The following is a 144,179-nucleotide window of genomic DNA, read 5'->3' as shown; positions in this document are numbered from 1 at the left end:
CCCATACTATGTGGTCCACTTTACGCTCTGTTTCTCTACTACGTGGACCACTTCACGCTTCGATGCATTCTCCACTATGCACTCTACTCCACGAAATGCAGATTCTTCGCCAAAACCTAGGCCAAGTTGGGTTGCACCCAATAACCACTAACAACCTGCCAAAATATTCCTCTTGGGATGAGTTGTCCTATGAGCCCCGCCCACTGTCGTTTTCATTGGTCATCACTATGTTCACTAACATCATGTCCTAGTGCCTTGCAATCAACCTCCACTATAAAGAGGATTGTGGTTTTGGAAGGGGTGCCCCCAATGTAGCTCTCTACCATTGATCTGTGAAATCAATTGGGTGGAAAGCCACTTCCTGGACCTTAAGGCACATCTATCTGATTGCCTAGAGTGCCATGAGAATGATTCCACGTGGCCTGATGCTTTCTATTGCACCTTCTTCTCATCCCTCCAGACTATGCATCGAAGCTTATGTGGGTTGTAGGCCAACCCACCCACCAATACCAGAATCGTTGTGCAAACATCATTTTTTGCAACATCCCTATTCTTCAATCATGGCTATCTATGGCTTACGACTTTGGCAATGTTGAGGGTTAAACCTCTGGCCCATGTCAACACTCTCACGACCAATCACAGGGCTTCTGGGCTGGTGTGTCAACCAGCTCATCCAACTGACATCATCTTGGCTATTCATATTACCAAACAACTAACCCATTAGAGGAAATTTCAGCCTAAAAGTGCCCATGAATTTTTCACGTAATTTCCATGTCATAATATGTAAGCTAATCAAAATCCTTTAAATTTAAAAAGAGGTACAGGCTCTAACTAACTTAAGATTGTTTTGTTTGGTCACCTGTGAAATATTTTATTATTAATATGAGTATCGATGAAATATTTTATTATTAAGTTGGTATTCATAAAATATTTTATTGATTTTATTTACCTAACCAATATGAATTAGAATATAGAAAAAGCTATTAATGTAATGTAAATATTGATACTATTGAACAAATATAAATTAAAAATGTGAGCCCATTTGACATTAATATCCATGCCCCAAAAAACACCAAAAAATAGTTTTATATATATATATATATATATATACAGTTAGTTAGTTAAATATAAAATATAAATATAGAATATATAGTTAAATATAATTCAATATAAAATAGTTAATAGTTATAAAATAGTTAAAAAGTTAAAAAAATGTATTCCATAAAGAACAAATTACCATATTTCTACCAAAAATATATATTCGGAGCGAAATTGTGGCCTTAATAGACAATGTCATTGAAAAAACACCAAAAAATAGTTAAATATAATATATAAATATAGACAATTAAATTTAAATATAAAATCTATATATATATATATGTAAGTGTCACATAATGAGGGATTTTGATAAAAGTAAAAAATTAGAAAATAGTATATTAAAAAATATTTTTAAATCGCATGCTAATAAATAATGTGGGACATAGATATAAGTAAAGTAATATTAAAAACCTGTCTACATGGCATTTTTTTATTAATTTCTTGATTTTTCCTTAGGAGGCTACTTTTTAGGTTGAAATTTCCTCTAATGCTTCCAATTTTTCTTCCGGCCACATTTAGGGTTCAAATCAGCGAAGGGATAAGGTTACCTGATTGTCCCTCTTAAATACAAGACTCAGTCCCTTCATGCTATGACTAGTCTCATTTTGATCTTCGCCATGGCTAGGCTAAAGGAACTTGGTCTTGTGTTATGTAACAAATCAGAAGAGGATCTTCGCAATCGTTCCACAGATAGACTTTATCGCTGGACAAGCCTTCTCCAATTAATCTACCTGGTTGTGGCTCTATCTTAGAGGTTGGTTAGACCTCTGGATCTTCTTCGCTGAAACTTCGAGGCTTTGCTAGCAATGATCTAATGCATTTCATGGTGTTTCCCCTCTTGAGCTTGGGTGTTAAATGTGCTAAGTTTTTCTAGCTCGCGGGCCTTCCCTTGCCTCAGGTAGGGAATTCCTCACATGGTGATGAAGGTGATCATGCACACATTTCCTACCACAGGCTTGCTCCAGGCTTCCGAGAAGGTTTCACTTCACCTGCCACACGCTGACAATTCCATAATCCATGTTAACCCTACAAGAGGCTCCTTGGCACTGCTCAAAGGCTTCTGAGGCATTTGGATGCTCGCATGGACCTGTAGGTCTTAATGCAAAATTCAATGTGGAGGGAATGGAGGTTGCTGAAAATGTAAGGTTAAAGGCCATTTGAGTATGGTTACAGGACATTTAGGTAAGGCAACAGGGCTCGACCGGCGCCGGGGAACTTCCCCTAACATTCATTGACTGCTTGCCTTCTGGCACAAGAGCTTGTAAGCAATGACCTCAAATGTATATAATGACCAAGTCTGGCCAAGTGAGCTTCTTTTATGTAAGGTTTAAATTAATAAAAAGGGTCTCAAAACCCACTACTTTTAATAGTTTAATTCAAGCTTGATTATGGCTTGAAATGTTGATCAGTGGTTGTCATTGATGTCAACCCAAGCAACACCAGGGGCTACCCCGATCTTGCATGGGAATTTTGACTTGAAAACTTACTCTATTTTGAGTCAAGGGCCTTCTAGATGGATTCTACTCATTGATATGTTTCCGTTGATATATGGTATGCCAAGTAATTCTTCACGGTTTGAGAGATATTCATGTTTGAAGTTAGCAACCTTAGTTAGTGGGCTAAAACCCTATGGAGTTGTGGCATGGAACTCATAATTGGTTGTGGTAATTGAATAGTCAATAATTAATAATGTGTTTTTTTTTTCACTCCTAAAATCCCTCCAACGTTCACTTGTTGAGGACCCTCTCAACTCAAAACATTCATAGAAATAATGACCCTCATATCCTCCTCTAGTAGGGATTTTGTGGCTTCAAACAGGTCATCGTGGAATTTTCGCTATAATGTTTTTTGTACGAAGCTTAAGAAGAGGAAATTAAAACCCATTTGAGCTTAAATCTTGATGAACCATGTGACCGAATTTCACATATTGGTTCACTATATTTTTGGCGATATGATCTAAGTACATAAGGGTTTTTGCAGGCTCCCGAATTCCATGTCAAACAAGTGACGTTGGGAAAATCATCATAACTATCTCTCTAAAAATTGGATTCAAATTTAGTAAATAGTCACAGAAAGAGGACGAAATTTAGTTTGTTGAGTAGCATTTTCAGGGTTGAAGGTCACAACAGTGACACGTGGCACTTCGTACAAGTTCACTCTATTGAACCAGTCTATAATCAGGTCATCGTGGCAGATTGGGCATAACTCTTTCTTGAATAATCAAATCTTGAGCAGACCTATGGGGTTGGAAAGAGGACTTATAGTGCTACCATAGCACAAATATCTGAAATTACATAGATACAACAAATTTAATATCAATAGAATGTTACTTGTCTTGTCATAGTTGATAGAATGGTCTCTATTGTTGTACTTAGAACTTGGTCGATCACAAGTCTAGGGTTTGTCAACAGTTTTTATTGTATATATCTTTAGGTTAGTTTTGTATATAGTCTTGCATTGAGTCTAGGTCTATATCAAGAGTGGGAGTCTTTTTCTACTGTTGCAACAAGTCAACAACAAAAGTGACAAGCACATTTCAGGTACGCATTGTAATTTTAATTTGTATTTATTCATTATTATGCACTTACATGTGTTTTGTAGGCACAGGTAAGTTGAAGGGTATTTTGTTTTGTTTTGGGATTGGTTTTGCTGGGAAAATGTTGCATGCAGGTAGAAGAAGATTCAAGAACATGTTCAAGAAAGAATTCAAGAGCACAAGTATCAAATCAATGGAAGCATTGCAGCGGGACATCCTTTGAAGACATGACAACCATCCGTATATTGTGAAGAAGTGTCAAGGCCAAGAGTCACCATTGTAAAGTTGTAAAAGGGTCATTTGTAAAAGTGTCATCGTTGGAAGAGTCATTATTGTAAAAGAGACAATCTACCTAGAGCTGAAAAGGCATTATTGGGAGGTATCAGAGTCTCTGTTTGGATGATGTCATGGTTGGGTTGCAGGTCATAGTGTGATTGGGTGTTTAGTCAAAATCATTGTAAATCATATTGTATCATGGATCATTGTCCCTGGTATGGGAATCCAAACTCTTGTCTCATTTTAATAATTATAGGTAGGCAGGGAGGTGCTAGGCTGGTGCATGAAGTCGCCTACATGTTGGAGCCTGTGAACACTTCAGGGTGGTATGTTGGTCTAGGATGTTGGGGCATCCATTCAGTTGACTATTGAAGAAACTAGGGCATTGGGGCATCCTTCTAGTGGGAGCTAGAGAAGAAATCTTTTCTAGAATTCTAGGAAGTTGTTGCTTTCATTTCAGTTGGGGCTAAAGATTAAAGAATTTATTAGAAAAACATTCGGTGGATTTTGACCCAAAGGGGTTTTCTACCTAAAATTCTTGTGTCTAATGTGATCATTTATTTAATATTATTACTGCGTAAACATTAATAATAATTGAAGATTAATTAATCCTCTGCAAAGATTTAAAAGTTCTAATTTCTAAGGAATACTGATTCACACCCCCCCCTAGTATTTCCAACACAAAACATATCATTAATATCATTTGATTTCACTACTGTATTATTTTCTAAGCATGGTTAAACAAGTCATGAAGTTATTTCTCTTCCATTACTATGTCATTGGAAGCACAGATAGATGTTTTATTCAGAGTACGGGTTAGCCTCGACTCCATAGCTTAGGCATTATTGTTCTAAGGTTCATTTCATGTCTTAACATTAGATACTTTATGGTTGCCATCATTTAGGCTATTGAACACAATTTATTTCAGGTTCAAGCACCAATATACATATATACACACACATATATTTAACTTACATATCTGGATAACATCCCCTCCAAGTTTTACGATGGTCATATGCCAAACAACACAAAAGAAGTCCCTGTTTTCTAGAGCCATTATAAACAAAAGTACAACATAATCCATTTAAATGTAAGAAACATTCATAAATATGTATCTTTAAGTCTATAGGCAAATTGATTCTAGGACTATGAATCTCCACCCAAGCATACACAACTGTGGCCACTATTACTTGGAGATACCACCACCAAGCCAAATTCCAGCGTCCAAGGGGAATGCTTACTTCTGGGACTACACACAAGCTTCTAGTTAAGTCAGGGACTCCAAAGGACCTCTTGCCTAAATATCCACAGTTATTTACTTATTTCTTTCTTGAACATAGAGTGTAAGGTGCCCAACCTCACCCACATGTTCACGTACAATGATTCAACCCCTCCTAGGGAGTCTAGAATTCATTGTACCAATCAGGGAAGTAACCAAAGACAGTGATCAAGCCTGTCTGATGAAAGGAGTTTTGGGGTAAACCAATTTCCCCTTTCTTTAAAAATTTCAATCCTGAGGCTTGTGGGTTATGAGCCCATTACTTGTCGGAAGCTTTAAACATTACACTTAGCCTCAAAAACTAGGACCACACAACTATCGGAATACACATGAAACACATGGAAGACCCACAGTCGAAAGCATGGCCGGACTTCAAACACATTATGGCCCCAACTATAAAATGTTGGGTCCTCTCCTCTAATATTTACAAATAACGCTACGCCGTCCTTCGTTATCTCCGATCTTCGATCGACACTATATCGGCCTATCGACGATATCGCTTATCGGCCATCGGTGGATCGACCCATTGATAATCGGCATTCCCACTATCCACTGCACTTGCCTCTCTGATTTGCAATCAGCAATTACATTGCGACCATTGATCCTAACTCTCAATCCAACTGTTGATGATTAATTGCAAGATCACAATCGCACTGTTTCAAGGGCCAGTTCCAATAACTTCAGAAGGTTTCCGCTGATGCGATATAGTGTGATCGCTCATCGCGATTGGATCTGGACCGTTGATCTCTAAGATCCAATGGATCCTATGCATCACTCTTCACTTCTCGCTCTATTGATGGACTTACGCTATGCTTGGGCTTCCTCTACCATACTCTACCACTTACACTGTTATCACTCCATACAACATTCATATAACATAGTTATTCGTTTATCGATGGATCGCCATCGATCCTCCAATGATCGATGGTTGATCAAACCTACAACACTGAAACATTCAGATGGTTTATAAAACACACATAGGCGCACAAAATCAACACAAGGCACACTTTTTGTATTATATAGAACAATTACATGCTAAGGTGTTTTAGCCTTAGAACAAGCTCCCAACCAATTACATTTTGAATACTCTATCTCTCCTCTCTTGAACATGTAGGGTCATCATATATATATATATATATATATATATATATATATATATATATATATATAAAGGAACATTGGATCAGATCACTGTGAAGGATCCGATCATATCCTTTCCTTGATTTCCTCAACAACCCCTAAATCTCTCTATTTGTATACATATGGCAGATTACATTTAATTAAGTCTTCTAGAGACTTATCGCTTCCATCAAACTATCTCTATTATAACAAAATTTGTCCCTTGTTTTGCTCCAATGGTCCACGTCCTCCTTGCTTCCTCTGCTTTGGATTCCTCCTTTAATGAAGAGTGTCGGATGCTCCTGCATCAGACTCCTGAGGCACAAAAATTTATGACCTCCTGTTCATATGCTTCTCCTTTTCCTTAGCAATTCTACCCACTTCTCAATGGAACTACCTTCATGATCTTCTGTGAGCTACAACCATCCTCTACCATAACAGTCTTCCTCTGCTACACGATACCTCACCAAGCTTCCTCCTTTGAGCTTTAATCTTTTGGCATCCTTCTAGTTCTCTCCTCTGGAACCAATTGAGCACTCCTCACTCTAGGTTGCTACAAGTATTCTCGCCTTCGATTTCCATTCTCTGCACGACAATAAGACCATAACTCTCCAACTTCAACAATTGTACCTCCTCTCCTTCTGCTTGCACTCCTTCTTCCTTCTGACAGGAAAACTTAACCTTAACCTTTCCCTGCTCTGATACCACTTGATGAAAGGAGTTTTGGGGTAAACCAATTTCCCCTTTGTTTATAAATTTCAATCTTGAGGCCTATGGGTTATGAGCCCATTACTTATCGGAAGCATTAAGATTACACTCAACCTCAAAAACCAAGACAACACAACTATTGGAATACACAGGAAACACATGGAAGACCCACAATCGAAAGCATGGCCAGACTTCAAAAACATTACGGCCCCAACTATAAAACGTAGGGTCCACTCCTCTAATATTTCCAAACAGTGCTGCACCGACCTTTGTTATCTCCAATCTCCGATTGCGCTATATCGGCCTATCGGTGATATTGCTTATCGGCCGTCGGTGGATTGGCCCATCGAAAATTGGCATTCCCACTATCCACTGCGCTTGCCTCTTCGATTTGTGATCAGCGATTAAATCACAACCGTTGATCCTGATTATCGATCCGATGGTTGATGATTAATCGCAAGATTGCAATCGCACTGTTTCAAGGGCCGGTTCCAATAACTCCGAAAGGTTTCTGCCGATGCGATATAGTGCGATCGCTCATTGTGATTGGATCTGGACCATTGATCTCTGAGATCCAACGGATCCTATGCATCACTCTTCACTTCTCGTTCTATTGATGGAATTATGCTATGCTTGGGCTTCTTCTGCCTTACTCTGCCACTTACACTGTTATCACTCCATACAACATTCATATAACATAGTTATTCATTTATCAATGGATCACCATCGATCTTCCAGTGCTAGATGGTTGATCAAACCCACAACACTGGATCATTCAGACAGTTTATAAAATACACACAGGTGCACAAAATCGACACAAGCCACACTTTTTGTATTATACAGAACAATTACATGCTAAGGCGTTTCAGCCTTAGAACAAGCTTACAATCAATTACATTTTGAATACTCTATCTCTCCTCTCTTGAACATGCAGGTTCATCATATCTATATATATCTATATATCTATCTATCTATCTATCTATATATATATATATATATATATATATATATATATATATATATATATATATATATATATATAAATGAACATTGGATCGGATCACTGTGAAGGATCCGATCATATCCTTTCCTTGATTTCCTCAACAACCCCTAAATCTCTCTATTCATATACATATGGCAGATTACATTTAATTAAGTCTTCTAGAGACTTATCTCTTCCATCAAAATAGCTCTATTATAACATAATTTGTCCTTTGTTTTGCTCCGATGGTCCATGTCCGTCTTGCTTCCTCCACTTTGGATTCCTCCTTTAATGAAGAGTGCCGAATGCTCTTGCATCATTGTCTCTCTATGTTTCTTCAGTATGGTCTCCTCCCAAGTTGTTACAGGGCTCCAGAGTGATTGTCTCAACTCACAGCCTCAAGTGGACCTAAGCTATGACAGGGCTCCAAAGATTTCATCCCACCCATAGCCTCCACAGACCCAGGCTATTACAGGGCTCCAGAGACCTCCTGTCTCAACCCATAGCCTCCATAGACCCATGTTGTCATAGGATTCTAGGTATCCTATCTCAATCCATAACCTCTAGGGACCCCAAGTTGTTGCAGGGCTCCAGAGACTAGCACTCAACACACAGCCTCCAGGGATAGAGAATATATCCCCTTCTCTTCCCTTCTTTTCTCTTCTCTTAAAGCTGTTTGTTGCAATATTTTGTTGAAGGCCTAGTTCCCAGTCATATTTTCGGGCTTGTATCCTCTTTTCCCATGTGTTATCTCCCTCATTCTTTTCCAATGCCCCCAGTCAACATTTCTATCCACCTTATTTATTGTTGCATCCTTCCTGCTTGTGGTTTTGTAGCTCCTTCATAAATTCCTACCCTCCTTGCTTATAGTGTTTTCTCAAGAAAGCATGGGCCTAAGTACTTTCCCTCGACCCATTTAATTTCAGAAGCCAGTTTATTAACTCCTTGCATTATCCAAACCTCAATGGCTACCTTGCCAATCTAGGTTTCTCCTTGGCACAAGAAACCACAACATCCCAAGTAGCGATTCTCCATCCCCAACCATGGAATTTATGTCCCTTGACTTAGTCCCCTCTTTCTTGAATTCCAAAATTGCATGAAATTAGATTACATATATTACATGTATCATATGAGAACCTTGGGTTGGGATGTCACAGTCCCCTAACCCTTGAGGGAACACCTCCCTCAGTGTACTTTTACACATATACAATGCCCAAATTAAAATAGGACATGTATTTTACATGGAGGTTTATACACACATCTCTATACAATATATAGAATTATGCACACTTATTTTAACCATTAAACAAGAAAGGATAATAAAATTTCATGGCATGATCCATCTCCCATGTGGCCTTTTCCTGCCCAAAGTGCTTCCAATGCACCTTAACTTTCTCTATGGCTCAATTCTGAATCAAGAGACTCTTCCGGTCCAGAATGCACATTGGCTCTGGTTGGAACTCTCCCTTTGGTTCCACCTGTATCACAAACCAATCAAGAATCTTGTATATACATTTTAACTAAAGAAACATGGAAAACGTCATGAACTCTAATTGATGAAGGTAAGGACAGTCTATATGCTACTGGTCCAATCCTCTCAATAATTTCAAATGGTCCACAATACCGCGGTGCCAACTTTGTACATGTCCCCATCCTTAGGGAACTTTCCTTGGGTTCGATTCTAAAGTAGACATGTTTTGTAACTTGGAACTATTTGTGCACCCTATGCTTATTTTCATAACTTTTTTGTCTATCCTGTGTGACTTTAAATTTTTTCTTTATGATCTGAACTTGTTTTTCTAAGTCCTTAAACATCTGAAGTCCTACATGAGTTCTGTTAATTATACCACTCTAGGTAATAGGAGTATTACGACTCCTGTAATACAATTCCTCAAAGGGGCTCATATTTATGGATTATTCATATTCGTTATTGTATGAAAATTCCACAAGTGGAAGATATTCTTCCCATTTCCTGGGATGGTGCACCACATACATCCTTAACATGTCCTCAAGGATCTGGATGATCCTATCTATTTTCCCATTTGTTTTTGGATGATAGGCTATGCTAAATGCTATTTTTTGTCCCAATCCATCGAATGATTCCTTCCAAAACCTGAAAGTGAATTTAGCATCCCTGTCTAACAAAATCTTCTTGGGAATACCATGTAGCTTCATGATCTCCTTTACAAAGTTTTGGGCCCTGTCACTAGCAGAGTTGGTGGATTTAACTACCACAAAATGAGCTACTTTGCTAATTTATCGATCACCAATGATTATTTCATCATGATTCTTAGATGTTTTGGGTAATACTGTGATTAAATCCATAGGAACTATTTCCCACTTCCATTCTGGAATAAGGATGGGCTACAACAATCCTGTCACATCCAGCCTTTACCTGTTGGCAATGTATGCATGTTTCTATGAAATATGCCACTTTTTTATTTAGATTTGGCCAATGATAGTTCTTTTTAATGGTTGTGAGGGTCTTTTGATACCCTAGGTGGCCTAAGTAAGGCTTAGCATGGAATTCTCTCAGTATCAACCTTTTTATTTCATCACCGTCAAGCACATAAATTCTACCCTTGCATTTGATTAAGTCATCTTCAATAAGATGATATCCTTCACCCTCATAGTTTTGCTACAATTTTTCTTTCATTTTTTGGTATTTTTCATCCTTCTTCCCAACGTTTTTAATTCTTTCTTCCAAATCTGTTGCACACATGCTTACCACTTCCAAGTGGTTTACTTGGAGCCTTTTGCTCAAGGCATCAACAACCTTGTTTTACTTACCTTTTATGTACTTAATTTCAAAGTCAAACTCGTTGAGCATGGCCAACCATCTTGCTTGCCTAGCATTCAACTTTGGTTGTCCAAACAAGTATTTGAGTCCACTATGGTTTGACATGAATGTGAACCTCCTTCCTAGAAGGTAGTTCCTCTACATTTTTAAGGCATGAATGATAGAGACCAATTCTAAATCATGTGTCACATAATTTTCCTCACGCTTATTCAAATTTATGTACTAGTAGCACAATACTTTCCCTTCTTGTATTAAGACTCCACCGAGTCCCTCCTTGTATGCATCTGTGCACACTATGAAATCGTTGTTAGGATCTATGATTCTTAGCACTAGCGCACTGGTGAGAAATTGTTTTAACTGCTCAAATACATATTGTGCAGTCCATTCAATTTCTTTCCCTTTCTTCTGCAAGGTTGTAATGGGATGACCGATTTTGGAGAAATTTCAAATAAATATCCTGTAATATCCTACCAGTCTCAAGAATCATCTAACCTCCTCCACATTCTATGGATTTGGTGATCCAAACTTAAATAGGAATGCAACAAATTATAGATATAACCATAAATATAGAGATGCATAAAAAATAATACTCATTTCATTAATATCAACATATTTAAATATGCTTACAAATAGAATGGAAATAAACTAGCTCAAGTGATGGTAGATTATCTTTAAGAAGGGATGTGGCAGCTACATGCCTCTGAACTATGTTACAATGAGGCTCAAGGGCCTATTTATTATTGAACAACAAGGGAAAACCCTAACCCCAGGAGATGTAACACCAAGCGTTTGTGGGACTCATTAGGGTTAGGTGGGCAGCCAACTTCTCGGGGTTGTAACTTGGTCATATTATCTATGTTTGGTGTGTACGATACCTTGTTGGAAAGATGTCTTTGAGTACTACAGGATTTTCCACATGACCTTGCCTATGGTTGTGGGCTTGCTATAAACCTCAAAAAAAAATGTTTAGGGGATTAAAACTGCTTCGGAAGTTCAGGACCTAAAAAGCTGCTAAAAATAGTAAATGCTAAAATAAACAAGAATCAGATGAAATTATTTGGAGGTCTAGGTGGAATATGTAGGTGGACACCAATATCCACCTGGATCAGTTGGCCACTCCCTTATGGCTTTTATGTTTTCAAGGTCGACTGTTACACCTCCCTTAGAGACGGTGTGCCATAGGTAATGTATTTGTGACTCGAAAAAGTCACATTTGATGAGTTTTGCATAGATTTTATGCTCTCTCAACAATTTTAATACTACAGCCAAATGGTTTTCATGTTCTTCCTCCATTTTCAAGTAGACTAGGATGTCATCAACAAACACTATGACAAACTTGTCCAAGGACATAGTACTCCATTCATTAGAAACATGAATGTGGTTGGGGCATTGGTAAGCCCAAAATGTACCATTACAAATTCCGAATGCCCATACCTTGTTCTAAAAGAAGTTTTATGGATGTCTTCCTCCTGTATTCTCACTTGATGGTAGCTTGACCTCAGGTCAATCTTGGAGAAACTTGTTGCCCCTCTTAGTTGGTCAAAAGAGATCATCGATCCCTTGTATTGGGTACCCATTCTTAATGGTTGCCTTATTCAATTTTCTGTAGTTAATGAAAAATCAAAGGGTTCCATCCTTCTTCTTTACAAATATTATTGGTGTTCCCCAAGGAGACACACTTGGCCTTATATGACCTTTGTCAAGCATCTCCTTTAGCTATAATTTCAACTCACATAACTTTGGAATGCTCATCCTAAATGGAGCCTTGGATGTTGGTGATGCTCCTAGTACCAAATCAATAGAGAAATCAATCTCTTTGTGAGGAGGCAATCCAGGAACGTCCACTGGAAAAAAAAATTCATATTGTTGCAAAACAGGGTACCTTTGAAGCAATTCAATGTCCTTGTCTTCTACTTTTCTTCTAGCTTGTTCATTCTTGGAAACTTGTACTGGAAACAACATGCATCCCTTCCTGCTACTTTCTTTGTCCGCATACCAGTGATCAAACTCAGTGGTATGGGTTTCTTATTTCCTTGCAATACTCTTTTTGTTCCTTTCTCATCCAAGCATCCCCTTGCTTTTTCATAGCAATCTACCTTCGTTTGGTGTAATTACAACCAATCCATTCCCAATAGTATGCCATACCCACCCAATGACAACACATTCAAGTGGGTAGTTGTAGGCATGCCACTTAGCTTCATTGCACATGAATTTAAGAAATGTTTGACTCTTCTCCTTGTGTCAGTGTCCAATTGAACCAACCAATTTCTCGATGTAATTTCTTACCCAATCCACACTTCTCAACAAGTTATGAGATGATATAGTTATAATTAGAACCTAGATAATTCAAAACAGAAGGATTTGCTATTGTAGCTTACCTTCCATCTCAATTATGGGTTTCGGGTAATCTTCTTGGTGATTTTCCACTACTGCATAGATCCTTGGTATACTCTGAGCCACTTCACATATTGTACTTGCCTCTTGAGCATTGTAAATATTTTCTCCAACATTCCACTGATGTGGGCAATCTCTCCTCCTATGATCCCAACCATAGGTCCAACACTTGAGTGGTTCTTAGCCTTCAAACCTAGCTTGTTCTAACACTATTTTCTACACATTGTTGTGTGCAACAGCATTGGGTTTTTGCTAAGACTATCATGCCTGAACTGCGTGCTTCACCTCCTTTGTGCCTGGATTTTTCTTGGGAAAATTCTTACTACGTCTAACATTTCTCTTGGCCTGCTAACTACTCCTAATTTCAGGCTTGCATTTTTCTTGTTAATAGAAATTACCTAATTTCTTGATAGAATCCTTCAAGGTTTGGGTATCTAGAAATGCGGTCTTATCCCCGAATGACATAGGCAACCCATGGATGAACCTCTAAATCTTGATCTTCTCATATTTGAGATATGGTACATATCTCAATAGTTCCATAAATTTGGTATCATACTCATCATTGGTCAACTAACCCATTTTGAGTTCATAAAACTCCTTTTATTTATTATCATAATACCATTCAGATAGGTATTTGATCTGAAAATCGATGTGTTTACTTTCCTCTTCTCCACAATAAAACAAAATAAAATAGGCGTTTCGACACTTTGCAAGGTAAAATGGGTCTTGATACAAAACATGTTTTTCCAGTGTCTCTTCAAGTCATGAGTTAGTCTTCACATGTAAACTTAACATAAGCAACATAATAGAACATAACTCATATGGGCATAAGAATAGCATAACAAAATATTTGTTGATGAATTTCACCCCTCCTGGGCTACATCTCTGGGTCTACCAACATAGCTAGACCACTCATATATTTAGTATAAAAATGAAGTACATAAATCTTTGATGATGGAAACATATGTCTATTACCCCTATAAGGTAATTTTCTCCTGTAAAGGACTCCCACATACAACAACAAAACAAAGCATCTCCTACAAAGATTCCATACTCCAACTTAAATGAGCTAAAATGAACATGTGAGAACTTCAATTCCACATTGAACCACATAAACAAAACTTCCCTTAACATAACATAATGAGAAAAGTAAACCTAATTTGAACTGTGCAAGTAGCAAATGTCGCAGTATACTTCTAAAGGTGAGAAAACCCCTACAAGGCCTTCTCCATGCTCAAACACCTTCCAAAACTGCTTCCAAACCATGATTGATCCATACACCCTTGGTCTCAAACCAGCAAAAAAACTACTTAGATGTGCTCAAATAAGAAATTAGAGGTCACCATTGGATTCAAAACATCCAAAACCCCCTAAGTGTTCTCTTTGTGAGATCAATTTGGCCAAAAAATTCAAAATGATCTTGCTCACTAAGCTCTCATATGAGTTTTACTGTTAACTATCCAGCAAAATCAGACCAACAATCTAACTATCTTATAAATCCGCCATGTTTTTCACTAACCAAGCAACAAATTCACCCTTTACTGGTGCAATTTGTTGGAACTTTAATTTCACCAATAACCCTTAAGTCTGAAAAATGGGGTCACATAGGCCACATAAGGTCATGGGTCGGGCCTGAATGCCCGCCCCTGCAGGCCTAGCCCTTAAACCACGTCCATGTGGTCATGCGGGTGCCATGGACCCAACAGTTAGGTTAACCGCCTGCCCTTCCCACCGGGCCCTTAAATGTTAGCGTCGAGGTCACATACATGATCCATACAACCTAGGGATGGGCCCCTTACCTTAGTTCCTCCGCCAGCGCCTTTGACACGGTCTCTTGGTGGAGCATATACCCAAGACCTCGGGCTATTATTGAGCGCTCCTCCACCTTCACGCCTTCTACTAAACATCTGGATCATGTGATTAATGATATGATTGGGGGCTGGGATAAAGGTCCTAAGCCCCTCTCCACTATTATATTGTGGGCATATGGCACCAAATATGACCGGGGACCGGGTTGGTAGCTTGGCCCCTCCCTCCAAAAGTGCTAAAGTTAAACTTTATATAATAGTTTGGTCTATAGTATGTTAAGAAATACCATGCAGAATTTTGGTGAAGCACTCTGTTGTGTAGTGGGAGGTTAGGGGTTTGAATCCCTCAGACCTCGTTCAAACCCATACCAAAATTTTAATTGACCCCTCAGTGTGGCACAAAACTATTGGTCCACATAAAACCAGCACAGACCAATCAAATTCGCCCAAAATCAATGAACCAGAGGGTGAAACTTGGTAGCCTATCATTGACTCATGCCCTACATAGTCGCCCTGCTCTCTCACTGTACGGTCAACCCAGTCAACTTCCTAGTCAACAGACCTACTCAAATTTTTAATTGTTGGGACAAATGGTTAGCACGTGATAACTTGAGCATATGGTGTCAGATTGAGGTGAATTGAACGTCGTTAGATTCATAATGATGATTACTTTGACTTGGCGCCAGTTTCAAGACTTTCTGGGCACTTTCATTTTTGAGCTAAAATTTGATCACTTGATCGCACCTCCCCACTAGGAACTTTTCGACTCCAAAAGTTTACTTCCCTAGTCAATATAATGAGGATGAAACTCAAAAACACCCAAAAACCCAATACAAAATGCTTTCTTTCTAATTGAGGCCCTTCAAGCCCTAATCAAGGCATATTCTCTTTAATCTCATCTTTACACGGCTCAAAAACAACTTCATTTTGATGTTGAATTATAGAAGACAAACTTGACTCCATGTTGGAAATCAGAAGCAAAATAAACTTGCTTCAATGTCTTCAAACCGAACTTGTACATAAAAAGTACACGACTACAAAATTTTCAATGATATAAATGGCCTACAAAACATAGTTGTCTTGTATGATCTGAGTTGACTCAACTCTCGGATTTAACCAAGATATTTTACTTCCATGATGTTGTTGGAATTGCATTTAAAAGAGCATAAAGGAACATATATGCATGATGTAAATAAGAAGGAACATGAAAAGAATCAGCAACATAAAAACCAAACATTGATGACGGAATTTTTCCAGTAGGGACTACGTCTCCGGGCCCCAGTGTCAAGATCGTGTAGGCCACTGCATTAAGTGCTGGAAAGAGTGATGATGTACATGCATGTGTTTTCTCTATCATATGAGGAATATGCCCTCACGCAGGAATGGCTCCGAGAGATGTTCCACTGCAGAAACTCTTAGTCAAAAAAGGACTCCTATTAGCATGACATAATTTCACGTATGTTAATAACAAGCATCCCACCAACATGGTGTCAAAGGGATCTCAAATCAAACATACATGGCGACAACATGAGTATCCCATCAGCATGGCGACAAAGGGATCTTGATCAAAACATGCAATAATTACATCTCACATCAAGAACAAAACAAGATCCCATATCAAACATCAAATAGGGATCTATAAAACACAATGCATCTCAAGCAAAGAGACAAAGAAGTACATGATCACACTACATATACCTCACATCAAGGAGTTATCTGAAGAAGAGGATGATAAACTGTTGGATCTGGCTATACCATCAATCTCATGGTGTCGAATCTCATGGAAATGACTGCTCGCACATTGAATGCTGACACCTGCACTCCACTTTGAAAAGTGGCCAAAAAATGGAACGATATAATGGAAAATCTGATTGCACCATCTGATTCATGGCATCGAATAGTGTAAAATGATTGTCAAATTTTTGAATTTTGATAAAGTGAAAATCTAGGGCTACATGAATCTTTTAGATTCCTCCTAGATTCCTCAAAGATTCCCTCCTCTAAGTCATCTAAATATCTGTTGCTCAGATCAAAAAATTTTCTGCGCCATCAGGTTCGTGTTGCTAAGAGATGTAGGATCGACATAAAGTTTGTCCAATTTGGACACTGGAAAAAATTTTCCCTCCTGAAATTAGGCGCAATCATGTTTCTGCCTACCTCTTCTCCACATTCTGCCTTGACATCTGTGTCAATACTCATGGTTCTTTAGTGCTAGTGCTCTCCATTTTGCCACCGTTCGGTCCTCCATCCCTCGTTCAAATGAAATTCGGGTCTTTAAAATGTTTTATGGGTGGAGATATTCATGAAATGGTTGTTGGCACTTTGGTTAAAAAAAAATAGTGGTTGAGGAGGGGTTGGGGGATCAAATCCCGCCCCTCCTATTTTTTAACACACATTGATTCAAATTTTGGGTGGGCAGCCTTGAAATGTGGCAACCGTATTAACGTTATGTGTTGGAATTGTTGATGGTTTGGGTTGTGTATTAAATGGCGCTGTCGCATGGTGGCGGGCCGACCCATGTGGCCAGCGTGGGATCGATACCCACCGGCCTCCCATATTGTTGTGACATATATGAGATATGGTGGGGCATGGGTTGGGTCCACCGGAGGTGGCCCACCCATTGCCTATTTATTTAACGTTGTTACATATGTTTGGTGGTTGTTTGGAGGGTTCGGCGGGGTCATGGCCGCTGACTGATATTTAATTTAAAATTTATTTTATAAATTTGTTTTATATGGGTTTGGGTTCGATGGGGGCGGCAGGGATCATGGCCCGCCATCATATATATATATATATATATATATATATATATATATATATATATATATATATATATATATATATATATATACAATAATCACCCTTTTTTGAATTTTTGTAATATAAGGGATATTAGACAAATTAAAGAGGCAACAATTTTGCCCACTCTCGAGAGCTAGGTTCCATGTCCAGGACTTGGTCAATTTGTAGGACCATTAAACCTGGCCCACAACCCAACTTTGACCAAAACTTTGACTATCTCTTTCTCCCTCATACGAGCTCGGATTTGAGTGACGTTCACACCATTGGAATCAGGGCGATGAGAACTTCGATCTAGTGATGTTTTGGGAGTGATCTGACCAATTTAAATTTTGACCCTTTTTGAGTCGTCTTGGACTTCTGCCTATGTTTGGGGCCACTTGGATCAATCCTCCCCACTGAGGATATTTTGGTTCTCCAAAAGCATGAAAATAATCTGCCACTTCTTTGTACCCTATCTGCACTTACAAATGTCTAATAAGTCACCCTTCCTTCTCCTTCACCTTTGTCCTTTAGAGACATAAGCGATGAGCTGAAACCTGCAACCTCTGCAAACCTGTAATACAATTGTTTTTCAAATTACATGCTTGACTTACATGAACAAATAATGACCCAATCATCCCATACTTGCCATGAGTTTATTACACATACTCGATGGTCAAGTTTACGTCAAAATGGAAACAATACCCGAGTTATGAAAGCAAGGCCAAAATATCATTGTTGCTTCAACAAGTGATGGAAAACACATCATCACTGCAACACATGATTTAAAAAAACAAGGCCAAACACTATTGTTTCTTTAACAAGTGATGGAAACACAACATCACTTTCACAGTTTAAAATGCAACACAAAATAAGACTAGACATCATTGTTTCTTAACAAGTGAGGGAAAACACATCATTATTTTTACATTTTAAAATGCAATGAAATGATTTACAAAAGCACGACCATGACAAGCTAACATATCTAGAAACCATTTTTCACTTATCGATGTCAATGGGTCATCCCCCTATGGTGGTTTTGCTTGTCGAACGACTTTTTCAACCGGTTCATGCACTAACGCTTTATCTTTAAGGCGTTGCTCTAGATGGAGCCTCCAACCCGTGGCTCTTTGATGGCCACTTCTGTCGCAATGACTGCAGTAGGTATTCTTCCTCCAGATCTACTTTACCTTCTACTTTTCCTATTGTTGAGAGGGTCTTTCACTCCTGATCCTTTTTTGTGCTGCTATTTTTTTCCAACACTTAGAAAATATATGGTTATGTAATCCATAGAAGGTACATGTTTTTCGATTCCATGTTTTACGTTCATCATTAACACATGATTATAATCGAAATGAACATTTGAATATCGAGACTGGTTATACCTTTCCTTGCTGTCTCTAGTGTCATTATGTCAATGAGAGCTTTCCTCAGCTCTTTCCTTGCAATGGGCACTACCATGGGATGATGGGGATGTGATCCCATTATTCTCTTTCCTTGATGATTTCAATGATGTCTCGGAAGAATCTGACACCTTTCAGCATTCTCCTTCGGTGTATCCCAAGCCTTCAAATCGAGGTCTATGTTCAACCTCCAATGGTTGAGTTATGCCTTGGTTATTAACACCAAATTCTTTTACCTCCTTGTACCTCATCCTAGTAAGGACCCTCATGTTTGTCCCTATAATTGGTATCTCCACATTTCCAATAGAAATCATACTATGTGAAGACGAAACTAAAGGGAATTCAACATCTTTTACCTTCCCTGTTGAGTTGGAAAGAACTGATGAGGGTTGCTCATCATCTATTTTTTATGGTTTGCTATCTATCTTGGTGGATTCCCCAACTTCTTTCCTGACATACCCAAGTCCTACCTGACGGGATAATTCCTCTACCTTTATGGGGTTGACAATGCCTTGGCCATTAATGCCCAAGTCTTTTCCTTCATACCCCATTTTCTTCAACATTTTGGAGCTAATTCCTATGGTATGATTTTCAAAAATAACGAAACCATCATTAGGAAAAATACATGAATTTGGAGAATTACTTTTTACCTCACATGGGTCACGCTGCAGCTTTTACAAGGCCTCGCTGTCATAGAAAACTATGTTTCTCCTCTTTCTCTTCTTCTAGAAGCATCTTCAATTCAAAATTCTCTGCTTGAAGACTCTGACTATTATGCTCCAGTTCTTCTAGGGCCTCTTTCATGGCTTGCAACTAAAGCTGCACTTGTTGCTTTTCCTTTGTCTCTTTTTGCAGAGCTTCATATAGTACTTCCACCTTTTGGGAAATTCAGAGCATGGTCTCGTACATCGCTTTTTCATCCTCCATCGTTTCACGTTTCATTGTTCACGCTCACAATTCACATCCATGCAAAGACTGCTCTGATACCGAACTTGATCCGAGTTGAGTCAACTCCCAGATTTAACTAAGATCATTTACTTCCATGATGTTGTTAGAATTTCATTTAAAAGAGCATAAAGGAACATATATGCATGTTGTAAAGAAGAAGGAACATGACAAGAATTAGGAACATAAACACAAGACGTTGATAATGAAGTTCATCCAGGAGGGACTACATCTCCGGGCCCCGGTGTCAAGATTGTGTAGGCCACTGCATTAATTGCTGGAAAGAGTGATGATGTACATGCATGTGTTTTCTCTATCATACAAGGAATATGCACTCACATAGGAGTGGCTCCAAGAGATGTTCTGCTGCAGGAACTCTTAGTAAAAAAAGGACTCTTATCAACATGAAATAATTTCGCGTATGTTAATAACGAGCATCCCGCCAACATGGCGTTAAAGGGATCTCAAATCAAACATACATGGTGACAACATGAGTATCCCATCAACATGGTGACAAAGGGATCTTGATCAAAGCATGACAATAATTACATCTCACATCAAGAACAAAACAAGATCCCATATCAAACATCAAACAAGGATCTATACAGCATAATGCATCTCAAGCAAAGAGACAAAGAAGTACATGATCACACTGCATATACCTCACATCAAGGAGTTATATGAAGAAGAGGATGATAAACTACTGGATCTGGCTGTATCATCAATCTCGTGGCGTCGAATCTCATGGAAATGATTGCTTGCACATTAAATGTTGACACCTGCACTTCATTTTGAAAAGTGGACGAAAAATGGAATGATCAAATGGAAAATCTAATTGCACCATTAGATTCATGGCGTCGAATAGTGTAAAATCAACTGTCAAATTTCTAAATTCTGATAAAGTGAAAATCTGGGGCTACAGGAATCTTTTAAATTCCCCATAGATTCTTCAAAGATTCTGTCCTCTAGGTCATCTGAAGATCTGCTGCTCAGATCAAAATTCCGTTTGCACCATCAGGTTCGTTTCACTGAGAGGTGTAGGATCGACATAAATTTTGTCCACTATGGACACTAGCAAAATTTTGCACTCCTGAAAATTGGGCTCAATCATGGTTCCCCTTGCCTCTTCTCCAGGCTCATGGTTCCACCTGAAAATTAATTAATAATATATATATATATATATATATATCGGACTTTGTGACACGTTCTGCCTCGTCATCTGTTTCATTTCTCATGGTTCTACAATGTTAGCGCTCTCAATTCTGCCATCGTTCGGTCCTCCGTCCCTCATTCAACTGAAATTCAGGTCTTTTAAATGTTTTATGGGCAGAGATATCATGAAATGGTTGTTGGCACTTTGGTTAAAAACAAACAGTGGTTGAGGAGGGGCTGGGGAATCAAATCCCACCCATCCTATTTTTTAACACACATTGATTCAAATTTTGGGTGGGCAGCCTTGAAATGCAGCAACCGTATTAATGTTATGTGTTGGAACCATTGATGGTTTGGGTTGTGTATTAAATGGGGTCATCGAATGGTGGCAGGCTGGCCCATGTGGCCAGCGCGGGTTCGATACCCGCTGGCCTCCCATATTGTTGTGACATATATGAGATATGGTGGGGCATGGGTCGGGTCCACCGAAGGTGGCTCGCCCACTACCTATTTATATAACGATGTTACATACATTTGGTGGTTAGTTGGAGGGTTCAGCAGGGTCATGGCCACCAATCCATATTTAATTTAAAATTTGTTTTAAATTTGTTTTATATGGTTTTGGGTCCGATGGGGGTGGCGAGGATCATGGTCTTCCACCTAATTAAATATATATATATTATTTTTATAACAATAATCACCCTTTTTTTGAATTTGTCTAATATAAGGGATATTAGACAAATTAAAGAGGCAACAATTTCGCCCACTCTCAGGAGCTAGGTTCCATGTCTGGGACTCAGTCAATTTGTAGGACCATTAAACCTGGCCCACAACCCAACTTTGACCAAAACTTTGACTGGTTCTTTCTCCCTCATACGAGCTTGGATTTGAGTGTCATTCACACCGCCGGAATCAGGGCGATGAGCACTTCGATCTGGTACTATTTTGGGAGTGATTTGTCAAATTTAAATTTTGACCCTTTCTAAGCCCTCTTGGACTTCTGCCTATGTCTGGAGCTGCCTAGATCATTGTACAGTTTTGAAAATAAAAATTCTATTCACACAAGTTTTGTATCGAATACTTTCATCAGTGAACACATGAAAGACTTATAGATGACTTTGAATGGAAATCTTGTACATTCACAAAAATCCTTGAACATGTGGACTTATAAACAATACAATACATACATCAATGAAAAATACATACTTGTTGAATATAGTGGCCATGATTTTTCACTTTACAAAAGTACCTAAATAGGTAAACAACAACAAGTAATTACAAATTTACAAAGGAACTTTACAGAAAAGTCCACCCAAACTTTGCCTCTCCAAGGCTTATGGGTTCTCTTTTTGCATCATTTTTTCCTTGAAGGTTGCTTAGGATTGTTGTGAGTCCTATTTGCCACTTCTTTCTTCTATTGCATTATGTTGCAAAATCTCTTTTCCTTTCTATGAATGGAGCTTTGGATGTAACTTCCAACATCATTCATTGCCATGCCCATGCATCTTGCAATGGGTACAAAAAACCTTTCTCTTGTTTGTCAACAAAGAAGTCCTCTCATGCGAAGGAGAATCATTATGCTTGATTCCTAGAATCTAATACATTCTTTGAACCATTATCATGTGTTTCTCATATACATCCACACAATGGTTAATTGCATCACAGAAAGTACAAGGGTACTTATTCCACAAATAGTCAAAATTACCATGCAATGGAAAACACCCATGAGGATTATACATGTCTCTAGGGATGAAAATTTGATGGGGGTGGAGTGGAATATGACATGCAAGGTCCCTTCAAGCATTCATATCACTTGGGAGACAAATGAACATTGTCACAAGGTGGTGACATCTCAGCCTCAGATGGTTGATGTGCCTCAAGCCATTTAGAGCATTCTCCAAACTGCCTTTGACCATATCCCAATCCCTGATACTTTGGTCTCTCCTCAAACATGATTGGATTGGTGATACCTTGGCCAATTATGTTGAGGCCTCCTCGTTCATAACCCATCTTGGAAAGAAACTTCATACCAATGCCTTTGGTATGTTGTTCAAACACTGCAAAAGAGGTGTTCTACATATAAACAAAAGGAATTGTACTTGAAATGTTAATTACCTCCTTAAACATTCCATTCATATTTTCATCTTTTGATGATGATGACAATGATATTGCAGATTACTCTAGCCACCCGCTCTTATCAACTAGCATACGGTGTGCTTCTTGAATATGCTTGAGAAATTCACATGCATCATCTTCCTCATATGGTCCATAACCATTGTTTGAACCATGACCACATATTTGTGTCATTTTGGAGGTTTCTCTTGCTAGCATAGGAGTAGAAATTTCATCAACTTGTTCTTCAAGCACATGCCACAACTCTATGTGCATATGCCTCTTCTCCTCTTCAACCATCTCTAGCATCCTTCTCAACTCAATGTTCTCCATATGAAGAGCCAAATTCTCCTCCTCTAGCTCTTGGAGACTCTTTTTGCTACCCATTCTTGCAACTTGGTCAACTGGTGCTTTGATAACAGCCTGATCTGAAAAATGGAGGAGGTGTTCACTTTCCTCTTCTCCACGATCAAACAAAATAAAATACGACCATTTTGACGCTTTGCAAGGTAAAATGGGTCTTGATACAAAACTTGTTTTTCTAGTATCTCTTCAAGTCATGAGTTAGTCTTCACATGTAAACTTAACATAAGAAACATAATAGCACATAACTCATATAGGCATAATGAAGAGCATAACAAAATATTTGTTGATGGAGTTCACCCCTCCTGGGCTACATCTCCAAGTCTGCCAACATAGCTAGTGCACTCATATATTCAATAGAAAAAGGAAGTACATAAATGTTTGCTGATGAAAAAATGTGGCTATTACCCCTACAAGGTAATGTTATCTTACAAAGAATTCTCACATACAACAACAACACAAACAATCTCCTACAAAGATTCTATACTCCAACTAAAATGAGCTAAAATGAGCATGTGAGCACTTCAATTCCACATTGAAGCACATAAACAAAACTTCCCTCAAAATAACATAATGAGAAAAGTAAACCTGAGTTGAACCTTGCAAGTAGTAGTTGCTGCAAAAGACTTCTGAAGGTGAGAAAACCCTACAAGGCCTTCTCCATGCTCAAACACCTTCCAGAACTGCTTCCAACCCCTGATTGATCCATACATCCTTGGTATCAAACCTGAAAAAGGCTACTTAGATGTGCTCAAATTAGAAATTATAGGTCACCATTGGATTCAAAACATCCAAAAACCCCTAGGTGGACTCTTAATGAGCTTAATTTGGCCAAAAAATCCAAAAATTTCTTGCGCCCCAGGATCTGATATGAGTTTTACTATTAACTGTTCTACAAATCAGACCAATAGTATAACCCATGTTTTCACCAACCGAACGACAATTTCGCCCTTCAGCAGTGCAATTTGTAGGAACTTTAATTTCTCCAATATCCCTTAAGTCCTAAAAATGTGGTCACATAGGCAACATAAGGCCATGGGTTGGGCCTTAATGCCTGCTCCCACTCGCCTAGCCCTTAAAACACGGGCACATGGTCATGTGGGTGCCACATGTCCAAGGGTTAGGCTAACTGCCCACCCTTCTCACTGAGCCCTTAAATTTTGGAGCTGAGGTCATGTGCATGGTCCATAGGACCTGGGGCTAGCCCCCTCGCCTTAGCACCTTCGACACGATCTCTTAGCAGAGTATATGCCCAAGACCTAGGGCTATTACTAAGCATTACACCACCTTCATGCCTGCCGTTGAAGGCTAAGGTCAAGTGATGAATGTCGTGATCAGGGATTGCGCTAAATGACCTGAGTCACTCTCCATCATTGTGTCGTGGGCATATGGCACCGAATATGACCCTGGGTTGGGGCTAGTAGCCTGACCGCTCCCTCCAAAATCACTGAACTTAAACTTTATATAATAGTTTGGTCTATGGTATGTTAAGAACTACAATGTGGCTTGTTGGTGAAGTGCTCCATTGTGTAGTGGGAGGCCAGAGGTTTGAATCCCTCAAGCCTTGTTCAGACCCCTACCAAAACTTTAATTGACCCCCTGGGTGCCACGTGGCAACCCATGACTAGGCCATGCGGTAGCAAATTATTGCTCCACATAAAACCAGCTGGAACTAATCAAATGCACCCAAATTAAATAAACCAGAGGATGACACTTGGAAGCCTTTCATTGGCTCGCACCCTGAACAATCACCCTACTATCTCACCGTATGGTTGACCCAGTGAATTGCCCAGTAAACAAACCTACTCAATTTTTTTCGTTTTTGGGCCAAATGATAAGCACATGATAACTTGAGAATATGGTGTTGGATTGAGGTGAAATGAACATCATTGGATTAAAAATGAAAATCACTTCGACTTGATCTCGGTTTCAAGACTTTCTAGGAACTTTCATCTTTGAGCTAAAATTTGATTACTTGATCAATATTTCTCTATGAAGAGATTCTCAAACTCACCCCCCCCCCCCCCCCCCACCTGCCCCCCCATGTCAATTCCTTCTTAGAAATGACTCTAACATTCTTCAAGTCTTCCCACCATATGTCAATTTTTCTTTTCAAGTTGTATGAGGAAAATACAACCTTCATATTCTCATACTAATTGATCATCCCTGGTATTGCATCAAGGATGTTGCAACTCCCAAGGGCTTCTCAACTTAAATTATCAACCCAAGGTTTGTACAAACTTAGAGGTGATAGTTTTATATGCACAGCAAGTTAGGTTCTACTCATGTCACCCTCAGTCATGAAATTAGATTAAGGTGTTTAGATACCACTCCTCCAAGTAATTATGATGAAAGCTTCTTATGAAAGCATAAACAAACATGATGACACTCTTTCCCTCAGAGTGTGCATACTTGGTAAGTCTGTCAACTACCACCATGATGACACTCTTTCCCTCAGACTTGGGTAAACCTGTGATAAAATCCATTGAAACCTCCTCCCAACGTTGGCTTGGAATGGATAAAGGTTGTAATGACCCGGTGTCTTAATTGTTTCAACTTTATTTTGTTGGCAAACCAAACATTCCGCCACAAACTTTTGAATATCTGATTTAAGGCCATCCCAAAAAAATTCCTTCTTAACCTTGTGGTAAGTTTTTAAAAATCCTGAGTGCCCTCCTAAGGGAGAAGTGTGCAATTCCATAAGAATATTTTGTTTTAGCTGGGAATTCTTACAGAGGTATAAACGATCTTTGTACCATAACGAATCATTTTTCCAGCTAAATGTATCAGAAGTACTGGAATCTTGTTGTAGCTTTCGAATAAGTGCCCACATTTCTTTGTCATTCTTCCATTCCTCCCTTGCTTCGTTTATCCAATCTGGTTGGATAATAGAAATGGCACACAACAATGCTTCCACATCCTCATCCTTTCTTGAGAGTGCATCTTCCACCACATTTTGCTTCCCTTTTTTGTAGATGATTTCAAAGTCATAACCCAACATCTTTGTGACCCACGTTTGTTGCTCTTCAGAGGATAATCTTTGTTCTAAAAAGTATTTAAGGCTATCATGATCCGTTTTTACCTTCAAGTGTCTTCCCATTAGGTAGGGTCGCCATTTCTTAAGTGCATGGAGTATTGCCAACATTTCCTTCTCATAAATAGCTTTGCTTAAAAACTTTCCCTTGATTGGACGACTTTCAAAAGCAATGGGTCTTTCATCTTGCATTAGAACAGCACCAATTCCATTTCCTGAAGCATCACATTCCACAATAAAGGTTTTTGTGAAGTCCGGTGTAGCTAAGACTGGTGCTTGACACATTGCCTCTTTAAGATGTTCAAAAGCCTTTGTTGCTTCCGGAGTCCATGAAAATGAATCTTTCTTCAAAAATGTTGTTAGAGGTGCTGCTATTCTCCCATAATTCTTAACAAACTTGCGATAATACCCTGTCAACCCAAGAAATCCTCGCAGATGCTTTATGGATGTGGGGATTTTCCATTCCTTAATGGCTTTAATTTTGCTAAGGTCTACCTTAACTCCTTCATGAGATACAATATGACCCAAAAATTCCACCTCCTGGACTCCAAAGAAACATTTGGATCTTTTTGCATATAATTGTTTCTCCTCCAATAGTTGTAGCACCCTGTCAACATGTTCAACATGATCCTTCCAAGACTTGCTGTAGATTAGTATATCATAAAAAAATACTAACACAAATTTTCTAAGGAATGGTTTGAAAATTGAATTCATCAAACCTTGAAATGTTGAAGGTGCATTGGTGAGGCCAAAAGGCATGACCAAAAATTCATAATGACCCTCATGAGTTCTAAATGCCGTTTTCGAAATTTCTTCAATCTTCATTCTGATTTGATGATATCCCGAACAAAGATCCAACTTGGTGAAGTAAATTGATCCATGCAATTCATCCAGTAATTCATCAATGACAGGAATGGGGAACTTATCTTTAACAGTGAGCTTGTTGAGCTCCCTATAATCCGGACACATGCGCCATGATCCATCCTTCTTGTGCACCAATACTACTGGAGCTGAGAAAGAACTTTGACTCGGTTGAATTATACCAGCCTCTATCATTTCTACAACCATACGTTCAATTTCACTTTTTTGGACATAGGGATATCTGTACGGCCTGATGTTTGGAGGAACACTTCCTGGAATCAAAGGAATAGCATGATCATGATCACGCATAGGTGGGAGACCTTTGGGAGTCTCAAATACCTTGGAATGATTGTCCAGGACTTTTTAGAGATCTAGAGAAATAGATGATTCCAATATGGAAACATCTAGCGAACATAATTGTGCAATTACACCTCTTTGCTCCTTTTTTAGAAGCTTAGTCATGCCATTAGAGCTGATTATCTTTCCTGGTTTCCCTGCAATACCCCTTAATTCAACTTCCTTTCCTTCCATAGAAAATTTGATGAAAAGTTCTTGAAAATTAAAAGCTATTGTACCCAAGGATTGTATCCATTGGACTCCTAGTACAACATCAGCACCTCCCATTGGAATGGAAAGCATTGGGCTAGTCAATACATATTCTCCCATGGATAGCTTGATATTATGGCACTTTCCAGAGCAATTTATTGTTCCTCCATTTGCAATCATCACTTGACACTCTGGTGCTGGATATAGGAAGCAATTCAATTCTTTTTCTACCCTACAATGAATAAAATTATGGGTGCTTCCTGAATCAATCAACACTATTACCTTTTTCTTCTTGATTTGTCCTTCTATCTTGATGGTTTGAGGAGTGGTAATTCCCGCCAATGCATTACAAGATATGGTCGGATTTATTTGTTCTTCATCTAGGCTTTGTTCCTGGAGTATATCCTCTTCTTTTGACCTTTCTTGCTCCTTTTCTTCTTCCTCTTCACAATCTATGTAAAATAATTTCTTCTCAGCACACTTATGACCTTTTGTGTATTTGCTATCACAACTGTAACAAAGCCCTTTTGCTCTTTTTTCTTCCAATTGTTTTGGTGTTAACCTTGTAGGTTGTGGAAGACTAGGGGCAACAACACTTCCGTCTTTATAGTTGTGAGTGGTATGCTTCCTAGTTGCCATCATTTTGCTTTCCATTTTTCCTGCTAACCTGAATGTCTTCTCTAATGAATCAGGTTCCCAAAGGCGAACATCATGTTGGATATTATCCTTTAAAGACCCTATGAACACATCAATCCTATGCTCCTCTGGAATATCTTTTACCCTTATGTTCAATTTTTGGAACTCCTCAATGTGCTCCATTATTGAACCCTTTTGTTTGAGACTTATCAATTGGCTAAAAAAAGTGTTGATTTTTGTATCCTCATAATGTGCTATCAATTCTTCCGTAAAAATTGCCCAAGTGATAAGTTGTTTACAAGAACAAAGCCATTGATACTATACAAACTGATTTGGTTCCAAATATACAGTTGCCATAGTACCTTTTGTGCGTTTTGCACATTATTGAGATCGAAGAATTGCTCCATCTGTAATATCCATGTGGCGGGATCCTTGCCATCAAACTTCCTCATATCGATTTTTGGAATATGGTGATTCTTCGATCCAACATTAGCGTCTATGGAATCATGATTAACATTTCTTTTGTTCTCATCATGAGTTTCCTTTACTACCTTTTCACCATTAGTAAGTATTTCTTGTAGAAAATTTGTCAAATCTATCTTCAAATCTGCCATGCCTGTCTTCAAATTTGTGTTCAAATCTATCTTCAAATTGTCCATCTTAGCTTTCATGCCATTCATCTTAGCTTCCACGCCATTTATCTTAGCTTCTGTTAACTTTTGTGAGCGTGACATTTGTTGCACTTGTTCTTGTAATTTTGATATATCATGTAGCATTTCTTCCTCTTCTTCATGAATCATGCTAGAGCTTTCAGGTTCCTTACTAGGTATTTGCATTTTCTTTCCTCGAGGCATCAGTTACCGATAATAATTCTCTACTATGCCTTTGAATTCCTTCAAAATAAATTTTCAAACCAAGCTTAAGCAAAAATTTAAAAAAATCCACACACCTTTTTTCACTTTGTAGGAGCTTGATATTGCCTCTGATGTATCTCTGTACTTTCCAATCATCTAGTTATGAATTTATGACTTGTAGTAGCTCTCTCTGTCCTCTTTCCAATGCCACCAGTCTGATCCAAATTGGATTCTCCAAGGAAGAGTTATGCACAATCTCCCAAGATGACCTGACTATAGACCTTTCCAGAAGAGCGAAGTTGTATGAAGTGCCACATGTACAATTTTTGATATTTGGTTCTGAAAAAGATATACAAGAAACTACAGTCTGTCCTCTTTCTGTACCTTCTTACGAAATTTCAATCTGATTCCCAGAGAGAAATTTATGACGATTTTCCCCAGGTCACCTTTTTTGAATGTAATTCAGGAGTCTACGAAAAGACCAACTTCCTCAGATCATATCTCTGCAAATGTCAAGCGAAAAGCTCTGAAATTAGGACCCAAGGTTCAGCACGATTTCTTCTCAAATGGGTTTTTTTTGCGACTTCTAAAACTTCACAGAAAAAATTTATAGCGAAAATTCCATGATGACCTGTTTGGAGCAGCGAAACCCTAGAATCCAAAGCTCTGATACCAAATGTTATGGAACCAGCTCAAGAGAAGATAGAAAAGATAGATCAACGCCTTAGAATTCAGCCTCTTCGAGGGGGAAACCTCCTTTACATTACATAAATGAACAATTCTTCGATGATTCAAATGACAAAACCTCCTTTCTATATATAGGAATCTAAGGAGTCACAATATAATCCAATCGACCTAACAATAATAATATAAAGCCACAAAAATAACAATAGAGGGATTCTATGGGGCATAGAAATAAAAATATGGGGGTAATAGGGGCACAACAATATAAATAAGGGGTATAACTACAATAGTAATGGGGTAATCACTAGTATTATAGGGACCCAACATTGCAACTCCCAAGGGCTTCTCAACTTAAATTATCAACCTGAGGTTTGTACAAACTTAGAGGTGACAGTTTTATATGCACAGCAAGTTAGGTTCTACTCATGTCACCCTCAGTCATGAAATTAGATTAAGGCGTTTATATACCACTCCTCCAAGTAATTATGATGAAAACTTCTTATGAAAGCATAAACAAACATGATTCTAACTATAAAGGTGAAAATTCCATTCATCAAATGTAAAATTCTAATTGAAATTACATGAAAGAAAAAAGGCTAATCTATTTGTAGAAGTAAATCATGCTACTTTACTTGCACACTTAATTTAAATCAATAACCTACTTGCAGACATCATTTATCTACTCACACTTGCTTGAAAATGAGGAATCCAATCTTTAACATACCTAGGAAGAAAAATGATAATTCTAACTATGTTTTGCTATCTGATGGTTGTAAGGATGAAAGGATGAGGTTGGAGTGGTCCTATATTCTTCCCTAATCATCAAATAATAGTTTTGGGGCCATTATTCAACTTAACTATGCTAGAGTTAAAGTATGGAGCAAAATTGCTTGAAGGAAACAATGCTACAGATCTATTATACGAGGTGTTATAGGAGGTCTTGTATTGCTACAGGAGGCCCTAGTTTGTTACAGGAGGAGGGTATGAGAGCTTTTTGAGGACATAAATGATGTCTTGAAGGCAAAGGAAGGTGGATGAAGGTAAAAGGAGGTGAATTAAGGGTGTGGGAACCCCTTAGCCAAGTCTAGTACCCCTCAAAGGCCTATCTTGCACCAAAATTGATACCCACAATGTCCTTCATCTACCTTAATAGAGTGAATTCAGAGACGAAGTTTGGAAGCAAGGTGAGGTTCCTAAGAGGAAGATGGAAAGATCTAGGTTGACTTGGAAATGTGTGACCACCCTTGCAAACCAACAAAGTTTCTGCATCTAGCCAAGTACATGCATCAAATTATCATTATTGTAGCAAAGTAAATAATCATGGAAAAGATGAGTTGGATTTTATTGAAGTCTAATGTAACCTACAACATAACTCCAATTTCAAAACCAATTCTACTAACTCCTAAGTTTCAAAGATTAGACATGCAGAGAGATTTCAATCTAATACATAACACTTTCCAAGAAATCATAAACAAATATTTTTGAGTTTTTATTGTGGATCCTTCCAATCACTCTTCCCAAAAGAGAGGTGATAGGAAAGCCTGCAATTGCAATTCTTTATGATATATCATCTACTGAAACAAGGAAAGAATTACAATAATTTGAAACAAGAACAAGAAATAAATATAAGAGAGGGATTAAAGCCAATGGGTTAGGCCCAAACCCAAGGGTTTCATCCCTCCAAAAACAACACATATGTAGACCAATAGTAAACTTCTCATTAATAAAGAACGATAGTCACATACATCATGAAAAATAACAATGACAATGTCAAGCATTAGGCTCAAAATAACTACTCCTAGCTGCAACAAAATTATAATCCTAATGATCCTCTTGGTTGGTTTATTTATACAAAAAGGTAGTTGATGGTAGATCCCTTGAAAAGAGGAATTATAACCTCCAAGATCTCAAGATTTTTTGGATCTAGTCCCCCTTGATCTTCACATGTACTTGGAGTCCCTCGTTTGATTGTGAATTTGAACTATGAGTGAGAATTTTTTGATCTCAATCTGAGTTAGAGAGTTAATGAGGTCGAAAAGCACCCTATATTCTCTCTTGGTTGTCTCCATCAAGCCCTTGCATAGTAAATTCCTCCAAAAATGCCTCTTTTTCTGCAAATTGATCACATTAGGTCACAAAATATGGAAAACACCCTTTAGTCTTCCTACTAAGCATATTATGGCTAAAAATGCAAATTAATGTGAGAAAAGGAGAGTTTTAAGGATCGAAGGATATCACAGTGAACATCAAAATATACCTATTGGTGGGACCCATTATCACCCCCTGCTGAAGGTGTTTCTCACCCTCTTTTCAAATCAGTCACTGGTATGAAGCTCATTCATGGCCCTGGTGGCCTCTCCAACATCTCAAGGCACCTCAAATGGTGTGCCCTCCTGTGGATAGAAACTTGCATTTGCCTCTATGTTTGTCCATTCCTTTTGTTCCTCTGCTTGGTTTCTTCCTTCTTATAGTCCCAATAGTAAGGGAGAACTGAGTTTGAGTCATATCCATTTGATTTTCAGCCTTTGCATGATTCTTTTGTATAGGGGAGTTCTCTCCAAGGCATTCCTTAGTCTTTCTCGGGAGTGATATTCTCTTATTTGTAAAATGTGAGATAAGGCCTTCCATCATCTTTGGAAATCTTGCAAACTTTATATCCCTGCCATCCTAAAAGTGTCCTCAAAATGTAGGATAGATTTCTCTTGGGTTGCTATATATCTAGGGGCCAATTCAAGATCAGAGGAGATGAGATTGATGTTGCTGATGATCGCCTTAGGGCTTACTAGTTCTGCTTTGATATATAAGGGTTCATTTTCTTTTTTTTTCATCACCCTTTTCACTTCTTCAGCCCCTATCTCCTTATGGGTCAACTAGGATGTTAATGCCATCAATTTCATGTCTCCCAATATTGAGTTGGGGTCCTAGAAATTCATGTTTGTGAGGATCATATTGTGCATGTAAAACTCAGCTTTTTGGTTCTATCCTCAATACTTGCTCCTTTGCAAAATTCAATGAATTTCTTGTAGTCTTGGAAAGGTAGGGAGCCATATTGTGCCAACTTCTTAATTTGGAATTATAGCCACTTCTCCTTGAGGAAAATGGCATAGGATTTGGATGGCTACCTGCATTGGATGGCTTCCATAGTAGCAAGTTGTATCTCTTTTTCTTGTAGTTCCTCTCTTAGCCTTATGTTTTCTTCCTGTAGCTTCTCTCTCATGATTGAATCCATTAATTTTAGATCATTCAATTTTTTCCCATCTCATTGACTTTCTCCTCCATGAGGCCCACATATTCTACACTTATGGATTTTGTAATTTTCATCCATCTATGTGTTCTTCCTCTTTCCTTCGCTAACTCAAATAAGAGTGGGATGGCGAATTTATCAGGTATAATCCTACCTCCCTCAACAAATTTATAGTAGTATATAAAATTGGGTTGTGGATCAGGCTCTTGGAGCCCTTGGAGGCCTTTTTCATATTCTTTTGGGGTGGCTGCCCCTTCCTATAGCACCTCCTGCTCCTCCTATAGCATCCCCTGTTTCTCCTATAGCTGCTATTTTTCCTCTTGTAGCTCTTCTTTTTCTTCTTGTAATAGGTCATCTTGTGTCTTGAGCCTCTTAAATGTGACTTCGCTAGTGGTGGGCCTTCCCATAGGTAGCACAAGTTGCTTTGTTTTGGCCTTAGGAGAGATGAATTGTTCAATTTTTCTCTCACTAGGTCCCACTTCCTCCTTCTTTCTTGCTAACTCATCAATAGTGATAGGGATATTTGAAGGAGGATGAGGCTTCCCTTGCCTTATCCTAGTGCTCTTACCTTGCCTTGGTTGCCTTCTTTTGGGCTTGATAGTTGTGCTCAATGTGGCCAAAGTTGTAGCCACTTCTTACTCGGTGTTCCCTAGAGAGAGACTTGTTTTTATTCCTTGTTTTCCTATATCTTGAGTCTTGTATGCCCCCTCAAGGTTCTCATTCTCTGTTCCTTGTTTCTATCCTTCTCCTTCCTTAGCTTTTGCTTCTTCTTCCTTTTTTTCTGCTGCCTCCTCTTCTTCCTTCTTTCCTTCCCTACCTCCAATGTTATAGGTTGGTGTTTCTTCATGTGTGATGGCTTGGGTTTCAATGAAAATTTCCCTATACATGTCTACAACATCAGTCCACATCATAGGGTTCCTTAGGTGACTTAGAGAATCCATAAAAATCAACAGAATCTCTGTGACTTTCTAGCTCATTTCAATGATAGATTGTAGGAGGAGATGGGGAAGATTGAGTGTTTAACGAATAGCTAATTCTTCTTTGAATCTTAGCTCATGGCGCAACCTAAAATGATAGGCATATACAATGCTCAAACTCCCCTCACAAGATATGTATTTGAGGATAATATAGGCCACTTCATCCCAGGGGTAAGGTAAGCTTTCTCTTCTCACTCCATTTTTGTCTTCCACGGGATTTTCTCTTTGAATGAAGAAGTTCTTCGTAGCCGTAACACCCATTTCCTTATCCTCCTTGCTCCATCAGATTCCTAAGGGTAAGGTAGTCACTCTTCTTATGAGTTAAGCATCTAAAGAGATGGAAAGTCCCATAACAAAAATAGTCGCACTATCTTCTCCCTAAGGGTTTAGTGCCATGGAAAATTTCTCAGTTATATCATCAGCATAGCCCTTCCACTGTTCAAAGAAGCCCATTCATTGATGTCTTAGAAAAATATTTACCACGGGAGGATGTTGATGAATTCTTTTGTGTATATGGGTTCTCTTATGCTCAAACCTCCCCCCCATCTCTCCTAGTTCTCCTTCTCAAGATTACTTAGGTGTATTTCAAATTTTGGCCTTAAATAAAATCTCGGTTATAGAGATAGTGTCAAGTTTTCCGTTTTATCAGAGGGGGAGAAGGATGCTAATAATTTTTTTTAATCAAAACAAAATTTCCTCTCACCCTATCTTTCCTTTACATCTAATAATTTCCAAAGGCAACTACTTCACAATTGTTTGCTACAGGGCACTTAATTCAAGAAAAATTCTCCATGTAGGTGTATTGAAAAAAAAGAGGGAGAAAACCACTTACTCCTTTCAATATAAGTTTGTCATGTGAATGAGGGTTTGAGGACAAATTTGGGTAGTTTTGGCTCTCTTTTTCCCTTCAATTCTCTCCTATAGCTTCCTTTTAGGCCTCCAGTAGTAGTTCAGAGTCTCCTATAGCACCTCCAAACATTGTTCAAAGCAGCTTGGTGGCACCTAGGCAGTCTTTGATAACACTAGCTCACCCTTCTCTAACTATTTTCTAGAAATGAGCAATTATACAAATGGAGTTGAGCCTTGTACTTAATAATTTTTGTGGTAAAGGCTTGGAGCGCTTTGGTGACATGGCTCTTGCATGAACTTACATTTTGTAATCATTGTCCCCACTCCTTGCAATCATCACCCTACTCCTCGTGATCATCACCTCACTCCTCGTAATCACAACCTCGCTTGAGTTGAGTTTTCCACATGTATGTGTGACTGAATGAAATTTAGTTTAATAATCGAAGGTGGCCAAGTTTATTAGCGACCTCCAGCACATAAAAAAATTTATTTCTCAACCATAACACATTTTATCATTATATGCATAGGTAAGAGGTGACAATTATCATACCTGAGCCTACCTGTGATGTCAATTTGCTTGAGATGCTTGCATACTAGAGATGGACTTCATAATATGATGATCTATAAGGTATTGGTTTCCTTTGCTTGCTTCTACATAGGTCCTCTTACCTTGATGATCCTTTGATTGATAAAATTGTTGTGTGTGCAAGTTTCTTCCTAGTGTCCCATTTGTTGCTGGTGGAGTGGATGGATGGCTTCCTAAGGAGGATGTGTCCCTTCTAAACTTCAAAAATAGATTCATGATGCTCAAGGTGGACGGATCTTCTGCTCTGCAGGTGAAAAAATTGATTCTGAGTTTTGTTGTAACTATATAGGCTGATACAGGAGGAATCCTCTTCCTGTAGAAGTCATTTAATTCCTCTTCGAGGCCTCATTATTGCATGTGGGATTGATGGCAAGTCATAAGAGGTATAAAGACAAAGTTAAAATCATCAAGAGGTGGTGTAGGTGGTAGAAATGTTGATGAAAAAGCCTTTTTTGGTTTTTTTTATGTAGGGTGGAGTGGAATTTAAAGATGACTCTTAGCTAGATGGAGTGATGAGTGATGAAGGCGATATAAGTGGACCTCTCTCAACATTTCTTAGATAAGGACCCTTTGCCCCCTTTCTCCAATCGTATCTTCCTCCTGTATCATTCCGGGTTGCTCTTGTAGCATTTCAGGACAGTCCTGTAGCACTTCAGAGAGGAGGAAAAACATGATTCTATTGTTCGTTAAATGATGGAGAGAGGTAGGGAGATGGGTGAAGAGGGTGAAAATGCAATGGATGGCTAAAAAAATGGAGAAATTAATTTGTAGAATTTGTTCTATAGGCACGGTTCTATTGACTATCTAGAGTCCTGCAAAAGAGAGATGTTAGCAAAATTGGTGTAAGAAATCCTTCCATGTGTTTTTTCCTCCTTTTTTCTTTTGAGACATGCAGGCTGCCTCTGTAGAGGTTTTTAACCTGCATGCCTACCCTAGGTGCCTTAGAGGAGTTTCTCACCTAGGGATCTCTTTATTTTATTTTGTTTTTGTTTTTGTTTTTCTTTGTTTTTTTTTTTCTCTCGCGCTGCCTCAGAGAGGTTTTCAACCCTAGAGTTGGCTTTAGATGCATCATGGAGATTTTCACCTAGGCTCTTTATTTATTTTTGTCTTTTTGTTTTTTTTTTAGAAGTTTTGTGGATTGAGGACTATGTGTTAGCTTCACTTTCATGTATTTAAAACAATTATAAATACAAAATAATTAAATTAATTAAAATCAAGAAAGTTGGATTTAATCTTACCTTTCTAGATTGAGTTTGTTCCTCATGGTTAGGAGTCAGTTTAGGCCTAGTTGGTTGAGAGATTCTCTCCAACTAGTTAGGCTCCTAGATTAGTGTTTGGTTGAGATATTTTCTCAACCATAGTGTCCAAGATATACGCACTATCTTGTGACAAATTATCTTCATGTATTTATATGTATCATAAACATTATTTTAATAAGGAAAATGTGAGGAATGCTGTGAAGCTCTCAGGCCTTTTCCACCATGTCTGTTTTTTTTGTCTCTGATATTTTTCCATATACTTATTTAATCTCCTTCATGTGGTATCAGAGCTCATGGTTGATCAAGACGCTATCAGTGGAGATCTGAGTTGACTCAGCCTTGGGAGAGCTGTTGGTAATCGCCGAAGGCCCCGAGGGAGCGATGGACCCTTTGGGTAACATGGTGAATATCAGTTTGAAGGCTCTCTTTCCCATAACATCAAATTGGCAGAGATATAACTATAATTTTTTATATTAAGCTTCATTAATTTCTTGGTTATACTCAGGTTCATCATATTTTCGATGATTAATCTCCATTAGTAGAGTCTCAGACTGCACAGACAGGGTATGATCTCTTGAATATGGAACGATCACGCAGAGAAGTATAGTCAATATGTAAGAAAATGCTAAAAAAAATTAGATCTTGAGTGGCGTCCCATGATATGGATCTGAACTCACAGATTTGAGATGAAAACTATTCCTATAATGGGCTATTACAGTAAATGAAATAATGAAAAGATCGATGATTTCTTCAGTTTCAATTTGAGTGTGTACCTGCAACAAGTGAGCTCAACAAACAAATATGTTTCTGACAGAGGATCAATCATTTGAAGGAATCTCATTCGAAGCATAGTGGATCTGGCCGTATTCATTAAACTATTATATGATCGAGATATTTTTTGTGTCGGGCGTGTAATGGAGGAAGATTTACAGTGTATTGTTGTTGCAGTGTAGCTTGTGATCCAGTGCAAACAATGTCCAGTTCAATGAGAAAATATACAAGTCTTCAACTCGGCTGCCATCTCTGTTACAATCTCAGACTACTCATGTGCATTCCTGGATCTTCCCTCTTCAAAGATCTAATTTTGGTAAGCACTATAATCTTTACCAACGTTGAGCCTTATTCAAATCAGCAGTCGATTCCTCTAAGTGGGCGGGATTCAAGGAGTTGAATTCAATTTTAAAAATTGATTTAACATGATGAATTTATATTAACCTGAATTTTTTGATTCCGACAAACGATGTGGCTAAGAGGAACGTAAAATTCATGCTTGCAATGAATGCACTTCGAACTCAGCAAAACATTTGCAGGGAAATTGTCTAATGGGCACGTGATCTACAATGTTCTTGCTGATGTTGGCCCTCGTCTAGTCACCGTAGAATTGCAGGGTCTTCAACCACTCACTCATCGAGGGGCTCTTGATGTTTCGGCCTGCGATCGAAAGCAAAAAGTATTTGTGGCATTTTCCTGTAGATTTTCTTGTGGAATAAGGTACGTTGAAACCATTTCACCGTGAAGTTCACTCAACACCTCTGAAATTTGGCAATTGCAACAAAAAGGGTTGAAATATATATATTTATTTTCCCTATCTATTTCACATTCAATATATATGCCATGTAGAAGCTAAAAGATTGGAGAGTGAAGTCTTACAAAGAAAATGATATTTATAGTCATGTAATGGGATTTTAAAAAGTAATCATATAATGGATATCTTAGTGACCTATTAAAGTAATGTGTATTTTGGGATATGTCAAGATTTTTTTTTCAAAATTTTGAGAGGTTGATTGTATTGGAAGGAGTGAAATTATGTAATGTCAATGTTATTGAAAAGTCAAAAGTTAGAATTTTGTAACTTTTGGAGTAATAAGTGTTGGCATTATGATTCAAGTGTTGTCCTTGATGGCAACTCACTCAGAGGATGGTACAGGTGCTCAGAGGTTGGTACAAGTGATGGCATCTTAATCAGAAGACAGATCTCAGTACAGCATGCCAAGGAAGCTCATACACGCCGTTTCGTTAAGCCCAAGTCGCGTGTACACGCTAGTTCGATTCATAAAAAGCGCGTGTATGTGGAAAGGTTCCTTTGGTCCATGGTGGTTAGTCCTTGGAAGTTGTGCCTATGATTTCGGACCATTGTGTCTCGACGGGCGTGTCGATCCCTAGTTTTGAAGTTGATGGTATTGTGTTACTATGGTTTTGGCTCTTGGTATTGAGCTAGGCCTAAGACTATATAAGGAGAAGAAGATCATTAGGCAAAATCATCTTTCGACAAGGGCTTGAATATCTAAGAGTGAAAGAGATCTGATTTGCAGGTGCTGGGTTGCTTGATCTAAGCCAAGGAGAGATCACATTGGTTGATGGAAGACTAGATCTAAGGATAGATCGGGATCTAATGGTTTGAAATGCACTATCATGATATGGTTGATTATGCTTATTTCTAGATCTGGATATTGTCGCAATGCTATGTTCTGGGTCTAACTAATGTCTGGTACAGCTGCAAATTGAGAAAGTTTATTTTTAGATCTGTACGCAGGTTGGCTTCGGTAAAAGAGCGTGTATACGCGGGTTTGGCTCCTTGAAGTAGCGTATATCTTTTGAAGCTTGTTTTTGGGTTTATAGTGGGGTCTGACAGTTATTGCAGAGTTCTGTAGTCTGCTCTGTGTTCTGATAACTGGTGATTGACAGGGTTCAGTGGTTCAGTGATTCAGAGTTTGGTTGTTTTATGCTTCAATGATCTGTTGTGGAAATTGAATGAATTGTGGTCTTCAGATTGTAATGTTGTGCTTCAGGAATATTCAAGTCTGAAAATGTATGAAAGGTGATACCTGAAGAAAAGAAGATTGTAGGTCAGCACCTATGTACTAGTATCTTGGCTAGTACAAGAACAAAGGGGGTTGGAGCTCCCTTCCAAGGAAGTTTGGAGAACGAGAGAAGGTTGTAGCCTTCTGCAGGTTGTAGCCTGCGTACTGGTATAAGGCTGCACCAGTACAAAAGATTGTAAACTGAAGTTTCTTAAAGAAAGATAGAGATAACTTGCAGCAGGTGGTTTTCACCCACATTGGGTTTCCACCTTATATCTTGGTGTTCATGTGTGTGGCTTTTGATCCGTTCTGTTATACTGCATCTGCTTACTGTTAATGTGCTGAATAATGTCCTGATGAACTTAACTGAAGAATAAGCTAACTAAGTTATGAGTTTTCTGCTTATACGCTGTGTTATTTAGTCACAGTAGCGTGTACACGCTGTTTTACTTAACTGAAGTAGCGTATATGTTTCTGAGCATTGAAAAGGTTTGATTGATCTGATAATACTGATTCACCCCCCCTCTCAGTATTATTTCCAACAATTGGTATCAAAGCAGGTCCTTCAGGGAAGCTTGATCGCTTGAAGGTAGATCATTCATCATGAGCAACTACGAGAAAGAAGCATCAATCAGGCCACTGGTTTTTGATGGAACAAATTTCAATTATTGGAAGGTAAGAGTTACTGCATATCTTCAATCTCTTGGTACAGAAGTTTGGAACATTGTAGAAACAGGCTATGCTTTTCCTTCAGTTACTCCTACAGATCCAGCTGAGAAAAAGACATATGAAACAAATGCAAAAGCAGTCAGTACTCTATTAGGAAGTATATCCCAAACAGAATTCATGAAGGTCATGCACTTCAAATCAGCAAAAGAGATATGGGACAAAATGATCACTAGCTATGAAGGAGATGAACAGGTAAAGGAAGCTAAACTTCAAACTCTCAGGATTCAATATGAGACTCTCAAGATGTATAATGATGAAAGTGTGGCAAATTATTTTCTTCGGGTAGACGAGATTGTTAATTGTATGAAAAATTTGGGTGAAGAAATAAAAGAGACTATAGTAGTTTCAAAGATTCTAAGATCATTATCCCCCAAGTTTGAATCTAAAGTATCTGCAATAGAAGAAAAGGAAAATCTCAAAGTTCTCACTATGTCTCAGTTACATGGAATTCTAACTGCTTATGAAATGAGAAAGGGAGGTCCATCAGACAGAAGGGAAGCTGCTTTTAAGGCATCAGGAAAAGAAGATTACTATGAGGCAAGCCATGTTCCAGAAGAAGAGGAAGAAGAATCAAATTTTGTCAGAAATCTTCAAAGGGGTGCTGGAAGGTTCAGAGGTAAGCTACCTTTCAAATGCTTTGCTTGTGGAAGAGTAGGTCATTATGCTGCAAAATGTCCTAATAAGATAAAGGAAAAGAACCTGCTAGATGGAATAAGAAACAAAGTGCAAATAAGAAAAGCTACTACACCCATGAAGATAGTGATGGCTTATCAAACAGTGATGAAGATGAACAAGGTAATAAATATAAGCTATTAATGGCATTTGAAGATGATGATTATGAGGATGCTGTAGATGTGGATAATCTCTATAATGAAATTACTAGACTCAAGAGATGCATAGAAGAAAAGAGTGTGATCATTGATACTTTGCAATTTCAAATTGATGAAAAGGAAAAACATCTTGAAAAACTAGAAGGTGAAATTGTTGGTCTCAGAAAAGAAATTGAGAAAACAAAAGCTATTAATCTTAAGTTTGTCAAAGGATCTGAAACTTTGGATGAGATTATCAATGTGCAGCGGTCTCCTCTAAACAAGACAGGTTTGGGCTATAATGGAGAAACCTCTAAAGCATCCACCTCAAAGAGTTATCTTGATGCAGCAAGAAGAAATGAGCAGAAGAACAATGAAGATAATCAGGTAAAGCAGGGACGAATTACAAACAGAAACTATCAGGGACAATCCTTCTTAAGGGTGAACAAAAGCTACAACCAACCACAGGTAAAATCTTCTCAGTTTGGCACAAGAATAGATGAAAATAGAAATTACAATCAGTTGGCTGGTAGATTCAATAACCGCAGAAGCTTCTTCAATGGACAATGCTTTTCTTGCCATAACTTTGGTCACAAAGCAGCTCAATGTGTTGCATATAAAACAATCATGACTAGGGAAGCTCAAAAACAAAGAAGTATGACAGGGATTACAAAGAGGACCTATAACAACTTTTCGGTTCTTGAAAATGAAGTTGAATGTTCTATTTGCAATAATTTTGGTCATAAAGAATCTGAATGCAGGAGCAGGTTTCAGGAGAAAAAGGAACAAGCCACGAACACCAAAAAATGGAGAATAAAAGAACCTCAGACAGAAAGATGTGGGATAGCGTTTTATGCAGAAGGACAGGAAAATCTATGGTACATTGACAGTGGATGTTCGAAACATATGACAGGTGATAAAGAAAAACTTGAATCTTATTCTACTTTAGAAAAGGGAAAGAAAGTTTCTTTTGGAAATGATACTCCTGCAACTATAAAAGGAAAAGGTATTGCTCCTTTGAAAGAAAAGGTCAAGGCTGGAAATGTTTTGTATGTTGATGGATTGAAGCATAATCTTCTAAGTGTCAGTCAGATGTGTGATCAAAAAACCGAGGTTATTTTCAGATCGAATGGATGTCTTGTTCGTGATCTTGATACAGGTAAAACAGTTCTCAAAGGCAAAAGAACTCCAAATAATCTGTACATATTTGAAGAAGGACAACAACAATGCTATCTTAGCAAGTATGAAGAGCACTGGCTATGGCATCGAAGGTTGGGACATCTAAGCTTCTCACAAATAAGAAAAGCATGCAAATATCAGGCAGTTCGCGATCTTCCAGATATCAAAATTCCAGACAACACTATATGCAAATCTTGTCAGTTTGGAAAGCAAACCAGAACTAACTTTCCAGAAAAGGAAGGATCAGCTAGCTTGCCTCTTGAGCTAGTCCATACAGATGTATGTGGTCCATTTAGGAAAAGGACACCTCGAGGAGAAGAATATCTGATATTATTCATTGATGATTTCTCAAGGTTTGTTTGGTTAGGGCTTATGAAGCACAAAGATGAAGCATTCGAAAAATTCAAATCCTTCAAAGCATTGGCTGAAAATGAATCAGGACACAAAATTAAGTGCCTCAGATCTGACAGAGGTGGGGAGTTCACATCAAATGAATTTTTCGATTTCTGCGATGAACATGGGATAAGAAGAGAATTCTCTACAGCTAGAACTCCTCAGCAAAATGGGGTTGTGGAAAGAATGAACAGAACTATCCAACAAATGGCTCGTGCTATGCTCGATGAATCAGGTACTCCTGCAACCTTCTGGGGTGAAGCTGCACATGCTGCTGTTATTATTCTTAACAAAACAAATGTCCGAGTAAACAGCACTCAAACACCTCATGAGCTTTGGAGTGGTAAAACTCCTTCCGTGAAGCACTTCAAAATCTTTGGGAGCAAATGTTATATCAAGAATACTGATGAGCAACTTGGCAAACTTGAACCTAGAGCAGATGAGGGCATTCTTCTTGGTTATTCTCCACATAGCAAAGCATACAAGTGCTACAATAAAAGACTTGGCAGAATTGTTGACAGTATTGATATAGTGGTTGATGAGAAGGGATATATTCCTAGGCAAGTTCATCATGAAGACATTGAAGAAGATGAAGGTTACTCTCAAAGGCGAAATAATGAAGAAGAAGAACCTCAAGAAGAAGAAGAATCTCAAGAAGAACCAAAGGAGCAGACAAGAACGGAAGAGAAGACTCCATCCAGATATGTCCAAAAGAATCATCCAGAAACTCAGATTGTGGGGCAGAAAGAAGCAGGAGTACAAACAAGAAGGACACTTGCAGAAGCTTCAAGCTACTTGGCACTACTCTCCTCCATTGAACCACAAAATGTGAAAGAGGCATGCAAAGATGAATGTTGGGTCAAAGCAATGGATGAAGAACTTGAGCAAATCGAAAAGAACAACACTTGGGAATTAGTTCCTAGACCAAAAGATAAGAATGTAATAGGAACAAAATGGGTCTTCAAGAATAAATTAAATGAAAATGGAGAAGTAATTAGAAACAAGGCCAGACTTGTTTGTAAAGGGTATGCACAGCAAGAAGGAATAGATTTTGAAGAGACCTTTGCTCCTGTGGCAAGACTAGAGGCCATCCGAATGTTCCTTGCTCTCTCAAGCTTTCAAAATTTCAAGGTATTTCAAATGGACGTGAAATCAGCCTTCCTGAATGGAGACTTAGAAGAAGAAGTATATATTGAGCAGCCAGATGGTTTCATTCTTGGGAATGACCCAAACCTTGTATGTAGATTGAAAAAGGCACTCTATGGACTCAAACAAGCTCCAAGGGCTTGGTACTATCGGTTGGACAAATATCTTCACCAACAAGGCTTTTCAAAAGGATCAGCAGATAGCAATCTCTATATAAAAGTTGAAAATAACAAATTGCTAATTCTTGTTGTTTATGTAGATGATATTATTTTTGGCAGCAATGAAGAGACCATGAGTCAAAACTTTGCCTTGGTTATGCAGAAAGAATTCGAAATGTCACTTCTTGGAGAATTGACATATTTTCTTGGATTGCAAATCCAACAAAATGAAGGAGGTATCTTCTTGTCTCAAACCAAATACCTCAAGCAGATCTTGAAGAAGTATGGCATGGAAGAGTCAAAGCCAGTATGTACACCCATGGTTACAGGATGCAGCCTCAGTGCAAATGATGAATCAGCAGCAGTTCACCAACCCACTTATAGATCCATGATTGGGAGTTTGCTTTATTTGACAGGTACTCGACCAGATATTACACATGCAGTAGGAATGGTTGGAAGATTTCAAGCCAACCCAAAGGAAACTCATCTTCAGGCAGTCAAAAGAATCTTCAAATATCTTCAAGGGACCCAAAACTATGGCTTATGGTATCCTAGAAATACAAATCTCACTCTTCATGCTTACACAGATGCAGATTGGGCTGGAAGTGTGGATGATAGGAAAAGCACAAGTGGAGGTTCTTTCTTCATGGGTTCCAGATTAGTATCTTGGTTCAGAAAGAAACAAAGTTCGATTGCCTTATCTACAGCTGAAGCAGAATATGTGGCTGCAGCATCTTGTTGCACACAACTTCTTTGGATGATGCAGACCTTGCAGGACTTTCAAATCACTTGCACTCCACCTGTCTCTATCTTATGTGATAATACAAGTGCAATCAGCATTTCAAAGAATCCAGTCATGCACTCAAAGACCAAGCACATACCAATCAAGTACCATTTTCTTCGGGAACAAGTGCTTGAGCAGAAGGTCAAGTTGGAGTATGTTCCTTCTAAGGAGCAAGTTGCTGATATTCTCACAAAACCATTGCCCAAGGAAACTTTTGAATATCTCAGACAAAAGCTGGGAGTAGTTGATGCTTCATCCTGTTATTGAAGTTTGTTTGTTCTACAGAAAAGTTGGTATACGCAGGTTACGGAAGGGATATGCGCGTATACACGCGGTTTCATGATGGGTAAGTCGCGTATATGTTGGACGCTTGTTGCAGAAAGTATATCCGCGTACATACGCTGTTTTATACAGGAAAAATCGCGTATATGAAGTTCTGAACAGCAAGGGAAAACTCTGAAGTTCTGAACAGCAAGGGAAAACTCTGGAGTTCTGAACAGCAATGGGAATGTCAGAATTCTTCAGGCACAGTTTCAGGGAGTACAACAGGCACAGGTTCAGGGGAGCAGCTCAAAAGTCTCATAAAGCATTGTTGGCATTCAGATGTTTTGGTTGTTGGTTTCAGGAGAAGGAGCTCAGAAAGAAATTCTGGTTGCTGATCTAACAAGATGTTTATCAGATGCTGCTGGTGTCTTTCCTAAGTCTTGGTCTAGATCTGTTGTCTCTATGTCATGTATCTCTCTTGTCATATCTCTTTTATGGTGTCAAGGTCATGTAACGGCCTATGTTGGTTTCCCCACTATGCCTGGGATGAATGCTGTAATATAATTGGTTGTTTCTGATATGTCCCCTCTTGGTAGGGAGTATGGATGTATGTATTGAGTCTTTTGGTGATAGGAAGGTCCCTTATGGTGTATAAATCTTGGTTCTTGTTGAAGAACATCTTTTTCAGATCTGGCCTACTGTCAGGGGGAGCACGAGTCAGCACAGCCAAGCAGAGGTATCAGCATGTACTCAGGGGGAGCACAGCCCTTTGCTCTTGATGTCAAAGGGGGAGAGTGACTTGGTGTGGTGGTTGCCATCAAGTCCAAAGGGGGAGATTGTTGGCATTATGATTCAAGTGTTGTCCTTGATGGCAACTCACTCAGAGGATGGTACAGGTGCTCAGAGGTTGGTACAAGTGATGGCATCTTAATCAGAAGACAGATCTCAGTACAGCATGCCAAGGAAGCTCATACACGCCGTTTCGTTAAGCCCAAGTCGCGTGTACACGCTAGTTCGATTCATAAAAAACGCGTGTATGTGGAAAGGTTCCTTTGGTCCATGGTGGTTAGTCCTTGGAAGTTGTGCCTATGATTTCGGACCATTGTGTCTCGACGGGCGTGTCGATCCCTAGTTTTGAAGTTGATGGTATTGTGTTACTATGGTTTTGGCTCTTGGTATTGAGCTAGGCCTAAGACTATATAAGGAGAAGAAGATCATTAGGCAAAATCATCTTTCGACAAGGGCTTGAATATCTAAGAGTGAAAGAGATCTGATTTGCAGGTGCTGGGTTGCTTGATCTAAGCCAAGGAGAGATCACATTGGTTGATGGAAGACTAGATCTAAGGATAGATCGGGATCTAATGGTTTGAAATGCACTATCATGATATGGTTGATTATGCTTATTTCTAGATCTGGATATTGTCGCAATGCTATGTTCTGGGTCTAACTAATGTCTGGTACAACTGCAAATTGAGAAAGTTTATTTTTAGATCTGTACGCAGGTTGGCTTCGGTAAAAGAGCGTGTATACGCGGGTTTGGCTCCTTGAAGTAGCGTATATCTTTTGAAGCTTGTTTTTGGGTTTACAGTGGGGTCTGACAGTTATTGCAGAGTTCTGTAGTCTGCTCTGTGTTCTGATAACTGGTGATTGACAGGGTTCAGTGGTTCAGTGATTCAGAGTTTGGTTGTTTTATGCTTCAATGATCTGTTGTGGAAATTGAATGAATTGTGGTCTTCAGATTGTAATGTTGTGCTTCAGGAATATTCAAGTCTGAAAATGTATGAAAGGTGATACCTGAAGAAAAGAAGATTGTAGGTCAGCACCTATGTACTAGTATCTTGGCTAGTACAAGAACAAAGGGGGTTGGAGCTCCCTTCCAAGGAAGTTTGGAGAACGAGAGAAGGTTGTAGCCTTCTGCAGGTTGTAGCCTGCGTACTGGTATAAGGCTGCACCAGTACAAAAGATTGTAAACTGAAGTTTCTTAAAGAAAGATAGAGATAACTTGCAGCAGGTGGTTTTCACCCACATTGGGTTTCCACCTTATATCTTGGTGTTCATGTGTGTGGCTTTTGATCCGTTCTGTTATACTGCATCTGCTTACTGTTAATGTGCTGAATAATGTCCTGATGAACTTAACTGAAGAATAAGCTAACTAAGTTATGAGTTTTCTGCTTATACGCTGTTTTATTTAGTCACAGTAGCGTGTACACGCTGTTTTACTTAACTGAAGTAGCGTATATGTTTCTGAGCATTGAAAAGGTTTGATTGATCTGATAATACTGATTCACCCCCCCTCTCAGTATTATTTCCAACAATAAGGTGTAATTTTTTGTAATTTGGAGAGATAAGGGAATATTTTTAAACTCAATTTTGTAATTTAAAGTAATGTTTTACTTTGAGAGAGATTGAGTCAGTAAACATCTAGATTTTGAAGACAAATTCTTCAACGGGATGCGAGCTTGGAATTATCATTGCTTGGGAAGTTGAAGGTTGATGTACTCAATATTTAATAAAGATATGCTTTTTTTTGTGGTGTTGAAGTGCCCTAGATCCACCCGAAATTAAATAAGGGGATCTTAGGTACACCTTGTGTAGTGATTGATTGTGCGTGTTTTGTGTCTAGTTTTGACACTACAATTATCTTATCTAACACACACAAGGAGTCTAAAGCAAGTGAATGAAACAAGTACATTAATCAAAACACCTGAAATTAAGAAGTTGCAACGAACATTCAATCAAGCACAAACAATCACATGCATTTGCGCAACTACAACACATAATCAAAGTTGTCAACATCAGCATTCTACCTTAACAAGCAAATTCATGCAAGGAAATCAAGTTAATGCAACTGCAAATTCATGCATTTTAAAAGACTACATCAACATTCAACGACAATTGGTCATTGTGACTTGCAAATAATCTTGTTCTTTTGTAAGTCAGCTAGTAATCAAAATTACATTTGAGTCAGTTGTAAGGGTGCCTTCTCAGTCGAAACCGACACCCAAATTGTGAATTTATAGGAGGTAAAGTGAGAGTCAATTCTTTTCAAATGAGTCAATATCATTTGAACTTGTCATTGTAAACATTGGGCGCATTTTTGGTGGTATCTGACATCCTCATCTTAGTACAAAATTCAAGTGAGCGTGCGTTCATTTGTTAACAGACATTTCAATCAAGCGTCAAGTTGATTGAAGCATTCACAAAGTTCAAGAGAAGGTGAGTTCAACCATTCCACTAATAAACTAAATCAAGGACACAAGTTCAAGAATTGAAACGAGTGAGATCTTCAAATCCCACAAGTGTTACAAGCAAGCATCAATAAAAATCAAGCAAGCAAGCGAGTCAGTGCAAGTGAGCGTGTCAAAAGTCATAATGGGTAAAGGAGGAAAACGTCTTCAAAGTACAGAAGATGAGATTAAACATTTGCAAGATTGCAATCATGAGTTACAGAACAAAGTTGAAATACTGGAATGGAAGTTGAAGCAAAATCAAACCTTAATTGATCAAATGACCAATACATTAGAAGTAGTGAAAGACTTTCAAACTGAGCTTGAAGTGAAAGAAAAACTCATTCATGCATTTCAAATTAAGTTAAGTGAAAAGAAAGATTTACTAGATGCACAATGTGAAAAGAAGATAGATGCAATTTGTGAGATAGAAGACCTCATCACAGTAATAAATGAAAGTTGTGATACAAGCGATCTTATTCAGCATATTGATGAAGGTTGCAACATAGATGATCTAATCAAGCAAGTTGATATAAGTTGTGACACATATGAACTAATCAAACAGGTTGATAGAAGTTGTGACACAAGTGATCTCATCCAACCAGTTGTACTACTTAATGATGAAAAAAGTAGTACCAAAGACCAAATTGACCAGTTTGATGTAGCATGTCAAACCAATGAACTGTTAATGATTGATGCCCAATGTGACACAAAAGGTTTAATAAATCAAGGACATAATGTTGGCAATAACAGCAAGTATGAAGAGCAATAACAGGATAGTGTTTCCAAGAAAGTGATCAGACCTTAGGAAGAAATCTCTTTCAACAAAGATCGACATGGCCTAGTGATGAGCCTCGTTATTGCAACAAGAATGCTATAACTCCCAAGGCTACCGACTTTAATTATCAACCCGGGGTTTGTACAAACTTAAGAGGTGTTAGCACTATATGTGCAGCATACAATGTGTCCTTCCTTTGTTGTCATGATGTGATGGAATGCATGTACTGAAGTAAAATCCTAAACTAATTTTAGAAAATGAAATGTTCGAAATGGAATCTTAACCTATTGCAAGAAAGAAAGTACAAGGAAAGAGACGGAAATTCAACGCTAAATCACACCGTTTCCTAATTAACTACCAAGAAAATATGCTTTGAAATAATACTAAATTAACATGAACCAAATGCTACTATCTAAGCATGGAAGTAAGAAGCATAAAAAATCACTAATGTGCAAGTAAAGGGACTGAAATAAATATGTTTTTGTCTTTTCATGCAAAATCAAATATGCAAACTAATTTCCTTTGGTGATGTGGTGGGTGAATTAAGGATGTTTGAGGTTGGATGGAAGGGTTAGGAGATGGTTGGATGGTGTGGGATACCCTTGGGAGGATTTTGATGACTTCCTAGAGGTTTTCCCTCAATTCGGTGTCAAGACAGTCCATTTTAGGAAAACCTACAGGATGTACTAGAAACCTATAGGATGATCCTATAGGAATTACAGTGAACCTATAGGATACATCCGAGAGAAAAATGTGAGGTGTTGGGGGTGATGGGAGGCCTAGGAAAGGTGTGTGGCGAGTGGAATGGAGTGGGAAAATTCCTAGGATTGCTCAGAACTCAAAACCAAAGTTAGGGGATGGATGGATTTGCTCAAAAGCTTGGAGAAGTTTCCTTGTGAAATGATGAAATTGGCGAGGGCTTAATGACCAAGAAAATCAAATCCAAATTGTATGAGACAAATTCTGTTATTAACTAGGATGCCTTAGGTCCTTATTCCAATTGGAATCACTCAAAAATACCTATTTCAACCCATGCAAAAAAAATAAAAATAAAAATTACTAGTCGAAAATCTAGAAATTTGAGAACTAGTGAGCTAGTAAATCTAAGAAATGCCTAACTAAATCAAGTGCAAATGCAATGGGGTAATTTTTGTTATGAACTATAATTCTTTTGTGATCTAATTCAGGTGGATTCAATTCGATTTAAGCTCGTTAGAATGCTCTAAAAAATAGCATATATTTATTGTTCTTTGCTAAAAAGGAGGTCCAGCAATCTAGATTTGGGAATAAGAAGACTAATCCAAGAAGCTCAATGATTACCATAAAATTCAAAAGCTTTTCGAAGGATGAAATAATTCTCATGATTCTGTAAAAGAACTTACATCAACCATTTAACTCAACCCTACAACAAGAAATCATTAATTCTAAATGCAGAAATAGAAAGAAATAAAAACAAGAGATGCATGTGAATAAGCAATGAAAAGAGGGAAAGAAAATGATACAAAATGGCTCTGAGGTTCCTAGGATGGCCAAGCCCAAGGAAACTCAAATACCTATGGAGGAGAACAAGATTTAGAAGTTGAACATGACACCAATCTTCATTATCTTCGTCAATAGAATTACATCCCTGTAAGAAAATACAATGGAGCTACAAGAATACAAGCTTTCTCCACCATAACACTAATGAAAAATCTCCTACTTGAGGCAAATTCGACTTGGTACTTATGCAAAATGATTAGGAATCATTCCCCATGAATGGAGGAATATTTCTCCACCAAAATCCATTGATTAATGGATCTAGTCCCCAATACTAGGAATTTGCATTAATTGGTAGGGAACACATTCCTAGATTTTCTCAATCATTCCTTAGAGGCAAATTCAACTTGGTACTTATACAAAATGATTAAGAATCATTCCCCATGGATGGAGGAAGCTTTCCCCACCGAAATCCCTTGATTAGTGGATCTGCTCCCTTGATTGGTGGATTTGCTTCCTTGATTAGTGGAACACATTCCTAGATTTTCTCAATCATTGAAGTTCCACAATTTGTGCCATAATTCCATAATATCTTATTGACTTGTCATTTATTATTGATCCTCCAGTAGTAGGGAACAAGTCCCTAAATTATCTCCTTCTCCAACTCTTCATAATGTGTCCAATATTCTCATAACATTCCACAAAAAATGAATAATATTAGGCACAAATATTCAATTATTCATAAACATTCCTAATGAATATATTAAAGTTAAAAATAAATTATATAATGCAAAAAGAGAGGTTTAATGTGCTAACGGATGGTCATAGGCCTTAATTTATGTTTTAAATTAGAGGCATGGGCCTTAATTTATGTCTAATTTAGAGGCCCATCATACCCACCTGCTAAAAGTGTTGCTCATCCTCTGAGCAACTTAGTGATCTCATTATGCCTCATCCATGACCCTAGTGACCTCTATCTTGTGCATTAAGAATATTCGTTGTAAGCTCCGCAAGTACAAGCCAAAAAACATATTTGTGTAAAGACAAATCCTTGTTTCTTGAGACCATCAATTTTCCTTCTTCCCCTTATTCAATATGGTTCTTGATTGTTTTTTTAGTTTGGTAGGGTCTTCCACACCCTTATCAACATTCTACTACCTTGTTCCACCATTTATTTGCCTTAGGACTGCCTCCTGTAGGATTTCTGGGTCACTGTAATTCCTACAGGATCATCCTATAGAAAACACAGTCCCTTTGTAAACTGAAGTAAAAGAGTGGAAAAAATGACATAAATGGTGGAGGAATAAATGGTAATGAGTGGTAAAATAAAAATGTGAGTGACAGGGGTCTCTTTGTGATCCTCCTTTGCTCTTTGACCGTCCTTCTTGCTAACCTGCAAATGGAAATTTCATGAAAATGGAGAGGATGCTCTCTTTGTTTTTTTTTCAAGAATGAAATGGAATGGATGAATGATGAATAAATAGTGAATATGAAGTGGATGGAGGGCTTGGATTTTTGTGGTGACCTTGGCCTTTGCAAAAAATTCTTCTTTTAAATGTTGTCCTCATTCCTTGAAATGATCACCCTTCATAATTTGACTTTTCAACATTTCATGAGTGGAGTGAGTTGCAATTAACTAGCTAAAGGCGACTGAGACTACTGAACAATCCTTAGCTTATAAAACCTCATCTCTCATGCATTGACAACAAATTTCTAACTATAATATTCTCAAGAGAACAGGGCAAGAATATTACATACATGTACCTACATGATGGTTGTTGGAGAGACATGCATGCTGCTACTAAGCTGATTTTGATGTGCAGGTGTTGGATGGCGATGATCCTGATGCTGCTGCTAAGCTCTAGAAGAGCTTCTTTGACCTCTAGATCTCCTTTAAAACTTCTCACTACCAATCATGTAGGTGTTGTTCTGTATCATATAGGTTTACAGGACAGTGAATTGTTTTATCCATATCTCCCAAACGGTAGACTGGATTGAGTTGAAACTTTTTGAGCATGTTGCCATCATCATTATGCACCTCCCCGTAGAAAAAGTTTGGTCAATGTATGCACAGATCTCGAGAAAAACTAAAAATGGCTGAAGGTGATGGAGGTCGGTTTCTTGGAAACTGTGCACTGGAATTTTCTGAAATTTCTTGGGCATGTTACCATCATCCATATGCATCTCCCCATGAAATAGATTTTTAAATGGATGCACGGATATTGAGAAAATGCAAAAATGGTGGAAGGTAATGGAGACAAATTTCTTGGAAACCGTGCACTAGAATTTACTGAAATTGCTTGAGCATGTTACCATCATCCAAATGCATCTCCCCCTGAAACAACTTGGAAAATGGATGCATGGTTTTCAAGTTATGGCAAAAAAAAAAATTATGCTCTATGTATTTTTGTATCCTGTAGTCAAACAAAACATCCTGTAGTTTTTTAGGACAAAGGAAGATGAGTGGTAGAAACTTGAGAATTATGGGTGGATGGTGAAAATAGATGAGGGTGATCAATTGGCATGGCCTTGGCCTTGTTGGAGCATTTGAGTGAAGTAGGAGAAAGTCAAAATTTGACTTCTTTTGACTAGGCTTGACCAATTTTCCTTTAGGTACCAACTTGTTCTTGTTGCTTGCAGAGGTTGGAGAGTACATGCATGCATGGAGCAAGGATTTTTTTATTTTTCTCTTTTTTTCTTCTAGGCCTACTAGCCACCTCAATGAGGTTTTCAACTAGTAGGTCTGCCTAGGCGCCTCAAAGGAGGTTTTCACCTAGGATCTTCTTTTTTTCTCTTTTTTTTTTCTTTCTTCAACCCATTGACTGCTTCATGGAGTTTTTCAATCAATGAGCCAATCTGAGGTGCCTCCAAAGAAGTTTTCACCTTAGATTTTTATTTTTTCTCTTATTTTTCATTTTGTTTGTTTGTTTTGTTTTGCTTTTTTCTACCCTACCCTACTTGAAAAACAAAACCACTTTCAAGTATAAGAATACTTCCAATGGAGCGATGTTCACATCAATATGATAGAAAAACTGATGTGTAGGCTTGAGATGTATGCTTTGACATTTACCTAAATTTGAGAGACTAAATGATTTGACTTTGATGATATCAAGCACAATTGAAGAAGAGGGTATTGTTGTAACTTAATGACTGCCTAGAACCATATTTCAATATAATTGTGATGTCACTAGTCCACTTGCTAATTTGGATCATTCTTCATGTCTTATTCTACCATGACCTTCAAATCTTCCTCTTTTTGCTGATTGTTCTCTTGAATACATAGAGGATTTGATGGTAGCCATGAGGGAGTTCTCTCGATCTCTGATTTTGATGTCTACTCTTCATCAATCATAGTCCATGGTTTTCTGGCCTTCTTATTTGAATCTTATTCTTTTGGATGTAGTCCTTCAATGATATCAAGATGATCTCTTTTTTGCAATACTCTTCCTGGGCTATGGTGAATACCATTGATCGCAAGAGGAGATGTTTGGAAGTGTTGTACCTCAGCATTGTAAGTGGGCTGAGCTACTTCAATGTGTGGGTTTGGGAATGGTGGTACAGGTAATTGAGTGGGAGTGTATATTTGAGATGGATGTGGATGGGGTTGTGGTTGTGGTGGAGGTGAATGGTAAGGATAACATGAAGTTTGGTATGGAGGATATTAAGAAAAATACAGAGGATATTGTGGATGGCTCCCATAAGTTCCTTGTCAACCTTGTTGCCAAGATTGGTTTTGCGATTGATATGGTCAATGTTGCCAAGGAAAGGGTGTGTTCCAATTACTTTGAGGTGGATATGCATAACCTTGAAATTGTGAATTAGCCTCTTGCATCATATCAAGGTGAATAGGTTGCCATGGTCCTCTTGGAACTATATAACATTGTTGCATTGGCAATTGACATGCTCCATTCTCCTCTTGATGAACTTACTTCAACCTTGGTAATGATGGACAATGTTTAACATCATGTGATTTTGCAACAAAAATATAATCATTTTGTTTTCCTTCATCTTGCATTCTTAATATTTCTACTTGTTTTGTTAGTTTGCTAAGAATTTCTGTTTTAAAATCATCAAAAAACTTTCCAAGTTTAGCTTGACTTACCGATCTTGATGTTGATTTACCTACTCTTGCTTTTCCTCTTGATATGTGTTTGCATGTTTCACAAATTTCCTCAAATGATAATTGATATACACCTCTACTCATGAGATTAAGGAGATCAATCCATTCATCCCTAATTGTTCTAAGTAAGAGAATTTTTAGTGTGTCGGATCCTAAATGATGTAGCTTTTCCCTCTTAACATTATACATGAACCTCTCTACTAGATCCTCTAGACTCTAATATTCTCTTTGATTCATTCTAAAGATTTATTCTTCAAGATCATGATCTTTATATTTTTCTATAAATATTTTTTTCATATCATTCCATGATCTTATTGAATTAGTCCCTAAACTCATGAACCACTTAAGAGCTCTATCCTTCAAAGTTGTTGGAAACAATCTCAATTTTTGAGTTTTTATTAAGTAACCATAAGATCTACAAACAATTTCAAATTCAAAGAGAAAGGTTTCCAGATCCTCTGACCTTAGACAATGAAATTTTGGAAGAAAAGATGGAGGGATGTTCTTCATGTGCACACTACCATCAGTATCTTGAATGGGAAATCCGAGAGGATCTTCCTCATTGTCATCATCTACCTCCATTTCTTCTACATTCTTTGTCATTTTCTTCTTCTACCTGCAAAAGTGAATGGTGATATGGCTCTTACTGCACCATGTGATCAAATGGGGGGGTGGGTTGGTGTTGGAGAAATTTTGTTTTTTTTTTTTATGATTGAATGAAAACTATAATGCAATTGCAGTTTTCTACATTTGAAATTAAATATGCCTAAAGAAAATATTTTTTTTTCAAAAATTAAAAAGAAATGAATCAACTAGGGAAGAAAACAATGCATACTTTGACACCTCCCCAGCAACGAGGCCAAAAGGTGATGAGCCTTGGTATTGCAACAAGAATGCTACAACTCCCAAGGCTATCGACTTTAATTATCAACCTGGGGTTCGTACAAACTTAAGAGGTGTCGACACTATATGTGCCGCATATAATGTGTCCTTCCTTTGCTGTCATGATGTGATGTAATTCATGTACTAAAGTCAAATCCTAAAACAATTGCAGAAAATGAAATGTTTGAAATGGAACCCTAACCTAGTGACAGAAAGAAAGTACAAGGAAAGAGACGGAAATTCAAAGCTAAATCACACCATTTCCTAGTTAACTGCCAAGAAACTATGCTTTGCAATAATGCTAAATTAACATGAAATAAATGCTACTATCTAAGCATGGAAGTAAGAAGCATCAAACATCACTAATGTGCAAGTAAAGGGACTAAAATAAATATGTTTTTGTCTTTTTTTCTTTTCATGCAAAATCAAATATGCAAACTAATTTCCTTTGGTGATGTGGCAAGTGAATTAAGGATGTTGGAGGTTGGATGGAAGGCTTAGGATATGTTTGGATGGTGTGGGATACCCTTGGGAGGCTTTTGGTGACTTTCTAGAGGTTTTCCCTCAATTTGGCCTCAAAATAAGCCATTTCAGGAAAACCTACAGGATGTACTAGAAACCTACAGGATGATCATGTAGGATTTACAATGAACCTACAGGATATAGCCGAGAGAAAAATGTGAGATGTTGGGAGTGATGTGAGGCCTAGGAAAGGTGTGTGATGGGTGGAATGGAGTGGGAAAATTCCTAGGATCACTTAGAACTCAAAACCAAAGTTGGGAGATGGATGGATTTGCCCAAAAAGCTTGAAGAAGTTTCCTTGTGAAATGATGAAATTAGCGAGGGTTTAATGACCAAGAAAATCAAATCCAGATTGGATGGGACAATTTTTTTTATTAACTAAGATGTCTTAGGTCCCTATTCCAATTGGAATCACTCAAAAAGACCTATGTTAGCCCATGCAAAAAAAAAAAAAAACATTACTAGTCGAAAATCTAGAAATTTGAGAACTAGTGAGCTAGTAAATCTAAGAAATGCCTAAGCAAATCACATTCAAATGAAATGCGGTAATTTTTGTTATGAACTAGAATGTTTCTATGATCTAATGCAAGTGGAATCAATTCGATTGAAGCTCGTTAGGATGCACTAAAAAATAGCAAAAATTTATTGTTCTTTGCTAAAAAGGAGGTCCAGCAATCTAGATTTGGGAATAAGAAGACTGATCCAAGCAACTCAATGATTACTATAAACTTCCAAAGCTTTTCCCAGGATAATTCTTGTGATGCTACAAAAGAACTTACATCAACCATTTAACTCAATCCTACAACAAGAAATCATTAATTCTAAATGCAAAAATAGAAAGAAATAAAAACAAGAGATGCATGTGAATAAGCAATGAAAAGAGGGAAATAAAATGATAAAAAAGGGATCTGAGGTTTCTAGGATGGCCAAGCCCAAGGAGACTTAGAGACCTATGGAGGAGTAAAAGATTTAGAAGCTTAACATGACACCAATATTCATTATTTTTGTCAATAAAATTACATCTCTGCAAGAAAATACAATGGAGCTACAATAATACAAGCTCTCTCCACCATAACGCTAATGCAAAATCTCCTCCTAGAGGAAAATTTGACTTGGTACCTATACAAAATGATAAGGGAATCATTCCCCATGAATGGAGGGAGCTTTTTCCACCAAAATCCCTTGATTAGTGGATCTAGTCCCCAATATTAGGAATTTGCATTAATTGGCAGGGAACACATTCCTAGATTTTCTCAATCATTCCCTAGAGGCAAATTCGACTTGGTATTTATAAAAATGATTAAGAATAATTCCCCATGGATGGAGGAATATTTCCCCACCGAAATCCCTTGATTAGTGGATCTGCTCCCTTGATTGGTGGATCTACTCCCTTAATTAATGGAACACGTTCCTAGATTTTATCAATCATTGGAGTTCCACAATTTTGTGCCATAATTCCATAACATCTTGTTGACGTATTATTTATTATTGATCCTCCAGTAGTAGGGAACAAGTCCCTAAATTATCTCCTCCTCCAACTCTTCATAATCTGCCCAATATTCTCATAATATTCCACAAAAAATAAATAATATTAGGCATAAATATTCAATTATTCATAAACCTTCCTAATGAATATATTAAAGTTAAAAATAAATCATATAATGCAAAAAGAGAGGTTTAATGTGCTGAAGGATGGTCATAGGCCTTAATTTATGTTTTAAATTAGAGGCATGGGCCTTAATTTATGTCTAATTTAGAGGCCCATCACCTATGTTACAACAAAGAAAATAGTTTGTATGTCCTAGATTTCTCAAAACCAATTCATTTCATAAGTGTTGGTTTTCTAGAGAGTGATCAGAATATGGTTAAGTGTATCCATTGTAAATTAAATGGCCATATGAAAAGTAAATGCTTTGACCTCCATCCTTGTCACCATTTTGGCAAGAAAATCATTCATCTGAAAGATGTTGCAAGAGAAATCAACCACCTAGAGTGAAGATGAATTATGCATGGATTGATCCTTGGAAGTGGTCATCTATAGTCAAATAATTGTATATGTGTTACCGAAGGATTCCATCTCACATGAAGACAAATTCTACAGTAAAATGAAGATGGTGAAACTCTCCTACACCTGAAGGGGGGGAGTTCCAAAATCAAATGTCGATTGTCTCTCCTTTTAGTTGACAAAGTGGGAAAAATGATAATAATGGAATTAAAGGTCGTCAGACTGAAAGTTTCTACAACATCAACAAGCAATAGTAAATAGTTTTTGACAAAATCAACTCAGCCAGTGGGCGATCATCATCAGCAGCCAGTGGGCGTTCAACATCAAGTAGCCAGTGGGCGATCATCATTAGCAGCCAATGGGAATTCAACATCAAGTAAGCAGTGGGTAGTCATCATCTTCCTTAAAGTAGCCATTGAGCAATTTTTAACAAACAACAGTGAGCAGTTTTGACATCAGCAAATTCGCCAGTGGGCATTCTCAATATTTTGTCAGTGGACAAAGAAAATTTGCCAGTGGGAATCATCAACATTTTCTCAGTGGATAAAGGATGTTGACTTCAGGCAAAGTACAGATGGATCCTTTTGCAGCTTGGCAGGTGATGGTGTTGTCAAGCAAAATTTAAAGATGAATGAGACTTGCAGCTGTCTCATGTTCTCTTCAGATTGAAGGTTTTTTCAGCATCCAGCTTTGGTGGTTTTTCGGGCAGTGTTTTTGAGGATCAACAGTTTCAGCATGAGAACTTAGAAGATGGTTCCTAGTTCTTATTTCAGACTTATCATTGAGGGGGGGGAATTTTAGCCTCACTCTCATGTGTTTAAAAAAATTATAAGTCCAAAGTAATTAAATTAATTAAAATCAAGAAAGTTGGATTTAATCCTACCTTTCTATTTTGAGTTTGTTCCTCATGGTTAAGAGTAAGTTTGGGCCTAGTTGGTTAAGAGATTCTCTCCAACTAGTTAGGCTCCTAGATTAGTGTTTGGTTGAGATATTTTCTCAACCATAGTGTCCAAGATAGACGCACTATCTTGCGACAAATTATCCTCATGTATTTATATGTATCATAAACATTATTTTAATAAGGACAATGTGAGGAATGTTGTGAAGCTCTCAAGCCTTTTCTGCCATGTCTGTTTTTCTTGTCTCTAATATTTTTCTATATACTTATTTGATCTCCTTTACTATGAGCCTCCAAATCACATTCAATTCTTTTTTGATTGAACAAATAAATTCTTCCTCGGACAAAGGTATTTTATACCATTTCAACCTATAACCATTGACAAGTAAGGGAATCCCTTCCTCGTTAATTGTTCTGATATGGATCGACCCATTCTCATGACATTTATCTACTTGATAGGGACCTAGCCATCTTGCCATTAACTTTCAATTGAAATCCTTGAATCCTTGGAACTCCCTCCCTCTCTCCCTCTCTCTTGTGCTCCCTCTCTTGTCACCTCTCTCTCTCTATCTTTCTCTCTCTTTCTCTCTCTCTCTTGTGTGCTCCCTCTCTCTCTGTTTCTCTCCCTTAATATATCTCCCTCCCCTCCCTCTCTCTCTCTCTCTCTCTTTCTCGTGTGCTCCCTTCCTCCCTCTCCCTCTCTTTCCCTCTCTCTCTCTCTCTATCTTGTGCTCCTTCCCTCCCTCCCTCTCCCTTTTTCTCTCTCTTGCCCTCTCTCTCCCTCTCTCCCCACCTTATCCCCCCTTCTCTCCCTCTATCTCCCTCTCCCCCCATCATCCTCCCTCTTACTCTTCCACTTCCCCCTCCCTCTCTCCCCCACTCCCTCTCTCTATCTCCCTCCCCTTCTACCTCTACCTCTATCTCTACTCATCTCTTTCTCTTCTCATCCCCCTCTCCCTCTCTTCCCCCCTCTCTATCCTTGTTCTGATATGGACAAACCCATTCTCATGACATTTATCTACTAGTTACGGACCTAACCATCTTGTCATTAACTTTTGTTTGAAATACTTGAATCCTTTGAACTCCCTCCCTCTCTCCCTCTCTCTTGTGCTCCCTCTCTTTGTCACCTCTCCCTCTCTCTTGTGCTCCCTCTCTTGTCACCTCTCCCTCTCTCCCTCTCTCCCTCTCTCTTGTGCTCCCTCTCTTGTCACCTCTCCCTCCCACCTCTCTCTCTCTCTCTCTCTCTCTCTCTCTCGTGCTCCCTCTCCCTCTCTCTCTCTCTCTCTCTCTCTCTCTCTCTCTTGCTCCCTCTCTCTCTCTCTCTCTCTTGCTCCCTCTCTCTCTCTCTCTCTCTCTCTTGCTCCCTCTCTCTCTCTCTCTCTCTCTCTCCCTCAATATATCTCCCTCCCTCTCTCTCTCTCTCATTCTCCCTCAATATATCTCCCTCCCTCTCTCTCTCTCTCTCGTGCTCCCTCCCCCTTTCTCTATCCCCCCCCTCTATCTCCACCATATCCCCCCCTCTCTCTCTCTCCCCACCTTATCCTCCCTTCTCTCCCTCTGTCTCCCTCTTACTATCCCACTTCCCCCTCCCTATCTCCCCCACTCCCTCTCTCTACCTCCCTTCCCTTCTACCTTTACATATATCTCTTCCCTCCCTGTCTACTCATCTCTCTCTCTTCATGTCCCCCTCTCCCTCTCTTCCCCCCCCTCTCTTTCCCCCTCCTTTATCCCCCTTCCTTTATCTCTACCTATCTCTCTCTATCTACTTCTTAATGTTCCTCTCCTTTCCTACCTATCCCCCTCCCCCCTCTCTCTCTCTCTCTCTCTCTCTTGCTTTTCCACCCTTCTCTCTCTCCCCACTCCCTCTCTCTATCTCTCCCCTTTTGCCACTCTCTCCTACCTCTCTGTCTACCTTTCTCTCTCTCCCAACTCTAAATCCCCTTTTCTCTCTTCCCCTTACTCACTCTCCTCCCCCCCCCTCTCTCTCCTCCCCCCCCTCTCTCTCTCTTGCACTCCCACTCTCCCTCCCTCCCTTCCTCTCCCTCTCTCCCTCCCTCCCTTCCTCTCTCTCTCTCTCCACCTCCCACCTCTCGCTCTCTCTCTCTCTCTCCCCCTCTCTATATCTCCCTCTCTCTCTCTTTCTTTCTCTCTCCCTTTATCTCGTGCACCCTCCGTCTCTCCCTCTCCCTTTCTCTCTCCCTCTCCCCCTCTCTCTCCACCCTATCCCCCCCCTCTCTCTCCCCACCTTATCCTCCCTTCTCTCCCTCTGTCTCCCTCTTACTATCCCACTTCCCCCTCCCTATCTCCCCCACTCCCTCTCTCTACCTCCCTTCCCTTCTACCTTTACATATATCTCTTCCCTCCCTATCTACTCATCTCTCTCTCTTCATGTCCCCCTCTCCCTCTCTTCCCCCCTCTCTCTTTCCCCCTCCTTTATCCCCCTTCCTTTATCTCTACCTATCTCTCTCTATCTACTTCTTAATGTTCCTCTCCTTTCCTACTACCTCTCCCTCTCCCTCTCCCTCTCTCTCTCTCTCTCTCTTGCTTTTCCACCCTTCTCTCTCTCCCCATTCCCTCTCTCTATCTCTCCCCTTTTGCCTCTCTCTCCTGCCTCTCTCTCTACCTTTCTCTCCCAACTCTAAATCCCCTTTTCTCTCTTCCCCTTACTCACTCTCTTTCTCTTCCTCCCTCTCCTCCCCCCCTCTCTCTCTTGCACTCCCACTCTCCCTCCCTCCCTTCCTCTCCCTCTCTCCCTCCCTCCCTCTCTCTCTCTCTCTCTCCACCTCCCACCTCTCCCTCTCTCTCTCTCCCCCCCTCTCTATATCTCCCTCTCTCCCTCTCTTTCTTTCTCTCTCTCTTTATCTCGTGCACCCTCTGTCCCTCCCTCTCCCTTTCTCTCTCCCTCTCCCTCTCTCTCTCTCCCCCTTCTCTCCCTCTCCCTCTCCTTCTCCCTCTCCCTCTTTCTCCACCCTATCCCCCCCCTCTCTCTCTCTCTTCCCACATCCTCCCCCCTTCTTTCCCTATGTCTCCCTCTCCCCCCATCATCCTCCCTCTTACCGCACCATGTGCCCCCCCTCTCTCCTTCTCCCTCTGTTGCCCCCCTCTTACTCTCCTAGTCCACCCTTTCTCTCTTCCCCACTCCCTCACCTTCTCCCTCCCTCCCTCACCTTCTCCCTCCCTCCCTCACCTTCTCCCTCTCTACTCATCTCTCTCTCTCTTCCCATCTCTCTCTCTCTCTCTCTCTCTCTCTCACACACACACACACACACCCACCCACCTCTCCCTCACCCTCTCTCTCTCCCCACTTATCTCCCTCTCCCTCTCTGTGACGCCCTTGGGGCTCGGGCAGGCGTGCACGATGAGCGGGCGCCCTCGTGCACGACGGAGAGCGCGTGTTGGCACGAGCGGGCAGACAAATTGGACGTCGGTCGGGTGGCGAGCTGGGTGAAAGCGCGCCCACCCGCCGGGCAGACATACACGAGAGTCGGGTGGAAGGCGCGCCGGGCAAGAGCGCGCCCGCCCACGAACGAAACGGCGAGCTGGGCAGGAGCGTGCCGGGCAGACGCACACGGGGGTCGGCGAGCTGGGCAAGAGCGCGCCCGCCCACCGGGCGAAGGCACACGAACAAAAGGCGAGCTGGGCAGGAGCGCGCCGGGTAGACACACACGACGAGTGGGCGGCGAGCCGGGTAAAGGCGCGCCCACCCGTCGGGCAGCAGTAAACAGAGCAGAGGCATGGTTGCCAAAGCTGAGGACAAGCAGTGTGGTTCGTCACCAAGGCGGACAGACACGGAAGTTGAACGCAGGTCGGGTTGTCAAGGAGGCCGAACAAGATTGAAAAGGAGGATTGCTTTAGCCACCAGCAGCAGGGCGTCCAAGCCGAGTAGACAGGGAGGCCGAATTGATAACAACACTTGGTTCGGGTAACAGTCAAAGTGCGCAGGTTAGAGGCAGAGCTCGGGCGAGCTACTCCGGGAGAAAACCGTGCACAAAGACGGAACCAGCAGTACGACACATTGGCCGGATGTGGCCAAGTGTCGAACGAGATGAAGAAGGATGCAGATAATTGCGATATGTGGAGCTTATGTAAATAAGCGGAACATATGCATAAAAATAAATAACCATTGGAGCTGATATGTATGGTAAACATATGGGGCGATGGGTAAAGATGCACGGCTTTATATGAAGAATGGGACAGCCATTAAAAGATAAAGGGCGCATATAAATAAAACAAATAAGAAAGCGTATGGACGTGGGCTATGAAGGGTAAACCGACATACTTTATGAGAAATAAGGGATGGCGGTTGATTTAAAATAATAAAGCGTGAGAATTTATGCAGAAAGGGACGTCGGCCTTAAGGCGGTGAGGCCCCTTAGCAAGCATATGAGGGGAATCTCTGATGCGGATGGTTTAACAGTCGAGTATAGAGTTCGGGATCCTGGTTTGACACTTGGTTGGTATCAGAATCTGAGCGATAGCTCAGTCATACAGCTGCGCCAAGCAATTAAACGGTTGGGGGAGACCCGCGTGGGTACCAGCCTCGGCGAAGGAGCAGAAGAGAGTATGCGGTGGTGAAGATCGGACTTTGATCACCAGACCGGGTGGATTACTCAAGACCTTGGACGTGTACAGAATTGTGTAAACAGCGGGACAGAAGATCATATGCGGCTGAACGGTTTATGCAGAGGTCTATGTTGGGGATCTAAGTGTGGCCGAGGTTGCCGGCACACTTGGTAATTGTATATTTCTGATATTGTTATTGTGCGGCCGAGACTTGGTCCGGCGCACTGGTTGTAAGTTTGAATCAGTTTATGATAAAAGCAATTGGGTGAACTCGGTTGGAGTGCCCTCCCCATATATGTGTTCATGTTGCTGTTAGACTTGTGTTAGATATGAATAAGTTATAATTGTTGTGTAAAGAACAATGTTTAATTATTCATGATAAAGTTCATTGGTTGATGTTTTATAATCGGTTGAAGAATAAGTTAATCGGTAAACAAATGGTTGTTTCGGTTGGAAGGCGTAGACCATAGGCGCGCACTTGGCAAAAGTGAGCGCCCGGTGGTGCCGCGCGCCGCCCAAAATTAACAAAAAAATTGGGGGCGTGACACTCTCCCTCTCTATCCCCAACATGTCTCCCCATCATCCTCCCTCTTACTCTCCCACTCCCCTCTCCCTCTCTCCCCCACGCCCCTCTCTCTCCCCACTCTCCTTCTACCCCTCTCTGCCACCCCCCTCTCCCCCCACTCCCTCTCTCACCCTCTCCCCCTCTACCTCTCTCTCCTCCCTCCCTCTCTACCTTTCTCTCTCTCCCAACTCTATATCCCCTTTTCTATCTTCCCCCCTCTCTCTCCCTCTCCATCTCTTGTGCTCACTCTCCCTCTCCCTCCCTCCCTCTCACTCTCCCTCTCCCTCCCTCCCTCTCTCTCCCTCTCTCAAATGATCCCTCCATTTCTCCCTCTCCCTCCCTCTCTCACATGATCCCTCCATTTATCCCTCTCCCTCTTCCCTCCCTCTCCCCCTCTCTCTATCTCTCTCTCCATCATGTCCCCCCCTCTCTCCCTCTCTCTCTCCACCCTGTCGTTGCCTCTCTCCCTCTCTCTCTCCACCTTTTCACTGCCTCTCTCCCTCTCTCTCCATCCCCCCCCATCATCCCCCCTCATACTCTCTGACCCCCCTTGCCTCTCTCTCCTTCCCTCCCCTTCTCCCTCTCTACCCATCTCTCTCTCTCTTCTCATCCCTCTCTCCTTATCTTCCCCCTTCCTTTCTCTTTACCCCTCTCTCTCTCTCTCTCTCTCTCTCTCTCTCTCTCTCTACTTCTTATTGTCCCTATCACTCCCTACCTCTTTCTCTACTACTCTCTATCTCTCTCTCCTCCCTCCCTCTACCTTTCTCTCTCTCCCCCTGCTCTCTATCTCTCTCCCCCCCTGTCTCGCTCTCTCTCTCCACCCTATCTGCACCTCTCCCTCTCCCTCTCCCCCCTTCATCCCCCTCTTACTCTCCTACTTCCCCCCATTTCCCTCCCCCACTATCCCTCTCTCTCGCTAACTCCCTTCCTTGTGCTCTCTCTTCTACTCCCTCTTTGCCCCTTCTCGATCGCCGCCCGCCCCTCTCTCCCTCTTTGTCCCTCTCTCTATCTCTCTCATGCTACCTCTCCCTCCCCTTCTCTCCCCCTCTCTCTTTGTCCCCTCCCTCTCTCACTCTCTTCCCGCCCCGCTCTCCCCCTCCTCCCTCCCTTTCCCTATCCTTCTTCCTCTTTCTTTATCCCTCTCCCTCTTCACCCTATCTTCCCCTCTCTCCCTCTTCCTCTCTCTCCCTCTCCCCCCATTGTCCCCACTCTTACTCTCCCTTTCCCTCCCGTTCTCCCTCTACCTCTCTATCATCCATCCTTCTTTTCCCCTCCCCCTCTCTTCTCGTCTCTGTCTCCCCCTCTCTTTTTCCACTCCCTCCCTCTCTCTCTTCCACCTTCCCTTTCCCTCTCCTTCTCCCTCTCTCTATCCCTCTCCCTCTTCACCCTATTTTCCCCTCTCTCTCTCCCTCTCCCCCCATTGTCCGCCCTCTTACTCTCCCTCTCCTTCTCCTCCCCCTCTACCTCTTTATCATCCCTCCTTCTCTTTCAATCCCTCTCTCTTCTTGTCTCTCTCTCCTACCGCCCACCGCATCCCCCTTTTGCTTCCCCCTTCCTTTCTCTCTACATCTTTCTCTATATCTCCTTCTTGCTCTCACTCTCTCTCCCTCCCTCTCTCCATTCCCTTCTTACTTTGCCATTTCCCTACCCCTCTCCATACTCCCTCTCCCTCTCTCTCCCCCACTACCTCTCTCTCCTCCCTCCCTCTCTACCTTTCTCTCTCCCCACTCTCTTTCCCCTTTTATCTCTTCCCTCTCTCCACCTTCCTTCCTCTCTTTTTCTCTTTATCTCTCTCACCTCCATCCTTCCCTCTCCCACTCTACTTTAAATGCTCAAATATGCGAGCATAGACTTATTTACATGCCCATATAAAGGTTAATACAAAAAAAACACTACCAAATAAATAAATCTCAATGTGTGTGTCATAATAAATATAAAATTTTCCTCACATATATACTTCAAAATACACTTAAACATATACATCACTTAAATAAAATAAACATAATATATATCAAATACATTTAAATACACTAAAATATATTCGAAACTCAAACTGATACAAATACTCAATTAAGAAATTAAATGCGCCAAATAATCACGAACAGTTCAAAATAAAATTCCAAAATTACACTGCTGTAATTACGATGCCTAATTACAATTTAAAGCTGGTAAAAATTACATCTTAAATTTGTTTATTTTCACTAACTAGTATTGCCATGCCTAATGACGATTTAGAGCTGGTAAAACCTACATCTTAATTTTGTTTATTTTCACTAACTAGTATTGACACTTATTTGGCATGTGATGATGGAAACTGCAGCAAGTCAAACTAAATAACTAGTACAAATATCAAACTCTAATTTTGGACGAGAAAATAAATAAAATATTTTTTTTATAAAATTACATTTCTTAACGCCATAAATTAAAAGATCAGATGATGTTTTTCCAGTCAAGTAACAAATAAATTAATTTCCGAAAATCACAACCTATACAAAGAGATAAAAAAATGCTTTTAAATCTCAAAAAGAGTTATGAACTTTAAAGGAACACATCTATAATTTTTCTGCCATTTCAAGTAACAAAGATTCATAAAAAAATTTGATTATGATTTTGGTATATATATAATATTTCTTAAAAAAAAATTATAAGGATTATGAACGATTGACGTTGACAAATGAAGATTATTAATTGATATGATATTCAGCTACAATAGAACTAGAAGAAATTAGGGCATACCTGTTATATTCAGTAAGTCCATCGAATTGATAAATGTCTGTACATATGTCCTCTCCAGTAAATATCATTCTTCCCAATAAAAATGAAGAGGAAGACTTCTCTTCTTCTCACAAGTAATGCTCTGCTAAACCAGAAAACTCTGGAGAGACTTTTTTATAGTTGAACAAATATTTCAGGATGTAATCAAGATATACCACTCAACATAAATAGATGACACTCAAGCATACATATATCAAATTACATGCATATATTAAATTATAAAACTAGATCTGGCAACAGCTTATTAGAGCCAATTTTTAATGTTTATAATCACCGCTGAAGAGTGCAAACCATAGAACAAAGTCTAAAACGACCATTAATTGCTTTTCCCTCAACAACCGCATGATTTGGGCATTGAATCTGGTCGACTAACAACGAATTAATTTCAGCTCTGTTAATGAAATCTAACAAGTAAATGGATTAACAGAATTATTTTTAGCTAAAGGTGGAACATGAATAGAAATATATTTGGATAATACATGTATTCTTCCTGAAACTACAAAGATATTTATTACCCAACTGAAGGTACTTTAAGAACACCAGTGATATCCAATCACTGTATTACACAATATGTTGTTGGCTGCTTTGTTTAGAGAGAGGAACAATTGAGTGATCTTGTTTAACTAACACAGATAAGAAAAGGATTTTAAGGCTGTTGCAAAGGTGGAACATGAATATAAATAGATTTGGATATAATACATATAGTCTTCCTGAAACTACAAAAATATTTATTACCCAGCTGAAGGTACTTTTAAGAACACTAGTGATCCAATCACTGTATTACACACAATATGGTATTGTTGGCTGCTCTGTTTAGAGAGAGGAACAATTGAATGATCTTGTTTAACTAACTCAGAGAAGAAAAGAATTTGAAGACTCTTATACAATTGAAGGCTAATTGAAGAACATTATGGTCCAATCATTATAGTAGACAATATGGTGTTGTTGGCTTCTTTGTTTTTAGAGAGGAACAATTGAAGGATTTTGTTTACCTCAACTCAGAGAAGAAAAGGAATTCAAGGACGCTGCAATTGTGTAAACTATACAAGGGCATAATTAGAATGTTGTTAAATCTTTGAATATGAAAAGAAAATATCAACCGCTAGAATAGTATGGAATGTCTAAAACTCTAATAGCTTTTCACTTTCTAGTAGGGATAAGAGTATTCACTTTCTAAGAGTTTTCACTTTCTAGTAGGGATAAAAGTATTAAAGGAGGAGATGTAGTATGCCAAAGCTTTCAATATTCAAAATACAAAACAAGCAAAGACACATTCCACATTCCTTAAATAAGATAATTGAGAAACTAGAATTTGTTTAAAAGAATTATTTAATTTGAATGGATTATAATAATAAAATAAGTCTATGTGTTTAGAGGAAGTTTAATTGGTGATCAAAGTAATATGATATTTGTGTAAATTGAGAGATGAAAGATTCAAATCACTTAGAAGACAACAAGTTGTATACTGGAGAGTTTACTAATAGTTATATTGAGAGAAAAACATACCTAATCAGATTAATCTTATTAAATGAAACAGAGCATACATGTGATGGGATTCGGGGTAAGGTCATCCAGGTATGTTGAGAGGACCATGTATATCTCGTTAAATTGAATTGTCATAAAGAAGAAACAAATCATACTTGTAATGGGGATTCGTGTAAGGCCATTCAGCTATGTTGAGAGAAGTACAATGTAGATCATAATTGTAATTATACAACCAGGCTATTAATATCAATAAGTTGAATTAGCACATGGATGGACGGTAATAATAATATAATATAAAGCTATGTTGAGAGAGAAACATATATAAGCAGACTAATCTCATTAACTTGAAACGAAACAGAGCATATCTGTGATGGGATTCTGGTAAAGCCATCTAGCCATGTTGAAAGGAGGACAGTGTTAATAATAATTAATGTAAACAACGTATTAATAATATAATATATAAACAAAAGAACCTATATAACCACGTTAATCTTATTAAGTTTAATTAGCATAAAGAGGAAACAGGGCATACCTGTGATGGGGATCCTCTATTTCTGTGGCTTCCTTCTTTTCAAGAATCATTGTTTGAAGAATGCAGATCATGGACAGGAGTCTTAAACAAATAGTTGACATTAATCAATTAAAAACCAAATACCACGATGAAACTTCATAATCTATTTAGAAATATCCTAAGTAACTTTTGTTTGATACATATTTTGCTTTTAGCAAAACGTTGCAAGGAAATATTAAACAGAAACCCTGTAAAAGAAAAGAAATCTAAAGATAAATACTGTTATTGAAAAAAAAAAATAGAAAAAAACCAATAACGCCATCTTAACTTCTCATAGTCAGAGTATGGTATTTCATTCCACCAAGAATTTACAAAAGAAGGTTCTGAGATTACAAAATAGTTGATACCTGGAGAAGAATTCCTGCATTGCAATTCAATGATTGAATCAAAGGATTATTGAATGAATGGATTTGAATTCCCTTTTATTCTTGATGTAGATTCAAACTCCTCTGTTAGAATCACAAACAAATACATACCACAGAGACAATTATATAGAAACATGGGAAGTACTTTCACTTTACACAGACTTTGCACACAGGAGAATGTGAACATGAAGCTTCTGGGGATATATATAAATTTTTCAATCCTAACGGCTATTTTTCTTTGAACCATATTTTCAATGTTAACGGTTATTTTTCTTTGAACCATAGCTTAGTGAACGTATCTTTCGAGAGATATTGCTTTTCCCTCCTTTTTGCCGACCATCCTCGAGGTTATAATTTGAATTCCGTTCTTCCCCTCACAATTCGACGGATCATGGTTATGCCATTAGAGCACATCAAGAGATATGGTTGTTTGATGTGAACTTGGAGACCACTTTCACTCATAGCGGTATTGGTAGTTATAATTGTTTTTAGGTCAGAAATCTAATTTATGAAGGAAATCAATTTGGGAATTCGATCTTCTTATTTATAATTTATATCAATTAACAAGTAGAGTTAGAGATATTTAGGCACTCTTATATCATATTAATAAGAATATGGTTACTTCAATCATTATGACCAGACAAATTAAGTGATTTTGTTAAACTTAACTTATATTAGTTAATAATTTGATTCAAATGATATCAATTTAGGCACATGTTGCTCTTATATTATATTAATAAGAAAATGGTTATTTTGATCATTAAAACTTTTAATGAGCTCTTGCTCTAGACTTCAATAAGACAAGACCACACTTCTAAACATGTTAGCATTATGAGAGCTTAGAATCAAGTTTTTTCTTCACAAAGTACTGCCCCCTCAAAAGTTCTCTAAGCTACTAGTGCTCCATTCAAAGATTCTTCCTCTCTGAAATGTAAAGTTTGATTTGTGGTTGCAATGCGACGGGACAATTTGGTAGTGACATAGACCTTTGTCAAGGGCCGAGTTGAATGACAAAATGATGGCAAGTTGGCTAGAGTGCCATGGGAGAATTTTGCAGACCTTGTACAGGTTGAAGTGCATGAAAGAAGAGAAAACAAGGATTCGTGTTGAACTTGAAGTTTTGGAGACTTTCGATGGAAGATTACAATGACACCTTGTGTAAGGAAGCAAGGAATATTGGTTGTTGTAGGAATTGTTGGGGTAGTTTGCGACCTTCGGGTAGAAGGTGTGAACGCCCATTACAAGGATGGAATGTTATGAACTTTGCGATGAATGGGCCATGCTTAACCAATGTAGAATTAGCTAAGTGCCCGATATGATTCATGAACAGAACGAAGGAAGGGCACACTGAAATGAAGTGAAGGAAACATGATATGAAATATACTTGGGTGGACTTCATCATTGGAGCTTCGTTTGGGCTAAGTGGGGAGTCTTTGGAAAACCTTTAATGGGGGAGGAAACGATAATGGAAGGGACCTGCGATGCGATATGAGGGTAGGGAGACCGAGGGTGCTAACTTGAACAAAAGCAAGGTATGCTAATCGAAGGAGAAAGAAGAAAATTCGCTGAGTAAGGTAGACCCGAGTTGAGGCATGCTTGGGTAGACTAGGCACAGGTCGAGTTGCAGGAAGTGAATTTGGGAAGACTGGGCACAGGTCGAGTTGCAGGAAGTGTGCATAGGCAGATTGGGCACAGGCCGAGTTTTTGCAGGCAAGCGCCAAACACTTGGGCAGTTTTGACAGATGAATTTGGGGGTTTCTTCGTAGGTGTGCCAACACCAAGTTGGGCACAATTTTGGTTAGATTGAGTTGTGCTCACTACGTAAGGGTGTGGCACATAAAACCTTGTAAATAATGATGGAATTACATCGCCTTGGCCATGACTAACCAATTGTAAAGATTTTTGTACAAATATTTATATGACAGTTAGGGCAAGCTAATTTGGGGAGTTTCCCCCTACCATGTAAATCTTGTGTACATTAATTATTTGGAATATTGTGTATATTGCTGAAGATTTCTGCTACATAAATAAGAAAGAGAACACGTAATACAATAAAAACTAAGTTTTGGTAGTAGGCGTAGTCTGAAAACTCAAGTAGTGTAAAGTGAAAAAGTTAGTCGGTGTCGCACGAGTCGCCGACAGGTCGGGTTAGGCAGTCACCCAAGATGTTTAAGTGTCAGGCACTCAAGTTGGTACTACATCCAGCGGGCGCTCGTGACTGCCCATGAACATGTGGAGAGGCGAAAAAATAGATTGAGTTGGGCAGAGAGTGTTGAAGAATCTAGTGCATTTAGCATTAGATAGATTCTTCTATACTTGATAACAATTTGTGAAAATACTTGATTCTTCTATAACCATGTTGAAGAATCTAGGGCAATTAGCATTAATAAGATTCTTCTAGGCATGATAACTATTTGAGAGGCATTTTTAATTTTCTTATTAGCACAATCTTCTCTTTGAAGTTGTTAGAGCGTGTGTTTCTTATTCATCAAATAGCTCTCAAAACAAAGAAATAAGAACACAAGAGGTTGGCATTCTGCCACGACCAAAACCTCTCCTTCTTAGAGAGGAAAACCCACACATAATTCTCCTTATAGAGATTCCAATTGATGAATACCAAGACCATGACCCTTGACCTACTAGGCCACTCCAAGACCAAGGCACCAATCCTCTCCTTACTGCTGAGATCATCATCAACACTGTTGCTTCACCATTGAGGCCATCACTTTTGCACCACTTGCTGCACCATGACTATTCCTTCATTGAGATCTTCATCACAACCTTGATTCCATGCACTGAAATCTTCATTATGACCTTGTCTTCATTAGGATTATGATCGAGATGATGATTGCCATTATGCTGAGGTCTTGACTGCGTTTAGTATGTTGAGCGTATATTACTTGAGATATCCCAATTGTGATGAGATAGTGAGTGTATCATCTCCATTTGATATGATGAGACAGTGATTAGCACTGTGGTCTTCATTATCTTATTTATATTGAAACAATGATTGTACTCTTGCACTGAGATTATCATCATAGTTAGGCTAAAACTGTAATTTGTTCACTAAAATTTTCCACAAGACTGTCCTCGTGTAATATGGATTATATCCTTGTACCCATCCAAAAAAATCCAAGTTACTTATCCAAAGTGTTAGCCCTCTTGTGGTTGACCGAGATTACTGCACCATATGAAGTTTCAGAGGTGTCTGAATATACCTTTTTTGTGGTGACTCGACAGGGTATATATAGCGGTTTGTGTGTAGGTAAGTCAACTTGTATTCATGACATTGTACTAAGATAGTGATGTATTTGTGTAGAGAGACACTATATAGAGAGACTGTCTTATCACTGAAACTACCTTCCAACTAGTAAATTACATTGACAAATACTGAAACTAGTTACCCTTTTCATCAACATAGAGCGCCCACCCACATGACTTGTGATATAGCGGAGGGCGTCGGGGGAGAGCACCCACCCATAGTGAGTGCATCGGGGAGAGTGTGCATTCATGAATAATAGTGGTGACCAAGTTAGTGGATCCACCATGCATGTTTTAGCGGCCCATACTCGGGGTGATCCCATGAGAAAACCTAAGTTGGATCAATACAATATAACACACTGACCCAAGTAAATTAGTAAAGGTCAAACATGTATATATTGGAGATGGAGGATTTGACGAAGAAGGGTGTGACCTATGGGCAGAGAAAAATGACATGTGCCCATGTGCTTGCCCTAGGCGGGAGAGTGTAGGACAAGCAATTTTCTATTTGAGGTGACTTCCGTAGTTGCAGCTATAGGATTTGGTAGGAAGTGTGGGCAGAAGTGGCACAATGTGATAGTGTGGGTAGAGCTACACGATTGGGCAGGCAGTGTGGGTACAACATCATGACTTGGGTAGAGTTAGGTGGACGAGTTGTTGGTGCAACTAGGCAACTCTTGAACTATTGTAAACATGTAAAATACACTTGTATTATATTTTATAACGGATGGGGTGAATTTGTTTTATGGAGTTTCCTCCCTTGATACAGTTGTGTGTACTATTTATTGTTGTTTATTGGATATCGCACATTTTATGAGGTAACTGATTAAGAAGATAAGTGAGATGAATGAATGATGACTCTGCTACATTATTGAAGTAAAGGAACACTTAAACAAAAATTTATCTATGTGTTGGATTGAAGTTGTAGCCTGAAATATTTAGTAGTGTTTAAATACAAGAGTTAGTTAGTGTCGCACAACACCTCCAGTGGACTTAAGTCACCACTACCATGGGGTAGTGACAGTTGGTATCAATCCTTGTTTCGAAGGAAGTGGGCGACATATTCAAGTTTACTAATTAGACACAGTGTTACATAGTTTGGTAGGGGAAAGGCAGCAAGGGCCAAGTTGAACGTAAAGAAGCATTGAAGTTTGGTTTGGGTAGAGGCACACCAAGGGACCGAGTCAAGATGAACGAACTCATGCAAGACATAAGGGTAGTTCAAAAACTTGTAGAGATGGTGAAGTTTTAGAAGATTAAAGGGAAACAATGTTATGAAAAACTTTTGTAGGAGTGGGAGCACTTGAACTGCATTAAGAATGGAATAGTGGATTTGTGAAGGACCTTGAACTCTTTCTATGGGAAGTCTATCGAACTTGAAGAACTTGATGAAGAACTACAACAGGGAAACCGTAGACTCTAAGAACTCATGGTTGAACAAGTTTTCATAAGGGAGGAACACGTTGAGTTGTAGGGCGAAGTCAAGGAACTTGAGGAAAAGATCAAGAGGGACTTTCTTGAACACTAAGAGGATCACATAATCATAGAGGAGCATGTGATTGAGCGCATTGACCATATTGGAGCTTGGCTTCGAGCAATGAAGAATGATTTGCAAATGATTGGAGCACTCCAAGTTGAAGGAGATGACATGTGCAGTGAAAACCGGCGACGAACAGGGACCACGTGCGAACCAAGGAACTAGGGTTGCGGCCATCTGAGTGGGTTCTTCATGGCAGAGTGCAAGGGAGGGAGCTCCACTCCCTCCTTCAAGAAGATAGTGGCTAACAGCGGCAAGAAACCCGTTGAGGAGGATAGAGATCCCTCTGAAGAAGTAAGGCAGAAAGACAAAGAAGAGGGGCAGAATGGTGCCAAAACCAGGGAGAGCAACTACACTAAAGACAACAAGGAAGAAGACAAAGAACAGAATATAAAAGACAAAAAACCAAAGGGACCATGCAAGCCCAAATCCTCTATCACACCCAGAGTAGTGTTGAATGACCCTGCGCTTTGGGCGCATAGGGACCACATGCAGACGTATGCAATAATTTGTAAGTTCATGGGATTATGGCCCACTGAAAAAGCTTTACAAACATGGATTAAATACAACTAGAAACCAAAAGGTAGCATAGAACTTCACCTGGGATCAAAAGGTTTCTTTACTATAGATTTTGCAAATATTGAAGACAAGGAGAGAGTGTTTGAAGGAGGGCCCTACTTTTACGTAGCTGCAAGCCTATATATGCGACCATGGGTGATGAATTTTGACCCAGAACGCGAAACCTTCACCTCGGTTCCGGTCTGGGTAAGACTCTACTCTTTGCCTTTGGATTATTGGCAACTGGAATCCTTATCTGCCATAGGAAACAAGCTAAGGCGTTTTGTCAAAGCCTCTGAGGCAACTAGAAGAGGAAAATACACATCCTTTGCAAGGATATGTGTGGAGATGGACCTCTCTGGAGCACTGCCGGATGAAGTAATATTGGAAGTGCTGGATGAAGAATGGGTACAAACAGTGGATTACGAACATATCCCTTTTAGATGTCGTAAATGCCATGAGCATGGTCACCTATTCAGAGACTGCCCTCTCAGTAAAACAGGAAACATAGGTAAAACCAACACCACAAAGGATTCAGAAAGCTTCCATAAGGTGGTCCAGAAAGGAAAAGGGAGCAAACGAGGACCGAAACTATCTCAGACAGACAAGCATCAGGCCAGTCAAAATAGGTTTCAAGCTCTAGAAGAGGAAGAAATAGCGGAACAAGCAGATCAGGTCCAGGTAGGCAGTCCAGTGGAGGAAGAAAAAGAGGACAACGTGGAGCAAACAAAAAATAGAAATAAACAGAAAGAAGATATGATGAGTGATGCAGAACTAGAAATGGATCTAGAAATGACCCAGAGCGATATGGAGATGGAGGATCATGAGCTACAGGAAATTCTGGAGAAAGAAAATCTAGATCTAGAAGGCTTCCTGAAACAAGGAACCAAAGAGGGAGTGGATTCGCTACCTCAAGAGGAGTTCCACAGAGTTCAGCAGCTGTTCATCTGGAAAACTCAGAACAAAGGATTCGAAAAGCTAAGGAAAAATGAAAAACAGGGCAAGGAGGGGGTGAAAGCTATGAAAGCCACACCAGGATTAGCACCAAGAATCCCAGGAAAGAAAAGAGGCCAGAAAAAACAGAACGAGCTGCTGATGGAATGTGGAAAGCTAATGATAGATTCAGGTAAGATGAAAGACCTATCCAGCTACTCCTTTACAAATCTTTGATAATGAAGTTCACGTCTTGGAATATAAGAGGTCTAGGTAGTAAAAGAAAACAAAGACTATTAAGTAACAAAATGAAACAAGAAGTCTCGGATGTGATCTTCATTCAGGAAACTAAATGTTCCATTCAAAAAGTAAAAGAGATTCACAGTAAATGGCTCAACAGATTTGAATTCCTGGAGGTCAAAGCAGAGAATACAGTAGGAGGAATTCTCATGCTTTGGAACCCCCAAAAGATTGATATGAAAGATGTTAAAGCATCTAGAAATTATCTTTCAGTGATCATTCAGCCAGTGGGAGATAAGGAATTGTACCTGGCTACGAATGTGTATGGCTGACAAAGGCCGGAGGGTAAACTCTTGTTTCTAGATTCATTGCAGAAGCTCAGAGAACGACATGCAAATATCCCCTAGATCCTAGGGGGTGATTTCAATATGATAAAAACGTTATCGGAGAAAAAAGGAGGAACCAGAATTCTAACCAAAGATTCTTGGGCTTTTCAATCCTTCATAGATAGTATGCAGCTCATGGATCTTGTTATGAATAATGGTACATTTACCTGGAACAATAAAAGAGGAGGAGAATCTCAAGTGGCCTCCAAACTGGATAGATTTATAATTTCAGAAGATCTGATAACCAAGGACATGGACATAATTGAGAGTGTTCTTCCCTTTGGAGGCTCGGATCATTGGCCGGTTCAACTGGACATTCAGCGCATTGGCAAACCTAAGAATAGACCTTTCAGATTCGAGAACATCTGGCTCTCCCATCCAGAATTCCAAAATAACATAGCCATCTGGTGGTCTGAAGATTTAGAAGTTCAAGGCACCAGAATTTTCCTTCTGCAAAAAAGACTCAAACACATTAAACTCCAGCTCAAGGAGTGGAACAAGAAGGAATATGGCAACATTTTTAAGCAAAAAAAATTGTGGAAATGAAAATGCAGAACCTGAACAAAACCCTGATTATAGAGGGTTTTGATAAGGAGCAAAATGAATTGGCAAATAAATATCATCAAGACTGGGAGAACCTCTGTAAACAAGAGGAGATTTTTTGGAGGTAGAAATCTAGAGTGCAATGGCTAAAAGAAGGAGATCGCAACACCAGATTCTTCCACAAATCCACTATGGCGAATAGAGCTCACAACATGATTTCTTCTATTAAGGACAAGAAAAGCAATATGCTTAGCAAGCAAGAATAAATCGAAGCAGTACTGGTCTAGCACTTTCGAGGCATGGCTCAGGAGACCTGCTCCAACAGAAATCAATCAATCAAGGACATATCTAGACATATACCTAAGCTGGTTTCCAAAGAAGACAATATCAACCTCAACAGACCAGTATCAGAAGGGGAGGTCAGTGAGGTCCTTAAAGAGATGCAAAATGGCAAGGCTCCAAGTCCAGATGGGTTCAACATAGACTTCTTCAGATCCTACTAGACTATATTAAAACAGGACATTTTGAACATGGTGGAAGACTCAAGAAGGGATAAAACTGTCCTGAAGGCGCTTAACTCCACCTTTATCGCCCTGATCCCAAAACAGGAGGTAGCCCAAATGTCGGAAAGATTCAGACCCATAGCCCTATGCAATGTTGTCTACAAAATTATTTCCAAAGTGGTTGCCAGCAGACTCAAACCCCTTCTTCCCTCCCTGGTATCTACGGAACAATCAGGATATGTGGAAGGTAGACAAATCCTTAACAACATCATTCAAGCTTATGAGGTGGTTCACTCGTTGACAAGCAACAAGAAAGCTGGAATGATCATGCAACTGGACATAGCCAAAGCCTATGATAAGCTAAACTAGACTTATATCAGAAAATTTCTCACTGCTTTTGGGTTTGATCATAACTGGGTCAGATGGGTCATGGCCCTTGTTACTTCACCCAGTTTTTCAATCCTGGTTAATGGATCACCCTCGGAGACTTTCACTCCTTCAAGAGGCTTAAGGTAGGGAGATCCACTCTTTCCCTTTCTTTTTATACTCATGATGGAAGGGCTCGGACAAATGATCAGACATGCCAAGGCAAAGGGTGCAGTCAAAGGTCTCCAACTTTCTGAAGAGGGTCGTGCCTTAACCCATCAACAATTTGTGGATGATACCATGCTGCAAGAAATCCCTACGGTCAAGGAAGCTCTTGCCTATAAGCAAATCCTGAAAGACTTTGCAATGGCTTCATGTTTGGAGGTCAATCTTTCTAAATCTAAGATTTTTTTCTTTAACACTCACATTGCCATTCAAAGAAATATAGCCAAAATCCTAGGCTTCCAAAGAGAGCTCCTCCCCTCGAAATATTTGGGTGTTCCTCTGACAGCCAAACCCTTACACAAGAGTATATGGGAACCTGTAATTATCAAGTTGCAAGACAAAATCAGGAAGTGGACTTTTGGATCTCTAAATTTGGCCGGTAGATTCGTGCTAACCAAAGCTGTCCTTCAATCCATCCCTGTCTTTATGCTATCCGTTCTCTCACCTCCTCAAAGTGTCCTACATCAACTCAGATCCATTCAAAGGGACTTCCTATGGGGTAAGGGGGAGGATCGTAAGAAATGGGCCTTGGTGGCTTGGGATAAAATCTCCAAACCCAAGAGCTTTGGTGGGCTAGGTTTGGATGACCCTGACATACTCAGCAAGGCTCTAGGAGCCAAATTATGGTGGCGATGGGTTAAAGATCCAGAGGCATAGTGGGCAACTATTTGGAAAGAAAAACATGCCAACACATGGCACAACCAGGATCTAATAAGAATGTCTAGTCACAAGGCTCGCACATATGGAACAAGGCCTAGCATAACTGGAGTTTTGTACAAGGAAACAGCTTCTGGGAAATAAGAGATGGAAATCTCAGCCTGTTCTGGGAAGATAGATGGCAACAAGAATCTATTTTATTAAATGAAGACCTAAAGAATCTCAAGGAAAACACTGATAAAAATGGACTTTCTAAGGTTAAAGACTTTTGGGAGCAGACCAATAACAATGACAAATGGAGACTCTGGAGGAATCTTGACTTTAGGGACAACAGCACCCTGAAGGCTAAAGCAGAAACTCTCAAGGAAATGTTAGATCAGAGGAAGATTCTGAAATCTAAGGGCCACGATTAGCTGAGATGGGGCAACAATAATGAGGGGGGTTTTAACCTCAAGGAAGCAAAGCTCATTCTCCTTGACCTTAACTCTCAAATTTCAAATAAAACCTAGCTTAACCTTTGGAGACACAAAGGCTAGATGAAAATTAAACTATTCATGTGGTTGGTTCAGCATGGGAAAATCCTAACTTGGGACAACATCAGGAAGAGGGGTATTCTGGGACCCTCCAAATGCTAGCTCTGTGAGGCTCATGAGGAAACTATGGAGCACCTCCTCAACAGCTATAGGTTCTCCTCTAGTCTGTGGGATTCTTTTGCCTTTATTTTCCATCAAATGGATAGAGACAAAAATAATATCTGCAACACCCTGACCAACTAGAGGAGAGATTTTTCAGACAACTTAGTTCTCGCCATTGCTTGGAATCTCTTTCCAAGCTTCATTGTTTGGAACTTTTGGAAAGAGAGGAACAACCGAATCTTCAAAGATGAGAAGAGGACTTCCCATTGCATTTTTGAGCTGATCTTAAAACAACTCAAGGAAACGGTCAACATCTCAGTGCCAAATTTCCCTAAGAACCCCCCTTCAGCTACCGACTTGGGAATTCTCTGTGAGCTGGGCCTGCAAAACATATCTCCTCAAGGTCTGGATAGAAATCTCATCTCCATGAAGAATACTAATGATATTTGGCATCCTCCTCCAAAGGGTTATTTGAAATTCAACATAGATGGAGCTTCAAAAGGCAATCTGGGTACCGCTGGTTATGGAGGGGTGTTAAGAGATGAGAAAGGTAGTGTCCTCTTCATTTTCCACTATCATCTGGGGCAAGCTACTAATAACTTAGCGGATTTTATGGCTATGGAGCAATGTTTGGATTTCCTAAATCAGGAAAACAGGCAAAATGTAATAGTGGAGGTGGACTCTGAACTTATCATCAATACAGTAAAGAAAATTAGCGGGGCACTAATCTGGAATGAGCCTCAAAAAATTGGAGAATGATTCAGGGCTTTCAATGGATATAACACCACTTACAGATCCTTCGTACAATGGACTTTAGGCATGTTCGAAGATCGGTGAACAAGTTGGCAGACTTGCTAGCCAACCAAGGTGTTATCATCACAGAGGACAAAGTGGCTTCAAAGTGGAATGAGTTGCCTCAGAGTAGGCTTAAGGAGATTTTACATGAACAGGCAGAAAGTGATAAGTCGGAATTTTGGGGCAGAGCCTTGGACCATGAACCAAGTTGACTCGACCTTGTGGATGGACAGCCTGTTAAGGGGCCGTGTTTCTTTTCCAACCAGCTTTGTGGTGGATGGTTCCTCTGTCATTGGCTCGGGCAAGGCAGGAGTCTCGATTGGCACTTTCAGCAGCCGCTTTTCTGGAAGTCGAAAAACCAGCTATGGAGAGATTTCCCGGCGATCGCACACCCCAAAGTTGGAAAGTTGTTTTTTCATTTTGGCAGCGATTCCTATCAGGAGGAGACATGTGGCGATGGGGTCGGTTTGAATACCTCCCTCATCGCGGGCTAAAGCTCGGCCTTCTTTGTTGGTGTGATATGAACCTTGTCCGTCCGATCCTTTTTAGAAAACCAACGGTGGCGAAAGGTCGTGCACATTGGGAGATTGGCCAGTTAAGTGGCGTTCTTCTTCCCTTAGCGATCTTGTCCAGGGCCGTTGATTTGGGACCATCAGATTTTCTTTTTTGTTTAAGGAGTACACTTTGTTCGTCGGTAGGGTTTGCCTGGACCCACCTTGGATGTTTAGATGCTTTGGGGCATAGTTCTCTCCATGGACCGGGAGGCCAGTGGGGCCTTTTTTATTTTTGATCAGTTCCACTACTCTGGTTCCTTTTTAGCCTTTTCCTGTTCAGCTTTGCTAGGTGGAAAAGATTTTTTTTTGAGAGGGTCTCTCTCCTTCGTTACCTGTCTGGGTGATTTTTGTAAATTTGTATTTTATTAATGTTTAAAGAAGGTCTTACTCTTGCTTCATCAAAAAAAGAAAGAGATGACATGTGCTGAGTAGGTGCAATTGGGTAGCATGTAAAGGAGGATGAGCTTGATGGAAGGAAGACCATTTGAGCTAGACCAGGTTTGAATTTCTCAAGTGTACAAAAAGGGGAAGTAGCATACCTCAAAAGGACAGTTAGTTCGATACATGGGGCGAATTGACAGTTTGTTGCATTGATTGATACAAGAGCTATGAACAATTTCCTTAGCAAGAAGGCAAAAAAATATCTGAAGTTGAAAGCTAGAATGGAAAGGGAGTTAAGTGATTTCAAATCTATTAACTCAAGCATGAAGGTTGTGACTGGTATTCTAAGGGATATGCAAGTAAACTTTGGGTAATGGGTTCGAAAGTTGGATTTAAGGGTGATTGATATGGATGATCATGCTATGGTCTTGGAGTAGAACTTCTTGGTAGCAGTAAAATCCATACCAATGGTGTAGTGAGACATACTCTTGATTACATTTGATGGGAAAACCATGATCGTGCCAATGATAAGGAAGAGTCACTTGGGTATCGTCTAAGGATTTGCTTCGATGATTTTATATGAGAGAGACCTGAATGTGAAGCATGAACATGTGGAACGACATGAGGTTAGATGTTTGACTCAAGTGACAAAGGAGAAGAGGATGTTTGACTTTGTTGCATGAGCCATGAAGGAGGAGAAGGATGGAGGTGGAGGAATGGATCCTCCCATTGCAAAGAAGAAAGAAGTGACTTTTACTATAAGTATTCACCAAGGAAGTGATGATTTTTGGTAGCATCAGACATGCTCTAAGCCTCAAAATTTGCAGAGAGCTTTAGACACATGCATTCTCCAATACCTAGAAATAATTTTTGGAAATTCCACCAAGAGATGGTTTTGATTAAAATAATTAATTATTTTTAATGGGACCCTCAGTCTAAACTTAGGAAATTAAAATAATTAAAGGGTATTAATCTAACTGTGGGTGAAAATTCTCGAAGAAGACGAGGATCAAGCCAAAATGATCTAAGCCATTGATTAGAAGTTAATGTAGGCCATTTGTTGTCCAACAAAAAGATATAAGAAGAGGCTTGAGGGGCACTTGGAGAACACATAGAGGGGAGATTAGAAGTTTGATTTTCTAAAGCTCAGCTACCAGAGAGATTTTTGATAGTGATTTTTTGTAGTGAGGGGTAGGGATAGTATCCGAAGAGAAAACTTTCACAGTCAGAGAATACTTAGTAGAGGAGGCAGAGAGAGATTTGGGAGAGGCAGCACAAAGCCAAAAGTGGTAGATGCAGGGCCATGCAAAAGCAACGTAGGTTGATGTAGAGGCAGTGCAAAGCATTGAGGAAGTTCGAAAATTTCTTGCGGAGATAGATTTATGAGTTGCAAGTTGAGCTGTGAGACCAGGAGAGTAGAATTTAGAAACTTAGAGGAAAATTGATCAGTTAAAGGGGTGACACTGCCTCGAGAGGGTGTGATGTTGGGTTGATGTAGTAACTACATAGAGGCAGCATAGAGACAGCCAGGGGAAACTCATTTAGTGGCTTCATCAACCATGATTTCCAATGATAGTGTGAGGTAACCTATCTTATATTTCTGTCATTGATATTCTCTATAACTGGATTCTCAGGAAGGAATCCAGAGATTGTATTCAGAAATTACTACTGCATAATAAGAAAACCCTCAGCTGTTGCACTGGTTTTCCCGCATTGGGTGTTTCCTGGGACATTTGTCCAAAAATAATTGTGTAGATGTGTTGTATTTCTTTCTTGTTCAGTTTCTTGTTTCCGCTTATAAATTTAAATGGTGTACGCTACAGTGTATTCATTTCAGTGTTTATTGTAGGAAACAGTAAATAATTTGGTTCAGTAATTAACAAATAGGAGAAATGTAATCAGTTACTGCAATAGAAATTTGAGGCTTCCAAATTTTCACATGGTATCAGAGCTGCAGGTGGAACAAGAGAAAAATACCAAAAGAGACCAGCGTTGAAGAAGGAAGGGAATTCGAAATTCCTATAGAGGTAGAAAATCGAAGCCCCAAAGGGATTGCATAGTTTAGGCCAGGAGGGAAATATTTTCATGGTAAATCTCTCTTTGAGTGAGTCGATAGAGAGGTAGGATTTCTAGATTGAAATCTATTAGTGGTAGGAGGAGTAGTGCAACAGTAGCTTCAGTGCAGAGGCGTTTCTGGTAGGACATAGTTTTCTGTAAGCAATTGCTGGGCAGAAAGACATCAGGGGGAAGAAGAGACACTTGAGGGAATTTCTTCCTCAGAGAATTCCTAGCCAGGGAATTCAAATTCTCATTTGCTGAGCAGCAGTAGGAGAGAGGAGGACATTCAACTTTTTTGAGTGGAAAAGATGGTAGCCAGTAGGTTGAGAGATCAGGATCGGTTGGATGGTGCATCCAACTATGTGATCTGGAAGGCAAGGATGTCATGCCTTTTGGAGGAGAATTTTCTCAAGACCTATGTCGACAACATGGTAGCTATGCAGGCGAATCCATATCTGCTCAAGAAATACAAGGGAGAGATGGTGAAGACAAAGTGAATGATCCTCGATGGAGTGAAGGATCATGTAGTTTGTCACATTGTTGGAAGAGGGACTACCAAAGAGATGTGGGATCCATTGTCTGCATTGTATCAAGGATATTTCGAGTAGCAGAAGATGAGATCTCTGCAGATGCAAAAGGGGGAGCGCATTGATATGTTCCTCACTAAGCTTTAGGAGACTGGAAATGAGTTGGAAGTTGTGGCGTCAACACCTCAAGGTTCAAAGATGGTAATACTGGCCCTAAATTCAGTATCTAAGGAGTGGCAAGTCTTTGTCTAGAGCATCATGGACAAGGAAAATTTTCCAAACTGGGATGAAATGTGGGTAGCTCTAAAGCAAGAGGAGCTAAGGAGAGACTTGGTCAAGTATAAACATGACAGAAGTTGTAGCAGTGGGTCAAAGCCTAAGGAGGAGGAATTTAATGTTGCCCTCATATCCAAGGGACAATAGGAGAAACAGAAGAAGAAGAAAGATGTTTTAAAGATCAAATGCTTCAAGTGTGGTGAATTTGGTCACTATGCAATACAATGCCCTCTCAGGAAGAAGGAAAAATATTAGAAGCATGATTTGAAGGTTGTAGCCACGAAGATCGAGGAGGAGGAGTTCACGATGATAGTCCAGTCATCTCCAGGAAGGAGGTGGGGACATCTAGAGTTGTAGTTCGAAAGGACTGTAGTTGGCAGGATCCTTGAGGAGTAAACACCTCTCAGATCAATTCCTTGCTACGGGAGCCCAAATCAGTAGTAGAAGGATGGATCGGGTTAGTTGATGCAGAGGAGTGTCAGATTGAAAATTGTAGTGGCTAGGAGCACTAGACACTGAGAAACGCAAATATAGATTTGACACTAGTGTAGTTGGCACAAAGTAAAGGTCAGCAACAATGTAGAGGCTTCAGAGGGCCAACGTAGAGACTAGTAGTAGTCAGAACTCCAGTAAAGAGATGCAACATTCTAAACATAAGTTCAGTAATTTGGGATGATTTTCTATTGCTAATGCAGTAGCAACATTAGCTAGAGAAGGTTGCAACACAAATGTGGTATTGGTAGTGGCAGTGCCAGCAGCAACACGAATGCATAATTGAGAGGGAGTTGCAGTACAGATGCAGTGTTGGCAGTGGCAGGGTCAATAGTAGTACAGATGCAACATTTTCATAGTAGTTGATGGGAAGAGATGTTAGTCATCATCAACGCAGAGGGAGATTTTATAGATTAAGGGTGATGCTTCAACAAGTTGCATTACTAGAGCACATTCCTCATTAAGATGGAGAGTTTATTTATGGTATAATTTGATGTGCTCTAAGCCTCAAAATTTGCAGGGAATCTTAGAGACATGCATTCTCCAATACCCAGAAATCGTTTTTGGAAATTCCACCTGGAGACAGTTTTATTAAAATAATTAATTATTTTTAATGGGATCCTAAGTCTAAACTTAGGAAAATAAAATAATTAAAGGGTATTGTTGGCTTCAGGGGCTTAGACCTAGGTTCAAAGTTAGTCTGCATTAACCAACAAAACCATATACCACTAGCCCTTTCAGCAATGACCTACTTGCGGAGACCGCAGTCTCACCCGAAGCAATATTGGGGGATGATATAACCAGGTTTCTGCATCTAGAGGGGCTATGTAGTGTGGTTGTAGGGTTTCTTTTAGTTTAGGGATTAATCCAACCTTCATGAACCGTTAACCTTATTGTTACAGTCGTAGAGTGTTTTCCTACTTAATAGATTTGTGAGCTGCACCTAACTAATCTAAGTCTAACATGCATTATTCATCATATAAAATAGTATTTGAACCTTCGCGATGGAATTATAGAAGAAATATAAAAGAGGTGAACCCTTATTATGCAGAACTATAGAAACTACGTGAACATATAAAAATGCACAAATCCATTCCATATTCTTCTTTTTCAAATTGTAGTGCCCGCTCTAGTTGACTGACAGTGATATGACACAAACATTTATTTAGCCATAAGGCCCACACTTTATTCTTTGAGGACCTCAGGTTGAGGATCCGGGCACTTGACACTATTATTAGTGATTGAGATATTCAGGGTTGTGATGTTTATAGATGCTTTCCGTTGATATTATGATAACATGAATGGTTATGTATCTTATCTATTGGTGTTCTGATGATTACAACATTAAATAGTTTATGTATCTTATCTATTGGTGTTCTGATGATTGCAACATTAAATAGTTTATGTATCTTATCTATTGGTGTTCTGATGATTGCAACATTAAATAGTTAAGTTGGGTCTTTAGTTGAATTTATGATGATGAGGGTAGTAAAGAATATGTATGCTCTCTACTAAAAGCATGATGATGAAAATTTGATGGTTAGGTATATTTTTAATTGCTATTACGATGTTGATAGATTAATAAATATGTATTCTTCCATTGATGTTTAATGATGATAGCCATGATGGATGTGTACCTACTTCCTTTAGTTCAGGCTTACAACGGACAATAATGTGAATGACTAGGAATTGTCAATGATGCTATTATGACAATGACTAACATTGAGAAACCTTGTTACTGATGATTATTGAGTATGGCAGGAAACCATCAGAGGCACTCGCATACGACGAGTTGATGACACCTGGTTTGATGAAAATTCATATTATTTTATATTTGAAAGTCTAAGTCGAGCTTGAAATCTGCCATATATGTTTAACTATATTCTGATGATATGTTAATGGTTGCAGGCACAGATTAGTTGCTTGACCGAATGACTCACATATGGGTGATGGGGTTGTACAAGTGGATGGAACTATATGGGAGGGGTGGGACAGAGTCCCTGATCTCACCCACTAGCACTCCCGCCGTGACTTGGGTTGGAAGGGTTGAAACACCTTCGCCTTGAAGATCACGATGCCATGAGGGCAGGTCCCAAAGTTGGGTCGCTCATGAGGACTTTACCGGGGGGCGCGCATCAAGGCGGATCCCTTGATCCCCGACACCATTAGTCTCACTATAGTAGGCAACATAAGAGATGATAGCAGTCTATGACGTTGCACTATACTTTCCCCTCGTAGTCACTAGATGCTTGAAGGGCAAGTGGTGTGGCACACTTGGAACTTCAAGGAAATTCTTGAAGGGCACGACCAACTTGGCACCCTTGGCATCACAAATAAACGAATAGGTGTGGCACCCTTGGAGCTTCTAGGGAAGTTCTTGAAGGGCACAACCAAACTGGCACCTCTGACATCACAAATAAACTATTAGGTGTGGCACCCTTGGAACTTCTAGGGAAGTTCTTGAAGGGCACAACCAAACTTGGCACTCTAGAATCTTTAAAAATAAGTAATAATAAATAAATATAAGCAAGGAATGAAAGCGAGGTAAATTTACACCAAGGGTAAATGATGATTAGAAACCAATGTAATTAAACAAAAACAAAAAAAAAAAACTTGGAATAAGGAGGGTCATAGGAAGAATTAAAATAGAGTACCTTAAAAACTCTATCCTTCCCATGTTGGAAAGTACTAGGAAAATTATGTGGTTTAATTGGGAAAAAGGGGCAAGACAAACATAATTGTAAGGATAAAGATTAATCCTAAACTAAATTAAACCTACTTAAGAAAAGAGGAAAGTGAATTAAAATGAGAATAATAAATTAAATTTAGAGAAATATAGAGAAGCTCCATGTGTCAACAACCAACATAAGAATATCCATCTAGGAGATAACCTGAGTTAAATTAGGGAGTAGATTGGGGATAAAATCTTGACTTATTAATTGACTTCAAGTAATGAACACAAATTAAGGAATAAAAGGGGGGAATAAAGGGACAACTAGGAGAAGAAATAGGAATCTTGTTGAGGTGAGGAAAATATTAGTTTTAAATAAAAATTTAAGTAAATAATTTTGGGAGATCCTTGATGTGAGAATGACACATGGGTGGGTGAATAATCAAGCTATTAAATTATAAAAAAATAATTAATTATGCATGACATGACAAGTGTCACCTATGAGGACTCCTATAAAAGAAGGGGCAAGCCATGGGAGAAAGGAATTTTTGGGAACCCTATTGTTGGATGGATGAGATGTTGTCAGAGCAGTGATTACGAAGCTATAGTGAGTTTGGTGAGGTAGAGGATTTAGAGAGGGGACTCTTGAGCCAAGGTGTGCTCTCCTCTACTAGCTAGTGCTTGTCTCCATTGTACAACCCCATTGCAGCTCGGGGGTCCGCGGGGAAGAAGAGTACCCAAGGAGTAGGCTGGGAGGTTAACCGGTGAGTCTTCGTATCTGGATCAAGTGCGTCATCATTCACTCGCGGAGGTGACCAGCGACAAGGGAATACCAGCAACAGCAGAGCAAGTGGAGTCTCGCCTTCTGGTGAACGGTACATATGTATTTCATGACTATTGATCTTAGTAAAAGTATGAATTGTTATGATATGTCCTGAATGAGTGACAGGAATGTGTGTGCAAAAATAAATTTGAATTTCAATGCGTTGTTTTTCTGGTTGTATTTGCGGTTTAAAAAAAAATAAAAAATGTGTATAGTTTCATAGCGAGGGTCCTTACACTTGGTATCAGAGCCCAGGTTGAAACCTCGAGGCCTATGGGCCCATGCATGCATGACTGGTTTTGATAGATAGTACCACGTTCTAAATTTTGTATAAGGATTTCCATCAAACTCTTAGGTTTCAGAATATCTCTACAACTCGATCTTCAGAAGTTTAAATTTATAAGATCTTATAAAATCATTTTACAGTGGTTTGGGGTTATGCAAATTTGTTCGGTGTTAAGATTTTTATTTATTTTAAATCACAAACCCTTTTCAACAAATTTTTAGAACGAAGCTCTGAAAATTTCATTGAGCCTTCCTTTAAGATACGCGAAGTCTTTCTTTCACAACTTCCTCAGTATCATCTGCCCTAGTTATCCGTTTCGATTCACAACTAGGTGGTGGCAGAAGAGTAGGCGTGTAGATAGCTGGGTGTCCATCTTTTAAATATTGAAGCGACATTATAATTGTTCCCACTCTGGCCGAAGATTCTCCTTCCCAAGCATTTTTGAAGCAAGACATCTTCTCTGATCTTGAGGTTGATAAGCGGATCAATCTCTGTTACTTTTTCTAGAATCTCCTCCAGTAAGAAGAAAGGAAAACTCAGCTTGTCTTGTTGATCTTGGAATTCCATCAAGAATAAATCCCGTCTCACCCTTCAGTGCATTTTGAGATGCATCGATAATAGAGTAGCAATGATGTCATCTGGTACCAGTTTTCCTTGATTTACAATGCTTACCAGCTGAAAACTGATCTTGGGAGGTGTTCCCCAGAGTTAAACCTGTGCTGTGCGTAGCCGATTGAGGAGACCATCCAACCAGACCTGAAGTGCGCACCAATCCATCAGTAAAAAAAATAAAATCCCTGGAGTAGGTAATAGGGACCATCAAAAACCCATTCCCTTTGGTTGACCCCGTCGTAGCTCCTTTGGTTCATGTTTTTTTTCGAATTTGGGTAGCAATCGCAAATGCACATATGGACGTTGGACTCTTTCAGCGCTCTTTCTCCCGCATCACACACAACAGTAGAGTCACATATACAAAACACATAAAACAGCATACACAAAAATACATACAGGCATTTAGACAAAACGCACAGCGCATAGACATGCAGTAATTACCACATAGACATGCAGAGGAGGAGCGCTCCATAGAAAAATGAAAACAAAGAAAAACAAAATGATGAAGTAATGTAAAACTGCTAAGACGTTTTATATCGATCGAGCAGTGCAAAACAAGTAACGGTTGGGATGAATTTTCTTAAGCCACCTTGGATTCCATTTAAAATTAAGCGACCTTGGATTCCATTTCAAATTCCCGTTGATAAAGACAAACCCAACAGCTGAATCTGTTATGCTTTTTCTCAATGCTTTTTGTGTTGAATCTGTTATGCTTTTTCTCAATGCTTTTTCTGAGATTTTATGTTCTCCACGTCATATTTTACCCTGTAAATTATACTACTCAATTTTATGTTACATACTGAGTATCCCTGCTCTGGTTAGTAATTCTATGATGCAGTTACAAACTGCACGGAGACCTTAACCCTGCTCTGTTAAGGTATTCCTCCTCATTAATTCACTGCTTGGTTAGACAACATATTTTTCAGCTTTTGCTGAGTCTTCCATACTGGATCTCCGTTCTGGTTGAACAAAATCATAACTACCATAACCAGCTAGCGAGAAAGCGATGTTATCACACATTCATCTTCATTGGACCATGGAGAAGCCCCCAAAATGAATGGGATCTCAAAAACCATAAAAATGACCATACGGTTCATTGCAAAGCAAACGTGTAATCCTTAACTTGCTGATTTAAAAAAAAACCGTCATTTTGACGGGCATATAAAAATTTAAAAGTTTCAATTTCTATATATATCTACTCCAGGATGACACATGTTATGGGAGAGTAGTTGACCTAGGTTGGTGCATTGATTGCTTTAATCCCGCCGCGATTACAGTTTTCATTATGCCTTGCCCACCGATTTGTAGTTATTTAGCTCCGCATGATCCGCAACTATGACGGACACATGTTTTTTTTTTCTTTTCTTGATTTCTATTTGGATCAAAAAAAAAAACACCAATAAACATAATAGGTTGCGTCCATATTTGTTTGCCGCAATCCCCCAAAGTATAGAAGTCAAAAAAATCGCCCAATCATGAAGGATGATCCTATATAGCCTGCATATTATTCAAAATCTTCTGTCTCAGCGATGTGGAAATCCAGCTGTTTGTTTGATTTGATTGCCTCAATATTCGAAAAAACTAAACTTGATTGATATTCCTGGAGGTCTTTGATCTGTAAAAGCAGTTGATTTATTTTATTGTCCTTCTTAGCTGTAATGCTAGAAATCATTTTGTTGATGCCTCGTGTAGTTGTGCACACTCCTGTTTCAGGCACTTTTCAAGCTTTTGAAGCTAATCCTGATGCCATGGGTGTAGAAGATTAGTTGCTGTTGATATTCCTTTTCACTGAGAGATTCCTGTTGTTGTAGTTTGGCTTCAAGAGAATCAATTTTCTCTTTTTGCTTTTGATGGCATCTGAATCTTTAATAGGCCATCTATTTGCATGCGCATAGGCACCAATCGAGTCTGCTATTTTCATCAGCGAATTCTTCTTGATTTAGTTTCACATAAAGCATTTAAATTGGTTCAAGGGTACACAATCAAAGTTTTAGATATTATATCATGTGAATTGCTAGACTCTAGTTTGAGTCATGCAAATGAGGAGTTCTATGTGCCCCGTATAACTGCATGCGTAAGGATAGAAAATCAGACCAAAACGTACTGAGGATCAAAGAACCCTGTTTTCGATTGAAAATGCACATTTATTCACAAGGATAATTAACCAGGACATTAAACAGCATGCACAGAGATGAAAAAAAAAAGACCAAAATGTACTAAGGATCAAGGAACCCTGTTTGCGATTGAAATTGCACATATATATTCGTAAGGACAGTTAACCATGGCATTAAATAAATGAAGCAGACATTGTAGAGCACAATGAGAATAAAATTCTTGAACATTATAAAAGCAAACAAATAATTTACAGTAATCTTGAACACCTCGATCACTACGATTTCCTAACGGGTCAAGGAATCCGGAAAGTTAACCAAAATATGCGACATGATATCTTGTCTACTCATTGCAAAAGTTACCAGTACATCTTCGTAATTCTAGTTAAAAATAAAAATAAAAATTTAAAATTAAGTGAGCTTAATGGCAAGGAAATTTCTTTTTACAAAAAAAAATAAAAAAATTAAGTAGAGCTCTCTTAATTATAGAAAATTAATTAATTATAGGTGTATTCTATAATTGATTAATATCTATGAATTAATTATAGATATTAATTTTTAATTTAATATTTTTGAGTATTTATTATCATGTTTTTTTTTTAAAGTTGTTTTTCTGAATAATTTGTAAGGATATTGTTTATATAGAGCTCACTTAATTATAGAAAATTAATTAATTATAAGTGTATTCTATAATTAATTAATATCTATGAATTAACTATAGATATTAATTTTTAATTGAATATTTTTGAGTATTTATTTCTCATGTTTTTTTAAAAAAGTTGTCTTTTCTGAATAGTTTGTAAGGATATTTTTTTATATTCAAAGTTTTCTTCATGGAGTTACCCTTTTCATTTTTGAACAGCAAAAAAATAAAATAAATAAATAAATAAAATAATATATATATATATATATATATATATATATATATATATATATATATATATATATATATATATATATATATATATATATATAGTAAATAAAGTTGACTTGAGTTTTCAGTAATAGCTAAAATGATTGGAAAGTCGGTTTTATATCAGTATTATTTAAATTTCTAAAGGCAAGTTGTGAAATGAAGATTAGGAAGGTAAATATGTTAGGAGTGATAAGGAAGTTTTCTTCATGGAGTATTTATCAAAATTCGGGAAGTTTGAGAATTTTAATTTAGCATTTCTCAAATTTTCCGTATCTCATTAATAGATTTTAGTTTATTTTGTTTTTGATTGGTTTTTACTTATAAGGAAAAAATCGTATAAAACTGTGGCAGGTGAACCATGGTTAGGAGAGGTACCAGAAGGAGTGGGGCAGCTAAAGGGCACAACATGGCGCCACCACAACAGCCAACTCCTACCACCCCACCTAATGAGGGGGAAAACATCTCCACACAAGAGCAGATACCCGCGGGAGAAGTGTTGAACTTAATGAGATCATTCCAACACATGTCTGAGGCATTAATAAACCGTTTGGAACGGGAGCATGGAGGACAGATCATACAAAATGAAACACCCCAAAGCACCACCAGAAATGATGTACGTCGAGACTTGGAAAAGGTAAAATTTCCAGAGTTTTGGGGTTCCACTGATGGTCAATCTGCAGAGGCATGGTTGGAAAGCATGGCTATGTGTTTTACCCTTAGAGATTACACCTCAAACATGAAGGCCAAGATGGGTATATTCCAGCTAAAGGGAAACACACTGCTTTGGTGGAAAACATTATTAACCCAGTTGGGGATGGACATATCAGAAGTAACTTGGGAACTATTTGAAGAAAAATTTAGAGAGCGTTACCTGTCAGAAGAGTTCCTTGAGAGACAGCTAAATGAATTCAATTCATTAAAGCAAGGGAGTCGCTCCCTACCAGAGTATGAGGCACGTTTCATGGAATTACTTCGTTATGCCCCTCACCTAAACACAGAGAAGCTCAAGGTGAACAAATTTGTGTATGGATTAAATGTTGGCATTCGTAACAAGGTTAGAATCTTAATGCCTCGCACCTTGCACGAGGCAGTTCAGCGGGCAATCATTGCAGAGGAGGAGATCATGAGCAGTGCACATAGTAAGTCATCAAGGCCCACAGAATCAGGAGTACCAGGTAGAATCAATATGGAACGTGGAAATTTACAAGGGGGTCCTGTGCTAAATCATCAAAGGTGGTCAGGAAGAAATCAAAGAACACCATATAGGCATCCAACTCAGCATTCGCGCAGGGCACCGCAACAAACTCGTCAACCACAACTGCACCAGCCTATGCGACAGCACCAAGCCACACCACCTCAGCACCGATCTTCTTTCCAGCAAAGTTCTAGACCAACTCACAGTTCAGTTGGTAGTAGGAGCCAAGTCCCTAGGAAGGGGTGTTGGAATTGTGGGGGTCCTCACTACGAGAGGGATTGCCCTCAAAAGTCAGGTAATATCAACTCAACTAAGAATGCAACTACGGTGGGGGATCTGGGGAAGGCTCATCGCATCCATGCAGCGGTGAACAATCGCCAGGTCGAACACCAGTCCACTGTGTTAGAAACCTCAGGTAATATTGATGGTATGAGTTTTGTCATTTTAATAGATCCAGGGGCTACTGATTCATTTATTTCTATAAATGCATTATCAAAGATTAAACATAAAGCAACTCCTCAATATGAATTTAAACATGTAGAAATGGCATGCGGTATGAAAAGAACTGTAGGAAAAATGGTAAGGGATTGTGAGGTGGACCTGGGTGTATGTAAGACCAAGATGTCCCTGTACTCGACAATTCTAGGAGTTTATGACGTAGTTATAGGAATGGATTGGTTGGAGCGGCATGAGGCACTCCTAGATTGCAAGGATAAGATTCTACATTTCACGGACGATGATGGCCAACGAAAATCATTAAGGGGAAAGAACCAAGGGGTGTCCTTGAGATTCATCTCCTCCTTGCAACTAATGAAATTTAGGCGAAAGGGGTGTCAATTGTTCTCAGTGGTCACTCTAAACGAAAAGAGTGACTCTGAAGGTCTTGATAAACACCCAATTCTTGTTGAATTTAAGGATGTATTTCCCGAAGAACTACTCGGGCTACCCCCAAGGAGGGAAATTGATTTCACCATCGACCTTAAACCAGGCGCAGAGCCTATTGCAAAGACACCCTATCGGATGTCGGCTCCAGAGCTAAAGGAATTGCAGTTCCAATTAAAGGAACTACTAGACTTGGGGTTCATACGACCTAGCACATCTCCATGGGGAGCCCCAGTGATTTTTGTTAAAAAAAAGGATGGGTCTTGGCGATTGTGCATTGATTACCGCCAGTTGAATAAAGTGACTATAAAGAATCAATACCCTTTGCCTAGGATAGATGACTTATTTGATCAAATGAAAGGGGCAACGGTGTTTTCAAAAATAGATCTGAGGTCGGGATACCATCAATTGAGAATCAAAGAAGAAGATATTTCGAAGACAGCCTTTAAAACAAGGTTTGGGCATTATGAATTTGTAGTCTTACCCTTTGGACTGACAAATGCCCCGGGTGTTTTCATGAGTTTGATGAACGGAATATTTCGGGATTACTTAGACAAGTTTGTACAAGTCTTTATCGATGACATTTTGATCTACTCAAGGACCCCAGAAGAACATGATGAACACTTGAGGATAGTTCTTCATTGTCTTAGAGAAAACCAATTGTACGGGAAGTCAAAGTGTTCCTTTTACCAAACCAAGATTCACTATCTTGGACACATTATCTCTGGGGAGGGTATTGCAGTAGACCCAGTAAAGATCAAGGCCATCATGGAATGGCCAGCACCAACCAATGTTCATGAAATACGAAGTTTCATGGGCATGGCAGGATACTATCGTAGATTTGTCGAAGGGTTTTCAAAAATAGCAAGCCCCATTACTGAGCTCCAAAGAAAGAACAAGAAATTCATCTGGACTGAAAAATGTGAAGAGGCATTCCAAAGGTTAAAGGTGTTATTAACAACAACACCAATTTTGAAGGTGCCGGATATGGAACAAGAATTTTTGGTTTGCACTGATGCCTCCAAAGAAGGATTGGGTTGTGTGTTGATGCAAGAAGGAAGAGTAATAGCCTATGCATCAAGGAAACTCAGAACCCACGAAGAAAACTACGCAACCCATGATCTAGAAATGGTAGCAATTGTTTATGCACTAAAGATTTGGAGACACTACCTTCTAGGAAGGAAGTTTGATCTTAGGACTGACCATTGTGGGTTACAGCACATATTCACTCAAGATCACTTAAATGCAAGGCAAAGACGATGGTCTGAGCTAATTAGTGAATATGCTTTCGATATCACTTACATCAAAGGAACAATAAATAGGGTGGTTGATGCTTTAAGTAGGAGGCCGCGGATATTTTCAGTCATTCCCTTGAAGACAAATTTGAGGGAGAAACTACTTGAATTACAAATTAAAGACGCCTGGTATCAGGAGGTTAGAAAAAGTTTGAGGGAGGATGAAATGAGGGTCCCAAAATATGAGGAATGCTCCCTTGATAATGATGGGCTATTACGATTTCGAGGAAGGATATATGTACCACCAAATGAAGATATTCGCCAATTAATCTTAAATGAAGCACATCGCGCTGTATACATGGCACACCCTGGTGTTAAGAAAATGAGTGCGGATCTAAAGCCACTCTTCTTTTGGAAAGGGATGAAGAAGGACATCGTGAACATGGTAGCTAGATGCTTAGAGTGTTTGCGAGTAAAAGCCGAGCACAGGCATCCGGCAGGCTTATTACAACCCCATGAGATACCAAAATCTAAATGGGAAGTTATATCAATGGACTTCATCGTGGGACTACCAATGACCTCAAGAAGACATGATTCCATATTTGTGGTAGTGGACACGTTGACCAAAAGCGCCCATTTCATACCAGTTAAGACTACATATAAGGCACCAGAAATTGCGAGGGTTTTTATTAATGAGATTATGATATTACATGGAGTCCCTAGAAAGATCATATCCGATAGGGGAGTAGTGTTTACCGGAAGATTTTGGACCAGTTTCCAAGAAGCTTTGGGAACCCAGTTGAACTTCAGCACTGCTTATCACCCGGAAACAGATGGGCAGTCAGAGAGGACAAACCAAATCCTTGAAGACATGCTTCGGATGTATGTAATGGACCAACAAAAGAGATGGGAGGAGTTTTTACCACTCGTAGAATTTGCTTACAATAATAGTTATCAGAGTTCCATAAAGATGGCGCCATTTGAGTTCTTATATGGAAGACCTTGCAGAACACCTCTCAGTTGGGACCGACTAGAGGACCGAGTATTAATAGGACCTGAAGTAGTGCAAGAGATGGAGGAACAAATGACCATGATTAGGAGGAGGCTAAAGGAAGCGCAAGATCGACAAAAGAGCTATGCTGATGCTCATCAAGTAGACCAAAGTTATGTAGTGGGGGATAAGGTGTTCCTGAGAGTAAGGCCCCAAAAAAGCTCTATAAAATTTGGAAAGGGGGAAAAATTGTCTCCACGGTTTGTGGGACCTTTTGAAATCTTAGAAAGGAAAGGTCCAGTGGCGTATAGGCTTGCCTTACCTCCATCTTTAGCACGTATGCATGATGTGTTTCATGTGTCTATTTTACGTCATTATATCTCAGATCCTTCGCATATTATTGCTTTTGGTCATTTGCAGGTTTCAGACGAGGGAGCAGTGATGACTGAACCAATTTGCATATTGGACCAGAGAAATTTGCAGCTTAGACGACGGTTGGTGGACCAGGTCAAGGTCCAGTGGGACAATTATAGTCCTAGTTCAGCTACTTGGGAGGACGCCGAGGAGATGCATCACCATTTTCCTTACCTATTCCAGTGACTTCGAGACGAAGTCTATTATTAAGAGGGGGTGTATGTAGTGCCCGCTCTAGTTGACTGACAGTGATATGACACAAACATTTATTTAGCCATAAGGCCCACACTTTATTCTTTGAGGACCTCAGGTTGAGGATCCGGGCACTTGACACTATTATTAGTGATTGAGATATTCAGGGTTGTGATGTTTATAGATGCTTTCCGTTGATATTATGATAACATGAATGGTTATGTATCTTATCTATTGGTGTTCTGATGATTACAACATTAAATAGTTTATGTATCTTATCTATTGGTGTTCTGATGATTGCAACATTAAATAGTTTATGTATCTTATCTATTAGTGTTCTGATGATTGCAACATTAAATAGTTAAGTTGGGTCTTTAGTTGAATTTATGATGATGAGGGTAGTAAAGAATATGTATGCTCTCTACTAAAAGCATGATGATGAAAATTTGATGGTTAGGTATATTTCTAATTGCTGTTACGATGTTGATAGATTAATAAATATGTATTCTTCCATTGATGTTTAATGATGATAGCCATGATGGATGTGTACCTACTTCCTTTAGTTCAGGCTTACAACGGACAATAATGTGAATGACTAGGAATTGTCAATGATGCTATTATGACAATGACTAACATTGAGAAACCTTGTTACTAATGATTATTGAGTATGGCAGGAAACCATCAGAGGCACTCGCATACGACGAGTTGATGACACCTGGTTTGATGAAAATTCATATTATTTTATATTTGAAAGTCTAAGTCAAGCTTGAAATCTGCCATATATGTTTAACTATATTCTGATGATATGTTAATGGTTGCAGGCACAGATTAGTTGCTTGACCGAATGACTCACATATGGGTGATGGGGTTGTACAAGTGGATGGAACTATATGGGAGGGGTGGGACAGAGTCCCTGATCTCACCCACTAGCACTCCTGCCATGACTTGGGTTGGAAGGGTTGAAACACCTTCGCCTTGAAGATCACGATGCCATGAGGGCAAGTCCCAAAGTTGGGTCGCTCATGAGGACTTTACCGGGGGGGCGCGCATCAAGGCGGATCCCTTGATCCACGACACCATTAGTCTCACTATAGCAGGCAACACAAGAGATGATAGCAGTCTATGACGTTGCACTATACTTTCCCCTCGTAGTCACTGGATGCTTGAAGGGCAAGTGGTGTGGCACCCTTGGAACTTCAGGGAAATTCTTGAAGGGCACGACCAACTTGGCACCCTTGGCATCACAAATAAACGAATAGGTGTGGCACCCTTGGAGCTTCTAGGGAAGTTCTTGAAGGGCACAACCAAACTGGCACCCCTGACATCACAAATAAACTATTAGGTGTGGCACCCTTGGAACTTCTAGGGAAGTTCTTGAAGGGCACAACCAAACTTGGAACCCTAGAATCTTTAAAAATAAGTAATAATAAATAAATATAAGCAAGGAATGAAAGCGAGGTAAATTTACACCAAGGGTAAATGATGATTAGAAACCAATGTAATTAAACAAAAAAAAAAAAAAACTTGGAATAAGGAGGGTCATAGGAAGAATTAAAATAGAGTACCTTAAAAACTCTATCCTTCCCATGTTGGAAAGTACTAGGAAAATTATGTGGTTTAATTGGGAAAAAGGGGCAAGACAAACATAATTGTAAGGATAAAGATTAATCCTAAACTAAATTAAACCTACTTAAGAAAAGAGGAAAGTGAATTAAAATGAGAATAATAAATTAAATTTAGAGAAATATAGAGAAGCTCCATGTGTCAACAACCAACATAAGAATATCCATCTAGGAGATAACCTGAGTTAAATTAGGGAGTAGATTGGGGATAAAATCTTGACTCATTAATTGACTTCAAGTAATGAACACAAATTAAGGAATAAAAGGGGGGAATAAAGAGACAACTAGGAGAAGAAATAAGAATCTTGTTGAGGTGAGGAAAATATTAGTTTTAAATAAAAATTTAAGTAAATAATTTTGGGAGACCCTTGATGTGAGAATGACACATGGGTGGGTGAATAATCAAGCTATTAAATTATAAAAAAATAATTAATTATGCATGACATGACAAGTGTCACCTATGAGTACTCCTATAAAAGAAGGGGCAAGCCATGGGAGAAAGGACTTTTTGGAACCCTATTGTTGGATGGATGAGATGTTGTCAGAGCAGTGATTACGAAGCTATAGTGAGTTTGGTGAGGTAGAGGATTTAGAGAGGGGACTCTTGAGCCAAGGTGTGCTCTCCTCTACTAGCTAGTGCTTGTCTCCATTGTACAACCCCATTGCAGCTCGGGGGCCCGCGGGGAAGAAGAGTACCCAAGGAGTAGGCTGGGAGGTTAACCGGTGAGTCTTCGTATCCGGATCAAGTGTGTCATCATTCACTCGCGGAGGTGACCAGCGACAAGGGAATACCAGCAACAGTAGAGCAAGTGGAGTCTCGCCTTCTGGTGAATGGTACATATGTATTTCATGACTATTGATCTTAGTAAAAGTATGAATTGTTATGATATGTCCTGAATGAGTGACAGGAATGTGTGTGCAAAAATAAATTTGAATTTCAATGCGTTGTTTTTCTGGTTGTATTTGCGGTTTAAAAAAAAAAAATGTGTATAGTTCCATAGCGAGGGTCCTTACACAAATATTCACAGATACAATATTTCTAACCCTGCACACGTAGTTGCAGGGGCCTGCGCACATAATTGTAGACTTACTAAGGTCTATACTTACACAGCTGCAGGATCCATCCCCTTTGCCTGAATACAGAAAGATATATCAATTTCAGATTCAAAACCATAACATAACATGCCTTTGACTTTCTAAGACATCACTTTATATATCTTTTACCCTTACAATACCATGGTCCACAAACCATTGGAAGAACTTAAAATAGTTGAATTTATCCCATTCCTTTACAAAATAAGGGGCTTTGACCCACCCTAAAGCCCCTGTGACTCCTAAAACTCTATGTGAATCGAGCTCCGCTCCTCAAAATGTGGAGACTTTACATGACTTAGACGAAACTTGGACCTAGGGGACCCCTACCCAACAGACCCCCAACATAAATATGTGACTCGTCCTCGAGTCACTCAGCTGTTACATCCTAAGCCCTTGCTTTGAGGCTGATGTATGCAAAATTCAATGGATGAAGTGTATCTGTGCACTACGTTGCAGGCCTATAGAACTTCCTCTATGAGCTTCTCTGCCGTCAACCCTTCTGTCACTAGACCAATTGTTCTCTGTGTCTACTTCATGCTCTTCAACTTGATCTCCACTGTCTATGGGGTTGACTAGCGTCATCTACCCAAGGTTGTATCTGCATGAAGATTATATGTGCTTTCCACCACAACTCATCAATTTGTCCTTGCAGAAGCGTTCCCTCCTGAAGATAGGAAAATCGTTGCACAGGTGCTAAGGTCCCCGCCGTTTCTTTGAGCTCCTCGAACTGAAGTTGTTTGTCTAGGATTTCTGCCTCAATTTTTTTCACATGTGGGTCCTCCTACAGCGAGGCCCATATCTCCATTGTATCCTCAAAAATATAACCATAGTCCTTAAATGTAGTGGCTATTTTTTCCATGTTGGCTTTTATTTCATGTTCGTGCTGCTCTCGAACTTCAGGTGGTGTGGTAGGCTGCAACTTCATTTGGAGTTTTGTAATCTGCATCTACAGCTCAAATTTGACTTTGTCCACCTCTACCTTTTGATTCGCTAACCACTCCTGCAAGCTTCTGAAGCTTCTCTTCTGAGGTTACCTCTGTCTGGATCTGGAGCTCTGGAAGCTCACTACAAGCTTTAGTAATAGCCTCTTTCAGCTGATGTCTGTGCGCAACTGCCTCATCGAGGTCCTATATTTCTTTATTCTTCTCATCAAACATCTGTTGGTTGTTTCCTTTCACTTCTTTTATGACCAATAGAGCACATTGTTCCTACACCTTGATTTCATCTGTAACACCCTGATGTAATTGATGTAATGTATGAAGGGGGAGCGCCGCAAGATTGAGACTTAGATTCATTAAGTTCTATGCGTTCTCCCACTCTTTTGTAGTCTATAAATGTAGGGATCCCTCTGGTAAGTGCATAGCTCAGAGCTCTGTTGTGAGTACCGTATGCGTACTAACTGAAGTTGAAGGTGCCGCACTCGCTTGACTCACGCTCACCTAAACCACACTCGCTTGAACCTGCAACTCTTTGAGGCCCTGTTCGACCTCTTTCAACACTACCTTGTACTTATATCAATGTTTCCCCAACTATCCATCATCACAACTCTGACGGTGTCTCCATTTTCATCAAAGTCCCCCTCAGTGAGGACCATCGGCTCTGCGATGGTAGATTTGTCTGACTTCTACTTTTTCCGTGCACCTCCAACACTTTGCTTCTTCTACCTTTTCACTATAAATGGGGAATGGAAGTAGTCTGTGTCCATAAAAGGGTCTTCACCACCCTAATCACCCTCTAGTTCCTCTAGTTAAAATTCTCTCTTTGTTTCTAGCACAATGTTCTTCTCAAGGTCAATTGTGACTATCTGAGGCACCTTCTTTTATCCTTCTTTGTCGCAGCCTTTTTGGTCTACGCACCTTCACTAGCTTGCTTTGTCTCACTTGTGCCTGCCTGCTTTGCCTCTTCTTCAGATGGGGTGAGCCAATTACTAGACTGCTTTCTTATTATTAGCAGGATGTCCTCCTCAGTAAATAATTATGGCATCTCATATCATACCTCCTCCAAATATTTCTTCACACGGATATATATGTGGTGAAAATATTCTTTAAATTTGACAATGCTATGATATTCTTGAAACAAGATTGGTGATAACTGCAGTTTCTAGTTGATCACTATGCACAGATCCATCTCCAATAAGACCCATAATAATTTTTTCTTTGTAACTCTGGTCGGTTCCTTAGATGTCCACAGTGAGGCATACTGTACAACCTCGCACACATAAGGGTTCAAAGTGGGGAACTCTGACTCTTCTGCCATTCTCCATGATGTCAGTGCAATTAAGAGTAATAACCATGCATAGTGGAATTGCATCCCATCTTCTTGCGCTTCTTGACAGTCATCCAAAAATTCCTGACATAAATACCTTGCCCAGTTAAACTGGACCCCCTTGCTGCACTACATAGCCAAAGATACAACTGGGGCTGACACTTTCTTTGCCCAACACTTTCTCATTATCTTACCAGCCAAAATGTGCACAGAAAAACGCACAACCGGATCACTAATAGAGCTAATGGTATATCCTCAGAATTTCTTAACCAAACTGAAGTTGTTCTTCATCTGATTAGCCAACTTTTTCTCTCGAGGCTTCCTGAAAAATGTGTTGGCGAGGTCCACTCGTTGGTAAGGCAGTGCAATGATCTTTATAATTAACATATCATCAATGGGGAACTTCATCCGGAGCCACATACACCCATAATGCACTAATTCCAATAGCTGGCACACACAAATTGTATTTATGTTACTGCACCCAAAGTGTGGAACATAGAGCATATTCAACAACCCAGCTCGCTGAATTCCTACTGGCCATGACAGTGGTTTGACCCTTGTTACTCTAGCTTCCTCATAGTAAATGGATTTCAGATACTTGCTGGGCTCGATTTGGGGATACTTGCTTTGATCGTTAAGATCCCAATCCTCCATGCACAATTGTGGCACCCTTTCTAGCAAGTCTCCCTCAATCGATACCTTCTTCGGTAATAGGGGTGTAAAGACCTTAAATTTTATAGCATATGTGTCTCTGTTCACCTTTGAGGTTCACTTCCACGATGACATATAGGGTGGAAACCTCGAGATTAGTTCCACATTGTCTACACTGATATCCTCTATTCCGTCGAAACTTCTTCCTCATCGAAAAATTGGGGCTCCATCAGTTCCTCCAGCTTATCCATTCTCGCCTTAGTCCATTGTTCCGTGGGTATTTTCCTTGCTGATTTCCTAATTGCAAGCTTTTGTGGCTTCTTCTGCTTCTTGGGTGTTGCTACTACGGTAGTAGGATTCGTCGTCGACAACCTTGGTGCAGTGGCATGCATTGGTGGTGTAGTAGTCATAATGGATCCTAGCCCTCGTCTAAGAAACTCTTTGTCAATCTCCTCCAAATTCCAACCAGACATCCAGTAGAACACTCGGCTCACACTTAGGCAAAAAATCACACTTTGAATTCTCAACAAGCAAAGTGTCTGAATGTGGAGCGGGGTGCCATATTTATAACATTTTTCAAATTCAAACTTCTCAATCTCCTTTAGATCCTTTGCATAAATGCGAATTTGGTAGAAAATTTCCCAGATATGATTTTAAATGCGTCCCCCCCGCTCCTTTTAACGACAAGTTCCCTGTCAAATCAACTATAGCAACCCCAACAATCATATTATGTATGAATTGCACTAGACCCTTCCCTGCGGTGTAGTTACCCCTTCTTCATCGCAGCTTCCTCCATCTGCACCATCCTCCTAAATACCGCGCAACCCTCCCACTTCAACAAAGTCCTTTTCTTTCAGAGTACTTTACCATCCCGTGCGTCCTTCAAACTTCCTGTAGCACTAAGACTTTCCTTCATCCATATAGTCATTGTGTAGTCCCATATATGTAATTTTCCTTGTAGATTTTCAATCTACTACCATTTACTCCTCTAGCAAATAATTCTCTATTCATATTCACAAGCTAAATTGCGTCAACATATGAGATATCCTTGATAATGTATGGTCCGAGCCAATGCATCTTGAACTTACCAGGGAACTTCATGAACTTACTATCATACAACAAAACCAAGTCTCCATTCTTAAAAGTTCTCTACTTAATATGTCGATTGTGCCATGCCTTTTCCCAGGCTTTTTGTACTTGTTGGTGAAATCCTGCAAGAAAGTGATCTTCTTCCAGTGCGAGTAGTTGTTCCACTCTCTCCTCCATAATATCGTTGTCTACCATATATGTAACAGCTGCAATTTGAAGGTACTATGTATTCCATAGGCATTACAACTTCATGTCCATAATCCAATCTAAATGGACTCTGTCCCATCAACTTCTTGCAGGTAATCTTATATGCCCATAAAACTGCTGGTATGTGCACATCCCAATTGTTTTTGTTGACGTTGTATACCTTAGCTAGAGCTTTATCCAAAATTTTATTAAAAGCCTCAACCGTGCCATTTGCCTGAGGATGATAAGGCGTGCTCTTCAGATGATGTACCTAAAACTCCTCTGTTAAAGCTTCAATAGTGTTGTGTAAGAAGCACAATCCTCAGTCTCTCATCAAGATCTTTGGACACCCAAATCTTGACAACGTATATTCAAAGATGAATTGCGCAACAATGTCTGCATTGCCATCCTTTACTGGTTGTGCTTCAACCCTCCTAGTAAGATAGTCCATCGCAGTAATAATGTATCACACACCAACCTTGTTTTTCCTGATGGATTGATCAGCCCAACAAAATCAATCACCCACTTATCATAGGCCTTCAATGTGACTTGTGGATTCAGCGGTAACTCATCCCTTCTCGATCATCTTCCGGTCCTCTGGCAGACATCACAAGCACTACAATATTCTTTAGGATCCTTGTTCACCGTGGGCCACCATAGTCACACTCTTAAAATAATCTATGTAGTGGTTTTTCCTGCATAGTGTCCTCCTGCAACACCACCATGTTCTTCTTCCAAAATACCGTGTCTTTTGTGCTCAGGGACATATCTGCGCAATATCTCGTTAGGCCCATTTTATACAAATGTCCGACAATCAAAGAAAAATTTGCAGCTCTGCATACGAGTTCTTTATTATATTAAGTCGTATACTCCTTAGGGGCTACTCCTGTAGACAAATAGTAAATGATGTCAGTGAAATGATCATCAACAACCCTTAATGCAAAGAGTTGTGCATCAGGCAGTCCTTCTTCAATGTTCATTGGTTCCTCTCTGGTCTCAATTCTGGATAGATGATCCGACCGAGCATTCAATCATCCTAGCTTAACTATTACTTCAAAATTGTACTCTTGGAATAGCAATAGACACCTGTAGATCTTCCCCGCAAACAAGGATTTTTCACCAAGTACTTTAGCACAAAATGATCCATGAACATCTTGAAGTGCATGCCTAATAAGTAATGCCTGAATTTTTGTAGTGCGTTTACCATAACTAAGCCCTCGCATTCTATTGTGGAATAATTTATTTCTACCTTAGATAAATTTCAACTAGAAAATGCGATGGGATGATCAATATCCCCTTCTCTTGGCTACACTAAGACAACCCCCAAAACTATGCATGACACATCGACATGAACGTGAAACTCCTTCTTCCAATCTGGAAACACCAGAATTAGTGGAGTGACCAATTTTTTCTTTAATATGTCAAGGCTCTTCTAACATTCATCGTCCCAACAAAAGGTGACATCTTTCTTTAGTAATTTTTCCATCGGCAGAGTGATCTATATGTAGGCCTTTATGAACTTTCGATAATAACCAGTATGCCCTAAAGTCACACGTAGCTGCTTCACATTCTTCAGCGGATCCAAATTGATAATAACAACAATTTTTGTAGGGTCCACCATTAGCCCCTACTTACAAACAACATGTCCCAGTAATATTCCATATGGTACACAAAAAATACACTTTTTATGTTCAGTGAGATTTGATATTTCCTACAGGTATCCAACATTAAGCGCAGGCTGGACACATGCATATTTAACCATCCAAAGACTGTCTAGTCATCAAAGTAAACCTCCATAAATTATTGAATGAATTATTTAAACGTTACGATAACAACTCTGGAGAATATTACATGTGCATTTTTCAACCCAAACGACACAATTGTATACTGAAACAATCCCCATTTCATAGCAAAAGTGGTCTTACTCCTATCCACTAACGTGATCTTAATCTAATGGTACCCTGAAAACCCATCGATAAAGTAATAGGCCTCATGTCCTCCCACATTATCCAGAACTTCATCAGTAAATGGTGTTGGGAATGGGTCATGCATGCATGCATCATTCAACTTTCTTAAATCGACACAAATCCTTACTTCTCCCTTAGTATTTTTCTCTTGCACTACCATTCATATTCTTCCACATGTTCAATTATTCCAGCTGCTACCATCTTCTTGAGCTCCTCCTTCACCTTATCTTTGTATTTTGGGTTTAGCCTATATGGTCGTTGTTTTATAGGTTTCGCATATGGCTTTAAATTGATCTTCATTATGCCTAGATCGCCTACGATACCTTTTAACTTAGTGAACTTTGTCAGAAACATCTCCTAGTACTCATGTAGTAGTTTGGCAACCTTACCTAATGCATCCACATCCTAGTAGTATATGATGCACACAAAATTGGGCTCTGCCTCTGAGCCTATATTGACTTGTGTTGTCCTAACAAGCTATGATATGTGAGGTATCTCAAAATTGAGTCCTACAACCTCATGCTATCCTTCCGATTCAGGGATGTTGATGTTGTGCAGATCCTCCTCACCTTCTTCCGTGGTTATATTATAGCATTCCAAAGCATGTTTCAACTACGCATTCTAGTCAAGTTGTACCCAAGTCGTAGGCTCTTTGGTGTCTGAAAAATTGTTGATTTGATCTCCTTAAGTGCATCATCTATACATTGAAACCCATCTTCGAAACTAAAATTTAGTAGGAAGATTTCCTTCATATCATACCAGTCAGTGATGCCATGGTGCAACTCCTTTCCAGATACCAATTCATTGGTATTACATCCAAATTATGATAAAATATGTGTACCCACTCTGGTTGAGGTTCACGCTTTAGCCCAACGACACAAATGTTCTCGGGGATCATCCTTACCATTATACTTCTTTGTGAGCCTTGTGCTTACATGACCAAACTTGATTCTCATCAATCGGTGATACTCCCTCCAATCTCCTATATTATCTTTATGTGTGCCCCACCATCATGCAGGCGTAGCCCTCAAAGCCATATCCAAGACCTAGAATCATTGTTCTTATGGTATGTCCCTTTCAAAATTATCAATAAATACACTGACATCACCTATCCCATCATAATATGGAAAATTACATACCTCGGTTGATATGCAATTAAGATATTTTGTCCCTCTATTACAACGGAGAGTAGAAACTTCATGCAAATGGTTCTTCCAGTTCACCAATTCTTCATCTGAGTTTGAATGACATGAACTATCATTCTCTCAGCTTATCCTCCCATCTGCGGTGGGCTTCATCCAATCATCATCTCATGTAGTTAACTTATAGATTTAGTCAATATCTTCATCATCGTATTCTTTGCAGATGAGTTCTGTATATCACGCTCCTTCAAAGGGATATAAAGGAACAACAACCTTGGTACCGTTCTTTTCAAACACCATAGTCCTCCTCTTCAAATTGATTATCGCATCCATATCGAAAGCCCAATTAAGTCCAAGTAACATTGGATACAGATTACTTTTTTCCACAAACTCAATAACTTCAAAGTTTACTACTACACTTGCTCCTTCAATATCCATAATAACTCCATTGAACCGACCCATCGCAATGATCTTCTGCTAATTGACCATGCGTAGCTGAAATGGTGACCATTGCAACTTGGGTTGCACCATTCGCTCCCAAGTTTTCTTCGACAATACATTTTCATCAGATCCCAAGTCAAGAATTACCTAATCCATTTTGAATTCACCGATTTGCGCAATCAATTGCATCTCTCAGCCAATTCTTTTCTTATTTCTATTTACTTTGTTTACTGTGCATTGTTTAGGCCGTGGATTTTCTTTACCAGTACAATTATCAATTAGTTCTTGCAATACTTCTACTACCTTCTAATCCCTTAGCAACTTCATACATGTATGCAGAAAGGACTTCAGAATGGACAAATCAGGGTTCTCTGTCACAGTAACTACTTCAGGATTATTCTTCCATGGTACTAGTTATGTTGATGCCTTTGACATCGAAGCTCTTAGGCCCATGAAACTCTTCTTCACTTCTAGGAAGGTTTCTTTCTCCCTTTGCATATTAAACCCGGTACTAATTTCTCCAACCTTCCTAACCCATGTATCCACCTGTCGTAGTATTCAACAACCTCCCATTTTCCTTAGAAATCATAGGAGGGATAATGGGGACCCTTTAAAATTTTTAGGATAATATCATTTTAGATAAAATATCCTAATTTAGGTTTATTTTCTTTTATTTCTCAAAAATAAAATTAGAAAGTTAAGGAAGGAAATTACTTTTCCTTAAAAGAATAAAGCATTAGGAAACAAAGCAAAAAACACTACAAAGAATAAACATATGGATATATCAAAGAACATTTTATAACAAATGCCGAAGCTCCAAATACCAAAACACTGAAAACTGATTTTGCCGTAATGCTGAGAAATGATTTCACCGAAATGCCGAAAACTCCAAACCTTCCAAAATGATGAAACATCTGATATCGCATTCTGTCAAATAAAATTTCCGTTATCGCATTTTGTTAGCAATTTGCCAATCTTTCCATTTCTCATTTTTCATTTCGCTAAAGCATACGGAAAACTACCCACTGTTAAATCACTGACCAATTCGCTTTCGATACAATGCTATTTATCAGCACGACATCAACGGATGTTTGAAAATTTAATGATCCTTGATGTGTTTTTTAATCTCGAGGTTTTCAATCAATTTGCACTAATTTTGACTTAATACCGAGGGATTCTCCATTACGCATGCATTTATTTGATATGACTTTACTAGTGTTCGAGTAAGTTTTGCTTATATTCATTTTTTTTTAATAGGATAAAGACATGTCTCGGCTAATGAAAGCAAAAAGAAACTCCACCACCCCACCAGAACCAATCTTGCTTCCTGAAGACATTCACAAAATGGCTCCATTGATTTTGGATACCACATGCACATCAGACACAAGCTCGTCTAGTTGGGAGGCAATGTCCCAATTATTCAAAAATGAAAATCTGACAATAGTTGAAAGCAAAGGAGCTATTACAGATGATTCTTAGAAAAATCACACATATCCATGGTCGGAAGTAGCCAATTCTTTCCTTCATAGAATTGTTGCTTGTCATAAGATCCTCCCATATACTGATATGGTGAGATGTGTTATTGATCATGTAGCTATAACAGACAGACAGTTAATTACTACTAAGAAAATTGTCATTGGTTCGTTCATACCCAAGGACCGAAGAAGAATGTATCACTTTCCAGTGCCCTAGAAGTGATACGATGCTCAATTTGTCTAGAAATTCATGCAGGAGAATTCAAACCCTGTTGAACTTATTAAAGACTGGAGGAAATATCCTAACAAGCACAAGCACGAGGACAGGGGTATGTATTCACTGGCTTCTCTTGTAGGCCCTTTCTCCCAGGTTGCTGCTATGATGTGTCATCTTTTTGGTTTAGCCAATACTCAAAATTTTTTAGAAGAATGGGTGCCCTTGATTGAAGTTGCTTCTAACAGCTACATTATGGATTGGGCAACCATTTTTTCAAACAATTTGAGCATGCAAATTCATAATTATAGGCAAAAGCGTAATGTACTAGCAAGGACAACTCCTCCCTTTTACATGAGTGCCTATATTATGGATTCTATATGTTTCTCTTATGATTTTCCATCTTTAGGATGGAAGTGGACTGATCAGTATGCTACCCCCATTCATATTTACTTTGACATCCAGTGGGAATCTAAGTACCACCCCATTTTTTACAAAATTTGTGACAAAGTCACAATCCCCATTCACCAAGAAGTCTTTGGAAGTAAAGCCGCTAGGGTTACCATTGAAGCCAATAGAGACCGAAAACCTATAGGAAAATGGTTCGGGGAAGAGAATCATACTTATATTCATATTTTGGGTAACCAATCCCATCCTCATGTCTTGCCACTCTTTGTTCCGGATAAATTGCTAGCCAAAGAAATTGCCTATCAAACAATTAGTTATGGTCTGACTAAAGTGCTTAAAGATGCCAAGAAAACAGTTTGGCCCCCCTTTCTTATTTCTTGTCCTTCATATGCCCTTGACAATTTAAAGCATTCTTTTCTTGAAATTGAGCAGTTAAAACCCTTTTTTTTTTCTAGTTTTGCCAAATTGACACTATGATCCTAACGGAATTGCCAAAGAAGTAACAACTCAAGTGAAACTCAAGCCTTTTTCAAGCGAGCCTGATAACTTCGATGACTTATTTGAGATGCTTCCAGAATACTCTATGGTCGAGGATCTAGTTGTAAAAATATTAAGTTTTGTAGAGGTGCTAAGCTTTAAGCAATATCGTCAGAGGAGAAATGCCCATTTACCAGAAATATTGGTAAAACATCTGCAACAGGAAACAGGAAAAGCCGAAGCATCAGCCTCTTCTTCCCAAATACCAGTTATAGAAATAACAATTGATGTTGTTGAACAAGAGAAGCAATTCAATAAAGTCTGGGAAGAATTCAATCATGCACTATCTACTGAATAAATCCCACCACAAATGGTTCCAGTCAGCAAGCTACAAAACCAGTGTTAGTTACTACACAGTTAGCAACAATCACTATTGATCCAGACACAGAGTTATGTGTAGGTAATAAAGAAGCCTCCAAGGTTTCAAGAGATAAAAGGGAGACCTAATTCACTATTGAGGATCCCCAAATTATTATCAATACTGAAGAAAGTGAGAAGAACAACAGTGCAAAAGCAGATAAAGATTCTACTACACTAGAGGATATGGAAATAATCCCTGCATTCCCTACCATTGAGATAATCCTCAAGATTGATTAAATTACACCATTGGACATGTTTTACAGTCCAAAGCATAAAGCACTTATTAGCATATTGCGGAAGAAAAGGAAATTAGAGAAGTCTCCAGACTTACTCCCTAGTGAGACTCCAATCCAAATACTTTGGAAAGGAGCTTAGTTTGCCCCCGAGGAAGAACTGAGAAAACTGTCTAAGAATGCAAAAGCTGATGCCAGTGCCAACATCGATACAGTTGTAGATATTCAGTTATTAATAAAAGAAAATGATCAAATAATTTCTCAAATGGAGCAACTTTTCCAGCAGGAAAAACAAACCATAGAGAAACAATGGAAATCAAATGTTACTAATTTACAAAGAGATTTTGATAATTTAAGGCTTCAATTTGAAACAGAGAGCAAAGATAAAGATCAACAAATTCAACAACTACAAAAAAGGATTGAATAGCTACAAGAAAGTCCCGAAATCAATGAAGTCTGAAAGGAGGCATCTGAACTGGACACCCTACTATCAAAACAACAATTAGTTTTCTATCATAAATCTCAAATTCATGATTTAGGCAATACTAGTGATTCCCTCGTTACTCAATTGTTCGATCTAAGGACATATTATGAAGGGATTGATGAAAAAGTATTAGACTACATAAATTGGCAAGACACTATAGAAGGGAGAGAATTCGATCTCCCTAGAATGGAAGAGTCGACAAGGGACATTGTATTTGGTGATTGGGATATGAAGATGAAAAGCGCTGAAATGGACATTATCAGAGCTAGAAATATTGCTTCTAATCTCACCGAATACAGTAAGGACACTCTATTTCAAGCCAGTCTAGTATAGGAATACCCGAAAGACACTTTTCCAGATGTTAAGATCTTAAAACAATCATGGCAAGAAGTGTCTATGAAGAAATCTCTAGATATTCAAAGCCTATATAGACCTAACATGGAGAGATATTGGCATTTCCTAGTGAAATTGCATAGTCAATGGCTTATGCTAAGGTGTCTCTCAAATGTTGCTACTCAACTTCTTCCACCACTCAATGATGCAGTCTTCACGAGACAAATGCATATGCAACCGATACATCCCCCCGAGCTCAAGCCAATGGTGAACACATGCAATGTCAAAGAATGAATAGAAAAGGATTTTGACAAACAGTCACGAGGACTGTTATAACTGATCACCATTTTGTTGTCCGATATTTTAATTTTAAATAGTTTTAAAATAGTATTTAGAAACTTTATTTACAAGTTTTCTATTTTGTAATATTAATAGCCTATTTAAACCCCTTTCATGCATTTAGAAAGGGTCCAAAATTTTGAGAAGGTGGCTTTTGAACTCGCACTATTGTTTAAACAGAAGTTACCCAATTGAAAGGTTGAGCTAGGAAGCTATATTTTTTAGATATAAAGCTTTGATGCGGGTACTATTATCTCTGTGTTGTTTTTTTAAGTTATTGAATTAGATAGTTAACTTATTTCTTTCTAAATATTTCATTATAGTTTGCTATGAAATGAGATATATCATTGTCCCTATTGATGTGAGATATTGAATGATTTGCGATTATATATGAGATAATGACATCTTTTGTGTGATTGAGTTTTTCATCAACTAAATTAAGTAACTATTTAATTAATTTAGTTTCTTACGCATGCTTTCTTTTCATTAAAGTATGAGATGATCTATATTGTTACATGCTTTATGAAATCTTTCTATTAGATCACATGAAAGAGATTTATCTCAGGAGATAGTTAGAATAAGTATTAAAGTTTTATCATTAGTTATTAAATCATTCCATTGTGTTGATTTCATTCCTTTTGTTATTATTAAATCTTTTTAAAAACGGGAAACTGGTCCTTATATCCCCAGTTGGACCCACCATCTTCAACGGAAAAGGAGTTGCTTTAAGCTCTGGACCGGGTGGAGTTCCTCGATGTTGAGGCAATCACCTTCCAACCTTCAACACCACCACATGCATTTTACCCTCTACTTTATCTTCTCCTATAGCTGCACCACTTTGTGTCACTATATTAATGCTTGGATTGTCCTCACACGGTTTGTATCTCATCATTTGTAAATTCTGTGCAAGCTGTTGATTCTTAAAACAAGGAAATCCTCTATCACATGATCAAACTGCCTACAATACTGATAGGAAGGGTGAGTGGGGTTCTGACAATCCCGAGCAAAATGTCCAGCTTCAACACAATTATAGAATATGATATGATCCCGACGTCGTCTAGCGCCCCCTCCTCGACCACGTCGTCGACCTTGAAATCTTCCACGGGCCGCAGGTGAACCATGATCTTCCTGCGTGGGGCCTTCAACTTGCATTTTATACACCGCAATTTTCTCTATCATCAAATCATAGTTGTGACAATTTATTTCGTCATGCCCTACTGACTGGAAGAAGTCACAAAATTACTGATTTGGCACTTGCACATACTTTTGTAACAAATAACAGTGGTTAGTCGGGTGTTTCCCTACAAATTGAAGAATTTTGCACTAGACACTTGATCCGTTACTTGGTCCAACATTAGGTTTAGGCTTCAGAGGATTAGGATATCCAATAGCCAAATAATTGGAATAGACAAGATGTTGGTCCTTATAGGTACTTGATACACCAAAATTTTGAGCGCAGCTCAAACTGAGCTTCCTTTCTTTTCTTCAAATCTTATAGCTCCATATGAAAACTTTCTAACTGAGACTGTATATGTTGAACCCCTATGTGAGTATCTTGTATCGGGGAAGCTTCTAACTTCATCGCGATTTCTGATGCTTCTACCTGCATCCCAATATATTGTTGCGATAATGGTAATATGAGATGTGGCAATAGCACAGCTAAATACCACTCTTTGTGTTGTTCATAAAAAATCTAGAAGTTGACTTGTCCCAGCAAGCATTTTAACCTGTGATCTACATCCCAGGTAGTCTCATCGACTGATTTCTCAATTTCTTTTACTTTTGTAATACACTGGACTGCGACTTCGGTTTCTTTAACTCCGCATTCAGTGCATTATTTGTCTCCATTAGTGAAGCAACTGGGTGAGTTGTACTGTACTTTATATACCATGCGAGTGCTCTATCTAGCAGCACTGTGACAAGTTGCAATTTCTTCATATCTTTGTCATTGATTTGCGATGCTTTCCACATAACTTTTGCAGAAAACCAAAATTAATCAGGATCCTCTAATCCCTGACCCTTAAAAGTAGGCATCTTCACTATGTTATCCATGTTAAATGGTGGAGGTGGAGGTGGAGGTGGAGGTGGAGGTGGAGGTGTAGGTGTAGGTGTAGGTGTAGGTGTATGAGGTGGTGGCAGAGGTGGAAAAAGTCAGATTTCAGCTGTAGATGCATATTATAGAACTCCAGATGAAGCTACAGCCTACGACACCACCTGAAGTGGAGGTGGAGTGGGTGGATGTGGAATCCCAAAAGTGCCTTGACTTTCTGACTACAACACACCTCTAGGTGTGTTAGGGTTATGATTTTCTTCTTCGCTTTTTGGTTCACCCAATAATGGATTGTACTCATCCTCAACAAATTTATCACAGTCTATTATGAACCTTTTTCTACTTCGTGTAGATCCAATCTGGCTTCTTTTAAACATAAATTCATAGGTAGTACACCGCTTTCACATAACAACATCTTATTAATCAGAGCTTTAAAGAATTCAGATACTTGCCTCGTGGACCTTTGAAAAATCGACGCTCAGCTTCACTATAGTATACTGATGTGTCAATCGCGAATTTAGTAATGAAGCCTCCAAGAATACTATAGATCCAGTAGTCAACAACTCTTGCGACTTTATTTTCAGTCTCCTTAAGTCGCTTAATCATCTTTGGGGTCCACACAGTAGGATTGTTGTGCTTCCAACAAGGCTCATTTACGGCTAGTTTCGAAAGACACTCGTGAAGCTCATTAGTGAATGATGCAAAAAAGATCTTATGTTGTTTTGTATAGATATACCTTTGTAACGAGCTTTTTATTAACAAGTGCATATTTCTATTCTCTTGTGCTGCAAATTCATGCAACTTCATATCTACCCAATCTTGGATCTCTTTTCTAGTTGGTCACCACATCACATATTCCTCAGATAGATCCCAATCTCAGAAATGGAACCATTTTTTGGCTTCAAGGTCTTAGACCTAGGTTCAAAGTCAGTTTGCGGTAACCAACAAAACCCTATACAACCGGCCCTTTCTGTAATGACTTGCTTGCATAGACTGTAGTTTCACTTGAGGAAATATTGGGGGATGCTAGAACCAAGTTTCTGCATCCAGAGGGGCTATGCAGTGTGGCTATAGGGTTTCTTTTAGTTTAGGGCCTAATGAAACCTTTGTGAATCGTTAACCTTATTATTACAATCATAGAGTATTTTCCTACTTAACATACTTGCGAGTTGCGCCTAACTAGTCTAACATGCATTATTCATCATATAAAATAGTATTTGAACCTTCACGATGAAATTAAAAAAGAAATATACAAAAGAGAACACTAATTATGCAAAAATATAGAAACTACGCAAACATATAAAAATACGTAGATCCCTTCCAAATTATTCTTTATTATCTCAAATCTTCACAGATACAATGTTTTTGACCCTGCACACATAGCTGCAGGGACCTACGCACACAACTGTAGACTTACCAAGGTCTCCACACACACAGCAGCAGGGGCCTTCCCCTTCGCTCGAATATAAAAATATATATCAATTTCAAATTCAAAACATTAACATAACATGCCTTTTACTTACTAAGACATCCCTTTATATATCTTTTACCCTTATAATACCATGGTCAGCAAACCATGGGCGGAACTTAAAATAGTCGAATTTATACCATTCCTTTAATAAATAAGGGGATTTGACCCACCCTAAAGCCCCTGTGACTCCTAAAACTCTACGCAAATCGAGCTTCGCTCCTCAAAATGCAGAGACTTTACATGACTTCGACAAAACTTGGACCTAGGGGACCCTTGCCCAACAAGTATTAATCTAATTGTGGGCGAAACTTCTAGAAGAAGACGAGGATCAAGCCAAAATGATCTAAGCCATTGATTAGAAGTTAGTCTGGGCCATTGGTTATCCAACAGAAAGATATAAGAAGAGGCTTGAGGGGCACTTCGAGAACACATAGAGGGGAGATCAAAAGTTTGATTTTCTGAAGTAGAGCAGCTGTCGGAGATATTTTCGATAGTGAACTTTTTGCAGTGAGGGGCAGGGATAGTATCTGAAGGGAAATATTTCCTGGTCAGAGAATACTTAGCAGAGGAGGTAGAGAGAGATCTGGGAGAGGCAGCACAGATCCAGAAGAGGTTAACATAAGGCCATGTAGAAGTAGCATAGGCTGACACAAAGGTAGTGTAGAGCCTTGAGGAAGTTTGAAAATTCGCTGGGGAGATCAATTTCTGAGCTGGAAGCCGAGGTGTGAGATCAGCAGAGAAGAAGTTAGAATCACAGATACAAATTGATGAGTTAAAGGGGTGACATTTTTCCCAGATGGCGTGCCATTCGGTCGATGCAGTGACTATGCAGAGGCAGCGAGGGGCAGCTCATTCACTGGTTGAATTAGCCAGGATTCTTAGTGATAGTGTGAGGTAACCTCACTTATATTTCTGTCAGTGATATTCTCTGTAACTAGATTGTTTGGAAGGCATGCAAAGATTATATTCAGAAATTACTACTACATAATAAGAAAAATCTAAGCTGCTACACTAGTTTTCTCGCATTAGGTTTTTCCGAGGACATTTGTCCAAAAATTACTGTGTAGATGTGTTGTATTTATTTCTTGTTCAATTTCTTGTTTCCGCTTGTAAATTTAAATGGTGTAGGTTGCAGTGTATTCATTTCAGTGTTTACTGTAAGAAACAATAAATAATTTGGTTCTATAATTAAAAAATAGGAGAAACGTAATCAGTTGTTGCAGTAGAAATTTGGGGCTTCCAATTTTCATAGGAAGTGTCGAAGAGGGAGGAGGCCCTAGTGATTTTTCTAAGGCAAGCAAAGGAGGTGAGTATGTAGGTATAGATCTAGTTGCAATAGTGGTTTATTGCAGTTATGTTATGGGAATCTATGATTTTCAGTTGACTAAAGAAAAAATTGAGAAGATTTGATGTATGAAGGGAGAGATTGTTGCTATGCAGAACTACTTGAACATGCAACATCAATTTGGCACATGGGTGGTTGAGAGTCAGGGAGGAAACTTCTTGGCCCTTTCCATGCACTAGACCTTTGGGGTTGGGTGAGTGCAGTTCCTTGATGAGGAGGAGGTGTTGCACTGCCACAACAAAGGGGCCTTGGGAGAAACGGCCTCACAAAGAAGTGATTCTTGGATGGATGTGGTTGTTGGTCTATCACCAAAGGAAACACATGGAAAATGACATTAATGGGAAAGATATCACAAATGAGATGCAATTTCTTCATGGACCTAGATATGACACGATGAGCTTTTGTTGAGGAGATGATGGAATGGAGATGGGAAGAATTCTTGATCGATTTGAAAGATTCGATGAAGTGCTGGAGAAAAAATTGATGAAGGCATAAGGAGGTGCCTTCTCATGGGTTGGGCATGACAGTTGGATTAGCTACCCAACTAGTTCAATTCATGGGGGTTGAAAGTGTACTAAGATGTGTTTGAGTTGAGTTGGAGTATGGAAACAATAGTTCACATGATGATCATGACATGCGGTGGATTGGTACGATGTGAGTTGCAATGATGATTGCGATGTGTTGTGGCTGATGACCATGAGATTGAGGACTCTTACCCACATAGAGTCATGAGCCTTGATGAAGGTTCGTGTCATGAGAGTAGGGAGTTCATGCAGCAGGGACGATTGACATTAGAGCTGGTGACACTTTGCGACATTTGGACTTGGCGATGGAGTTTGCCGAGATGGTGTTGTCGAGGGCGACAACCTTTTTAAAGTGGGGGAGGATGTTAGGGCCTCAAGTTGGTACTATGGCTAGCGAGTGCTCGTGACCACCCACAAACATGTGGAGAGGTGAAAAACCAAACTGAGTTAGGAAAAGAGCGCCTACCCACACGAATTGTGATATAGCAGAGGGCATCAAGGGAGAGGAGTGACCCATAACAAGCGCATCGGGGAGAGTGTACATTCATGAATTATAATGATGACTGAATTCGTGGACCCACCATGCATGTTTTAGCGATCCATTCTTGATGCATGACCTTGAGGAGTTGAGGCAAAGTGAGTGGCGAAGACTAGGCAAGGCAAGCGGCGGACGTGGGCAACGATGTAACATGCAGAAAAAAGAATGACCATCGAAGGAATTAGCATGCAGGTTAAGGAACAGACAAGGCACAAGAAAGGGGCACACCTGCCCGACTCCTGGAAGGTCAGCTCGACAGTACATGCCCACCAGCAGGGGCACCCATGACAAAATGTAAGTCAACTTAATACAATATAACACGTCTACCCAAGTAAATTAGCAAATGTTAAAAGAGTATATATTGGAGATGGAGGAGTCAACTAAGATGCATCACCAATCAAACAAGGCAACTCCCATAAATAAAACGTGCATTGTGAAGTCAAAGAGTGGGTCTGAGCCAATGTGAGCAGAGAAGGGTGTGACCTATTGGCAGAGAACAACGACTTCTGCCCATGTGCTGCCCTGGGTGGGCAAGTGCATCATAGATGAGTTTCTTTTTGAAGTGCAATTTTTAGTTGCAGTTATGGAACTGGGGTTTCCTTAACAGTGCGGGAAGAGGCCGCACGAATTGGAAGGAAGTGTGGGTAGAGGTGGCACAACGTGACAATGTGGGTAGAGCTACACGATCGGGCAGGCAGCGCAAGTACAACAACACGACTTGGGCAGAGTTAGGTGGATGACTTGCTGGTGCAATGAGGAAACTATCACACTATTGTAAACTTGTAAGATACACTTGTATTATATTTTATAACAATTGGAGCAAACTTGTTTTGGGGAGTTTCCCCCTCCCTTCATAAAATTGTGTGCATTATTTATTGTTGTTTATTGGATATCACACATTTTACGAAGTAAATGATTAAGAAGATAAGTGAACTGAATGAATGGTGATTCTGCTACATTATTGAAGTAAAATAACACTTAAACAAAAATTTGGCTAAGTGTTGGATTGTAGTTGTAGTCCGAAAGATTTAGTAGTGTTGAAATGAAAAGAGTTAGTCGGTGTCGCACAACGCCCATAGTGGACTTAATTTTCCACTAGCATGGGACAATGACACTATCCCTCTATCTCCCTATTCTCTCCCTTTCCCTCTCTCTCTCTCCCTCTCTCTCTCTCCACCATGTCCAACTCCCCCACTCCACCAACCCACTCTCTCTCTATCTTTACCGTATCCCCCCTCTCCCTCTCTCTCCCTCTCACCCTATTACCCCCCCTCTTACTCTCCCACTCCACCCTCTCTCTCTTCCCCACTCCCTCTCTCTCCCTCCCTTACAACCTCTCTACCCACCTCTCTTTGTTCCCATTCCCCCCCCCTCTCTATCCCTCTCTCATGCTCCCTCTCTCCCTCTCACCCTCCCTTTCCCTCTCTCTCCCTCCCCTCTGTCTCTCTCCCACCTCTCCCTCTAACTCTCTCTCTGCCCGCTTCTCTCCCTCCCCCTCTCCCTCTCCTTCTCCCTCTCCCTCTCTCTCTCCACCCTACCCCCCCCTTATCCCTCTCTCTCCGCACCCTGTCCCCCCCTCTCTCCCTGTCCCCCCCTCTCTCCCTGTCCCCCCATCCCTCTCTCATGCTCCCTCTCTCCCTCTCACCCTCCCTTTCCCTCTCTCTCCCTCCCCTCTGTCTCTCTCCCACCTCTCCCTCTAACTCTCTCTCTGCCCGCTTCCCTCCCTCCCCCTCTCTCTCTCCACCCTACCCCCTCCCCCTTGTCCCTCTCTCTCCGCACCCTGTCCCCCCCCTCTCTCTCCCTCTCCCCCCATCATCCTCCCTCTTACTCTCCCACTCCCCCCTCCCTCTCTCCCCTACCCCCCTCTCTCTCCCCTCCCTCTCTCCCCCTCTCCCCCTCTACCTCTCCTTCCTCCCTCTCTCTCTCTACCTTTCTCTCTCTCCCAAATCTATATCCCCTTTTCTCTCTCCCCCCTTACTCTCTCTTTCTCTCTCTCTCACTCTCCCTCACCCTCACTCCCTCTCATACTCTCTCCCTTTCTTCATCTCTCTCTCTCTCTCTCTCTCTCTCTCTCTCTCTCTCTCGTGCTCCCTCTCTCCCTCCCTCCCTCACTCTCCCTCTCTCTCTCCACCCTATCCCCCACCTCTCTATGTCCACCCTGTAACGCCCTCTCCCTCTCTCTTTACACCCTGTCGCCGCATCTCTCCCTCTCTCTCCATTGTCCCCACTCTTACTCTCCCACTCCCCACTCCCTCTCTCTTCCTCCCTCCCCTTCTCCATCTATACCCATTTGTTTGTCTTCCTGTCCCTCTCTTCCCCCTTCCTTTCTATTTGCCTCTCTCTCTCTCTATCTATCTACTTCTTATGTCACTCTTCCTCCCTCTCCCTCCCTCCTTCTTTGTCTCCCTCTTTCTCTGCTACTCTTTCTCTCACACATACGCATACACACACACACCCTTCACTCTCCCCACTTCCTCGCTCTCCCTTTCCCCTTATACCTCTCTCTCCTCCCTCCCTCTACCTTTCTCTCTCTCCCAACTATATATCCTCTTTTCTCTCTCCCCCCTGCTCTCTATCTCTCTCTCCCCCCCTTATGATGTAGGAAAGTGTTCCCTCTGCGGACAGAGGCAACCCCTCTAGCCCTAGAGTGGGTATAGTCACAAACAAGGACAGATCAACAATAGATTTCCTTAAACAGTCATAATTGGAGGGCCTACCTCAACCGGTGGTCGATGGAGTTCCATTGCACTGCTCCAGCTTTCGCTTCCTTCTCCTAATGAGTAATCAACCTGAAATAATGCAAAGGAAATACAACAAAGCACATAACCAGAACAACAATGATCTATTTACTCACAAAGTCAAGAAGTCATGAGCTATCAAGTACATTACATACAAGACATAAGAAAACATCATTGATTGCATTAATTATGAAATAAGAGTAAGCTTACAACCAAAGTCTTGACGTCACAAGCCTTCTCAAAAGGAATCCAACCAGCATGTTCCTCAAGCATTCACTCTTTGAAGATGGATCTCCCAATACACAAGTCTCTCTCACTCACAAGTCTTACACAAGATTAAGTGCACTTCACAACCTTCCTCAAGCTATCAACAATCCCACACTTGTCACACTCACACCAGCTATCTAGCAAACTCACAAGCACTATCAGCAACTATTCCAAAGGCTAAGCACTAGCAACACATAGCAATAGTGAGAGTTTAAATAGGAGGAGTCTCCATGAAAGGTGGAAGAATGAGCTTATCTCCAAGGAAGGTAGCACAAATGACAGAACAACCACACCAGAGAAAGGGGGCCGACATAAACTAGGCCAACAACCAGGTCTGGAGTCATCTGGAAGGCCGACTGTTGGAACAAATTTGCCCAATCTGGATCATCGAGGGCACATAACTAGTCTTCCGCGCTGACATCGCTATTGAATAACGTAGCTAGTCAGGTCATCGCTCAGGATTACAAGCGACAGTCGTGTTGGCACATAAAATCCGACCATCGTAGAAATCAGGTGTACTTCCGCGATGACAGCGCTTTTGGGCTGTTTTAGAGTGCCCTTCAGCGCGTTTATTTAGCCAACAGACACGATGAGGCAGAAACCTTTGGAAAAGTGGGTCATTTGGCAACATCACAGAGCATTTGTCTAGCATGAGCATGTATGACTTTGGACACATGACACAGTAAGAAGACTGGAGTGAAGATAGTGACAAATTACTATGTAATAGATGCCCCCTAAAGTATGAAGCCCGAGAGAGTGGGAGGGGTGAAATGCTTTACGAAACTAACTGAACTGGAACACCATCTGGAAGAACCTGCACACAAGCACAACTGATATCTCTGATAATGAAGTACATGTAGTCTAGGCATGGGCACAGCCATCCAAAAGACATATGAAACTAGGTCTGTGGTATGGACGTAACCATCTAGCTAATGAGACCATGATGATGATAAAGGTATGGTTGTAGCCATCCATGAAGACTCAGGTATGGTCGCAGCCATCCATCAATGAGTCATGTAATCATAAACCAATCCACGTAGCCTGAACATGTGTAATCTGAGTTCGGGGTCTTGAACCTATTCGATCATAGTACAAATTCTAACATGTGAATAGATGTGCTAAGGTCGAGCATGATAGAACATCGCTGGATTACCGGTCAATGATGGAAACCGTTAACAAGCGCTAGAGAAACCACCAATAATGCCAATGGTCCTCAAGGTACTATCTAGCACAATCCATGAAGTGTGAAGAAGGAGTTGGAGTCGAACACTCATGGAATCACCCAATTGACGACCAATGATGAAAGTACCCTGTCAAGTGCAAAGAACTTGCCATTGAGGCATGCAAGCTCTAAGGTACCAAAGGGGATCTCTAGATCAATCTCCTGGATAATGAGTTGATGTCGACAGGAGACGATCCATCGCAGGAGGGCCATAATGTTTCCCCCATCAACGACACGAGATAAGGAACAAGTGGTAGATGGTGAAACAGAGTATCAGAGGAGAAGACGAGGGTGTAAACTGCAGAAGGATTATAATCTTGAACATGTCGGTGACATGACTCCGGAGGGGGGTGGCAACATTCAGGCACCAAGGGATCAGAGGCTCGAAGGAGACAGTGTGAATTGGATGGAATGAGGCTGGAATGATAACCCAAACCCGTGGAAGGCCAAATGACGATGTATGGATTGTTGGAAATAATACTGAAGGGGGGGGGGGAATCAGTATTATCTAGCAATTTACCAAATCTTCCTTATTTGATCTTTTGAAATATTCTTGCATATCAGTACCATAAAACAATGAGCATGAATAAAGAAAATAGATAGTCACACCAAAGAACACAAGATGTAAGGTGGAAATCCAATGCGGGAGAAAAACCACCTGCTGCAATAATGTCTCTATCTTCTTTCAAGAAATTCTTTTTACAATGATTTTGTACTGGTGCAGTCCTTTACCAGCACGCAGGCTGCAACCTGCAAAGAGCTACAACTCTTTCTTGTTTTCCAGACTTCTCCTGGAAGGGAGCTACAACCCCCTACTTCTTTTCAAAATGATCAACAAGAATACAACAGATACAGTCTACTACAGATATCAGATCAGTAATTACAGAAACAACCCAGAACACCTTATGAACAGAAATATACAGTTAACAGATCATCTTGAGACAGGGACGCATATTTTCTTTCTGTGGCCTGCGACTGGACGCAGTATACCTTATGCTGTTCTGCGTGCAGATGCACTGTTCCTTTTGCTTGTCTGCGACCGACGCACACATCAACACTATCGCGCCGCGTCTTTTGCTTCAGAGACGCACCCAATACCACAGTCGCGCCGCGTCCTTTGCTTCAGAGACGCACCTGATCTTTTACTGTACTGCGTCCCGGCGCACTTTCCCTTCACTGAATCTGCGTCCCTTTAGATATAGAAGATAAGAGGACTTCAGAACCAACCCAAACACTCAGATCCACAGATCTGATCATGCGCCATATAGATCGTAGTCCATTAGAAGATTTACCCTTAAAGATATGGACTAGATCACACCAAGAGATGATCAACCAAGATGATGCCTAATCCAAATGAACTCCTTTGCTTTATATAGGCAAGCTTCTCCCCAAAGCGTGGAACAATACCACGAGCCGACACCAGAGAAACACGCAACCGTCGGCTAGATACCACACAAGAAGCCCCCACGAGTTTTTCTCTACCTTGAAATGTGTGCACTGGGCGGACGCACCTTCTGAACGGCTGGCCGGCGTCCCTAGACGCGGGTTCTGTATGGAATACCTGCGGGGACGCGCTTGCTAAACAAAATTTCCTGCGTCCTTCTTGATTTACCACCTGAAGGCATTTGCCATCAAGTACAACACCTGAATCATAATGCCAACAAACTCCCCCTTTGGACTTGATGGCAACCACATAAACTTTCAGCTTCATCATTCTCCCCCTTTGACATCAAGTGCAAAGGGTATGCTCCCCCTATGCTCATGCTTCTCCAGAATTGTAACCAGAAATCCATCATGAAGAAGACAGAGACATATTGCAGCTATTTCCAAGATCTCCTTCTCCATAATGCCAACAATGCATTATGTGCTCCCCCTGAGCCTATACCATCAATAGGAAGATGGTCAACAGTGAGATGATGCATCAACAACCCCCAGCTTTTGCCTGAGGTATTCAAAAGTGTCCCTGGGCAACGGTTTGGTGAAAATATCAGCAACTTGTTCCTTAGAAGGAACATACTCCAACTTGACCTTCTGTTCAAGTACTTGTTCCCGGAGAAAATGGTACTTGATTGGTATGTGCTTGGTTTTTGAATGCATAACCGGATTCTTTGAGATGCTGATTGCACTTGTGTTGTCACATAAGATAGGAATAGGAGGTGTACAAGTGATTTGATAATCCTGCAAAGTCTGCATCATCCAAAGAAGTTGGGTGCAACAAGATGCAGCCGCAACATATTCCGCTTCAGCTGTAGACAAGGCAATTGAACTCTGTTTCTTGCTGAACCAAGATACCAGTCTAGAACCCATAAAGAATGCACCACCACTTGTGCTTTTCCTGTCATCCACGCTTCCGGCCCAATCTGCATCTGTATAAGCATGAAGAGTGAGATCTGGATCTCTAGGATACCATAGGCCATAATTTTGAGTCCCTTGAAGATATTTGAAGATTCTCTTTACTGCTTGAAGATGAGTCTCCTTTGGATTTGCCTGAAACCTTCCAACTATTCCAACTGCATGCATGATGTCTGGTCGGGTACCTGTCAAATATAGTAGACTTCCAATCATAGATCTGTAGGTTGGTTGATGAACTGCTGCAGATTCGTCATTTGCACTGAGACTACATCCTGTGACCATGGGTGTACATACTGGTTTTGCATCTTCCATGCCATATTTCTTCAAAATCTGCTTGAGATACTTGGTTTGAGATAAAAGGATTCCTCCTTTCTTTTGTTGGATTTGCAAACCAAGAAAGTATGTCAGTTCTCCTAGCAAGGACATCTCAAATTCTTTCTACATGACTGAGGCAAAGCTTTGACTCATAGCTTCTTCATTACTGCCAAAAATAATGTCATCTACATACACAACAAGTATTAGTAATTTGTCATTTTCAATTTTTATATAAAGATTGCTATCTGCTGAACCTTTTGAGAAACCTTGTTGATGAAGATATTTGTCCAACCGGTAGTACCAAGCCCTTGGAGCTTGTTTGAGACCATAGAGAGCCTTTTTTAATCGGCATACAAGATTTGGATCGTTTCCAAGAATGAAACCATCTGGCTGTTCAATGTACACTTCTTCATCCAAGTCTCCATTCAGAAAAGCTGATTTCACATCCATTTGAAATACTTTGAAGTTCTGACAACTTGAGAGAGCAAGAAACATTCGGATGGCCTCAAGTCTTGCAACAGGAGCAAAAGTTTCTTCAAAGTCTATTCCTTCTTGCTGTGCATACCCTTTACAAACAAGTCTGGCTTTGTTCCTAATTACTTCTCCATTTTCATTCAATTTATTTTTGAACACCCATTTTGTTCCGATAACATTCTTATCCTTTGGTCTAGGAACCAGCTCCCAAGTATTGTTCTTTTCGATTTGCTCAAGTTCTTCATCCATTGCTTTCACCCAACATTCATCTTTGCATGCTTCTTTCACATTTTGTGGTTCAGTAGAGGAGAGTAATGCCAAATAACTTGAAGCTTCTGCAACTGTTCTTCTAGTTTGTATACCTGCTTCCTTTTGTCCCATGATCTGAGATTCTGGATGGTTCTTTTGAACATATCTGGATGGAGTCTTTTCTTCTATTCTTGTTCTTTCTTCTGCTTCTTCGTGAGGTCCGACTTGAAATTGTTCTTGCGGTTCTTCTTCTTCATCATTCTGTCTTTGAGGGTAGCTTTCATCTTCTTCAATGTCTTCACGATGTATTTGCCTAGGAATGTATCCTTTCTCATCAACCACTACATCAATGCTTTCAACAATTCTGCCAAGTCTTTTATTGTAGCATTTGTATGCTTTGCTATGTGGAGAGTAGCCAAGAAGAATTCCTTCATCTGCTCTAGGATCAAGTTTGCCAAGCTGCTCCTCAGTATTTTTGATATAGCATTTGCTCCCAAAGATTTTGAAGTGCTTTACTGAAGGAGTTTTACCACTCCAGAGCTCATGAGGAGTTTGAGTGCTGTTCACTCGAACATTTGTCTTGTTGAGAATAATAACTGCCGCATGTGCAGCTTCACCCCAGAAGGTTGCAGGAGTTCCTGATTCATCAAGCATAGCACGAGCCATTTGCTGGACTGTTCTGTTCATTCTTTCCACTACTCCATTTTGCTGAGGAGTTCTAGCTGTAGAAAATTCTCTCCTTATTCCATGTTCATCACAGAAATCGAAAAATTCATTTGAAGTAAATTCTCCACCTCTGTCGGATCTGAGGCACTTAATCTTGTGACCTGATTCATTTTCAGCCAAGGCTTTGAAGGATTTGAATTTTTCGAAAGCTTCATCTTTGTGCTTCATAAGTCCCAACCAAACAAACCTGGAGAAATCGTCAATAAATAATATCAAGTATTCCTCTCCTCTAGGTGTTCTTTTTCTGAATGGTCCACATACATCTGTATGTACTAGCTCCAGAGGCATACTGGCTGATCCTTCTTTCTCTGGAAAGTTAGTTCTAGTCTGTTTTCCAAACTGACATGATCTGCACATGGTGTTGTCAGGAATTTTGATATCTGGAAGATCGCGAACTGCCTGATATTTGCAAGCTTTCCTTATTTGTGAGAAACTTAGATGTCCCAATCTTCGATGCCATAACCAGTGCTCTTCATCCTTGCTTAAATAACATTGTTGTTGTTCTTCATCAAAAATGTATAGATTATTTGAAGTTCTTTTTCCTTTGAGAACTGTTTTACCTGTATCAAGATCACGAACAAGACATCCATTTGATCTGAATATAACCTCGGTTCTTTGATCACACATCTGGCTTACACTTAGAAGATTATGCTTTAGTCCATCAACAAACAAAACATTTCCAGCCTTAACATCTTCTTTTAAAGGAGCAATACCTTTTCCTTTTATAGTTGCAGGAGTATCATTTCCAAAAGAGACTTTCTTTCCCTTTTCTAAATTAGAATAAGATTCAAGTTTTTCTTTATCACCTGTCATGTGCTTTGAACATCCACTGTCAATGTACCATAGATTTTCTTGTCCTTCTGCATAGAATGCTATCCCACATCTTTCTGTTTGAGGTTCCTTTATTTTCCATGTTTTGGTGCCTGAGGTTTGTTCCCTTTTTTGTTCTTGTACCTTTCTTTCCGGAAACCTGCTTCTGCATTCAATATCTTCATGTCCAAAATTATTGCAAATAGAGCATTCAACTTCATTTTCAAGAGCTGAAAAATTGTTATAGGTCCTTTTTGTATTCCCTGTCATGCTTCTTTGTTTTTGAGCTTCCCTAGTCATGATTGTTTTATACGCAACACATTGGGCTGCTTTGTGACCAAAGTTATGGCAAGAAAAGCATTGTCCATTGAAGAAGTTTCTGCGATTATTGAATCTACCAGCTGACTGATTGTAATTTCTATTTTCATCTATTCTTGAACCAAATTGAGAAGGTTTTACCTGTGGCTGGTTGTGGCTTTTGTTCACCCTTAAGCTGGATTGCCCCTGATAGTTTGAAGTTTGTCCTTGCTTTACCTGATGATCTTCCTTGTGTTCTTGCTCATTTCTTCTTGCGGCATCAAGATAACTTTTTGAAGTGGAAGCTTGAGAAGTTTCTCCATTGTAGCCCAGACCTGTCTTATTTAGAGGAGATCGCTACACACTGATAATCTCATTCAACGTTTCAGATCCTTTGACAAACTTGAGATTAATAGTTTTTGTTTTCTCAATTTCTTTTCTAAGACCAACAATTTCACCTTCTAATTTTTCAAGATGTTTTTCCTTTTCATCAATCTGAAATTGTAGAGTATCAATAATCATGTTCTTTTCTTCTATACATCTCTTGAGTCTAGTAATTTCATCATAAAGGTTATCCACATCTATAGCATCCTCATAATTGTCATCTTCAAATGCCATTAACAATCTATATTTGTTACCTTGTTCATCTTCATCACTGTTTGATAAGCCATCGCTATCTTCATGGGTGTAGTAGCTTTTCTTATTTGTACCCTGTTTCTTGTTCCATCTAACTGGTTCCTTTCCTTTATCCTTATAAGAGCATTTTGCAGCATAATGACCTACTCTTCCACAAGCAAAACATTTGAAAGGTAGCTTACCTCTGAACCTTCCAGAACCCCTTTGAAGATTTCTGACAAAGTTTGATTCTTCTTCCTCTTCTTCTGGAACATGACATGCTTCATAGTGATCTTCTTTGCCTGATGCTTTAAAAGCAGCTTCCCTTCTATCTGATGGACCTCCCTTTCTCATTTCATAAGCAGTTAGAATTCCATGCAGCTGAGACATAGTGAGAACACGGAGATTTTCCTTTTCTTCTACTGCAGATACTTTAGATTCAAACTTGGGAGATAAAGATCTTAGAATCTTTTGAACTACTATAGTCTCTTTTATTTCTTCACCCAAATTTTTCATACAATTAACAATCTCATCTACTCGAAGAAAATAATTAGCCACACTTTCATCATTATACATCTTGAGAGTCTCATATTGAATCCTGAGAGTTTGAAGTTTAGCTTCTTTTACCTGTTCATCTCCTTCATAGCTAGTGATCATTTTGTCCCATATCTCTTTTGCTGATTTGAAGTGCATGACCTTCATGAAATCTGTTTGAGATATACTTCCTAATAGAGTGCTGACTGCTTTTGCATTTGTTTCATACTGCTTTTTCTCAGCTGGATCTGTAGGAGTAACTGAAGGAAAGGCATAGCCTGATTCTACAATGTTCCAAACTTCTGTACCAAGAGATTGAAGATATGCAGTAACTCTTACCTTCCAATAATTGAAGTTTGTTCCATCGAAGACGGGTGGCCTGATTGATGCTTCTCTCTCGTAGTTGCTCATGATGAACGATCTACCTTCAAGCGATCAAGCTGTTCTGAAGGACCCGCTCTGATACCAATTGTTGGAAATAATACTGAAGGGGGGGGGGGAATCAGTATTATCTAGCAATTTACCAAATCTTCCTTATTTGATCTTTTGAAATATTCTTGCATATCAGTACCATAAAACAATGAGCATGAATAAAGAAAATAGATAGTCACACCAAAGAACACAAGATGTAAGGTGGAAACCCAATGCGGGAGAAAAACCACCTGCTGCAATAATGTCTCTATCTTCTTTCAAGAAATTCTTTTTACAATGATTTTGTACTGGTGCAGTCCTTTACCAGCACGCAGGCTGCAACCTGCAAAGAGCTACAACTCTTTCTTGTTTTCCAGACTTCTCCTGGAAGGGAGCTACAACCCCCTACTTCTTTTCAAAATGATCAACAAGAATACAACAGATACAGTCTACTACAGATATCAGATCAGTAATTACAGAAACAACCCAGAACACCTTATGAACAGAAATATACAGTTAACAGATCATCTTGAGACAGGGACGCATATTTTCTTTCTGTGGCCTGCGACTGGACGCAGTATACCTTATGCTGTTCTGCGTGCAGACGCACTGTTCCTTTTGCTTGTCTGCGACCGACGCACACATCAACACTATCGCGCCGCGTCTTTTGCTTCAGAGACGCACCCAATACCACAGTCGCGCCGCGTCCTTTGCTTCAGAGACGCACCTGATCTTTTACTGTACTGCGTCCCGGCGCACTTTCCCTTCACTGAATCTGCGTCCCTTTAGATATAGAAGATAAGAGGACTTCAGAACCAACCCAAACACTCAGATCCACAGATCTGATCATGCGCCATATAGATCGTAGTCCATTAGAAGATTTACCCTTAAAGATATGGACTAGATCACACCAAGAGATGATCAACCAAGATGATGCCTAATCCAAATGAACTCCTTTGCTTTATATAGGCAAGCTTCTCCCCAAAGCGTGGAACAATACCACGAGCCGACACCAGAGAAACACGCAACCGTCGGCTAGATACCACACAAGAAGCCCCCACGAGTTTTTCTCTACCTTGAAATGTGTGCACTGGGCGGACGCACCTTCTGAACGGCTGGCCGGCGTCCCTAGACGCGGGTTCTGTATGGAATACCTGCGGGGACGCGCTTGCTAAACAAAATTTCCTGCGTCCTTCTTGATTTACCACCTGAAGGCGTTTGCCATCAAGTACAACACCTGAATCATAATGCCAACATGGATGTCCCAACCCGACAAGAAGCAAAAGTGTCAATGTTCAAGAGTGACTAGTTGCCATAGACAATCAATGATAAACATGTTGTTGAGTCCAACCTAGTAATAGTTTAACGTGCCCTAGGAAGGAGAAGCTCGAGTCTCATCATGGTGATGAGACCAATGTCGTCAGGGTTTAATGAGTCCGACATAGGTAAAACTCGGAGTCTTCTTCATGTTTAGAGAGTTTGAAAAAGACACGAAAAAGAAAACTCCAGGGGGGGTCCTTTTTTCGTAGATTTGTGTCTCTTGAGCTCGAAAAAGTATAAAATGATACTCGAAAGAATCGCCCGATCATTACGATCGAGGAGTACTTTTCGTAACTAGTGACTTCGACCCGAAAAAGTAAAAAAGTGGTCCGAAGCACGTCGTTTCACAACCGATAACGATCTTGAAATGACAAAGGCCTAGAAATCTTTTTGTGTTTAAACAGTTGGAAAAGAGCTTAAAGGCGACCACCTCTTGTTTCTTTTTAACGAGTCAAGAGGAAAACTCGGCTATCTTTTCATTTTTCAAGTTGGAAAAGAGCTTAAAGACAACTTTATGGATCAAGTGTATACAGGACTGGCATAGTTCCACTACCTAAAGCTCTGCACAAAAACACGTTACACATAAACCCATTCGAGATAATATGAACAATATACATAAAACATAGGTAAAAACCATTTTTTGACTATCCATATGGCAAAACAATGAGAAAAAACCCACATTTATAAAATATAATTGTTTAATTTCCAAAAATTACTATAAAAAAGGGGTTAATCCAACCATTTTTACCATAGTTACTGTTCATTTCACTGTGGAGCACTTTGGAACACCGAAGTTGGCGAGCTAAATTCGGCGTTGATCGTCCATCATTCACCCCGAAACTTGTTCTAGGTAAGTAGTCCTTGTCCTGTGTTCCAATTTCATACCCTTTTCACGCATTTTGAATGTTAAATTTGTTAATTTGGGCAGGTTTTTGAACCGAGTTCCGCCACTTAGTCATTGCGGCTATAGCCTTCAGGTCCACGATGACCAAAAAAATTGGCACATAGCACACTTCGGTCATCGCGAAAAAGTGGTGTACTTCCACGATGATTGCGAAAAAAATGAACTAGGGACCTCGCGTCATCGCGTCTGTTTTTAAAACAGACTTGATGACGACGCAAACTTATGATTTTTAAAAATGACGCATTGAAATTTGATAAACGAAGTGCTAATTCAATTTTCTTCGTCATGCAGGTGACAATGGCGTTTCTTTGGTAAGAGCAGATGCATGATGACAATGATATAGAAGCTTTCGTCGATGTGGGGTGCCAAAATGCATTGCGAGGATGCAGATTGCTCAAATTCTTCCTAACTCCACATCTCTAATCACAACCTGATTTGCTGGAGCTACTGATTCGGGCCTGGAATCCCACAGATGGGAAATTCATCATCCGAGGTCGGGATATCGAGTTTGACACCACAGACATATATTTTTGACCAGGCTATCCTGTCGAGGTGAGAGGCCCATTCTGGAGGGGCAATGACCCGGTGGTGATTCCTTAGAGATGCTGATGGCTCAGGTGTGCCCACGGGCACGCAAGATAAGGAGTGGGAAGGTGGCAATCCCAACAGTGAACAACGTGGTCCTTCGTGCTATGCTTTTCATGGTGACATGGGTAGTGGGCTCCCAAGCCCAACATGAGGCTTCGAAGACCCATCTCCGGCTAGCTCTCAAGTGTCTCAATCCCACCATGTTTAACTAGGCAAAGACGGTGACGGGGAACATGAAGAGGCAACTCACCAACTTCTGTCGAGGAGAGACGAAGCAGTTTGATTATGGATCCATCTTAGTCCTGCTCATGTTGAGCGAGTGCCGGCACTGCAATTACAAGACATGGATTTAGATTTACCCAGGCCATGTGAGACGAGGGCCACACGATGGGCTCACGTCATGCCACGAGGAGGTGGCGGACGACCAGTGGAGTGGGGGACATTGTTCTGAGAGTGGCTGGAGCGCCAGATGATCTTCGTGGAGGATTGGCCATATGCCAGCATGGACTTCCGCGGAGATCTTGACATGCAGCTGCCCGCTAGAGAGCGGTGGGATGATGGTGGTAAGACACTTGATCACACATTTTATTTATTTATTTATTTTTATGATGTTTTTTTATTTTTTCATGTATATGTCCTAATGACGAACGCTATGGTATGCAGATGTAGGACTAGTGAGACCCGTCGGGCTGGCTCCAGAGGCATGGAGGGATGCGCAGGGCATTGCAGCACTAGCCTTGGCTCCTCTAGCTGATGATACGATGGAGACAGTGGTTCAGAACCTTGAGGGCCTATTAGCAGGGATTCCAGATTACATGGGGATGGAGGAGGTCCACAGAGCATTCTAGATCCACACAATAGGAGTGGAACCCAGGGTGCACCATTTGTTGAGGCGGGTGACATGAGCGGTGGTATGCTATAGGGAGCATAACCCACTGCAGTAGACACCTAGGTTTTTATTTCCTACTGGTGATTTTTTGAGAGACATGTGTCTCAGATGTATGGAGAACGCAGACTCTATTTGGACATGTACACTTATTATATATATATATATATATATATATATATATATATATATATATATATATATTCCTATGGTCTATTATTGTGTTTTACATGCTTCTTGTATGATGTTTTGATTACATGTTACGCAAATGTCTGTCTAATACATGATTAGCCAATGCATCAGATAACGTGTTTAATCATCGTGGAATATGCTGATATGTAATGAAATCAAAATTCCTCTCTAACAATTTAACACGTAAATACAACCTTAAAATCTAATGGTCTCTGACGGAATATCGCCCATTGAGCTGGTGGATGACAAGCTGAGAGTCCAGGTTCACAACCAATGTATGAATACCGAGATTAATCGCCTTGGCCAGTAACTCAATCACAACACTATATTCAGCGACATTGTTTGTGGTACAACCTAAACAAACACCTTGAAGGTCTATCAACTCACCATGAGGATCGTAGATCACCCATGCCGCAGAGGACAAGTTGCGAGTACTGCAGCAGGAACCATCGGTGAAACCAACGTAAGGTGCACCAGACATCTGCACAAGAAGCAAAAGACACAATAAGTGGCAATCATGCCTTCACACCAAGCCAAAAACATGAAAACACACACACAACACACCTGCTAAAAACACACGTATGTACAAACCAAAGTGCATGGAATTCACGCATAGTACTTTTTCAAGTAAAGCCCATTTCGGGGCTTATCGAGAGGATTCCCTTCATAATCAATTAGCTCGTAGGCCCCTTTCTGCAAAACTCTCTTTACAATATAAGGCCCGTGCCACATGGGCTTGAGTTTGCCTGCCCCCAGCTTATCATTCGCTTGATCGTAGAGCAGGACTAAATCTCCCTCAACAAAAGAACGAGGATGGACAATATGATCGAAGTGAGTTTTCACTCTCTTCTTCTATGCTTCGATAGCTAGAGAGGCTAGCCAACGGGTCTCGTCCAGCCGTTCCAGGTAAAGAAGGCGTTCTTCTATCAGAGTAGTGTTGGGGAGTAATTCGACGACCGATTTCAAAGAAAGGATCTCGCACTCGATTGGAAGGGTAGCCTCCAATCCATAAACTAATTGAAATGGAGTGAAATCGGTGACATTCTTCACAGAAGTTCGGTAGGCCCACAAGGCGGAGAACAACATCAAGTGCCAGTTAGACTTGTGCATGCCAACGGTACGTTGAAGCATCGTAACTAGAACCTTGTTGATGGCTTCTACTTGGCCATTAGCCTGAGGATAGTATGGAGTCGAGCTATCCTGCCACAAGCCTAGCTGGGTTGTTAGCTTGGTCATCATGTGATTACAGAAATGCTTCCCATGATCAGTGATGATAGCCTGAGGGACTCCAAACCGTGAAATAACATGATTAAACAAAAATTGCACTGCTGTGTGACCGTCTTCAGATAATGTGGGCATCGCCTCAGCCCATTTTGTGAAGTAATCAATGGCAATGATGATATACCCATGCCCCCCGACTGAGCGAGGGTTACAGGTCGTATAATCAATGCCCCATTTTGCAAAAGGGCCGACGGTAACAACAGGGTGCAATGGAGCGGGAGGCACACGCATCTTCCGCTGGTAGATCTGGCACTTGTGACAGGAGCGGACAACAAGAATGCAATCCTTAAAGATGGAGGGCCAGAAATAACTGGCGCGGAGGATCTTTTGAGCAGTAGCATATCCGGACATGTGACCACCATAGGCGCCAGAATGGCAGTCATTCAAAACTTGCTCAGCTTCCTCGAATGTTAGGCATTGGCGGAGAACAGAGTCGGCGCCGAGACGGTACAGGGTGTCCCCAATGATACGATAGGGCTGAGACTGATGACGAATCCGTCACCGAGCATCCTTAGACACATCGGGACGAAAAGAGGACGTCTGCAGATATACAATGATATCCCCGTACCAGGGATCGAGGGTGCTAATTAGGAACAGAGTTTCATCTGGGATATGGTCCTCTGACCGAGAGGGCACGGTAGGAGATGGCAAAGAGCAAAGTAACTCAACAAAGACAAGGGATTTCTTAGACTTGGTAGTGGTGAATTCCAAGTCGAACTCTTGGAGGATAACGATCCACTTCGAGTACTTGCCCCCCAGCAGCTAATGTGACAGAATGTACGTCATCGGGTTGCAATCAGAAACCACGGTTGTAGTGCGTAACAAGATATAATGGCGGAAACGTTGGATGGCACAAACGGCGGCCAATGCCAACTTCTCGATATAAGCATATCAAGTTCCTGTATCTAGAAGATTGTAGCTGAGATAATATATGACATGCTCAATGTCATCATCATCATCTTGAACAAGAACCATGCCAATAGTGGTATTGGCAGCGGCCAAATACAGAGTGTAGTCGCGATGATAATTTAGAGGACGCAACAATGGAGCAGAAACAAGGAGACCCTTGAGATGCTCGAAGGACTCTTGAGAAGCGGCATCCCAATGAAAGGGGTATCTCACTTTAATAACCACGTGAAACCTTTAGCCACTTCGGCATAGTTCGGAATGAATTGTCTTAAAAAATTCACTTTGCCCTGCAAACTCTGCAATTGCTGTAAAGAAGTAGGGGGGCAAGATTCAGAATAGCCTCGAATTTAAGGGGATCCAAACGGATGCCCTCTCGGGAGACGATAAACCCGAGCAGTCTGCCTGACTCAACGCAGAAGACACACTTATGAGGATTAAGCCTGATGCGGTAGTGTCGACAGCGGAGAAAGATTTCGCGAAGATGAGCAGGATGGTCCTGGCATTTTGCTGAATGAGCTGGTAGATCATCCAGGTACGGTTGTACAATGTGTCGAATGTCATGGAATGCATAAGACATTGCACGTTGGAAGGTAGCATCGGCATTCTTCAAACCAAAAGGGAGCTTTTTGTAGGCGAAAGTGCCCCACGGACAGATAAAGGCAGTCTTGTGCTAATCTGTGGGCGCAATATTGATCTAGTTATATCCAGAAAAATCGTCCATGAATGAATACATTTCGCTCCCAGCACACTCATCAATGAGCTGGTCAATGAAGGGTGTGGGGAAGTTATCTTTGGGACAGGCTTGGTTAATATCACGATAATCAACACAGACTCGAATAGTACCCTATTTTTTAGTCACAGGGACGATATTGGAGACCCAATCTGTGAGTGGGATGGGGTAAATAAAACTAGCCTTAAGGAGCTTTTCAACTTCCACTTTAATTGCCGCAACCTTTCGGGGGTGCACGAGGCGTAGACACTGGTGAATAGGCTTAGCACCTAGATACGTAGGTATCTCATGCACCACTATGCTAGGATCAATGCCGGGAATTTCTTCATAGGACCAAGAAAAGACATCACGAAATTCAAGAAAAAGATTAGTATAGAGCTGAATTTCCTCCAGAGTACAAGATACTCCGACATGGATATGCTCGACAATCCCTGGTTTCACAGAGATGTCAATGGGCTGGGTTTGCGTGATGTTCCCCATATTTCCTTCAGAAGACACTTGATAAACTTGAATGGGTGTCTGAAGGGGTTGGGATTTGAGACACAGAGCAAACTGCTCAAGACAGGTAAGCATTTCCCAGTGGGCAGGGAGAAACGAGGAACGATGGTGATGATCGGACCAAGGGGGTTCCTCGAGAGACATGGTCTTGATAATGGCTTCATCAGAAAGAAATATTTCCTTTAAAGGATCCGAAGAAGCATCATCTCCAAGCCAAGGGGAATGAGCGTACGAGTCAAGAGCTCTGCTCGAGGGAGCAGGTTCAAAAGGTGGAGCCGATGCAGAAACAATTTCGACGTAGTTGAGCTCGGCAGGACTGAACGGCATCTCATCGCCCCAAGATTCTACCTAATCAGTGGGGGGAAGAACCCACTGATTCGAGTGAACGGAACTCATACTGATAGGAGCGACGTTAGGAGGTGAGAGTGAAAAGACACCCATCAGGGCAGGATCTTTAAAAATTCCAACTCCCACACTCTCATAGGGGATGGAGGTGTTGGAGAGGTAAATCCCCTCTACGGATAGAGGCGATCCCTACTAGCCTAGCAAGGGTCTAGCAACAATCACACAATGCTGCTACGCATGTTCCTAGTTACAATTAAACAAGAGGTAAAGAGCACCTACTTGGATTCCTGCGCTTGTCGTTTGGCGAAGAGATGTTGCCTTCGCTCCTCCGTTTCGGCTGGTCACAATCCTCCGCGATCTCAGCGAATAGACACCTGCACACACGAAGGGGAAGCAAACACAAGCGTAAAATCTAGTAAAAGCAACCATACATCAGTCAGAAAAGATGTAATTCACATTTAACCATGGCATAGACAAATGAGAATGGAACAATAATAGCAGTCATCTATTATTAATCAGAATAGAGAAGAGTACAACCAAATGTTCTGACGTCGGTAACCTTCTCGGGAGGGGCCAGTCAGCATGTATCTCAAGCATTCACCTTCGAGGATGATTCTCCCAAGACAAACAACTCTCTCTCTCACACAAATAACACAAAACAACCTTCCCTAAGCAATCAATCACTTCCACACCTAGCACACCACACCTATAGCAGCAATCTGAGCACTACAAGCTCTGCACAATCCAAGCTATTCCAAGCTAAGTCTAACTATCCAAAACTAGCTGCTCATGGTAATGGTGGAAGTTTATATAGGAGAATGAGCCTCCTAAAAGGGTGGAAGGATGAGCTTATCTTCAAGGGAAGTTGTTGCAAAGGGTCGAACAGACATGCCATAAAAGGGAGTCGACATTCACAAAGCTAACAACCAAGCCTGGAGTGATCTGGAAGGCTGGTTGTTTGAACAAATTCGCCCAAACTGGATCAGCGCGGATTATGAGGATACTGCCGCGCTGTCGGCGCATCTCAATAACTGGGACAGTCATGTCAGCGCGGAAGCACACGGGAAAGGCGCGCTGTAGGCCATCGCGGAAAAGTGATGTTCTTCCGCGCTGGCAGCGCACAGCATACACTACAAGGCGCCTGTCATCGCGGTTATTTTAGGGACAGACGCGCTGATGAACAAAACTTTGGAAAAATGGGTTTTTAACCAGTTCAGGGAGCAAGAACTTAGTGATTGTGGAATCTGGGCACAGCAGGGTGACTGACAGGAAGGCAGTGAGAAATTACTGTGTAACAGATGCCCCCTAAAGCATGAAGACCGAGAGAGTGGGAGGGGTGAAATGCTTTACAACACACGCCGAACTGGAACACCACCAGGAAGGACCGAAATATCTCTGATAATCAAGTACATGCAGTCTAGGCATGGGCGCAGCCATCCACGAAGACATGCGAAAAAGGTCTGTGGAATGGACGCAGCCACCCAGCTAAAAAGACCATAATAATGATAAGATATGGTCGCAGCCATCCATGAAGACTCAGGTATGGGCGCAGCCATCCATCAATGAGTCATGTAATGATCATCCACAAAATCGCAACCTGGCCCTCAAAGATAGGGATCCAGGGTCTTGCGCTCCGTCCCGATCCGAACAAAGTACAAGTTCAAGCATGTGAATATATGAGTTGAAGTCGAACATGCATGAACATCGTCTGATTACCAGTCAATGACGAAAACTGTTAACAGACGCGAGAGGTACCACCAATAATGACAATGGTCCTCAAGGTACTATAGGTACAATCCGCGGCATGTGAATCAATGAGCTGGTGTCGAACACCCACGGAATCATTCGATCGGAGGCCAATGATGTAACCCTCACGTCGAACACGAAGAACCTGCCATTGAGGCATGCAAGCCCTAAGGCACCTGAAGGGAGTCTCTAAGTCGCCTTCCCGGATAATGAGCTGAAGTCGACAGGAAGTGACCTTGATCGAAGGTGGGCCATAATGTTTCCCACATCATCGACGCGAGACAGAGGAAAAATGATTTGTGTGAGATAGCAGACGAGGTTGTATTATTACAGAAGTCAACTTCTCTTGAACATATCGGCGGCACTGTGGCGGGTTTGGCAGTATTTGACATCAAATGAGTGAGGGTCATGGTGACAGGGCGATAAGCAGATGAGAGGTCAAATAGGATAACCCAAACCCACGGAAGCCAGTGAAAGATAAGATGAGATGGTCCCACCCAGACACGAAGCAGAAGAGTGCCATGTTCAAGAGCGACATACTGCCGACACGACTACGATTACAGTTCCATTTTCCCCACCATTTCTGGCAGGTACCCCGATTATTTTTGGATGACAAGCTTGACGGGGATAGCATATGCTTGAGGAGCGTCATTTCGACAATATCCGATGTCATCGAATGTTTAACGAGCCTGACAAAGGAAAAACTCGGCGTCTTTTCTTGTTTAGAGAGCCTGAAAAGACAGCAAAAAGAAGACTCCAGGGGGGTCCTTTTTCGTACAGTTGTGTCTCTCGAGCCCGAAAAAGTATAAAACTATGCCCGAAAGAACCGCCCGACCATTTCGATCGAGGAGTACTTTTCGTAAATAGTAACTTCGACCCGAAAAAGTAAAAAAGCAGTCGGAAGTACGTCGTTTTGGAGCCAATAACGAGTGCGAAACGACAAACACCCGGCAATCTTTTTAGTTTAAACGGTCGAAAAAAGAGCTTTAAAAGTGACCGCCTCTCGTTCCGTTAACGAGTCGAGAGGGGGACTCGGCAATCTTTTCATCTTTAAACGGTCAGAAAAGAGCTGAAAGCAGACCTCCATTTTTATTCTCTTTAACGAGTCAAAAAGGGAAAAATACTCGGCAATCTTTTCACATTTTACGAGTCAGAAAAGAGCTTAAAGGTGACTCGTCCTAGAGGAACGAGTGGTATAAAGGATAGCAACTGGTTCCGGCAATGGTGGAACTGCTCGAAACATGTAATGGTCAAGAGGCTGGCTAATAAAACCACTCATCGCTGCAGTTCCTCAGGAAAGGATAAACAACCAAGTGAAAGCATATGATCGGCCAAAGAGATGGTGGTGATGGAATGAAACAACCAAGGCTCATCTAGCAGAATTCAGCGGATAAAAATGGCAATCACGAGATGTAAATCGGGTATGGGTTCATTTTTACACAAGCTTGAACCATGGAGAACTCTGCTTGGATTCGGTTTCATGTTTACACAAGCTTGAAACGAAAAACTATGCTTGTTATAAGTTCGCATGCCCCCAGCATAATAATGCAAATCGAGGTACATGCCCCCCAAGCTTCATTGCATTCGACAAAGTGGATGGAATGAAGGTTCACTTTCGAGATCTTGGAAAGACTCGACTGGGATTTTACGAGATCTTAATCAAAGACTCGATCTGAAAAGGGAGTTGTTTCATTTTTTTTTTAATGAGGTTGACACAGTAAAAGAACTATCCTCATAACCCTTGTTGCATTTTTTAACGAGGTCGCCACAAGATCAAAACTATCCTCGGCCAAACCGAGTTTCATTTTTTAAGGAGCTTGACACCGGAAAGGAACTATGCTCCAACCAGACCTAGTTTCATTTTTTAAGGAGCTTGACACAGGAAAGGAACTATGCTCCGACCAGACCCAGTTTCATTTTTTAATGAGCTTGACACCGGAAAAGAACTATGCTCCAACCAGACCTAATTTCATTTTTTAGGGAGCTTGACATAGGAAAGTGAACTATGCTCCGACCAGACCCAGTTTCATTTTTTAAGGAGCTTGACACCGGAAAGGAACTATGCTCCACCCGAACTTCATCATAATGAACAGGAAGTCGGGGCTTCCAAGAGTGGCGCTCCCGGTGGGAGTTCAATATCTCGGAAGTCAGGACCCAATGCCCCCAGGACACTATGCACGACGGTGACATTGCTGGATATAGGCACGGGGGAGGTGGCCACGTAGTTGATTTGCGGCGAGGCAGATGCAACTTGTGGATGAAAGCCAGGAGGGAAGGATGAGTGCGCCGGAGGGGCTTGTGGACGAACGAACGATAATTGATCGAACGTCACGATTCTTCCATCGTGTGGAAAACAAACTACACGGAAAAGTGAAGAAACAAGGGCTCCCATGGCATACACATAATCACGACCAAGGAGAAGACTGAAGTCTAAAGAACCTTGGGTAACTGAGATGTCTATATAGACAGTCTTGCCCCCCAAAGTAATAGGAAACTTTGGAAGGATCCCTAGTGGCTGACTCGTTCCTCCGTCAAACGCGGTGAGATGCGGTGCGACAGGTACAAGCGATGGGGAACCCAAAGCTCGCCAAGTAGTAACGGGCATAAGACTAACCGATGCTCCTTTGTCTAACACAGTGCCAGGCAGCGCCTTATTGCAAGCATAGGCGGTGACCCAGAAAGGCACGTGGGATGGAAGGGGAGGGGTAGTCAAACGACTCCAATCAAAGGAAACGACCGAACTACTTGGTGGGGGAACCATATGGTTGCCCCCCTGCTCGGAAAGAACCGAATCTAAATTCTCCGGAGAGGTTTCAGGAGAACCTTTATCAAGCTCAGGAGAATCTGAGGAGACGAGAAGAACATGAGAATTTTTCTCTTCCGAAATAGAGTGCTCGAGAGGGGGGGAACTCGAATCAACACTCTTTCCAACCAACGGCGGGTCTGGAACAGGCTGGGGACAGCCAGGTTCGGGAAGAGGAGCCTGGACAAGAGAGGAATCTGAAGCAATCTCTTTGTCAACAAGGGCGCGATCTACAATTGTAGAAAGACGTTGATAACCGGCGGGAAATGGATTCGGGGGAGCAGCAAGACTTTCCAACACAGCAGAGGCTTTATCCATGAGTGGACAAAGGTGAAGGGGATGTTTTCCTTCACAAAGTCGACAGGGGATTCGAAGCTTCCCTTTCTCCTTACCATTCCCAACTGATGAGGTAGCATCGCCATGATCATCAGTGGACGATGAAGGGCGGGCCGGATCGTGAGACCAAACTTCTAATACCCTGGGAATGCCAGGACAATCACGAAGCAGATGGTCCTCCCTGCATAATCGACAAGGAAACTTAACCTTCCGCGGAGGAGTAGAAGGTGACCCGACTTCGGGTGTACTGGAGTGGATAGCTGGACTTGAGAGGGGGACTGTGTGTGTAAACTCTCCCTTATGAGACTTCTTCCTCTTGGTCTTCTTCTTCTTCTTCTTAGCCACCTGGTTACCCACATCGAGAGTTTCACCAGGCGAAGTACAAGAGGAAGACATAGAAGTAGGCGTCGAAGGGGAGAGATCCACCTTAGAGTCAACATGACGTTGTTCAGGTGGAGGGACTGATGGACTAACGGCCGATACGGTAGGGACCAAAGAGGTTGAAAACAACCACACAGGCAACCCGACAGTTAACCCTGGTAGGGACAACGTCGCCATATACGGAGCACCAACATTCCCAAGAGGAGGGAATTGTCCTGGGTTCCCATCAGAGGGGGAACCTGGGTTAGTGAATCCTGGAAAAGTTGCCATAGCAAACGAAAATGAAACCTACTCAAGCTAACGCACACAAGATCTAACCAGGTGATGTTATCGTGGCCGAATAAACTTTTAAGACACAGGAACCAAACTTGACCTTTTCATGTTTCAAGAGTCGAGAAAAGGACGAAAAGATGACTCCAGTCTCCTTCGAATGTTTAATGAGCACGAAGTGACAAGACGCTCACAGGCACCTTTTCGTTTAGGGAGTCCGAAAAGGATCAAAAGTGACTGCTCTGGAATTCTAGGTAGAGGGTGTGCCAAACTTTTCGCAAAACCACAGAATACTTTTTAGGGTACGGGTGGTCGATCTTCGTGAATGCTGTGTTCACTGCATTGCGAATCGTAGGGCGGCCGACTCGGCTTCCTATGGATAAAGGATAAAAGCCTAGTGGGGTCTCCCTATATACGCGACGGTACGTGGGAGCGCAGTCCGTGTTAGACCACTATCGAGTCACAGAAGGAGGAATCACCCAACCTAATGTGAAACAACAGTGACTATGTTTAAAGACGCCGGAACACGTCTCTAACCTAGACCTCTAGATATTTGCGTTTAGTTCCAATGCGTTCTTAGATTCATTTGGTTCATTTTATAGTTGATCTTGAGATTAAGTTTCGATTTCAAGCTCTATCGTATGTTCGCTCACAATTACCTAGATGCAATCTATATGCCAAAGAATTCCGTTTTATTCGATGAATTCTAGCTACGAGAGGGCAAGAAATTTTCTATCAAACAAAACAAGTACAAGCAAACAAGTAACTTAATGCAACTAAAGCGAGGAAAGGAAACTTTTCTTTTGAAGATGCAAATCAATGAAATGTTCTTTTCCTTTTCAATTTTCGAAAGCAAAGCTACTAGTTTGATTTTCTTTCAGTGACACAAAGCATCTAAAATAATTTGGAGGAACCGGAACACCAAGTAAACTACTTAATGAAAGCACACAAAGTTCCCAAAACATTCAACCAAAGCTTCCAAATCAAAGGAAAACAAAGGTCTGCACGAGCTATGTGATCTAAGCTCTGTAAGACAAGCAAGGATTGCAAGCAAGGAGGAAGCGAAAAGAAACCACTTGGAACCACAATCCAAAGCACTCCAACAATCACTGAACAAGTGCATGAACAGATCTGAACTTGGCTGGTCGAACAAACAAACAAACTCCCTACGGTAGGCTTGACACACACGCAACCTCTAGATGTCCTAGAGTTAGAGCGCGAAATCAATAGAAAAAGGCAAACACCTGAAGGACAAAAGTCACAACCAGTCAACTAGAGACACAACACAATCCAGCAATTGCAAAAGTGATGGTGGGAACACGAACCAAGCAGCGAAAGCAAAAGGGAAGGTATTTGCAAACTTAAAACTGAGCAAAAACGAAACCTTATGGAAACAAGCTTCGCAATCAAGTAGTTCAGAGTTCAAACAATGAAAAACAAGTCATCAGACAGGAGGAGAGAAGAAGGGAAAGTCACAGTAAGAGGTTCAGGAGGCCAATTTGGTCAAAAATGAATTTTACAGGATCAGCGCGGGTAGCCTTCAGCAACTCGGCGCTGACAGGGGAAGGCCTGTAGCAACTTTGCGACGTCAGCGCGGAAAGACAGGAATAAAGCGCGCTGTCTCGGAAAAACGAGGTCAGCGCGGAAAGAAAACACACAGACGCGATGACAAGAAACACAAAGAAGCGGGGGCGCAATGCCAGCGCGGAAGGACACGAATAAAGCGCGTTGTCTCTGAGAGCGAGGTCAGCGCGACTGTTAGACGTACGGGCGCGATGGAAAGAAAACCAAAGAACAGGAACGCGACGTCAGTGCGACTGTTTGGAATTAAAACGCGCTGAGCGCAAAAACAAGCAAGGCCAAACTAAAAACTTCCCAAACCAAATCAAGAGCTCTTTAACAATAAAGGTGCTTCCCAGAAACGCCTAGAAAGTTCATAAGCAAAAAGACAATCCCAAAAACTCGAAAAGAGATCAATCAAAGCCAAACACAAAAGTGGACTCAAGAGACAAAAAGGCTGATCCCCAGTGGAGTCGCCAAATTGTTGGAGAGGTAAATCCCCTCTACGGATAGAGGCGATCCCTACTAGCCCAGCAAGGGTCTAGCAACAATCACACAATGCTGCTACGCATGTTCCTAGTTACAATTAAACAAGAGGTAAAGAGCACGTACTTG

Source organism: Pinus tabuliformis, chromosome Q (genome assembly GCF_031772625.1).
Source record: "Pinus tabuliformis cultivar Carrire ecotype Pingquan chromosome Q, CPIR1, whole genome shotgun sequence".
Taxonomy (NCBI): Eukaryota; Viridiplantae; Streptophyta; class Pinopsida; order Pinales; family Pinaceae; genus Pinus; species Pinus tabuliformis.
The sequence above is the reverse complement of the archived record's forward strand: the minus strand, read 5'-3'. Positions refer to the sequence as shown.